Source organism: Amblyomma americanum, chromosome 1 (genome assembly GCF_052857255.1).
Source record: "Amblyomma americanum isolate KBUSLIRL-KWMA chromosome 1, ASM5285725v1, whole genome shotgun sequence".
In the NCBI taxonomy this organism is placed as follows: Eukaryota; Metazoa; Arthropoda; class Arachnida; order Ixodida; family Ixodidae; genus Amblyomma; species Amblyomma americanum.
The window spans coordinates 172,097,927-172,242,105 of NC_135497.1; the positions used below are offsets into that span (position 1 = coordinate 172,097,927).

At 46.7% G+C, this 144,179-nt stretch overlaps 4 protein-coding genes and 1 long non-coding RNA gene across 6 annotated transcripts; 3 read left to right on the plus strand and 2 right to left on the minus strand.

The window, feature by feature from the left end:
• Nucleotides 1-27,780: 27,780 nt before the first annotated feature.
• LOC144093498 (uncharacterized) lies at nt 27,781-41,021 on the minus strand. The gene is made up of 5 exons (XM_077626945.1): nt 40,820-41,021; nt 38,414-38,504; nt 33,195-33,362; nt 30,127-30,216; nt 27,781-27,926 (listed from the first exon to the last, which is right to left on the minus strand). Exons 1-5 carry the CDS (start codon nt 40,888-40,890, stop codon nt 27,855-27,857), a joined length of 492 nt encoding a protein of 163 aa, XP_077483071.1. The 5' UTR covers nt 40,891-41,021; the 3' UTR covers nt 27,781-27,854.
• Nucleotides 41,022-55,662: 14,641 nt separating this feature from the next.
• On the plus strand, nt 55,663-56,268 carry LOC144093504 (uncharacterized). The gene is made up of 3 exons (XR_013306290.1): nt 55,663-55,741; nt 55,827-56,006; nt 56,140-56,268. It is a non-coding gene; the product is annotated as an uncharacterized LOC144093504 (long non-coding RNA).
• A 1,685-nt stretch (nt 56,269-57,953) lies between these two features.
• On the plus strand, nt 57,954-60,923 carry LOC144114190 (cellular tumor antigen p53-like). Its single transcript, XM_077647769.1, has 2 exons — nt 57,954-59,165; nt 59,266-60,923. The coding sequence occupies exons 1-2, from the start codon at nt 58,428-58,430 to the stop codon at nt 59,560-59,562; spliced, it is 1,035 nt and encodes a 344-aa protein (XP_077503895.1). The 5' UTR covers nt 57,954-58,427; the 3' UTR covers nt 59,563-60,923.
• Nucleotides 60,924-63,908: 2,985 nt separating this feature from the next.
• On the minus strand, nt 63,909-65,678 carry AIMP1 (aaRS-interacting multifunctional protein 1). Its single transcript, XM_077647770.1, has 2 exons — nt 64,743-65,678; nt 63,909-64,363 (listed from the first exon to the last, which is right to left on the minus strand). The coding sequence occupies exons 1-2, from the start codon at nt 65,550-65,552 to the stop codon at nt 64,241-64,243; spliced, it is 933 nt and encodes a 310-aa protein (XP_077503896.1). The 5' UTR covers nt 65,553-65,678; the 3' UTR covers nt 63,909-64,240.
• A 119-nt stretch (nt 65,679-65,797) lies between these two features.
• LysRS (Lysyl-tRNA synthetase) lies at nt 65,798-106,006 on the plus strand. 2 transcript variants are annotated; one of them, XM_077647771.1, is made up of 14 exons: nt 65,798-65,917; nt 72,467-72,600; nt 75,387-75,537; nt 76,864-77,123; nt 83,995-84,077; nt 87,061-87,164; nt 88,877-89,002; nt 89,276-89,395; nt 94,211-94,373; nt 97,116-97,289; nt 98,590-98,738; nt 102,867-103,016; nt 103,304-103,451; nt 105,742-106,006. In XM_077647771.1, exons 1-14 carry the CDS (start codon nt 65,828-65,830, stop codon nt 105,828-105,830), a joined length of 1,941 nt encoding a protein of 646 aa, XP_077503897.1. In that variant the 5' UTR covers nt 65,798-65,827; the 3' UTR covers nt 105,831-106,006. The 2 variants fall into 2 exon arrangements, with proteins under 2 accessions (XP_077503897.1, XP_077503898.1); XM_077647772.1 differs by lacking the exon at nt 72,467-72,600 and having other exon boundaries at nt 65,815-65,917.
• The last annotated feature ends 38,173 nt before the right edge of the window (nt 106,007-144,179 follow it).

A 144,179-nucleotide genomic window follows, 5' to 3' on the forward strand; every position in this document is an offset into this window, starting at 1 on the left:
TACTGCTGCCTTTTCGCCTTCTTGAGAGGCATATGTGAAAATTGCAGCATGGCTCGAATACTGGAACAGATATTCCTCCAAGTGCTTTGAATATAGCGGCAGCATATGGTGGAAGCAATCAGCTGGTGCAGCCTGCAAACTGCTGACGCATTGCACAGACCTAAGCGAGACTGCAATTCTAGACAAAAGGTGCTCAGTAAACACAAATTGAGGCAGTTTGTAAAGTGGCCAAAGTTTATCTAGAAAAAAAGCTGGGTTAGTCAAAAAAATTGGAGGAGCCACTCCAGGCATTGGCTCAAGTCCCCGTAAGAAGGTGCGCATTGTGAGAAGCTGGAAGCGAGAGTTCAAGTCCCGTATGCGAGCTTCCAGAAAGAGGACACAATTCGCCACTGATTTTGGTAAACCCAGGCAAAGCCTTAGAGCGCGCCTCTTCAAAATAACCAGAGGTTGAATTTTGTATCTAGGGCAACCGGAGAACGGAAAGCAACCGAACTCCAAAATTGGTCTTACGTAAGTCTGTCTTATAGAGAAATAAGAGAGCGTTTCTGCGCATACCAAATTTCTTATTGCTGATTCGCATAAGGCGACCGAGAGCTTGCTCATCTTTTAAGACTATACTTCTGATATTAGGTCGCCAGTCTAGATGAGGGTCGTAAATTACACCTAGGTACTTTCAGGACTCAACTTGCGGGGTTTGGGCGCCACAATACTGTAGACATATATAGAGAGGGGACGCTGGAGGAAAAATGAGAACGGAATATTTGTTCACGTTGAGAATTAAATGTAACTTGCCCAGCCATACTTCCAGTGCATTGAAGTAGGCCTGAAAAAGTTGATAAAGTGAGTGAATGTCCCTAGCAGAAGCAAAAAAGGCGATGTCGTCCGCATACACATACACTTTGACGTCACCCTTAATTGGTATGTCTCGCACAAGTATATTAAAAAGTAACGGAGACAGTACCGAACCCCGAGGCACACCCCTAGTCTGTGAAAAAGTCTCGGATGTAAAGGAACCGTCAGAACAGAAGAAACGCCTATCTTTTAGGAATTCCTGAACCCATGCAAGAGTGTAAAAAGGCGGCCGAATTTCGTCAAGCTTGTTCAATAGTATCGAATGCTCTACGCTGTCATATGCTTTAGCGATATCCAAAGTGACTAAAGCCACGACCTCGTTCTTCTCCATTGCTATCCTAATTCTGCTTTCCAAATCTAAATGTGCGGTCCAAATCGAGCACCCCCGACGAAACCCTATCTGAGAAGCACTGAAGGCTTGTATTGCAAGAACGCGATCTGTAAGACGGCTGTGCACAATGCGTTCAATAAGTTTAACTAAATTAGACAAGAGAGAAATCAGCCGAATGTTATTAATTACAAAACCTTTTTGGATCTTTGAGCAGTAAGATTATTTTCGCAATTTTCCATTCAGGAGGGAGCCAAGCTCTCTCCAGGGACACATTAACCATATGCTATACATCCGAGGTAAATTCTTCCACGAGAGACTTCAACATACCGATAGAGATCCAATCGCATCCGGGAGCTGCAGGTTTGAGGCAAGTAACAATGGAACATAATTCAGAGGGTGTAACCGCAGTGAAGTCTGCGCGCGGAGGGGGTAGTACGAATGGAACCACCAACCGCGCTTGAAAGCGCAGAGCAACGCCTTGCGCTATCTGGCCAAGTTGTTTGTTTGCATCCTCGGGTGTTAAAGCGACACTGAGGAGAACCCTATCAAATTTTATTTGTTAGCAATATCTGATAGTTCGGCATTTCATGGCTTTTTTGCCGCTTGTCCGGGAGCTAAAGATGCATTTATTTCAAAGAAATTTGGATTCGAAGTTGAAAATTTTTTCCCGCCGTTTCGATTCAAACTCGAGAACTCTTATGACGACACGGAGAACTCTTATGACGCCACAGAACGGAGTGACGTGAACGTGACGTAAACGGAGACTCCGTGATTTCTGGCGGCTAGCGGTGCGGTCTAGCAGCTGCCGAAATGAAACCTACCGCCGCAGCACGTTGAAGGCATCTATCGGGGGTCGCTACCGTCGCTTCGTTTACTTTTGCACCGGCGTCTTGCCAGCGTTACGATGGATCCTGTTCCCGAACCCGACGACGTAGTTCTCGCAAAAACTCCGGCCTGCATTTAAGCGACCTCAGCCCCACAGAGCGTGCGATGCTTTTGAGGGAGCACGGTTAGGTTAGGCGCTGGCGGGTTGTTTCCCCCTTCCGCCGTGAGCAGCCGTTGCAAACTAAATATCATAACCCCACTGCGGGGAGTCGCGAGCGGCCAGGACAAGGTCGGCGCCTTGTACCCATCGGAGGCTGGCCGGTGCTTTGGGGCCAACGGATTGTGATTCCTTGAACGGCGCGGTTGCACGGCGCAGCAGGCGGCGTCGAGGTCTCCCACGGTTGCAAGGGCCAAGTTATTTATTTATTTTTTGCCACAAAAAAACAAATGGATGCTCAAGGGCGGTCGCGTTTAAAGTCGGTGGCTTTAAACTAAAGCCGGCGCACGACGCTTCAACGGCTTCCGCTAGATTCAACGGGTCCACTGGATCTGGCTCTCTCGCCCACTTGCATGTACCTTCATATATGTACTGTGAATGGATTAAATTAGCCGAGCTAGAAAAGAACAGCTCCGCCCAACTGCCGCAGCTATTGAATACAACGCGCACATCGCCGCGGAGCCAAATCAGTCTGGCCGGGCCGGCGGCGGCTGGCGCACTCGGCGCGAAATAGATACATGCTCCAATCTCCCCGCCAATGCGGTCAGAGTGCGCCGAAGCCTCTGAACGCGTCGGCGGTCAAGCGCAGTTGTGGGTATAGATTGTCTCGCTTTGACCGACGTGACGTCGCCGTGCAGCACGCGCGCCTCGCCGCAGCGTAAACGCGCCTTAACAGAGCCTGCGCTCAACCGCCAACCCAACGTATTCGGCGGCGGCATCCATGGGAGCCACTGAAACACCCCGCCCACTCACTGAATAAAAGAAAAGTCCTGTGCCGAGGCTCGGAATCGAACCAGGGCCTTAGGCGTTTGAGGCGGAGACGCTGCCACCCCGCCACGACGGCTCATTACAGCGTCAATAAAGGCGCATCTAGTGAATGCACTCTTCTGATACAGAAATCTCCGCGCTTTCGCTAGGTATATCCTGGCCTAACAGAGCTAGGCCATCAGCACTTTTTCTGAACTGCCTTGTACCTTGTCTCCCGTCCCTAATAAACGATTTACGTTAAGTAGTTTGAAGTTGACTGGCACAGCCGGGAATGTTTCGCCGGGCGAGCGTGCAAATACACAAGTGCTGCCTTGTACGATCACCGACCATCATGCCATCATAGCTTTCCATCGACCGTGGCGATCATCTGACAAGCCTTAACAGGCTCCTTCATAGGTTAACTAGCACTTGAGGTGGCACTTGGAGTTCCTCTGCTGTTCGGCGCTTGTAAATCGAGGCGCGTCAAAAGCAAAACCACGGGGCACGCAAAGCTCATAGACGCGAAGCGCCATAAAAAATCGACTCTCCTGGCCGCCTGTGGCGCCGCCAAGCATCGGTTTTCTTTGCTTCCAACATTCAGCTTGTTTTTTGGCTCCCTTCCTTGTGTGATAAAAGTGAACTATTGGTTTTAATACAAAACTTACTTCAATGATTGATCTGCGCCACCTACCTTTGTCAGCCTCAGATATTCGCGAAACCATGTAGGATGGAAAATTCCTCCAAGGTGGCGTCTCTTGTCCTATGGCGTCACCACGCTTGTACTTGCGAGATTGGCCTGTGGTGGCGATACCTGTATTTTGGTTCTTGCTATTTTCTACCTTACAAGAGCTTTGTTTTCAGTAAGAGCGACGTTTTTGTGATCAGGAGCTGGTATTCTATCGATACAATCCAACTTCAATTTCTCCTCAGTGTCCCTTTAACACCACTGACTGTATAAAATGAGAGGACAGCGTTTTATGGTTGCGTTCCATGACTCGGTACAAAGCTTAGCGGTTATTAGGGCTTGATAGATAACTGTTCAAATTCGCATTGTACTCCTCCTTAGCCTTACCAATGGTCCTTTTAAATGAAGCGGCGAAAAATTTGTAATTTATCCAATTCCGCGGGCAGTGGTTATGAGAGAGGGTTTTCCAGGCAGCTTTTCTAAGTCGATATGCTCTCTCACAGTCATCATTCCACCGCAGGGAGGGCTCTTTGTTCTTGACTGCAGACTGCACCGTGAACACCGAACGCTTAGAGGCCCCTAACACAGAACAGAGAACTTGGTTAGCGCGATCCAACTTATCAGATGATGCAATGGACGAGAAAGAGGATTGCACAAGTTTTTTTTTTAAAAGTGTGTGGTTTACGAATTTTTGTGGAGAAGCAGTCGCCCTTATGGGAGAATCTGCTATTGTGAAAGATATCGGAAAGTGGTCACTGGAAGTACCGCAATCCACTGTAGACCACGAAGAAACCTGCGCCCCGTTCACAGCCAATGCTAAGTCAGTGACGTACTGAGAGTCGGAACGCAAGAAAGTAACTCCTGGACTGTTACAGCAACGCACGTTCCTTGCCGACATCCATGACCAAAGAAGCTGCCCACATGCATCAGCACGAAAACCCCAAATTACGTGATGGGAATTGAAATCACCAGCAATCACCACTCTATAGTTAGACCGCAAAAGAACATTTAAATGATCTGTGCTGTGGACTCCTGAAGGAAAGTAAACATTAGCAACGGTAAGGGAAGCACACTGTGGAATTGCGATATCAACAGCCAACAGTTCGCAGTCAGGTCTTTGAATTTGATGTGATACATGCGCCCGATGAACAAATTTAGAAGAAATTAATGTTAACAAGCCATCACCCCGGCCGCAATTGCGATCGCCTCGGAATACCCGGAAATTTTTGAGAGAGAATGATCTAATAGAAGTAAGCCAAGTTTCCTGAAGTAAAATTATGTCTGGATCGAAATGTGAGACAAGGGGCTGTAAATCGTGAAAAGAAGATACAACTGAACGGCAATTCCACTGTAGTACTTTTAACCCCGCCCTTGTTACTGTAAAAGTCGAGAGGCTGTGACAGCCTCCTTTAACACATCATATTTATGTGGAATACTGGGGGAACCTTTCTTGCTTTTGTTGCTTGGGAGGGCAGACTTCGAAGGAGAGGAAGCAGCACGACGCTTCTGGGAAGGATTCCCCATCTCGACGTCCGTAGTGCAAACGGTAGAAAGGCTGCTATCCCCGGTACCATGTACAGGCACAGACGAGGACGCAGAAGGAATAGGAGCCAGGGGAGAGACACCAGAGAGGCTATTGGAAGGACTAGTTGATAGAACGGGAAGGCCAACAGTTGAATGAGCAACCTGACTTGAAATGACCTGGGACAGAGCTTCACTGAATGTAGTCAGCATACGGTCCACAACACCTGCAAGCGCCTTCTCGACAGCTGACACCACAGATTTTGTCAGCAACGCCTCTGCCTCAGAACCAGGTGATCTTGCAATGCCCGCATAAGACTGCTTCTTTCGGTCTAATTGTGCATAAGCATCCGCTCTAGAGCACCTTCTCTCCTGAATGATGTCCAGAACATTCTGCTCTTCGGAACGTTTGGGACAGTCAGCATCATCAGCCAGATGAATGCCGCCACAGAGACTGCAAATGGGACCTTCAGATGTGCAGAGGTCTGCGGAATGATTCTCCCCGCATAGTCGGCAACGCGTCGCAGATTTGCAAGCTTTGCTGCTATGACCGAAGCGCCAGCAATTCCTGCATTGCAACGGACTAGGATGTAGCAGGTCGACTCGGTACACTGTGGGCCAAACCTTTAGCTCAGACGGGCATGAAGATCCTGCAAATGTTGCAATCACAGACTCTGTCGGCACACGTGAGCCATTAGCATCTCTGGTGTAGCGGTAAACTGATAACATGCCAACACCGGCGTCCTGAAAGTCGTCAAGTAGTTCCTGAGGAGAAGCCGATGGGTCCACGCCGCGGATGATCCCTTTTGAACATGCAAGTCGCTCTGGAATAAAATGCTTTACTGGAAATTATGCGAAGGATGTGCAGCGCAGCAACTCTGACACGCACTGCACATCCGAGGATCGGCACAGAATGTCCCTACGGCCTAAAGGGCGCACTTCAGAGATTTCTAGGTGGCGGCTGGTAACAGCCTTCAGCTGCTCCTGGATCATTTTAGAATTTTTCAATTTTAGTGCCCCGTCTCCAAAGGGTACAAGCGCCACTGTGATGTCACTGACGCCATTTTGATTGAAAGAATCCAAGGGCAAACTTTGGACCGGCAGGCTGGCGAGCCAGGGAGCCGGAACCCCACCCGGGGAAGCTAAAGACATTGCACTAGGCCTAAGGTGACATTGCCCTTGCTATCGGTACAGCAATAAAAAACACCTGGCCGAAACCCCAACACGTGGAACGGCCTCACCGAAGAAGGAAGAAGGGAGTCCGCGTCAGTCGACCTTCGGAGAACTTCTGAAGAGAAGACATGAAGAGCCTTCACGCCCACACACACTCGACCACCAGCTGGAAATAAACCCCTCACGGCCAGTCAGTCTACCGCCGCTCCCTGTTGGCTCTCACACTGTTGGCTCTCACAACTTGCACTTGGTCCAGAACAAAAGGTGCAGATGTCTGCACCTGTGTGTGTGCACGCCGTGCAAGTCCTGTGTCCTCATTTTTTTTTAATTGAACTCATTTCGCTTTGTGCGATGCATCGGAACAGAACCGCCTGAGGATACTTCAGTTGTGCGTGACTATTCATTCAGCTCTAGTACTCTCATCTTTGATTCGTCTTTGTCTTTCCCTGTCTCTTTCTCTCTCTGCGCGTGGCTGGCTGGCTGGCTGGCTGTTAATATACAGGGTGTCTCACGTTACTTAAACCAGATATTTTAAAAAAGTGGCGCACCGGAGCTGGGTGATACCGAAGTCAATGTTTTCCTTCGTGTGGCGCTCCGCTGAGTATTTCTTAAAGTCCACTAATTTAGTTATTACCTAAGAAAAGTTATGGAAAATTCTGATTATTCGCTTTAGGGTCATGTGCTTTTCGTTAACTTGTAGGGGGTTGAAAAACAAACGATCAAGATTTTTGAGAAAACCTATCTCCTACGTGGTCTATTTTTCCGGAATTTAAAGAAAGCCAGCGAAATATGAAAAAAAACCACACCACATGACTGCGCTCATGAGCTACCATATTCCAGAGCTCCCAACTGTGCTTTGAACGAACGAAACGTGCGCGCTGGCAGTGACCAAGTGAGCGGCTGCCGCTCTTTTCAACGGGCTGCGCAATGATATAAAAAGAAAGCGGATGACCCTGAAATAAGCGACTTCACTGTTTTCCCTTCTGTTTTTTTCTTGTTTCGTCAATGTGATCACTCAATAAAAGCTCAGTCTGAATTGACTGTCGGTGGACTGCCTATCACATAACAGAGATGACGGCGCGCGTTTTCCGTGTTCAATAAGAATGTGCTGACGCATTTTCAAGACTGAGAGCGGTGACTGCCGCCCACTTCAAGAAGGTGAGCGCTCACGCTTTGTTGATTCAGAATGCGTTTCTAAGCGCCATCACTTGTTTTTTTTTAAGGGAAAGCATGACATGTACCATGAGCAGAAGGGCCGGCGTCCGTTGGCGTCCATGGCATCAAATTCCTCATTGAGGTCATCATGCTCTCGCACAACGACAGCAATAAACCGTAAGTCGGAGACATAGATCTACAACGAAGAAAAAAAAAACGGCGTCAGAAGGTACGTGGATTTGAACCAATGACTTCCAGACTACGAGGTGAACACGCAACCCATGGGTTACAAAACCTTTTTTTTCTTTATTCCCGATTCTTACATGCGAAAACAAAAGTAGAAATGATAAAAACAGCGGCAGCCTACTTGGCTGACACGGGAGAGGTTAAAATCTTCTCAAGACAACCAAGTTGTCCAGAACAGAGGTTCATTCGGGCGGTTCAGCTTGCGCACGATACACTTCTCATAGGCTCAACACTTTCAATGAAGTTTTCTCCCACCGAACGGACATTAACATCGGCATGTCGCACTTGCACTTGTGTCCTTCAAAGGCTGTGGAGGCCCAAGAGCATGATTAAATCATATATGGCACTCCTCCTTCGTTTGTGATCGGTAAAAACCTGATGCCTTATGGATGCTGGGGAAAATCTTTTTTCACGGTTCGTTGGAGGACATCCCAATGAAAAATTGGGTCTCAACATTCAAGAAACACGTGCTCCACTGTTTCAGGCTTTTTGCATAGTAGGCAGTTTGTCGTCCATGGGACGAAAATCCACTTTTCATGCAGCCACGTCTTAACAGGAAGTGTATTAGAATGTAAATTAAAGAAGTATGTTTTTACGGTTGGTTTAACCGGCATTCTTTTAATTCGTTTCAAGACGTCTTGCCCTGGGCCTCCACGGTGCGGTAAACGATAAATAGAAATCGGCAGCATTGTTTCCAAAAGATTTTTATACAACTCTTTTTCGGAAATATTACACAAGTACTCAAGTGAAAAACGCGCGTACAGTAGTCGAAAAGAAAGTACAACTTCTCGCATGTACCCATTGACAGCACCGCACATACCTTCACAGCATGAGACAACGATTTCTGGGACGAGTCTCTGCAACCTTACTTGGATAGCAGTCCGCAGAAAAGGATCCCTTTGATCTCGGAGAAAGATAAAACGCGACACAACTTGGCGCAAGAATAAGTGCACGAGGCCGAGCCCTCCTCGTTTAACCGAAAGAAACAAATTGGTACGGCTAGTTCTTTCCCAGCTTGACGCCCAAATAAACACAGCAAACATGCGATGCTACTTTTGAATGCTGGCCCGACTCGCACACAGAACATTCATCACGTACCACATTTTCGATACAAGGAAAAGGTTGCAGATGGAGGCGCGTGAAAACATTGATAACTGCCTCCCTTGCCATGCATCTTCTTTCTCCCTCGCCCATGAGCACTGCTCGTTCCAACTTTCACTTGGACCACGATAACAGTTAAGGGGGACGCCGAGATATTGTGTTGGCAGGCAAGACCATCGCAGCCGGGAGAAGTGATCAGGCCTTGTTTCCCAGTCACCGTGCCAAAATCCAGACCTCTTGTCCCAGTTTACCATACACCCCATTTGCTTACAAAATTTATCAACGATACTGATCGCTTCAGTAATACTGTCTCGATTGGAACAGAAGACTGCGATATCGTCCGCGTAAGCGAGTATTTTGACATGTGCCGACTGCAATCGAAAGCCTGAGATGCGGTCACTTTTGGCAATAGCTAAACATAGTGGCTCTAGGTATGCCGCAAACAAAAGGGGCGACAGCGGGCATCCCTGCCTTACTGACGAACGCACTGCCGGCCTATCTGTGAGGTCACCATTTAGAATAATGCGCGTGGTACAGTTTGCATATGCCATTCTGACGCCTTCTATGATAATGCGGCCAACGTTCCCGTGCTCTAGTATGTGAAAAAGTACATCATGTGACACGCGATCAAAGGCTTTTGCCAAATCCAGCTGCATCATAGCAATGCTGTCCCCCATCGCATCACAGCATTCCAATACAGTACGTGCGACGTGTACATTCGTGGCAATGCTGCGTCCTTTAATTCCGCAAGTCTGGTGCGGTCCATCCAATTTTGTTATTATGCTCTGGAATCTCCCAGCTGGACCTTCATGTATATTTTGTAGTCAAAGTTGGTGAGGCTTATCGGGCGATAGGACCGCACCAACAAACGCTTTTCTGGGTCATCTGATTTTGGGATCAACACAATGTGCGATGTGGTGAATGACAGCGGTACTTGCTTACGTTCATACGCCTCATCCAGCACTCTTAGCAGTAACTGAGCGACTATGGGTTTAAATGTTTTGTAAAACTCGGCGCACAGCCCATCAGATCCTGGAGCTTTACCGGTCTGTAAGTGGTCAATTGCAGATTCTATTTCATTCTCAGTTATGGGTACCTCGAGGCTCTCCTTTACATCATCCTCAAGTCTTGGCATGAAAGACAAAGTCTGAACAGAAAGCATCCCCAATCTGAAATTTCAGCACCATTTCTTATCTCACTCATTTCTTTCTGTCTAGCGTCGCTTTTCATCTGTTAAGGCTCGCTTCGTCGGCGTTTCACAGGCCCACAGTTTTTGTGCCCTTGCACGTATAACTGCTGCTTTATACCTTTCATTGTCTAGTTTTTCAAGCTGGCTTTTCACACCCCTTATATCTTTTGCATATCTGCCGGACTCGGAGCTTTTTCCATGCCTAATAAAAACTGCAGTTGTTCGCGCGCTGCTTTTTCTTTGTGTCGGTTGGAGTAACTCTTTTCTATGGCTTTACTTTTTAGCCACTCTTTGAAGTCTTCCCACTGAACGGCAAAAAGACTGGGCTGTTCCTCAAGCAGCCTCTGCATTTCATTTACGATGTCTTTCAAAAATCCCTCGTCCTCCAAGTGTTTGGCATTGAATTTCCAGAGATTCCAGTTGAAGCGCGTACACCTTTCTTTCACACCGAAACTTCCTATCACAAGACAGTGATCACTAAAAGCCACAGGTTCAACTTTGTAACCTGTGCAAAGGGGCACAAGTTCAACGGATGCATAAATCCTATCCAATCTGGCATGGCTATCACATTGAAAGTGTGTGTATAGTGGTCTGTTACCGCAGGTAAATATGCTGCCAAACTCCTCTAAGCTGTTGTCGTTAACCAGAGCGTTTAATAATTGTGCATTCCTATCACGCACAGGCGGACACTTCACTCGATGGGCAGCGGCACACACACAGTTGAAATCACCCAAGAGCAACAGCACTTTATCACAATGCAAGACTCCAATCTGTTAAAAAATTCCTGTCGTTCAGAGTCAATGTTCGGTGAATACACGCATATAATGCGCCAGTATAAGAAAAATCAACTACAAGAAGGCGTCCACTTGGACAAGAAAAAATCTACTCCACGCTGATGCCTAAATTATTGCGCAGAAAAAGGGCGCACCCACCCGAGGTGCCAACAGAATGACAAACACAGACATTAAAGAACGCACTAAAGGTGGACACCATACGTCCAGTAAACTCCTCACTTTCAATCTTCGTCTCCTGTACAGCTACAATGTCCAGCGCATTGTCAGCAAGAAGACGATTAAGTTGGCATTGGCGCCTACGAGCACCAATACCCCTCACACTCAATGTTGCTATGCGCAAAGCTGTGTCAAGTTTCATCGCCATGCGTGAGGAATAGCTGACATATGATATACAGTGCCCACCAAAACGGACGAAACACTTCTAGACTCACAGTGTGCACTGTGCGGCATCGCCAATCCGTTAGTCCGTTTGCAGGCACCGGAAAAACCGCAAGGCAGTCCTTCGCCGGCCGTTCCAGACCTTGGCACTACCTCTGCTTGGTACTTCCAACCACAACCGCGGAAAACACGAACACTCTTACACAAACACATTGCTGCGCTAGGGGGGCGGCTTCCCCGCAAAGTTGGGCCGTGGTTTCAAAGACGAGCGCCGAATTCCAGGGGATTTCGACGGTGGCTCGTCAGCGCCAGCGCCTACCTGTGGCTCTTCGCCGACGCTTTCCTCGTGGGAGCGCTTCCCAGCTATGAGGCCGGTAAGCCTCCTGGCTAAATTCCATGGCCTCGCTGTTGTCCGGTCCTACGTTATCGGGATTTTCAGCAACAGCTCCCGTCGCTTCCTTCTGCGTGCTCACGGGTTTCGTTGGAAGGTCACGCTGCACTGGCACGTCCGCCGTAACTGCGGTGGACGTCGTCGCCCCTTGCTTCGTCAGGCGCGTCAACGTAGGTCCATCCCGTGTCGCTGGCTGCCCAGTTTCACGGGCCGCGTCCTCCGCGTCCGCCTCGTCCATTAGCAGCTCAGCCGTGCCTTCACTGGTCCCGGGGCCAGCAATGCTCGCATAAGTGCGGGCACATTGGCCGTCTTCGTGGCCGAACCGTCGGCAGGCTCCGCAACGTAGGACTCGACGCTCTTTTCGAATGTGGCCCGTATTGCGACAGCGTAGGCATAACGGGGGCCGGCCTGGTACGACGACCAGCGCCAACTCACCGCTAACGTTCAGCTGGTGCGGCAAGCCGTCGAGCTTAACTCCGGCTTTCAATTTCAGTGTGACGAGCCTCGTTGTCGAGCCCTTTTCTAGCACACCCCGCACTCGCCAACGCTCTCGAGCGATTTCCGTGACTTTCCCGTACGGCGCAAAGGCAGCACGTACTGTACGTCTTCGTCCGGTACGTTGTGCAGCAGCCAGTGTATCTTCAGTCGCACATCCTGATTGGTCGGGTCAATCACCAGGCAGCGGCTTTCTTTCACAAGCATTTCGCCGACGCTCAAAATCTTCGTTACGGCTTCGAAATCCTTGAGAGTGACTGCCCAGACGTGGCTCATCCGATACGCCCCCAGGGCGATAACATCGGGGAGCAGCGCGTGCTGAGCTAGGGCATCCCGGAAATCCTCGACCCGGCACGGGCGGGCTCTGATAACGGCGGCCAAAAAACTGTATTTACAACGAAACGCCCTGTAGGCAATCCTGGCAGAACAACCTGGTAAGCATTTTCCTCATCAGTAAACCTGTTACCGCGGCCAGAGATGGCCGCTGAAGCCGCTCCTACGGAGCCCGTCATCACACGTCCGTCACGCTCGGTGGCCGGAAGTAGAATCCCCCATAGGCTACAAAACCGCACTGCTTCTCCGCGAATCAGGGGGAACCTAGTGTACACAGAGTCGACCACACTTGCGCAGAGCGCTTGATCGGTGCCGTCCGGTAGAAATAAAGCGAAATTCTAAAGTAGGTATTGACTTTCACTGATAACACTTGCGCTGGAGAGCATCCTAATAGACACGCGAACCGCACAGGCACCAGCGCCTTACCCTCAACAAAGCAGCTGCGATAAGATTTAACTTGCTGCCCAGCACACCGCTCGAGTGCTCTAGACTAGTGTGGTCGACTCTGTACGCGTTTCCTTACTACTGTATGATAATCAGTAGGTGTGTCATTACAAAGGAAGGAATTTTTAATGGACCTCGCAACAGAGCTCACGATGAGCCAATGCTTTCACATTCAAAGCACGTAAGCAGTCTTAAGTGCCTCCGTAATTTTTCACATTTTGCGCGCTTTCATGAAATGATGGAATATAGGGTCACGTAGAAGATGCGTTGCTACAGAAAGCTTAATCGGTTGTTTCGAAGCTCCCTCTGCAGCTTAACGAAGCACACGTGACCCAGAGTGAATATTAAAAATTTGCCGTATTAAAATTTAATCGATTAATTCAGCTGAATTAAAAAATACTCTGGGGAGCGCCACACGACGGGAAACGTTCGTTGGTCTCACCCTGCTCTGGTGCGCAGCTTTTTTTTTTAAATCCTTGGTTCAGGTTACGTGAAACATCCTGTATGTATCTATGTACTGTATGTATCTGCTCCCTTTCTGTTCTTCTTATCTGTATTTTCATTTTATATGGCATGTAAGCTTTAACAAGTACTTCATTAGACAGCAAATGATTTCTGATATGAAGACTGTGCACTCAAGCCAGTAAAGCACGACTCATAAATTTTGGACGCATATTATCATCACCGAAGCGCTAAAATTCTAAATACTTCTGGAGACCAAGCAAACGGTTCTTCTCGTTTTATTATTGACGGGAGTCTTATGCAGGAAATAGGATGCCAATAAAAAGATAAAGCGCATGTGGTGAAAAAAAAAAGACCAGATAGGATTTTTCCCAAGCTAACCTGATATTTTTGAGAGGAGAAAAGTTAGCGGGCGATTATCGAAGGTGGTGCGAATTCGAGCCAACACTAGCCGGCCGCTTAACCCCGCCAACCTATCATTTCACTAATGCATGAAGGAGGTTGAGGGCAAAGCTAGCAGTGAAATTTGCAGCAACTACGAAACCCTGTCGCTGATGAAACTCTCAGTGCCGAACGGGTTGTCGTTGAACTGGCGCTCAAGCGCCTGAGTGGCAACTTAGTGGCTCGCCTGTGTTTTGCGTCCGTCGGCCTCGGCTTCGCTGGCGCGTCCTCCATGGGCGCCGTTATCTCATCTTGGCTTCGCGAGTTCGCGCGTCAGAATCCTCTCGCCGCTGAAGCTTTCGCTCCGCTTTACGAGCGTGCAACTGCGGGTGATCTTCCCGAAGTAGTCGCTCGCGTTCGCGCCCACGTTTTCCTTCCGGTTATTATACCTCCGGCAACCGGTATTCTGTACCACGGTAGCGAGCCACTGAGTGCCACGTGATGCTGACGCCATAAAAGCGCGCGGCTTCGGGCGACGCCAAAATGCAACACGAATCACAAATACATATCGCTGAAAACAAAAAGAATGAGCCTGTTTTGAGGATACTGTTTTGAGAAACTAGGTTTTTACGCATGGGCGCGAGTTCCGCAACTGGACAAAGCGGCGCTACCGTAGACGGGGCACGCTGAATAGATCGCATGCCTGCTTGCAGCGCTCGCAGCAACTGGAGCCACCCAAAGCCCAAACTCAGTGCGCTGGCTCCAGCTGTTTTCTTTTTTTTTTTAGCTTCCGTCAGTAAAGATGAGTTCACCTCGTTAGACGTTAGCACGACGGTGTTAGCTCTAAGGGAACGTCTACAAACGAGCGCTCCCGGCACGGAGATTTATTGCCAAGTGCTGCAGTGTCCGGTGTGAGCTTTCACGTGGAATTGAAGACAAAAGGCTGCGAGCAGCTCGGTCAGTCTGGCTGAGAGCGGTTGAACAGCCTTTCTCTCTGAACCGAGCGAAGATTTGAGAGACGAAGTTTTTGTCTATGCAATACGAACCAAGTTGTTCGCTTAGTTGCAGCTAGAAGGCTTTAAACGAGTGCCTGTGCATTCGCATTTGTTTGTGTTGCGCGACAAACGAATGTTTACACCCGGCTGGTTGGAAAAAGCGCACGCTATCAGCAGAGGCAGTGCCTTCCACAGAACTACCCCACTGCGACTGATGGTTCATCTCACCGTCACCGCATTTTCATAGTAATAAAGGCGCAGCACGGAAGTGCTCGATCAAACAGGAACAAAGGCAAACGTTGCTTGAAATGTCCAAAAAATATAATTTATTGCAGCCGTACAAGTCGTTCTAGTTTCACCGTAAAGACGGAGCTGCTCATGCAGCCCGTCAGAAACGGGCCAAATAAAAACGCTTTAGTCGCCTCAGAAAGCTTCCTTAACTAGCGGTCCATCGCGAAAAGATTGCTTATGCTCTGTACTTAAAATACGCATTAGATCAAGCCAGGGCAGACATGGTGTCATGCACCGCTCTGCAATGACTGCTGTACGAATCGAAACCACTTTGCGCGCTCAAACTGCATATCGAATGACATCACTCGCTGGCTGTGAGGCTCCGCTGCAGGCGCATGGCGACGACGCTGCATTACATTGCGCGGACTGCCTAAAACACTTTGCCTAAATACCCAAACTTTTCGCTTGACGACTTTCGCAGAAAGCAGCGTGTTCGTCGAGTTTCGTGGAAATGGCCGCGGTGGTTGTGGTTGATCCGGCTTGAATAGCATGTACAAAGCCCTCGATAGTTTTATTTTTCCTGCTGTATGCAGCTAAGGTTTGATATACAGCTGCTTACCTGTTTGTGCGGGAATTCGAAAAAGTCGAAAAAAGATGTTCACCACGGCACTGAACACGGTAAATTTCGTGTCTCTACTCCTTTGAGGTCGTGCCAGAAGCAAGCCTGCGTTTTAATTTTATGCTTTGTTTCATATTACTTTGCTTCTCAGCGACCGATCGCAGTTTTTTTTCAGAAGTACCTGTTGATGAACGAATCACCATTGGCTGAGTTCTCAGTATCGCCATCTTGGCTACAATGACGGCACCGCAATCGTGCCTATGGCCGCTTTCGTGGAAGAGATGTCTCAGATAGGCTGATCATCGCGCACGTCGTATATAGAAGCGGCAAGCAGCACATCTGCGACAGCGCATCGCACGAAGCCGAAGAACACACACGACCACGTCGTGGACAAGTCACGCCCAGCGCCTACCAACAACCGCGGAAAATGCGAGAAAAGGAAACGTGCCCAGCGGGGCCGTAAGCCTTCCCGTAGCTGCGGAAGAGGCGAGGGGTGAAATGTTTTGACAGCTAAGCGTCCAGCTTCGCTTCTTTGCGCTCAGTCGCAACGTCACAGGGCTCGCAAGACGAAGAAGAGGAGAACCGACTCTGGTTTTTCAATCTTCGTCAAAACAAAGACTGATATGACGCATTCTAGCTCCGGTTCCAGACGCATATAAGTCTCTTCAGAAAGAAACCACTTTGGGGTTGCAGGCGCCTTGACGCTTCGTCGAAGAAGTTGGCCCAGCCGTGCGCACGACCAGCAATGTTTACCCTTCGTGCTCGCCCTAACTAACCACGCTGCTGTGTCAACTGAGTCACCGCGGCGGCTTTCGCCGGAGCCTGCTCTGCTTTCTGAGCTCGCGCAGGTATTGACACATCGCAGGCGCGCGTCAATAACAGCTTTCAGCTGGTTTCAAGCCTTCAACGAATTTCAGCGGCCCCGTGGGTGCGGGTCACTTTTGTCCGTCCAGGAGCACGAACATCATTCGGAAAAAAGCCAGTGCCGCGAACGCAGTGCGATGTTCATGCTCCAGTGGAGAGCTTTGCAGCAGCGGGGACGGAGCATTTCTCGGAGGCGGAAGAAATGATTCTGGGGCGCCAGTCCGGAGGCAGCCGGCTTCTTTTTTTACTGCACATACGTCAAGCCCTTCCCGACGCCGCTTCGTAGCGTTTCTGCTGTTTGTTCGAGTTCATATATTTTACCCCCAGGCCGCTATCTCGGAGGAGTTTGAAACTCATCCCAAACCACTCCTCCCTCGATTGCGGCGGCGGATGCGCGCGGGTCCGCCCCTGTGAGCGGTAATCAGCGCCGGCCCCGACAGCAGCAGCCGACGCCCAGCGTCCGTTTTTAGACCGCGAGCGTCGCGTGGAGCGTGATTAACGAAGGCAAAAGTCACCTGGCGAAGAAACCTTCTCACGTTGCTCCTGGCCGCGAGACTGTCGATGCCGACGCTGCCGCTGAGTGTACGCGAGCATAAGAAAATTATGAACGCGTTAGGCGAGTGCGTGAAAGCATCAAGTACTCGTTAACGCTAAGAAAAGCGTGAGCCTATGTGATTTCGTTACTTCCCTTTTTTTTCGCGCAAAGTGTGATAACTACTATGTCGTGATATTATACTGGCACGGAAGCAACTAAGAAAAGGAAAAGCGGGTTGACGCTGCAGCGAACGAGGTGACAAGTCTTTGACACGTGCACGCGATATACGCACATATGTGACGGGTCATGAGGTCGACCGCTTCCTACTCGTCGCCTGCGTTTGCACGGACTATCACTTTACTTGTCTCTTTCATTTCATTTTTTTTAAGTCGCCGCGGTGGCTCAGCGGTTATGGCGCTCGGCTGCTGACCTGAAAGACGCGGGTTCGATTGCGGCCGCGGCGGTCGAATTTCGATTGAGGCGAAATTCTAGCAGCCCGTGTACTGTGCGATGTCAGTGCACGTTAATGAACCCGAGGTGGTAGAAATTCCGGAGCCCTCCACTACGGCGTCCCTCATAGCCTGAGTTGCTTTGGGACGTTAAACCCTATAAACCAAACCGCTTCTTTCTTTGTTGCTAAAGTCGGGCATTTTGCTTATATTTGTTCAAGCACAAACTGAGTGCTGTATTAAATACTCGCGAATGGTATAAACCTATGCTAAGCGTCACATACGGATAGAATGACCATAGATCGGCACACTCACCTATGATTGCACTCATTTCGCCTCACTCACATTCACACCCACATCTGTGAATGCGAGAAAGCGGACGTGAGTGAGTGTGAGTGGATGCGAGTGTGAGCAAGTTGATGTGAGTGTTAGTAGACGTGAGTGGAGTGAATATGAGAGTAAGCGAATGTGAGTGTATGGTCAGTTTTCATCTGGAAGGTGTTGAGGAAAACCAGATAGACGGCCGGATGTGAATTATGGCAAGTGGTTCATTGTTGCTAAATTCCATTACTTTAGGACCAGTTTCGTCGAAGCGGTATTTGTTTTTGTTTTTTTGCAGAAGGCAAAAAACAAGCCAGGAGAACTGTTTACAAGTGACTGATTCGCAGAAAAATCTGACGAAATCAGCTTGAGGCGCCGCCAAAACCGCTTCTTTCAATCTCAGTGTCCCCGCCATCGGTAGAGCAAACGCAGATTACCTCAGTTCAATCTCTTAAATGAGCCAATCAATCGTTACGAGGAAATCATCCTCCCATGCGGTACGGTACCACAATTTCTTCTCACTACTTATGAAATCATAGTCATTTCTTTTTTTTATGGAAGCACGTCCTCGATCTTTGCAAGAACTCTCTCGTTTTTCCATTCGGTACAAATATTTTCACTCGCCATATGTGCCCATTCTCTTCATGCAGACTAACAGACGTGCGATCATCGAAGCAAACCGACTATAGGTACTCAAGACACCGTCACATCCGGCCGCTATTGCAAGACAGTCTCGCACGGTAGTCACCTAGAGGTTCCCTTTAATCTAAGCACACTGCAGCATACAAAAAAAAACCGGAATGCTAACAGTAAAACTCGGCATCACAGCGCACGCTGTTACCGATTAAGAACCACTCATTGTCTCAGCACCATGTGTGGGACCGCACGAGCGTATTATGGGTTCGGGCCGTGGAACCACCTAGAGGCCCCCTTCGTCGAGCAGAGACCGTACAAAAGCTGGCCGGAGTCCGACACAGCCCTAGGCATTCGCGCGAGGTCTGCACACAAGCAATGATACGTTACGGGAGGGGAGCCGGAGCAAAGGTCGCCTTGACCGCGAGCGTCGTTGACCGCATGAGTAAATCTCTCATCATCTTCGCTGTCAGCAAAATAGAAGAATGACTTCATGTGATAAGTAGGTTTTAAAGTCCCAAAGCTGCACGCGAACTACCTCTAACTAGCACATGGACTAGCTCTAACTTCGCTGCATGTAAACGAGTGAATAGCAGCGCGAGTGAGTGGACGTGGGTGGATGCGAGCATGATTAGATGTCAGTGTGCGAGCGAATGGGCGCAGAGCAAAATATTCGTGTGAGTGGCGAGGTATGATTATGATTGCATTAGAGAGTGCATATTAGGAATTTTCAATATCACTCCGATGAAACGTAACAGATAGGGATCAAACGTTAGTGCGACGGCCCAAATTACGTGCAGAAAATATTAGCCCCGCAATATCGCGTGGCATTCTCGTTCACTGTTTTCATGGCGTATTTTGCGTGCTTACTGTTTCAGACATCCCGGAAACTTAGTTTGTAACGTTATGTTCCTCTTGCATAGGTTCTTGTGTAGTGAGTTCTCATATGTCTCCCGGAGGAAATGCATCTGCGCGTCCATGCATCTATGTTCGTTCCATCCCCATCGTTACCGCGCTGTCCTTCGTCGGGAGTTTCGGATGTTTCTTACCTCCGCGACTATAATCGATCAGTTCAGCTGCGCATAACCACACTAACCTTTTGCTGACAGTATAATTATGTATACAGCTCCCAGCCTTGAATATTAACTCCGCGTCCAACACAGTTATGATTGATCACCACTCACGGATTATTCATACCGCCTTGTCCAAAGCAGCTTTATTTCCGCTTCCTGGCGCCGTTTCCAGTTTAGGATGCAAATAGGAAGGACTTTTTTAATGCGACTGCATTTAGGTTGTCGTCATGCAGTTTCCGGTTTCTACGTAACGAAATTCCCTGCTCGGTCGCCAGAAGTTGCGTGATATTCTGACGTCATCACAATCTGCCCACCGCGGCCGGTGGCAGGCGGAAGCCCAAAATTTGGAAGTCAGCCCAGCCTTGGAAATTCCGAAGGACCCTAGAAATTTTGGAAGTAGGCGCACCCCAGAAAATGGAATAAGGTGGATAGTAAAGATTGGCCGTGGATTGATGTGGATAGTGGGTCGGATTAGTGTAATCCCATATTACAATTTGATGAAAGGTACTCGAAAATTCTACAAGATGATGACTCTCGCATACCATATAACGGCAAGAGAAGCGGTTCCAACAACAGTTTTGGCGAAAAAAATCGCAAGAAGGACATTCGACACTCATTGTACACCACAGCAGGCAACCTAAAGGCTACCGCATTTTCCTTAAGAATGTGGTTACGAAGGACCCCAAGTTTCTTTCTTCGGATTTCGGCAGGTACCATACAAATTCCGAAGTGTGTAAAGATTCGCCCTACGTGCCCAGCCGATTCTCATTCAGGCACGGCGGACGTCGCTGCAGGCCCATGGATAAAGTCATGCCCAACGTACGCCCGTCATACCGCTTGCTACGCGCTCTACACCACAAAACGTACGCAAATTTCACGCTACATCCGCGACTTTCGAGGAGCTGCAAAGAGAAGTTCGCTCATTCCTGCATCACCGCACTCCCGCAAATGACACAGACCGGTGCCTTCACGGCCAGTTGCGCGCAGCGAGCGCAGCTGTCAATCGCGCCAGGTGGCGTGCAAGCGGCGGCGACAGTAAAGCCCCTTGATAATAGGCGGCAGGAGACATGACGAACGCCAGCAGAGATACGCATTCGCTCCGTGCCTCCGCTACGCCACTTATAGACCTTTTCATCGGGCGAGGAGGAAGTGGAAACGCCTCCTCTCTGGGTTGTTGCAAACCGGTGTCACTGTCGCATCCACCGCGCTAGTGCCAAGCGCACAAAACAGCTCAGCAACTGGCAGCAAGCAATGTGGCGATTCCCCGAGAGCACTCAGTGGAAAGGTCTATAGTAAGCTGTCTCGTAATATGTCACCGCGATCTGCCCCCAATTCAAGCAAGCTACCACTGGCATTTCCGCCGTCTCTGATTCTACACCGACTTCTGAGGTGCAGGTAGTACATGGATTGGGGATCGAGCCTCCGTGCGCGTCACAACATGAATCTCCCTGAACAGAACACCCGTCCGAAACACGTGACGATGGGTAAGAAATATCATGCTAGCTTTTTTCTCCGGCAATAGAGCAAATATGGTGTTCATAATTTATTTTTTTAGATTCTGCCTCACAGCCAAAGCAGAAGGCATTTCAAATCTATTTGAGGCATACTCTGGTGCAGCGGCGATGACCAGGCTCGAGAGCCTGCCAAGGAGAAGCTATGCTCCCCCGCAATACACAAAGGAGCGACCGGAAAGCCAGAAGCGTGAACGATCCGCTTCCGGGTAAGCGGCAAGCGCCCAGCCAGCAGCTTTGTCTTCTGGCGAAAGTTCGCGTACATGGAGTTATATAACCTCGGGATCGAAGCTAGCGCGAGTCGAACGCCCCCGTTCAGCTGCCGTCACACGTGAGCAGAGATGCAGTGCGCACTCAGTTTCGATTGGAGAATACGGCTCGCCGCAAGGAACTTTTTGGGCACATGGAATGTGTTATTGACGAATTTATTTCTGCACATGAAAAAGAACCACATGTGTCTCACGTTTTCATGTAAATAGCCAGGAGCAATTTTGCACTTAGCTCGCTGCAACCCAACGATATGTGTCGACCGGTATGCAAAATGAGCTTGTCATGCGCATAGCAGCACAGATCGCGTGAATTAATCGTGTAAATTTGAATTTGCCCCCTCACCACCAATAGTGGACGGAAACACACCGTCGTACCAGTGATGCCGAGGCTAAATTTTGTAATATATGTCGGACTTTGAAAAATACTGATTTGTGATTTCATCTGTCCGACGGTACCGGGGAAAAAATCCACCGGGTACGCCTGACGTACCTTCAGCTACAGCCTCAAAACACAGCGATCAGGTCCGCCCGACGAATCAGGAAAAAAATGTACCGGGTACGCCTGACGTACCTTCAGCTACAGCCTCAAAACACAGCGATCAGGTCCGTCCGACGATTCAGGAAAAAAATATACCGGATACGCCTGTCGTACCTTCAGCTACAGCCTCAAAACACAGCGATCAGGTCCGCCCGACGAATCAGGAAAAAGATGTACCGGGTACGCCTGACGTACCTTCAGCTACAGCCTCAAAACACAGCGATCAGGTCCGTCCGACGATTCAGAAAAAAAATATACCGGATACGCCTGACGTACCTCCAGCTACAGCCTCAAAACACAGCGGTAAGGTCCGTCCGACGAATCAGGAAAAAAATGTACCGCACACGCCTGACGTACCTTCAGCTACAGCTTCAAAACACAGCGATCAGGTCCGTCCGACGATTCAGGAAAATAATATACCGGATGCGCCTGTCGTACCTTCAGCTGCAGCCTCAAAACACAGCGATCTGGTCCGTCCGACGATTCAGGAAAAAAATGTACCGGGTAAGCCTGACGTACCTTCAGCTACAGCCTCAAAACACAGCGATAAGGTCCGTCCGACGAATCAGGAAAAAAATGTACCGGGTACGCCTGACGTACCTTCAGCTACAGCCTCAAAACACAGCGATCAGGTCCGTCCGACGATTCAGGAAAAAAATATACCGGATACGCCTGACGTACCTTCAGCTACAGCCTCAAAACACAGCGATCAGGTCCGTCCGACGATTCAGGAAAAAATATACCCGATACGCCTGTCGTACCTTCAGCTACAGCCTCAAAACACAGCGATAAGGTCCGTCCGACGAATCAGGAAAAAAATGTACCGGGTACGCTGGACGTACCTTCAGCTACAGCCTCAAAACACAGCGATCAGGTCCGTCCGACGAATCAGAAAAAAAATATACCGGATACGCCTGACGTACCTTCAGCTACAGCCTCAAAACACAGCGATCAGGTCCGTCCGACGATTCAGGAAAAAAATATACCGGATACGCCTGACGTACATTCAGCTACAGCCTCAAAACACAGCGATAAGGTCCGTCCGACGAATCAGGAAAAAAATCTACCGGGTACGCCTGACGTACCTTCAGCTACAGCCTCAAAACAAAGCGATCAGGTCCGTCCGACGAATCAGGAAAAAAATGTACCGGATACGCCTGACGTACCTTCAGCTACAGCCTCAAAACACAGCGATCAGGTCCGTCCGACGATTCAGGAAAAAAATATACCGGATACGCCTGACGTGCCTTCAGCTACAGCCTCAAAACACAGCGATAAGGTCGCCCAACGAATCAGGAAAAAAATGTACCGGGTACGCCTGACGTACCTTCAGCTGCAGCCTCAAAACGCAGCGATCATGGCCCGCCCGACGAATCAGGAAAAAAATGTACCTCGTACGCCTGACGTACCTTCAGCTACAGCCTCAAAACACAGCGATCAGGTCCGCCCGACGAATCAGGAAAAAAAAATGTACCGGGTACGCCTGACGTACCTTCAGCTACATCCTCAAAACACAGCGATCAGCTCCGCCCGACAAATCAGGAAAAAAATGTACCGGGTCCGTCCGACGTACCGCGTTACCCACAGCCTACAAATCAGTCTCCGATGGACTGCTCGAACACATATTTTTTGTTTTTATTGCTCTAACCTGCGATGCCGAAAAGGCATGATTCCAGAGGAGGAGAGGCAATATCAAATCAAATCATTAACTTCATTTTCTTTCTAACGAAATGAACGAGGAAGCAGAAGCAAAAGCCTTGTAAGGCCTGACGAGGCCTCAGCTCCCCTATACAGTTTGAAGTGCAGTGCAGTGGGAAGAGGTAACGCGTTACAGAGAAAAAAAGGCTCGCAGATTGCTTGAAAAGAGGCCACAGCAGAGCAACAAGGCACGACGTAAGACCAGATTTCGTCTGTACACAGAAAGGAATAAGTGAAAAATAAAAGACTGTGTTGCGGTAGTAATACCGGTCTCAGACCAATCTAAGTACTTGTCAAATATGTTATGATCGTGTCAGAACATCAGAGCACAAATGTTTGAGGGTTTTATACATGTCGTTTTTCATAAAGTGCCCTTTGATTATTTCATTAAAATTTTTCAGAGAAATCTGAATTCAAAATCACACGAAAAATTATTTACGGCGGCACGTGTTTGATAGTTAATTTCCTGTTTCCCATAATTGGTACGAGTCCTATGGACCAGCTTTCTCTGTGTTCGAAGGTGGTACTATATTAAAGAATTGTCTAGAATGGTGGTACACAGTGGGGTTTTGTATCTATGTTGGAACAAATGGTAAAGATAACTTGGTCTGCTATAAGCAAACTGTGAGTAAAAAACGAAGAAATTAGACACAACATCCATAATTCTCTCAGTGAAAAAATGTTTCGATCAATTTCGATAAGGTTGTACGGAGCAAGGATTCCGTTTCACGAGTAGCAGCATTCTGGGGCAACTTATTCAGTAAGTAAAGGAATGGAGACAGAACGACCCTTTAGGAACGTTAATACGGCAGCTCATCTCACGAATTTTCCCAGCGCGGTCCCTGTCGCGTTATCTTGTGGGCTGTGGCCAGGCACAGCGGCCGGAGCGAAGCAATCGACGCAGGCTCTGGGAGGGAGCGACCCCTTCTTTATTCCAAGCGACGCGTACATAAAATTCAGTAGTCACATGATTTGTGACGCAGCATACCGGCGCTTGCCATCGCAACATTCCTGTCGACGTGAAACGATGTTGAAAAGGCAGAAGATAAGATTTTTTTTAAACCCGGGTTTCACAGAATACATACGGTTAGAACATCACAAAGTTTTTATACGTGCTGTGAGCGAAATTATTACTTATATTCTCTACAAAAGGCCATGAGACGCGTTTCTAGAGGGGCTGATCCCGTGGGATCTCGCTCCCGAGTGGCTCATAAATGACCACATTTCTTTTTCATGTTTGTGTCGGTCATGGATTCATGAACACGCTTTCATTTACTTTGACGGAATACAAGTGAAATTCCACAACACTCAGGAGTAAGAGGAAACGTTGAAAGACAGTCTGAAGAGATCACGGGTAATGTTTCGCTAAAGAAGCATCGTTGCATTCCCATACGCGCGAAGAAATGACCATTTTCATTTGAAGATATTATCTACGTGTTTATCACTTGCAGCAAAGGATATCGGAGCCCATGGTCAGCGCAGTTTGAAGCGACGCATTTCATGTCTTTCAAATATCGTGGAAAGAAGAACTTCTATTCGCCGCTTCCAGGTGGCAGCACTGAGAAGGACATAGGATAACCCCCAACCCCGAAAGCTTGGCACGCGGGCAAACAGATGGCTCCTCAGGCAATTATTTGAACAGAATGACCGCCAACGGCGCTCGGTGTCGGCGCTTCACGTGGAGGGCACCAATCTTTCATTTTTTTTTTCTTAACTTAGTTTTATACAATTACATGTGCGCTTTACACCTGGCGCCTGCGCATTGTTCCCTGTGTAAGTCTGGATAATATGAATTTTTACATAGTTCTTTCTTTTCAAAATTACCTTATGAACCATCTGACGCATTCGGTGTCGTTAAATCCAATCATTAAGACACCCTGAAAACCTGCAATGGCTCACAGTTGTTGCCAGGGTTCAAAGTTTCCTAAAGCAGGGAACTGAATAAACGAGGCATGGTTGAGTTTCTTTATTTGAAGCAACAAGTTGCAAGATATTCTCCCCGCGAAAGAGAAGGAACGTCATATCTGTTATGAGGTTCTGTCCTTGAGAAGAGAGCAAGGCATAATATCGTTGTGCGTCGGCCGACTTTCTTTTGGGATCACAAACTTCAAGTCCTGAAAAAAGTCGGTTCACCAACCGAAACAGTAGTTTTTTTCGTCCCGAAGTCGCAATCCACATAAATCCGCAACAACAGGCCGGATCCTGCGATGACCTTCATAGATTATCTAGTGTCTTCATACCAGGTAGCACCGAACATTAAAATGATGTTATAAAATTGTTCTGTAAGCTGCAGTAACGTTACATGCTACATTGGAACATTGTGTTAAATTTTAAAAGTTATTAAATAACGTTATAAGTTGCGCAGTAAACATTAGTGTAACTTCAAACTAAACTTTATGCTAATGTTGCGATCAAAATCTTATTTAGTGTTTAAACCGTAATTATAACACAAATTTACAAATGCTAATGTTATTGTAATGTTCAAATCACAGCCATAAAACAAATTAACAACATTGTCAAGCAATGTGTATAAGATTTATGTGAATTTCTTATGTGAAAAAAAAAGAACAAGACGGCACAGCTTCGGAATTTTAATACTTTAGTTTGTATCCTTTCCCCAACATTACTCGGAATGAATAAGAGGATAGCCAAGTCTACTGTTCCTTTGCTTCATCACTGTCCTCGCAAAATGCATTATGGATGAGTGTAGTAGGAGGCAATCACAAATGCTGATCAGTGCCATCCAATGGTTTCGAAAACATTTGAGCACTAGTCCAGTAACCACTGTTGACGACACAGACGCACTGTTGGTTACACATGTTTCGTAAGAAAATTAAATTGGCAGAGCTCTGTTAAGAGAAACCGATAGAGAGGTGTCCAGCTGCTCTTCACTGAAATACGTGTAGGGCATTTCTTGATTTTATTCCACACAAATGTTTTTTTTTTGTCTTCAACTTTTTTGCCTCTTGCATCGCACAAGTACATAAGAATAAAAAAAATGACGCCAGACGTCCTGTATTTGTGGGCCTAACGTGAATCGGAAGGTTTACAAAGATGTCTGACTGCTATAAATATTGGGGTTGTCAGTGTGAATCGCTGTAACTTGGAAAAAGGATTCAATCTAGTACTTGTCGAATAAGGTAAATTGTACGATATTCAGCGGGTTGAATATTTATAAAACCTGCAAATATTCCGGCGGGATCGTTGTTTTTTTTTTCTGAGGCATTTATTTTCGCAGCCATTTCTCTTAATTAGGATTTAAATGCGCGTAAAAACCTAATCCAGCAATAAAAAAAATTATCGAAGCGACTAAGGTCATCAGGTTCGTCAGTCGTCAGGTTTAACGCATTTGATTTCACTATACCGAAACATTGTTACGCAGTCCGTTAATAGCGAATGCTCCTGGATCAGCGCTCCCCCCCACCTAAGCTTTGTTGCAGACTAAACGCACACACGACTCTTACAAAAACTGTGCGGGAGAGTGATAATAATAGAAACACTGCTCTATCTTGTGTACTCAAAATAAAATTTCAGAAATTTGGCAATCCTCAATTCCTCAAAACAGCATCATCACGTTACGTGCCATGTGACGATGCTGCCGCTGGGTGGTTGCTCGATGCATGTGCAAAACCTGTCGCAAGAGTATCGACGACAGGATGTCTTCTCCGCCCAGACAGCCAAATTTCCTAGTGTGTGCCGCCACATTTTCGCGACAACAAAATTATATCGCCGCTCCCGATTATTTTGTTACTGCGGGATTCACTGATTAGCAGCCAAAGCGGCCGTAACCGCTATGTGTGCTTGGACGTTACCTGCATAGCTCCGGCGTTTTGGCTGTGACCCATGATGAGTGCGACTGAAGTATATGTACTGTCTTTGCCACAAGTGACAATGCAGCTGGGTTTGTTTTTCAGTCACGTAGTGGAGCACTTATATGGCACCCATTAAGCTCCAAATCTGTGTTAACTAAGCAAACCCCGTTGCATGGTTACTTTTGGCAAAGACGTCACGTGCGCGCGCGTGTCTGTGGGTGCGGTGAACGGGTGTACTGCGCAATGCTTCCGCATTCGTGGCTCCGCAATCCTTTAAGTTTTCTGTCTCGTATACGCAGGTCAAACGCGGCTGGAATAAAACTAATTCAAGGATGTTTGCACCGTTTTGTTCCCCACAGTAGCGAAATTCTCGCTTGAATTTACTTCTTTTGTTTAGCAATACCGTCATATCAGACTAGAAGTTTCGGCTCATTCCCCACCGCACCGGCAAGAGCAAAGAATGGAAAACACTGCTGAACTGAACAGTACTCGAAATGCTGTTTTAACCTTGATTTATAGTCAGCAGTAGCAGACTTGGCACGGTTACTGTGTCCCACGAAGCGGCTGTCTTCCATCTGTGCATCCTTCATAAATAGACGTTGTAGCTAACAGTGATGAAATGCAGAAAGTGAAGCCCTCCTGTGATTATTCCGACGACCTGAAACACAGAAGTGCACGACACAAGCATGATGCGTACTTGCAGCCATCGCACAATCGGCAACGGCAGCGCTGCCCAAGCGCACACAAGTGATCGCGCCTCCCGGAGGAATGTTCAGCACGACTCAGTGCAGCGCTGTCGGGGCAGTACATTCGGGCTATTACTTTTATTTGCAGTTTGGGTCGTTTTTCTCCCTGTGGGACGTTTGACAATCTCTTGCATACGAGCGATGCGTCAAGCCATTTGGTCCTAGCCGGCCATGTATCATGATTGGGTCTCTCTCAGGTCGTTAGGTACAAACGAAAGACTCTGTGCATTGGCACCCGGCAACACGGACTAAAAGAAAAAACAGCCGCACGATCGCCGGGTCTCCGGGTTGCTCCGCGTACATCAATACGGCGAACGACAAGCCTAGCTCTGTCTGTACAACGTCAATAGACAGCGCTAGACAGATGATGTTCGCAACACCTTCGCTTCCAGAAGCCATATGGCAGCCATTTGTCAAGGCACCCAACCGCAAAGACATAAAAATACGCAGCGTCCTGGTTCACTCCATTCGCTGCCTCACGATGAAGCTGTCGGTTTGCATACTCCGCTATGTCTGCAGCAAGGCGAAGTAGAGACAGAGCAGCTTTCGCCAACACACTGGTTAGAGTCTGTTGCATACGTGTGCCGGTAGCGCAACGCTGCCACATTGATTTTTGAGAGGTAGACTGTGGTCTGGTTGTATTCCCTGACAAATCCGTTTTCCGCGCCCGCGCTCGATCCTCAACCCAGAATGCAGAAATGCTTTCAACCGCGGAGACTGCCAAGCTAACCAAGGATTTTTTTTTTTACCAGATGTTTCTACCTAACGTGTCGCGACTCACGCGGTCCGCGACTCACATGCGCTCCTGATTATATTTATGCTTTTATTATAGGCTATTCATTATACGTTCGCTGCGGAAAGACCTCACGATTTTGTATGACAGCTAGTAAAGAGCTATACTGCTGACGTAGTTCGTATAACGCAGTATTGTGCTAATCGCTTCTGCAGACGCTTCGGCTCGCAGTAAAAGAAGACCCAGACTCGAAATCGAGCGCCACCGCCACACAATACGCGTCATGCGCCTTGTCCGAGAGACCGCCTGTTAAAGAATGCATTACATATGTCGAACTTTGTACAAAGTCTCCGCTTTTATTTTGCGCGAGACGGGCAATTCACTTCCGACTTGACTAAACACTGACATATACTGCATATATAATGACATATAACCGCAGAAAAAGCTATTTATTTCTGAGCCAGAATTTTATAAGATGTTAGTGCTGATTGGGCTGCTGAAAGGGATAAAAAAATTGTAGTTATGACGTTGATTTCGGTTCGTGTCTAAGTAATTATAGTAAGCTAAAGAAAAAAGAACTATGAGAACGTTCAGGTCACCTTAAGAGTGGAATGCAGAATACTATATTTCAGGTTTGTCTCAGCTTCTGTTGCAACTTAAGTGTGTGCCTGTGTCACTTTCTTTGCAATTGTCGGTCATCAACCGCCATTTCAGTACTGCTATAGCTGCAGTAGCAGGTATCCGCTTTGCTGCGACGATGCCGACATTTGCATGTATCACTTTTTTTCTCAGTTTTGATTTCAATTTTTTTTATTCTTTGTTGAGCTCAAGCGCCTCACACCTCTCTCTACTAAATAAGCAAATTTCGTGACACCGGATGCCGGCGGAATTTTTGGTATTGTGACAACCCTAATGCTACCAGATTAAAATTAAGCTTTTTCCTCGCATACACAAAATTCGCCATTTGTAAAGATGTGTTAACATCTCTGGAGCCAACACTCATTGGTCCTCGTCAATAAAATATTCCCGTTAGACATCAAACATGCACCTCTAAAAGCAAGAATTTTCTGCCGCTCCAGCTCACTCCGTTCACATTTTTTGTCAAGTGCGGGCAGACAACTATCCTAGCAAGTGACGTCCAAGGCACAAGTCTACTGAACTCCTGATCCACTTTAAATATGTCCCCATCTTTGAAATAAACTTTCAAGTCAAATATAAGGGGCCAAACATTAAGCTGTAATGGGCACCTTCGCGTCTTACGGTACATTCTTTCGACGTATTACAGGTCGTCGTAAATTAGCGCTCGAGTCATAAGCACTTGCTCCCACCCAGGGGAAAGGAAAGACAACATTCGAGGTGTTTTCACATCTCCGACTTACAGCGTGAACGGGGACAGCTGGTGAGTCCTTGACAAGTTTCACTGAGGCGCCCACGTAGGACATGGCTGCCGTCATCTGGTAGAACACGTACTGTGAGGAGAGCAGATCAATCATTGCGGCAGTGCTACTTGCTACTAGAAGAATTACAAAAAAATGGTTGCAGTTTAGCTCAGCTAAGCGTTGTTATGCAAGCCAAATGTTTTGTTAGCTTGGTTGTGCTGTGGTTTAAGCCAGGTTAGGCTCATAATGACGTACAGTCGGGGACAAAATCTTTCTAGCACGTGTTCCTGAAACGAAGCAAATAGCTCTACTATTAGCCGGTGGGTGGAGACCGCACTTGTGGAGGTGAAAGACAAAAATTTGTTCTTTCATCTCCACAAGTGTGGCCTCCAGCCGCCGGATAGCAGTAAAGCTCTCGGCTTCGATTGAGGAACATGTGGTCCAAAGAGTTTTGCCCTCGACTGTACACATGTTTTGCGTTGTTTAGTATCGATTATTTTTTTATCCCTGATTATTTAGTCTTACCAACGCAGCATCGCATGCGAAGTGCATGAAAGTGGGTTCCGCATAGAACGCAGGTGCACTTTGATGCGCTCAACGGAACGCTGGTTGTGTTCTATTCAACGCCCGCCGTGGAGAGCACCGGCAGATGCGCGCTCCGTCGCCGTCGCCGCGTTGCGGAGAGAACGAAAGGAGGCATCCGAGGTGTGCTGCCTACTCCCTCCGTGACGTCACACACCTTGACCGAGTGGAGCGAGGAAGCGTCTGCCGGCATCGCATGCACAGGGCATGGAAATTGGTTCTGCGTAGAACGCCGGTGCACTTTGATGCGTTCAGCGGAACGCGCTGGTTGTGTTCGATGCGACGCCCGGTCGCCCAGAGCCAAAGCTCCCGGCCGGGCAAGGAGTGACGTGATATGTCACGTGGCTGCCTTGCCGCCGCCGCTCCTCTACTTCAAGGTCCCATTGTGGCGCCGATGACCTTGGCTTGACTAGGCCAGTAAAGCAGATAACAGGAAATTGCTTATTCACATTGTGCTGTCGCGGTTGTTGCATTTGCTTTTTGAATGCTGCTGCCGCGCATGCGTGTGTGACGATTGTGTTTCTGTTCTCGGAGGATTTCAACGAGAGAGCTTTATGGTGCGAGAATTGAGTTGCCTCGGACTTCATCATGTTTTCGTGCGCCGCATTTGCTGACAGCGTCCCGAGAGCTTCAGTCCTCTGTTCGACCCGCCGCACATTCGCGGTTCTGGGCTCCCGCATACGTGCAATGTTTAGAGCACGACGCTCTGCATTAGCTGAATCCATGGTCCTCCCACAATGCGACTCATGTGCCACGTTGCTGTTGGCAGCTTTATTACAACTACATTGTATAGTAACTGCGGCGGCTGCTACTGCTCAGGCGCACTGGAGGATTTGTCGGTAGAAAGTCTATGGACTTTATTGACAAAAGTCTATGGATAGTCTAAAGACTGTCTGAGGACGTTTTTGTTCTTGCCTTTAATGACGCAAAAACTAGCACCACTCCGCGCACGCAGCTAATGCGCATGATGTGACAAGAAACATTTGGTTTGCACCAACGGGCTATTCGAGCTCGGTTTCATTGCGTTCCGGATGCGGCGCCGTAGTCCAGTCCGCCGCGGCAGAAATATCCCATCGCGTCGCATATACAGTCGAGCACACTTAATGAAGGTCATGAGGATTGCATTCGTTGTATCCAACGTGCGTAACAACTGAACTCCCCGTATTACAGCCAGAAATACTAAGTCCGCCGAAAAAGGTGCTTATTTCTTAAAAACTGCGTCACTTGCGTCTGTTTCTTCACAGCAGAACCTACCGCACGCGGCGCTTTCTAGGCCCTCTAGGGCGGTCATGTTCTACTCGCCGAGATACTTGCTGGCAACAATCTGTTCTAGGAACGGGATATAAATCATCGTAGTTGAAGCGTCCATAACACCTGGTGACAGGTCGGCCACACAATCAGATTCATAAAGGTAGGGGGGTGCTCGTACTTTGCGTACACCGGGGTAGGTGACCCGACTGGGGTAGGTGACACATTCCACGTGACCAGCGGGGCCAGCAAGGTATTCAAAAACTTCAAATCGCTTCCGTTAGTTTATCTACGGCTATGCACAGCAGCTTCGTTTTCGACGTTGCCACTGTCTCGCGCCCACCGCGCTTCTGCAGCTGCAGTTTGGGATGCTTCGCCCTGTCGGCGCACACGCAGGCAGTGACTGACCTTATAGGCCATCGGCGTACGCTTGGCAGGCGGTTACCTATAGCTTCAATGCTGCCTTTTCTTGCTTTTTTTAGTCGACATGCTCTTTTCGGGGCGGTTTCGTCGCGGCTGAGAGACGCGCCTTTGTCTCCGCACTAGCTGGAAGCGCAGGTTTTTGAACTTCGCGAGCGAGTTTACGGCACCTCCTCGTTTGCTATAAGCGAGTGGTGCAGCGACAGTTGTTCGTTGTATCTGAGGCGAACTACCATTGCCCTTACGCATATTTTGACGGTAGCACCGCACTCTTTCGTAATAAGCCAGCCTTCGTTACATGTGCAGCCGAATAACTGCGCTCGACTGTAGTACCTCTTACTGTAAAATAGTGTTTGTTTCGTGTTCATTTTAAAGAATGGGCGTCCATTCTTATGCCCCGGTGAACAATTTGTTTAATAAAGCTGGAAGTGGAGGCGACACCCTTTTTAGGAACTTCAAAAATTAACAACACAAATTACCATCGGTCAATGTTCAAATGCATCGAACAGTTCAGCACATCGACATCATTGACATCTTAGCCGGCATCACTGACATCATTGATATTAGCATCACTGACATCTTATTGAGCCGATGCTCACTGATACACCTGAACCTGCTGTCGTGCGGCATACGGGCGCTTGGCACGAGTTCGCATGAGGACCAACCGAGGCACGTCTCTGGAGAAGTTAGTGGATGCGAGCTTGTTACACTCCTCACCCCACTGCCTGAACACCGAAGGTCTATAAATTCATGTGTAATTTCCCATCGTGAAAGATTGCAAGCTTCAGATAAGGCCTGGATGGACCACAAGTACTCACGTAGAAGACCTGTCTCATGATTTCCATGGTGCGTCTGGAGAAGAAGCTGCAGATCATGATATGGATGCCATTGAAAGAGAACGCGTAGCTGACGCTGAACAGGAAGATGTTCAGGTGAGTGTTCTCCTTGATAGAGCACATGAGGCCGAACAACACGAGTCCCCCAACCTGGGCAGAAAATGTGGTCATCAGGGTCACTGCTGAACTCATCAAGGTGGCTCCGACACCAGGAAAAAATAATGCCTTCTAATGCCCCGTATTTCTGGTGCGCCATCGTTCAGTTATTATCCCTGTCATATAATCCACTCGGCCGCGTGGGCTGTCATCACTTCTAACTCTTGCGGACGCGCAAAAGCAGTGTCGCAAAACAGGCTTCTGCCACTAAAAAAGTTCTTTTTAGGTTCGCATGACGCACTTCGCTTCCTGGTCATTTGCTTTCCAGCTCACGCGCAACTTTTCCACTGAACTGTCTTAACAGGTTGTGGACCTCATCCTAAGCACAGATTTTCCTTTTCTTGCCCAAACCGCCACACAAACGTAACAGGATGCCCGTTTATGTCGATTGGAGGACAAAGGTCTTTCCTATTTCTTCCATTTAAATCTTTCCAGCGCTATGCAGTCACCCGGCCAGTTTCCAAGCCTTACTGCTCTCTGCGAGTGGTTCTCTGCTGCCCCCACGGCGTTTCTTGTTTATTGGTGCCTGCTCCTTTACTGCGATAGACAGCGTGTCATCTGTATACGCAATACATTGCGTATACAAATCAGTTGAGAGGAAGAACAGTTCTTCATCTCAAGTAACATTTGAGCCCTTATTTTGCATACCAAGGTGAAGCAGGAAAAAGAGAAAAACCTTCTGGCGGTTTAGCATTGCTAAGCCAATCCGCCGCCGTGCGTGTGTGCGTGAGGACATCATCATTACTAAGCGCTAAATATTGTGTGAAAGCAGTTTTTTTCTTTTTTTCAGATGGACACCACCGCCACGTGCCTGAAAGCGCAAATGAGGTGTCCGCTGACCCAGGGAGCAAAGTTATGCGCGTCTTCAACTTGTTCATCGTCAATGTCAATTTACCCAATTTTCGTCGGCGGCATATATGCTCCAGTGCCGCGCTTCTGCAGCAATGTTGTCAACGCCAACGCATGCAGCGCACATCTCTCTGTCACTGCCGCCACATAGCTCAAAGCGCGAACATTATTTTGATAGTAGTATTAGTTGATGGAGAAGACGACGTGCAATGCACAGCACGAGAGTGTGTTGCAGTTTAACACGAGGCGTGTTCGGCTGCGGCGATAACCTAGTGTTCTCACGCAGTGGCCAGCGAAGCTGATCTGTTCGTGCGCCGCGTGTTTGAAACACAGCCGCGGATATTTATTTAGTTTCTTTTTATTTACTTATTTCGCTCGACACAAACACACAAGCATTGCAAACCCGCTTGGCGCAAACCCGCAAACATCGCAAGATCTTGCTCGGCGTTTACCTATCGGGAAAAAGGGCTGGCGGTTTAGCATTGATAAGCACATAATATTGCGCGAGAACACAGTTTTTCGCACGTGGACACCACGAAGACACATTTAGTGTTTCTAGCTGCGCTTTGTATGTTAAACAAAAACCATCTGTAACATCGGGCGAGTAAGTGTGATCGCACTAACATCGGTACTGACATATATACAGACAGCACAATACAGAAATTCAACTTCAAATTCAATTTTGAGCATCGTTTCAGTTCTGCCGCCACGGTGGCTCAGTGGTTATGGAGCTCGGCTGCTGACCCGAAAGACGCGGGTTCGATCACAGCCGCGGCGGTCGAATGTCGATGGAGGCGAAATTCTAGAGGCCCGTGTACTGCGCGATGTCAATGCACGTTAAAGAATCCCAGGTGGTCGAAAGTTCCGAAGACCTTCACTACGGCGTCTCTCATAGCCTGAGTCGCTTTGGGGCGTTAAATAATAATAATAAACCCGTATAAACCATAACTGTATCAATTATGGGATGGCTAATCTTAAAACATCGGTTTCTAACCTATTGTAGTTATTTATGAGTCGCGGAAAATTATTTTTGGACATCTGCTTATACCTCACGTTGTGTGAAAGTTTGAGAGCTTCAGTGTACGGTTCCCTTCCTTAATCCGATAGGCTGTTTGGAGACAAGGCTGCCGTATCCGGACGGAATGAGATCCTTCCGAGTATACTGAAAAAGAGCCCATACCGATGTAGGTCATGTTCAACCGTTTAAAAGGGTGGGCAGCTGGCTCTCAATACCGTAGGTTCGCAGTTAATCGCAAGATTCTTTTCTGCATTCCTAAAATCGTGCTAACATTTTATTCCGTAGCTGTACCCCACACACAGCAGTAGTTACGCTGTTAGGGAATGCGATGCGCGCATAGTCTCTTATAAACCATTATGTTCCCCGGCTGAGGGAGGAAGTAACTGTGGAGGAGTACACTGGGAGAGCCTACAACTTCTGAAAAAGACGACCTGATAACTTCACTACAAAAGTTCTGAAAAGGAAATACCAAGCACTTTGATAGATATCGAAAAATAACTGCCTGCGAATGCCTGAAGGGTGTACCATGTTTACCAGAAATGCGTCTATCGACCTCTCCCTGGTGTAAACAACGTGAGGTCAAAGAGGCATGCCGTGGTGGGAAAAAGCACCCATTTTCACCACTCAACCGGTTTTGCAGGAGTCGCGCTTTGTGCCGCCTCCTTTCTCCCAATTAGAGCCGCCTCGCTACGCGTCGTGCTGCACTACGCTGTCAGTAGCGGTACGTTTCCCAACACCCTCTAGAGATTATTTCGCCCACTACACATGCGCCGATGACGCAGGCTTGCAGAGGTCCAGTAACCTGCAGGGAGGGTTGCCACCCCTTAAGCGCGAACTCCAAGGGCCCTTCCTGGGCGTACGCGCTCAGCGTCGGCGCTCTTGGCGTACACCAAAACCGGTCTGCGCATGCGCACTGCAGGAGACGCCAGCGAGCCTCGGTGAGGCGCCGATATCTGTCCGTACTAGATATCGGCGTCAGCGCACGGGCGCTCGCGTACGCGTCGGAAGAGGGGTCCGGTTTATAACAATGGAAGGATCGCGGTGCTCTCGATGGCCCTCTTCTTCGTGGCTTCAAGCTCTTCCAGGTTCCCCGAACTTCGCGGTTTAAGTTGTCCTTTCATCGCCCCCAACCCCTTCTCTCCACGGCTTGAAATTCCCTCCCTTGGCTCGAGAGGGGAAGCGAGCCAGCACCAAGAACATGGAGATGCATGCCCCTTTTCGACGCCCGTTCCGGCGTACGCCAGGAGCGCCGACGCTGAGCGCGTAAGCCCAGGAAGGGCCCTTGGAGTTGACGCTTTACTCCTGAGCAATAGTTTCCAAGAGAAAATCAGTCTGGCAGCTGTTTTCTCTATGAAAGTTCAAGAAATGCTCTGTCTGCTGCCATAGGACCGCCTGCAAGACTTTTTGTTATCAAAAGCATATTGAAATTTTGCTACGACGTTATGTTTATTGCGGACATAAGACAGCCGCTTGAACAGAATTTTTTAACAACCCTACAAAACACGTAAAGAATAAAGACAGGTCTGTATTGGGAGTCGTCACGTTTATCCCAACCTTTTTTTTTTTTTAATTTACAGGTCGTACGGCCTGCGTTTTAGAAGAAAACACACCCGTGGAAATGCAGGTAAAATTTTTATACTTGAACTGAACCCATGATACCTCTTGGCACGTCACAAGTCTAATCTGCACACGACCAGAGCTGGAGCTGCAAGTGTTTTTTCTTTATTGTTTTAAAGGGGAAGGAGGGAGGAATGTATCACTAATGTCACTCAGCTGTAAAAAAGCTGCGCATTTTTCTGGGCCTGAAACAACAAAAAAATGCGTGCGTTCCTATTATATAGCGCCTCGATGCACAGAATAGTGATGAAATTCATCGACCTTTTCTTGTCCTCTAAGCAAATGTCCTTGCACATTTCTTTTCCTTATTTCGTTCCTTATTTGAAGGCACTGGTCGCTGGCTGCTTGCCTTGTGCATGAACAGTTATGACGAGTGGCCTTTCAAGCTTACTAGGCAGGTCCTTTATGACAAACATGCGCCAAGCGCCAACTAGGACACTATCAACCAGCTTGTGTTTCCCGGTTGTACCAGCCTACCTAATTGTTATACTCTCAATTTCTCTCCCATTAAAGTTTGTCCCTCCTCCCTTTTTACTGCTCTTGTGGGAAGATGTGCACGCCTGTGCTTTCACTCTCGATATATGTCTACTGCAATCCGATACTTGTCGCCAAAATGTTGAAGATTACCTTGATGTCTTTTAAATTGATATTACAGCAATATTTGTACAATGGGCCCAGTACCGGATTTAAGGCAGAAATGAGAGATGAACGCTTCAAAAATCGCCGAATTCACACTGGTCTGCCCTAAGTAAAGAACGTCATGTGACTAAGGGGTGCGGTGTGTCCATTGCGAATGCCAGCCAGTGAAGCTGCTCCACCTGCGGCAGTGTGATCCAAGCGTGCCGTAGCCATGTGGGCTAAATGGTCCGTGGATAGGGCCTCTCTACGTGGAGTCCCTTTTCGTCTCGGGGCAAGGCGAAGAGCTTCAGATAAATTATTAGCTTTGCTTTTATTGTCTGCATATTTCAATCCTCAGTACAGTTCTGAAACTCACCTCTTGAATTACTGAACAGGGCAGGGTCAAGAGAAAATAGAAGGTTTGCTGATATGTTCCTCGTTAACTTTCACGCCCAATTTTTCTCCACCTACTGTTTTGAAAAGTTACAGCCGACAGGCTGTAAGTAACAGTGGAGGGGCTGCATCACCCTGCCTGACGCCATTCCAGGCAGACGTATTCTTAATCATGTAGTCCTTGTTGATACAAATTGCCTGATGAGTTACATGATCGCTTGGCAGGATAAACCCTCCCTTTCCAGCAATCCAGCACGCTATAGGTTGGCCAGTAAACTTCATCCGCTTCAGCAAGATAGGATAACTAAATTTCTTGGCCCATAGCTTACCAGTACTTCTTAATTTCAAGCAAAAGTATTAACCATGATGGCAATACTACTCGCTTCTCTTGTGCACCAACTAGGCATTCGCGAAAAGTCATGATTGTCTTGAGCTTAGTAATTGTGAGTACACAGTCCAGTGCATGAGGCTGTATATCTACAGAGACTATAGTTTATGTATATGTCGTACAGGGGTAAATATGCGACGAAAGAAGGGAGGAAATACTTACGATTTCGAGGAAATTAAACAATCCTGTAACTGTGCCGACATATTCGCCGAAGGACACTTCAATTATGGCCATGACGAAGGTTTTTGGTTGGCTGAAATAACGCAAACCTGCTTTTCGTGAAGTCCACACTTGATTTGTAGGATCTAACTACATCCACTACACGGGGCCCAGACTAGACTGTAAAGGGGAAACATCAGTCTGCTCAATTACGTATACGCTTACACTCGCCCTTCCTGCCGAAGTGATGGGAATTGCAAGTATAAACTACTGTGCAGCGTTGGTCAAATTCGTCTCGATGTCACCGCACTGCCTTGGACACCATGCATCGCAACAAAAAAAAAAAAAACTAGCCTTACCCAAAGTGTCGCGTCCAGGTCACACACATTTTCGTTTTAAACATACTCGATTAGGTAAATCACAATACCGCAGTCTTGCATGCCAAAAGAAGGTTCTTGTAATGTGCAACCAGCGTTCCTAGACTGAAGCCTCCAGGAAACCGTATCAAATACTTTAACATTTGTACATTCCATTTAACAACCACAATGCGCCTCTTTAGTTTAGACCTAAGCAGCCACTGAATCGTTTTTAGAATTTTAAGGTTTTACCATTGCATGAGTAAAGGCATCTCAGGCACAGGAGTAGGTGGGGAAGCATTACTCCAAAAACATTGCCAGGCCAATAATAGCGCAAACTGTTTTCTACCCCCCCCCCCCCCCTCCCCCAAACCTTTCGAACCTTTCCTCTCTATTCTATTACATCTCTTTATTACAAGCACGAAGTCAGTGACGCTGTTCTGACAGATAAAGCTGTAGTGCTCCATGGATCATGATAAAGAAAGAGATCAAGGTTTGCAACTTGCGTTGTGCCTAAAGTTATCGCAACTTGCCAAACCGGTCCCCGCGTTCGACCCCGTCAGCCGGGTTGTCGCTGCAGCTGCGGTGGACGGGTGACTCTACGGCGCCGCAGACTCTGGGTTTTGTTTATCAAATTATCACCCTCCCAAGGCGCCGTGGACATGTTCCCGCATACTGGTCACACGAGCCGTGGCGGATCGGAGCATACACTGGCGTGCCGGGATCGACAGCAAAGAGCAAAGCCACGGCCGGACTATACGTGGAGGCGCCGGCGCCGCACATTTAGTGCCGCCATGGCAGAGCTAGCCCGGAGGCGGACTACAGAGAGGTGGACGTCGAAATCGAGACAGTGCAGTCTCAACAACACAGCCATGCTGCTGCCATCAATCGACCGTGCCGAACCCGCAGCGTGCCTTTGTACTTGCTACACAAACGCCAGTTTTTGCTACCGTGGCCTTACCTAATCTCGGCACCACCTGCCCGATTTTCGGAAGCTACGCGGGCGCACAGCAGAATGGGATACTGTACTTGCATAATGAACGCACCTCCCTTCACATCTCTCAAAATTTGAAGCGTGCGTTCATTACGCAGGTTCAAATATTAAGAAAAAATTGTTTAACGGTATACAAACGGCATATACACTAGGCTAGTGGAATAAATACTCCATCATGTAGGATCTACCTTCCAAACAAATCTTCTTCGCTCGAGAGCAGAGTCAAGAACTTTTGTCTTAATTATGCACGTATAACTCGGTAACACGGTTCATTATGATTTCAACGAAAGCCGAACTACAATTCACATTAGCACAACTCATAAGCATTCAGCGCGGAAAAAACCTTTGTGACAAGGCGCGGTTTATATTGTTTCCCGGGTTCCTAGAGGAATAATAATACAGATGGCCCTTTGTAGTATTGCATAGTTGTTTCGGCGTTCAAAAAAGAGGCGGCCTACTGGCATTCACTGCGCTCATTAGCAGACTGCGCACCGAAAGAATGGAGTGCGTTCATTACGCGAGGGAAAAAATTAACTGCCCTTTTCGAAAGTAGAAGTAGAAGGTGCGTTCATTATGAGAGAGCGCTCATTATCAGAGAAAATACGGTAGTTTGCGCTGTTCTCTATTTTGAATTAGTTCGTGACATGTTTGTCTTCATAGAAGCCCTTCGTAATTGAAGCCAATAAACTAGCGCTAAGCTTCCCGTAAAAGCTCAGTGCATTGAAAAAAAAACGATATAATCACGACAGTTCATTGATTCGGGGACAACCCAGGCTAAATTTTACATATGGGCCAGCGGTTCAGCACAAACTGCTGTCGGTAACTGATGCATTTTTGATAATTCACCCTATCCATTCCCACAAAGCCAACCCAGAGCGCAGTCCTTCTTGTCAACTCTGGTTGCGGCAAAGCGCAAACCACCAGACGTTAGACCTAGGCCCAAGGGTCAGATACGCAGCCGCGCAATTGCATCTCTTAAGTTCGTTATTATGCCAAGTTTTATTTTAAATGCAGTTACTCCTTCAGTATCTACATATCAACTGTGCAGTGAGAGCTCACCTTAGGCTTTTTGTCCTTCTTCTTTGTCGCTCTCTCCTCGTGTGAACAAACGCCGCCCGCTGGTTCTTCATGCTCAAGGAATGAAATTAACGACTGCACTGCGGTAACCCAACCAGTACGAACCCTCCTTCAAGCCCTAACACGCCATCAAGTGGTGCAACAGTGCGCTTCGTTCAAAAAATGACTCTGGCGTACAAAGTGCTCGTCAAGTACCGCGAAAGCCCCGACACTAAGCACTCGTGGGCCTGTCCCAAAATCGTCATCATCATCATCAACAACAACCTGACTACGCCCACTGCGGGACAAAAGCCTGTCTCATGTTTTCCAATTAACCCTGTCTTTTACCAACTGCGGCCGCCGATCCCCGCAAACTTCTTAAACTCATCCGCCCACCTAACTTTCTCCCGCCCCCTTCTACGCTTGCCTACGCTTGGAATCCACTCCGCTACCCTTAAGGACCAGCGGTTACCTTGTCTTCGCATTACATGCTCTGCCCAAGCCCATTTTTTCCTCTTGATATCGACTATAGAAGCCATTAACCCGCGTTTGTTCCCTCACCCACTCTGCCCGCTTTCGGTCTTTTAACGTTACACCTATCATTTTTCTTTCCATTGCTCCCTGCGTTGTTCTTAACTTAAGCTGAACCCTTTTCGTTAGCCTCCAGGTTTTTGAGGTGGAACTAGTCGACGCCATCATCAGAATGGCTTATAAAACAGCCATGGGCCTGGCTCGCTCGACTCCCTACGAGGAGCTACTCAAACTCGGGGTCCACAATACCTACGAGGAACACAAGGAGGCACAACCAACTGCCCATATAAGGCGCCTGTCTAGCACTCCCGCCGGCAGGAGAATACTCGACAGGCTGGGGATTGAAGGCGAACCCTTGCAAGATCTCCCCCAAGTTATCCCAAGCAACATCCGAAAGAGGATCATCATCAAACCTCTCGCCCGAAATATGAACCCTCACGCGCACCAAGGCCGTAGAGAAGCATGAGCGATGAGCCTGCACAAGACCCTGAGCCGGCTGCAAGATGTCCTCCACGTCGACGCCGCAGAATACGCGGAGAACCAGAACAACTACTCTGTATGCGGAGTAACACACCCCGGCAATCAACCGGCAAGACTGGCTATGGCGGAGACGGTTTCCACCTCTAGAGCGCTAGTCGCGGAGGAGGCCGCCATCGCCACGGCCATCGCCTTTACACACTTAGTAGGTGACTCGAAGTTGGCGATCAGCAACTTCGCTATGTGTAGGGTCTCCGGTCCCGCCGCGCAAATCCTCACAGAATTAAGAGACACTTCCGCTGGTGTGCGTCGCGAAGGGCGTATGGCGGTGGCGTTGCGTTGCCGTCTACCACTGAGAACTATTGAACGCTACTCCGTCGGTTAAATAATTAAAAACTCAAATTAGCTCAAGGTGGCACTACAGAGTAAAACTTGCGGCTTGAGAGGAGCCGAGGAAACTCGAATGCGACGGCTTCCTCGTTGGATGCAAGGTTGCGAAGCTGAGAATATGTGCGTGTTAGGAGAACATACATTCTTTTCGGCTGGTGAAACACTTCAGTGAAGCCCAACGGAACTCGAACGCTTCACTGCCCGCACCGACTATTATAATAGCCTTACGTAGTAACTATCTTCATTTTGTCCTGCCGCTAGCTTCCGAAGCTACGTGCTGCTTGCTATTTTACAGTGGCAGCCATTAAGCACCCGTTCCATGGGTTTCGCGTCGTTGTAGTAATAGTAGTGCGTACGCGGAAGGTAACTGCGATGGGGATCACACGGCGAGTGATTACTGTTGAAGGAGAACGAGGAGGGTTACGTGGAACACGGGGGGTATGGAGGGAGTGGGGAATGCATAACCGAAGGGTGATTATCGTGGAAGGAGGATGGTATAATGACGATAGTATAAGAATCCACAACCGGAGAAATGTTGCCACGGGTACGGAGAGAATGGGAGAATGCGTAACCGCAAGGTGGTTACCGTAGATAGAGGAGTGTATGGCGAGAGAACAAGAATGAGCAACCGGAGAATAGTTGCCCCGAGAAATACCCGGGGGGGGGGGGGGGGGGGTTACTGGAGGAAGAGTAGGAAGGTTACAGTGGAAGGCCGGAGGAAACCGCAACCGCAGATTGGTTGCCACGGCAACCAGGGGCGGGGGGAGGGCGTAGCTGCCACGGGAAACCGAGGAAGAGCGAGGGTACCGCGAGAGCGTAAGAATGCGCATCCGGGGGTGGGTACAGTCAATCAGGCTAAACACATTCTTTCTCACGTCTACTCAGTTTAACTGCGTTAAAACCCTACCATTTTGCTTTCTGCTTCATGTTAAAGGGAAGCTGAAGCACTTTTCGAAAAAAATGAGTTCGCTACGTCATTTTATAGGTTTTAGTCCGCTGAAAAAGAATATCTCATTCAAAAAGAGCGGAAATAAACGCAGAAAGTTGTTTTTAGAAGAAAACGGGCCCCATCGCCTCAGGGCGCCGAGCGAACGCCGCTCTTGCCCGCGATTGACCGGGACTGTCGTGACGTCATCCACGGGGATCTCCGTCCAGCACCGACGGCGTTGCTGCGTAGCGCATTGCTTCGGCTGGCTTTTAAGGACTACGTTTTGGAAATTATGGATAATTCAAGCAGTGTTGAACAGTTTGGAACAGCGAAAGTCAAGTCGCGACATTTTCACGTGTTGGAACTCTCGACTGGATGGATGGGTGGACGACAGCTTTTATTTCCACCGGAAATGGAGACCCCTTACTACTCACCGCCCCCGGCACGCAGGCCTGGGGGGCGGGGGCCAGAGGCTCCGTGACTAAAGGCTAACAAAGAGATTTTATCTCTTCACGGCATCAGCCGCCAGGCGGATTGGCTTGTTTCTGCGGAGCGGGTTCTTCGCTGCGCAGCAGGCCTTCCCAGCCTTCTCTGCTATCAATATCTTGGTGGTCCGGGGTAGTCAGTGCATTCCCATATTCTCTGGTTCCTGGTAACCGTGGAACCACCGGACTGTCGGAACCTGGACGAGCGCGCGCAAACCTATTCCGAAATCGTTGAGAATTACAGACTAAACAGAAAATTGGTGCCACCGCCTGATAAGAAGCTAAGTAATAGAGAACCGACCGCATTACGGCGCCTGCAAGCCGGAAATTTCGTTAACAAAGTATGGGCCTTTCACGTAATGCCAGGGTAACACGAAAACCAAATCTCTACTGATGCGCATGTTTTGCGTAGGTGCATGCGCGTGCATATCTTTTGTGTCGGTGCAAATGGCAATAAAAAAAAGTAAATTGCAGCGAAATGTTTTTGTGCACCGCTGCTGCATAAAAGCCTGGCCACCAACTTCTTGTAACGCCTGTAAACATGACCTAATTCAGATCACCGGCCCGCTTACACGAGTCGCGCGAGGTAAAGCATTTCTTTGTTCATTTTTTTATAGTTACTTGCCTAATTACTCCCTAATGCCTTTTGGAACTACAAAACAATGCCAAACTGGATGAGTTGGAGTGGGTGCACTGCTGCACTGCAGCGCGAAGAGAGGAGGCGACCTGGAGGAAGCTCCTGTGTGCGCTTTCATTCTGTCGCATGTTCGGGCTACTACTGTTCAACCATGACTCTTCTGCACTTACTCCCGTACGTTGTTTTTTTTTGCATGCTGAACACGCTTTTGAACAATAATTATGGCTGCGTTTCGGAGCTCGCAGAGCTGCTCTTCAAAACTAGTGTGCTGCGAGATATAGTTGCTGCTGTTGCGTATCGAGATAACGAGCAGAATCACTTGTGGCAGATGTATGCGTACCGCGGCTCGAAAACTTTGCCGTTCTGACTCAAGGACAAATTTGCATGAATTCTCGCGCCATTGTCGATCGTCAGCCATGACCAAGCGACCATGAATGCAAATGTTTCCTTTGCTCAAGTATACTAGGCTTATATAATCGGTCTTTTGCTCAGTTATGTTCAGCTGCATGTGCTGCGCGCTGATGAAAGATTAAGAGAGTTGGTTGTGCTGCCATGAGGTGCAAGCAATCAGGAAAAAAGCCAAAAGGCACACAGTGCGTAACGAGCTCAAAAAAGTTCAAGTCTGTGTGCCTTATAGACAGTGCTGGAACTGGCCTTAGCGTGGATGTGAACCAGCTGGAAAAGGCAGAGTTTACAAACAGGTAGGAAAGTAATATAACGAAAACAGAAATATTGCTGCACATATTTTGTGCAGGCAGTTTCGGCATGCTGCGTACCACCAGATTGTGTGGTTAACGTGGAAGAGGCTGGGGGAGCACAACCGACGGATTCTACCAAGCTGTGTGCTGAGCGCTCTTCGAAAGAAGTACCATACCAAAACTGGTTTATATACAGGCTTCAAGCATTACACGGAACGTCCGAACGAGAGACAGTAAACGGCACTGACAGAAGATTACGTTGACCTGTGGTTCGCCAAAGCGCGGGCCGCAGCGAAGCAAGCGCAGCCGGACGGCTGGCCCTCTCCGTGAATGGCGTCACTTCCGCCAGTTCTCCCTCTCGGCCGTTCCCCCACCCGGCGCTTCCGGAAGCGACGAGGACGTGCCGGTGGCGGGTTTTTAAGAAGCGATTGCAGCTCTGTTTGCGGACAGAATCGGGAAAAAATTTACACACATGATTTTCAAGGTCCTTTCTTCCCAACCACAGCGTTTCATGCGATTTGAAAACCGTTTCAGCTTCCCTTTAAGCAAATAACTCTAATAGTACACCATTTAGCATTCGCTGTGCGAGCACTGACTTCCACAGGAATGCGCAGATTACGACGACTGCACCCTAGCGCTGTTGTTTGCACAGCTGAGTACACGGAAACTGCTCGTTTGCATGGGCATAGAACTCAAGCTGAGCTCTCCTTACCATAAATATTATTTTCTCTTGCGCTCCAGTAGCTTTAGTTATTTACACACTACGGTAGCTCTGCAAGAAGCGCCAATGATGCGATCGGCTGCCTCAGAAATGCTTGATAGCCGGGTTGTTGACACCGCTAGGAACGGTTCTAATTATTTAAATTACTACTGAATTAGGCGGAACTAAAATGATGCTAGCCGGCACTTTAATAACGCCTAACAACATTCACTTGACTTCAATTCGGAAGAACGCTCTGTTTTGGTTTTTAAATCTTGATCCATTTTATCTGGGACGCCCTATATATATATATATATATATATATATATATATATATATATATATATATATATATATATATATATATATATATATATATATATATATATATATAACAATGTGGTTCTTTTTTTCTTTAAAGCCCTATAAAAGAATTTACACTGATGCATACGTGGATGCTGCTTTCACTGACTGTGTGTTGCACTGAGCAGTGATGTTCCATGCCGAATATAAAGCCATTTTTCCCTGCAGCAGCTTGAAAACTACGTCAGTTAGGAAACAGTGAGTCAGTTTCGATTCTTTAGTTTTCCTGAAACTCCGTAAAAGTCATCGTTTCGCCAAATTTTTCTGCTGAAATTGCCCGAAAAAAGGAAAAATTTCCTTAATGGAACATCACTGTGGCTCCGAGGACACAATAGCGGTCGTGGTTATGCGATTAATTAACCGAGGCCAAATGAGAAGCTGTGCTGCCCGGACCTGGACGAACCAGCACCAGCTGGTCAACCAGGACCGACAGACGACAGCCACTGCAGGGGCCCTGGACTAGGGCTCATCCTGCACGGGGATGCGTCGATTCTCATTAATCAACGTTAAAAAAATTGCTACCAGCAGCGGAGCTTGTTGATTTGCTTTTGAATTATTCACTTTACGCTGCATTTTGCAATAGCGATCTCAAGGACTGTATAGAGTCGAGTCTAATCCCATTTGCTCATGTTGCCAAAATGCAATAGTTGTTGGGACATTCATCAATGAATTCTCTGCTTTTTCGCACCTCGTTCATAAACTGGGTGCTCAGCGTGCGCCATAACTATAGGCGTAGGCTGAGAAAAAACGGCTGGCGGTTTAGCATTGCTAAGCATGAAATATTGTGTGAAAGCACGGTTTTTTGCAGGGCACGCGCTACTCTGAATCTGCGGGCCATCGTGGCTTGAGCGTTCCTCCTAGAAACAATGGCACAACCACGTTGCAACGCGTTCCCGACAACAGCAGCGAGCGCAGGAGAGGAGCGCGCAGCTGGGCATGCATGGGTTGCGACGCGTCGATCTACACCACTTGAAGAGTGTTTGTTGTTTGCAGGTGGACGCCACCGCCACATTCCTCAAAGCGCGATTGAGGTACACTTGCTACTCAGAAGCTTCAGACAAACACACGCCGCTGAAACCTGGGGAGTGCGGCTGAAAAGCATACGTGCCCTTCTGATGCGTGCCATTGGGTAGCGAGGGCCACGTTGTCGTACGCTTGGTGCGTCGATTGGAGTTCGTTTCTTGTGCCCTTGAACGTTACCGGTCGTCTACTTTTCATGTCAGCAGAATAAAGCAGCCAGAGATGGCTTCAGTCAACGAAGAGTGTGGCAGTGAATCGGGCGGATGTGCTTCTCTCGGTGCGAGAGACTGTCGGGTTGACTGAGAATAAACAACAGCGAAACATCGATGTAGGCGTATACTGTTCCGTATATGCTTGGCGTGGAAACTTAAAACAGGTGGCACTTGCACCGCTGAGCCGCCGCGGCGAGCACTGTGGCAAAATGTTAACTGGAATGGTCGTTTAATGGGACCGCAAAGAATGGACAGGTCGTTTTTTTTTTCCTTTAACATCAGATGTTCTTGCAAACCGCTTATAAAGTGTGTTGTGGTTGACCTAGAGCACTGCATGGTCATCAGTATCAAGCCCGAGCCCGGCCCGAGGCTGAGACTCAAAGCCCGATCCCGACCCAGGCCCGCGGCTTCAAGCCCGGGCTGCGCCTCCTAGAAAGAAAAGGCCTCTGCACTCCTCCAGTGACGTCATGCACCTTGCCAGGTTGACCATGTCACGTCATGAACTTAGTACACAAGGCTCAAGAAGTGAGTGGAGTGCAGAGACCTTTTCTTTCTAGAAGGCGCTGGCTCGGCCCGGGCCCGCTATACATTATCACTACTGAGCGAGGGCACGGCCTAACAATCTCGGCGAGTGGCCCGCGGCCCGGCCCTGGCCCGTTGCCGCAGCGGATCAAACAGTTGGCCGGCGCCCAAATCACAACAACGCTTGAAAAAAATTGGTTTAGTAAGCACAGAAAGTAAAGAAAAGACGGATTTGCCCGCTCAGCTTCATGAACCGCTAGTGATTCGTCTGTGTATAGCCCCGAAGATCAGAGGCGAAATGAAAAAGGTTGCATAGACACATAATAAACAACTTTGCATGATCTCTAGATTTTTAATCGGTCATTTTTTACGGCCCGCGATGTCTAAATATTAAAACCTCCTCGAAGCCGTAGCAACTTGTACTTTTTTTATGCGCACGATTTCGTGGGCTTGGCTGCGTGGGGGGCGGGGGGGGTGGGGGGGGGGGGCGCCCGCGCAGCCAAGCCACGCAGACGGCCTAGACACTGCATGTGGCTACTGCCTACAACAGGGTTCGAACCCGGGAACTCCGGATCAGTAGCCGAGCGCCCTAACCACTGAGCCACCACGGCGGGTTTTTCGTAGCATACAGATGTGATTTTGGGAGGCGAAAGTACGCAGTCGAAGACATCTTGGAGCAGACGGCTGCCCGTCGAGCAATCGAGTGAATGTCCTTCTCTAGCGGTTCTTATGAGGCTTCAAATGTCGAGTGGCGAGTGTTAACACAAAACAAAGACACGGAGGGCTTTCTGGTAGATTTCACGGTGTGTGCTCGATCGCTGATGGCTTAAACAGTCAGAGCCAGCGGTGCTCTGTAACCTACTACGCGAACACGACACTCGTGCAAATGAGTTGTGTCTGTCAGGCGTGACAGCGCTCCATTAATGACGTTTCTGTAGTGCATCCCGCTGATGAATTTTGCACTTTAGAACCTGCGAGGGCGGTCTTCCGCTCTTTAATTACTGAAAAATGCAATTTAACTAATCTTGTAACTTTCAACGAGGCCGGGCGTGCGCGTCCCAAGTTCTTTGCTCTTCTCACTGAGAGTGACACTGATGAAACTCGGTGTACAAATGACGGTTAAATATTCTCTCATTCCGCGTCAAAGAACTAACTGAAAAAAAATTTCATTCCGAGATTCCTTTATTTCCAAGTCGTTCCGGGCAGCAGGCTAACAAAAAAAAAGAGCAGCTAGTAGTGTCCGGAATTTTTCCTCTCGCGAGAAGAATGAAACTTAGCAGGCATCAAAAATTAAGCAAATCAACGTTGAGTAACTTTTTTCTCAGCCCACACCATGGAAGTTTCATCAGTGCCGCTGCTAACACGAGCCAAGTGCGCTACATCGCCATCACCATCATCATTCTAACTGCGCCTACTGCAGGGCAAGGGCCTCGGCCATATCTCTCTAATTAACCCTATCCTGTGCTAGCCACAGCCACCTTATCCCCGCAAACGTCTTATCCCCTTTCTGCTGCCCCTGCTACGCTTGCCTTCTCTTGGAATCCACTCCGATACCCTTAAATCGGTTATCGTTCCTCCGCATTACATGCCCTGCCGAAGCCAATTTCTTCTTGATTTCGACTAAGGTATCATTAACCCGCGTTTGTTCCCTGACCCGCTCATCTCTCTTCCTGTATCTTAACGTTACACCAATCATTTTCCGTTCCATAGGTCGCTGCGTTGTCCTCAATTTGAACCCTCTTCGTTAGCCCCCGCGTTTCTGGCCAGGAGGTGAGTATACCGACGAGGTACAACAGCTGTATACTTTAATCTTGGGGGTTATTGGTAAACTGCCATTCATGATATTAGAGTTCCGGCCAAATGTGCGCCACACCATTTTTTATTCTTATAGTTATTCCACTCTCGTGGTCCAGATCTGCAGTCAGTATACCTGCTCCAAGTAGACGTATTCCTTCACCGCTTCCAGCGCCTCTCTACCAATCGTAAACTGATGTTCCCTTCGGAGACCGTTTGAACATTACTGAAGTTTTCTGGCTATTTTTTTAGGTCCACCGTTCTGCTTTGCCTGTCTGAGTTATTAATCATGCTTTGCAATTCATCCTCTGAGTGACAAAGCAAAGCAATGTCATCAGCGAATCGCAGATTACTAAGATATTCTCCTTTAACTTGTATCCGCAACTGTTTCCAATCCAGGTCTCTGAATACCTCCTGTAAACAGGCGATGAATAGCATTGGAGAGAACACGTCTTCCTGCCTGACACCTTTCCTTGTTGGAATTTTAGTGCTGTCTCTTTGGTGGACTATGGTGCTGTGCCGCAGTTATAGGCATCTTCCATCGAAAAGTGTACTTACTCCTAGAATACTGAATGAAAATCCGGACATAGGCCCTCTATGTACGGGCCCGAGCCTGGTTCGGGCCCGCAACCTCAAGCCCGGGCCCAACCCAGGCCGCAACTTCAGGCCATGTCCGGTCCCGGCCCAGCGAAACACTGTTTTTTTTCCGGCCCAGCCCGCCGGTCAGGTTGGGCCCTGACTTTCGGGCCGGCTCCAGCTAGTGCAGACCAGATGAAAGACAATTTCATACTCTATAAAACAAAAAGTCAAAAATAATGCAAGCATACCCATTGCGGCGTCTGTCACATCCTTTGGATGTGAAAATGGATGAATGTCTTTTTGCACGTGTTTGCTTCCCTTATCGCTATCCTCCATTTAATTCTGCCACTGACAGCAGTAGCAGCAAGGAGCGCTCTGAAGCGGGCGCGCACGTCCCCGTTCCACCTTTTACTTTCTCTCGTTCAAATTTTGCCGCGCGAAGGGCAGCCGCGCTATGGACCTCCTGCATGTTTGTAAACAAACGAGGTGGCGCTGCAGTCGCTAGCGAGCTCGTGGTAGGCAAAAGGTCAGGGAGTGGCGTCGCGGATAGGTGTTGAGCGCGGGTTTTCAAGGCTTGTAGGCGCGTTTCCAGTTTCTGCGAATCATAGCAATGGTCGATGCTTCCAACTTGGTAATTCGTTGAAGTACACGAGCTCGCGTTGGCCCCGTGCGGCCTATAAAGAGAAATAGTTTGCCACTGTATTGTATATATGGTTAGTAGTAAACATGTAGAAAGCGTTCCTGCCGTTTATTTATGCGCTAGGCATTGAATAAAACAAGTTTTGACACTCTGCACTAGCCGGAATGATTTTACTTCGGGACAATAGTGAGGGAAAGTGCTGGCGTTGTTTCGTCGGAGCAGACGTGCGCTCATCATCTGTTGGCATGCGTGTCGCGCTGTGCGAGAAGTGGGGACAGCGTCGTGTCTCTGATCTCCTGTCTCGCTTAGCGCTTTTTAGCGCTGCTTAGCGCTTAGCCGACTTGTCCTCTTGTTAAGCTGGTCGATTTGGTGAAAATTTTTTATTTCTAGAATTATTTCTTTCCTAGCCCTGAAGTTTAGTTTCGTGACGAAAAATTATAGCAAAATATTGAGTACAAATTTATAAATTACGGTTTTTAGAAGTGTGGTCGTCCAAAATTGTGAGGTAATTTATTTGATTTCAGTGCCGCATTTCTTTGACCAAAGCGAAAGCGATGATGCCATAAACTTTAAGGTATGTTTTGTGACCTCTCACATTTCCTGCGACTGGATCACTCACCTTCGTAATTCGCATGAAAATCAAATGATTCCATTTGTCGCAAACTATTCCTGAGACGTTGAGGAGCGTAATAAATCTCGATTTTTTTTCCCTACACGTGCAGTACTGTGTTAGTTATTTCTTGTAAGAAACGCTTTCATGTAACTATGCATGCATAAGTACTGTCATATAGAAAAAGAACTAATCGCGTCATCGTACAGAACAGGGCTTTATGTACATGCTGGCATAAAAAAACTGCCGCACTATCTACTCAATTATTTGAGACCTTGGGGGGACTTGACGACGGTGTTAATTATAATTACTCAGAACTGCACCAGGTATAGCTATAAATAAAAGGAATTACTGAAACTAGCGTAGGAATTTCATATTTGCACCAAGTTTAGTTACATATCGCATGCATGAATAATGAAAACACTTTTCATTGTCACGTCCCGGCCCTCTCAATCTTGCCACGTGTCTGTTAGTAGCACGCCTGCGGCTGCTTCTTTCCAAACAAGCTTCGCGATCATGTACTACCTCATGAAACATGACACATGCATGATGCAATGAAAAAGCATATGGCGTTTAGCACACTTAAGGTACGCTATTCTAAGCACACCAACGCGACCACGCAAGATTGACACAACTTACCAGACTTCTTTCTACTCGAATGAAATAATTACGTCGTCATATCAAGAAACAGTTTCAAGTAAATATTAAATGTCATAAAACGCGCCATTAAAATATGGGGTGCTATTAACAAAAAAACGCATTCCTTGGGGGTGAGTGAACCTGTCGGCGCCCCGTGCACTCCGGCTCAAGGTGATAAGTACGTGTGCAGCTGCATATGTCTTTTTTTCCTTGAGCAATTATCAGCCTACTATCCTGAAGTTCAGGTGAATGAACGCAGTAACTTACATGCTATTAAGTGCATTGAGTGGCAGGGCCTATCGACTCCCAGACTTCGCGCTTTACTACCGTGGCCCAATGTCTGTTAGCCAGTTTCCGAATGCGGCATTTATGCGCGAGAAACCTATCGAGGCTAATTTAATATTTTTTATGCTACTGCGCGGATCCAGCAGTGACGCAGCTGGTCAATACATGCTGCTTCTGCAGTGCACAGGCTTGAAGCAGCCGCCGGTAGCTGCGGCAGCTGCGGTAGGCACGGGCAAGCGGAACCTGTTTTGCCTACCATGCGAAAGTCGCTGCTAACATCAGCGCCACCGCATCTTCGTGACGTCGCGGGGTGAAGGAGGTCCATAGTGCCTAGAATATACTGGCTAGTGTGCCGAGCGCTAGCGCTGCGCAATGGGAGCTGGTGGCACGGTTTGCAATGAAAGCCCACCGATGGCGGCAGAGGACGCTGCTTGTCGGGAGGGTGCTGCCGCAGCAGACGACGCGGTTTTCTCGCTTCGGAAGGCAGCGACCTGGTCTTGTGCGTGCGCGATTAACCTGCTTGTGCACGAAATTTTGTTGACTGAGGTGCAGTGTATGTTGTCCTGTGTGGCTCCTTGCACATGAAAGTCGACGCATCCGCTCCTCCGAGCAGTTCTGTGGTGATTTCGTCGGTTTTGTGCGCGCGTTCTGTGCGTGCGTGTATCCGTTCTGCGTGCTTTCACCGTGTAGTCAAATCATGCACTGAGCTCTCGATTGTTTTTTTCCCGTGTCCACCACTAAACGAGCTACATGTGACTGCACAAAAAAGATTTCAAAGCCAAAGCGACAGTGCAAAGAGAAGACTTGCTTTGTGCCAATGTGTAAAAGTGGTTACCGCTCGAACAAGGAACGTGTTTCCATGTTTACTGCACCATCTGATGCTACGCGGCTTGCAGAATGGGAAAGAAACATCAAAAGAGAGGACAGAAGGCTGACGCCAGCTGCTGTGGTTTGCGAGAAACATTTTGAGAGCAGTTGTATCGAGCGCACATTCAGTGTCAGCGTAAAAATGGTGTTACCAGCGAGCTTCCCCGCGATAAACCACGCCTGAAACCCGACGCCGTGCCTTCGATATTCACGCATTACCCAGAACACATTCTGCCTAAAGTGTCAGCTAAAAGAAAAACTAGAAATCTGTGCCAGCAAGAGCCTCCAGCAAAGCGTCACAGGCGTGCTGCGTCGGAAGCTTCCGAGTTGTGCTCAGGCATTGATAATGCTGAATCGGTGAGCATGGAAGCATCTGACACCAACAGCGGAGCTGCAGTAACTGAAAAGTGCACCACCCCACGCTGTGTTTCTGCAGAAGGAAGCGCTGGCGAAGCGCAAAATTCTGGTGACGAACGACCACGAACAACCAACGATCGTCTCCATCCATTCTTTAACGTCGCTATTCCAGTGACATGGATGAAAGTGCCATCCGTGACAGTCGATTCATTAGCGTATACGCCTATTGTGAGGCTGAAAAAAATAACTTCGCTAACCTCTTCATTGAAAAGATGGTAGCATTTGCAAAGCCATTACTTGATGGACAATCAGTGGTAGCCACGGTTTACCTCAGGGGAAGGGAAAAGTCAAAACACATCGTCACAACTTGCGAAGAGGCCGAAACTTTTATCAAGGAAGTTGCCTTGACAAATCTTTGTGATGGATGCGGCATAAAGCCGGCCTCAGGAAAGCACACCTCCTACAAAGGCATGATTTTTTCTGAGAAGTGTTCATTATCTGTGAGGTCTGAAGGTGAATCCTGCGCTTTCTGCAAGTACCAAAGGATTCTGGCTCAAAACCAAGCGTGCAGAAAAAAGCAAAGCACAAGTGAAATTGCCAGAAAATCTGATGAAAAGAAACAGTGCAGGAACATTTCTCGAAGCCTGTCAAGAACCAAGAAAAGATTGGCAAATGCAAGGATACAGGTGGCTCACATGAAAGAACGAAATGAGGCTCTTAATGAAGAGACATTTAACAGCAAAATTAAATCTCTTCCCTCAAAGCAGCAGCTGGTTGTAAAGAGTTGTTTCCTTGCTGCAAGGCGAAAATCGCACAAGGGAATGCGATACGATGATGAGTGGATTTTAGAATGTATGCTGATGAGGATGCGAAGCCCGAAGTTGTATGAACATCTCCGCAGACAGTCTATTATGGTTCCGCCAGGGCGAACTTGCCTGAAAAAGTACCTACAGCGCTTCAAGGGTGGCTTTGGCCTCAGTACAAAGGTCTTCGATGCCCTAAATGAAAAAACAAAGACCATGGATGCTTACAGTCGTCACGGTGGCCTCGTCATTGATGAAATAAAGCTTTCGGAGCACATAAATGTGAAATCAGCTGGTGAGTATAGCTGCAATGAATTCTTGGACCGTTCTGTGTATACGGTAAAAGCTCTTTGATTCAAACCCTGCAATGCGAAAATCCGCATAATTCGAACTGCCGGCGCGGTCCCGGCCAACGCTATGCAAGTCTATGGCGTTGCACGCTCGCTGTTTCCGAAGCTACGGGTCTCGCACCGGTTAATTCGAACGGGCTCCCAAAGGAGGTTGTGTACATACAGGTATCGGTTCGGCAAGCGGTCGTCCAAATAGCCCCCCTCAAAGCTGAATTCTGTGCTGCAGAATCACTCGCGCACCTCTGACTTGCGCTGAACGGCAGGCGTGATGGCGGACGGACGGCCTCATCTACAAGAGCGGACACACTGATAGTTTCGATTTTGATTTTCTGAAACGTACGCCCAACCGCACTAGCCAGCCAGCCAAACCCAGCTACGCGCCGTTTATAGCGTTGGTTGGCTGTTTCGCTAATCTTCCCTATCCACATTTTTTTCTTGCCGCTTCGGAGCTGCTGAGCAATGCCGTATTCATCGCCCGTGAATCTTCCGCGCTTGCGGCGTGCGATGCACTAGCGGCAGAGCTCCACCGCTAAAAATAGTGATTGTTGCGCCGTTCTCATCTAAAATAACAAGCAACTACTGCCAAGTCTTTCACCAAATAAATTTACCGCGATGCAAGCGGTTCTTGTAAGTTATTTTTTTTTTTCGGGGTCATTCGATAGTTCGAACTTAATTTCAGACTATGCGAACATTTTTTCCGGTCCATTGAAGCACGAATCAGCGAGCTTTTACAGTATGAGAAAAATACGATGTTCAGCTAAGCACTACAATATTGCTCGAGCCGTGCAGTGCTCTGGTAATATTCGATCGTCAAGTCTTTTAGCACGTGTTTCTTTTCATGCTGGTTTAGCACCTTTGCCATATTCTGATCTGTATTGAGAGATGTCTGCGCATAAAACAAGGTGTTTTTCCTGTGCTTTTTTTTTTACAATTCAGGCGATATTGAAGGCTTTGTAGACCTTGGAGGTCATACACCTGCTGACCAGAAGAATGTGCTGGCAGACCATGGGATGATTGTGCTGTTTCAGCCATTTACTGGTAAACTTTTTTTTTTCTCTTGGTTACAGTTCGCAACTTTATACGTAAAACGCACGTACATTTGAGAGAGATTACCTTTCCGCAGGAAAATGGACGCAAATCCTCGGTGTTTTTGCCTCAAAGGGCAATGTGAAGGCCCCAACACTGGCGAAAATCATTTTGGAAACCACAGTCCTTGCGGAAAAGGCTGGTCTGTTCGTGGATTGCATAACATGCGACGGCGCCAGCTGGAATAGGAGCATGTGGCGGCTGTTTGGAATACAGGGTAAGGCTGTAATTTCACGCAAAATGCAAGATTGTTTAGAGTGTGCATGGTGCTAGTGCAGATTTCATGTTTCTAATGTTTAAATATTGTGATGAAGAAACTGATCGCAAGTTGTTGTTGTTGTTTTTCAAAGGTTCTCCAAGCCACGTTCGGAGCAGCACCAAACACCCAGTGGATCCTAAAAGGCAGCTCTATTTTTTGTCAGATTTTCCACACCTTTTGAAGAATGTGAAAATGGATTTGTTGGAAAAGGATACCTGACACCAGCTGGGCATGTTCACATTGGTATTGTACTAGCAGCCTTCGAAGCTGATCGAGAAAATGTTACACTGAAAGTTATGCCAAGCCTGACAAATGCACACCTTAAGCCAAACTGCTTTGAAAAAATGAAAGTGGACATCGCATTTCAGCTCTTCAGCTACCAGGTCATCAAATGACTTTTCATTTATAGAGAACACATTGAAGCCTCACATAGGACCGTGCAGCCGACAGTAGATTTCGTAAAAGAAATGAATCGCCTGATTCGTGTTATGACATCGCGAACAAGCGAGAAGGCACTCAAGTCTGACAGTCCAAATGTGCAATTTCTGAAAGGCTTCCTAGAGTATCTGCAGGAATGGGAGCAAACTGCAAAACCAGCTGGTGGTGGTTTTCTTACAGAAAGCACGTCTGCTGGGCTAAGGGTTACCATCAAGAGTACACTTGGCTTGTTGTCCTACCTGACGTCGACTGTGGGTTTCAAGTATCTTTTAACATCCAGATTAAGCCAGGATAAGCTTGAAAACCTTTTTGGTATAATTAGACAGTCGTCTGGCTGTAACGACCGTCCGACAGTGTCCCAGTTTTTGATGACTGTGAATTTACTCGCATTCTACAACCTGGCAAAGCCACATAGAGGAGTGAACTGCACCCCAGACGCAATCAAAGCACTGCTGAGCCCAAAGGAGGTGTGTGAAACTACGAGTAAGTTCCTTTCAGACAAAATAGATGACCTTCTTGACCACGGAAACGTCAGTGAAGCTGAAGATGTAGTTCAAGCTGACGTGTCTAGCAGTGACCATGCATCGTGCATAGAGAAGAAGAGTCACAGTGCTTTGTTCTACTACACTACAGGCTACGTGGCAAGAAAGATCATTGCCAAGAACTGTTGTCCACAGTGTGCAGGCTGCCTATGTGTAAGCAAAGCTGAAGCAAGTGCCGACGCCGCTTCGTACTTTACTAGCCATTTTGACAATGGGGGCCTAGTGTACCCCAGCCAGAGCTTGTCAACTGCTGCAAAGGCCATGGAAGATGCCTTTACTGTGTTTTTTAGTAAAAACAAGCTCCATGAAATGAGTTTCGTTGAATTTTCGAGTCAGCTACAGACGCTGTCTTTTCCTCAACTTGGCTGCTCAGAGCATGAAAAGGCAGTTTTATCTACCGTTGTAAAGTTTTATGTTCTCTTAAGGTTTCGTTTTTTTTTTGTCAAGGGCCTCAACAAAGAGAGGGAAGCGCAAAGGCAGCGGCATAAGTTTCTAAAACTGCGTCGCTGCCAATAAATGCTTCTCATGTGGACATATGGGCCCTGCTTGCTGTACTTCTGTAACATGTCCGCGATTGATATTGCACGCGAATAAAAACGAGTGTTGCACGACTGTGTTTCATGCGTTATTCACATTGCATGTGTTTACTCGTTCGCAAATGTAGTACGTACACAGCGAGAACACCTAAATATAATCCAATAAAATTAACCGAAGCGTTTCGCCTACTTTATTAGAGAAAATGTTACCGAAAAAGTACTTCATATATATATATATATATATATATATATATATATATATATATATATATATATATATATATATATATATATATATAAGATATATATGTACAGCACAAGTTTTGTGTTTCGAAACACGAAGTTGTGCGGAATTTCACAGCAGTTTTCGCGCAAGCGACAAGTGCTAAATGTGCAGCTCCTCGACAGAGACTCAAAACAAACTCTGAAACCTATAGTCAGCTGCCTCCATGACAGCTTTGGTCGATTACAGCTGAACGAAAGCAAAAATGCACTAGTCCTCTTGCCGATGTTGCGAGAGCGTTGCGGCTCGGCGGCACCCTCCCGACTTGCAGCGCTCCATGCGGCGGCCGTCGGCATTCATCGCTCGCGGTGCCACCAGGAAGGCCACGGTCGGCACACTAGCCAGTATATTCTAGGCACTGTAGCCGCGCCGCTCCGGTTGGTGAAGCGTCAACGTGAACGTCAACGTCAATTGGTGAACGTCAACGTTACAAGCTTTGACGTCATGATTTTTTGAGGGGGCGCGTCTGCGTTTTCGAGGCTTGTGGGATTGGCGGTAGCTAGTTCGCGGGCATGCCCGGTCATGTTCGAGCGCCGGCCGGCGTTTGTCAGCTGCTTGGTGTTGCTGATGCAAGGGTGCGATGACTCACGCTGGACTGCTTGAGCTGTGGGAAAGCGAATGCGGTGGCCAAGATGGAGAAACTCACGGACCTACACCGCCGAGCAGCGTTTGGAATGAACATAACAACGCCCTTCTTTGGCCCGCAAATGCAGACGAGGCTCTGCACCCCGGTGATGCAATGTTTCTGGAACTGTTGGGGCCCGATGTCACGCAATCTTACCGCCTGGCTCCGAACACCTCAAGCGTTAACCAAAGTGTGGCTGAGTGGCCCGGTGACTTCGGTTTCAGCGCCGTCATAGCGGGCCCGGCGAGAGCTGGCAAGAACGTCACATGGACGTATTCCGAGGAGCTTCGCAAGCTGTACGTTACCATGAATAGCCCGTGTCCCATCAGGTGCATCACCGAGCGAGCCCCTCCTGATGGATCATTTGTATGTGTGGTCGCTGTCTTTAAAGAGTCAGATTCCCGTCAAGAAAATGTTTTGAGGTGCCCGGCACATTGCATGGCTGCGGACGCATTGAGAATTGGCGCCCTCAAGGGTCAGTGGTTCGACTGTGATCACCCCGAAGCGCAGTACTGCTGCGACAACGCAAACGGCGGGCGGCACTGCATTCGGTTGCCTCTGGGATCGGACGTGTTCCATCTCACGTTTGGTTGTCGGAACAGCTGTGCCGGTGGACCTAGCCGCAGAGCCACCGAAATTGTCTTCCTGCTGCAGTCGCCCGAGGGCCAGGACTTGGCACGCAGCGTAGTCCAGGTGAGAGAGTGAAGCCAGCTTGCGTGCGTGCTATGTGTGCATGCATTTACATTGTCTCACTTGAGGCTGGGAGATAACAGATGCGCACCGTTTGGTGCAGGTCAAGGTGTGCGCCTGCCCGGGCCGCGACCGAAGACGCGACGAGGAAGGCAGAGAGCACGAGCGCGCAGTGCCGCCGACGCAAGCCGCCTTTCCGTCTACGAGCATGCTACGGGACGTTGGAACCGACGGGTCCAGCTCGGACAGCGGAGGCGAAAGTCGTGGCGGTACCTTGACACTTCGTGTAAAAGATCGCGAGGTGCACCGGGTTTTGACCCACTTTCTTGAGAACGCGCAAGCACTGTCTGTTCCGGACCTGAGAACGCGGCGAGATCCTTCGTCAGAGTCGGATGACTAGGTACAACTTTAGCGCTTGCATTCGACCAATGTTGCGTTTTGTGATGAAAATACCGTACTTTCCGGTATACAGTCCGCACCCGGTGTACAGCCCGTGGGTTGTATCCCGAATTACGGTATATATGCTATTGGCTAACCTTCACTTTTCGTGCACTTCAACCGCCAAGCGAATTCTGTTGAGTCCCAGATTAAACAAATTCTTGTCAGCTTTCTTTTTCGCATTTTAATTTCATTCTCATGGCAATAGAGAAGGGTGCGGGATAAGTTTATACAGGCTCGTTTCAGGAAAAAGGTGACACGTGTATATTTCCCAAATAAGCAGACAGACATGGTTTTGTGGCACAGCAGTGATGTGGCTGTTGTAATTTTCCGCAACTAATGATCAGCCACATGCTTTTCAGTGTGAAAGCACTTCTAGCCGCACTCCTTGGACCGTCTGTGTGCAGCCTCTTGAGTAGCCAGTGTAACTGGCTCACTGGGTCAGTGGACACCTCAATCACGCTGTGAGTAGGTGGTGGAGACCACATACAAATTGGGGTGGTTATGCACCTTTCTTTTTTTCAAAACCAGTGGAAGGTTTAGAGTTTGTTAATTTTGAGGAAAGGAGAGGCACATAACTGACTCCCAGGGTCAGTGGACACCTCAATTGTGGTTTGATCTAGCTATGTGGTGGTGGTGTCCACCTGAAAAAAAAGGTGCTTTCGCACAATATTGGGTGCTTAGCAGTGGTAAACCACGAGCCATTTTTTTACAGTGCTCGTTTTTGTGAAGAAGTGCCTTAAAATGTTTTCAAAACCGGTTTCGTGAAGCTATCACAATGGTCAAATGCAAGCACCTAGCAACTGGTCATTTAGTCTCCACATTTGAACTCTTCGAATAGTAGTTTTTAGCACAGTCTTTTTTATAGATGCCATTTTATTATGTCACTCAACACTATGTCTTGACCAGCTGTAACAACACTTTTTATTGTTGTTGCATCTGCGGGAACACATCTGAAATGTGCTGTCAATTCATAGTGTGATAATGCACTTTTGTTTTTAGAATGAATGTGTTTATGTATGTGTGTATTATCAGTGCTGCTCTCTTAAGGGCAGCACTGATTGTACTGAGTGCTTCTAAGCATGTGAATGGTATTTGTCAGGTTGCCACATGGAATGCATGGTCAACCCACTGCAACCTTCACCAGTGTCCTTGTATTCAAAGATCGTGCAGACTTTTATTGTCTTCAAGTATGGTCATAAAATAATATACAAGCTTTCGCATTGCCACATAAAAAGTTGGATATCTGTGATAGTGTACAACATTTCGATGTCCTTACCTTAGTGCAATATTGCACGACATTAAAGAGCCATTTTGCCAATATGTTTATGCCTTGTTCTGTCCAGATTTCTTTTGGAGTTATTTGAATGCCTAACAGTGATGTTTTCTTGTAATAAGCAGTGAATTAGCCAGTCTAAAGCCCACTTCTGTTGCTTCTATGTATTACAGTGCACAGCAAGATCTTTTCATGATCTCTCATGTAGAGACAGAGTGAATTCCAAACAGTTTCTAGAATCGGAAGCCAGTGTTTTGAGCCAAACTCAGAATTTAAATGTGCTGGCATTGCACAAGCAGTGCCAATGGTGGCTTAAAGCTTAAAATCAGCACCTACCCATCATGTGCCTATCATCACTAACCGGTGCCTGGAGTAAATGACTCATGCAGTAGTCTCCTAGTTTAAGCATTCAATGACCACTTCGTGTGCCCATGCAGCAATGGTATAACTTGCACATGTAGTATAAAGTTCTACAAGTCCTCTTGTATGTGTTCCCAAACTGTAAAAAGGACATACTATGACAACTCCATTTGCACATCCTATATATTTGAACTTAACACCTTGGCGTCCCATTGACGTCATGTAATAAACAGGCTTCTTTATTTCAGTCTCCTTTAAGTCTAAATTATCAAAAGTTAAGTGCACTTGCATTTTCAATTGTCCTTCTTCCATCACTGCGAACAATGCATCTTGACAGCAGAAAAAAAACTTCACGAAGAAATGTTGGTTATGAAGTCGACCTAGTTTATTCAAACCAGAGAACTTGCAGAAAAAAATGCACAGGCAATCACGCAATGTGATCCGACATATTTGTGTTAGCAGTATTGGTTGTACATTCTGCTTTACATTGTGCTGCATCTTTGAATACGATTTTGCCGCTGTTTTTTTTTTTTTGTTCCGCTGCTGCATGGGCTTCTGGTGGGTGGAGGCTTCTGGAGAGTAAAGGCCTTCTGGAAGGTGGGAGATGCAGTTTTACCGATGGGTGCCCAGAGGTGCACCCACCAAAGGGTTACTCCGTAAGAGGTAGTACCCTTTGGGCCTGGAAGGTGCTCAGATCCTCTGCGATCTTCTAGGGCCACTGGGAGGTGGAGGCTTCAGACACACGTACAGACCACGGCTTTTTCACTGAAAGAGGACTACACTTCTAGCATAGTAAAACAGAGCATACAAGCAAGATTTCTTTGACGTGCACTCTGTATTTTTCTATAAATTCTACAATTTGAATGAACCAAAATGTGTTGTAGGTCTTCCCTCCATCATGTCTTTTTTCATCCTGTGAAGATGATTCTATCAGACAAACGTGCAGATACCAGAATACGAGAGTTGCTCCAGGTCTTTCAGGCCTCGGCCGACGGATTCTTACCAAGGGTACTTATAGGCTGGAATATGCTTGAATAGTTCTACACTTGTAAATAGCATAATGTGATTCCATTAGATTTTGTATTATGCTGCATTCAAATAATTTCAGAAGGGCAGCTAAAAGGGAAGATGAAACGGTTTTCAAATTGCATGAAACACTGTGGTTGGGAAGAAGGGACTTTACTTTGAAAATCATGTGTGTAAATTTTTTCTCGATTCTGTTTGCAAAATGAGCCGCAATCGCTTGTTAAAAACCGGCTGCCGACACGCCCTCTTCACTTCCGGAAGCGCCTAATGGGGGGATGGCAGAAAGGGGGAACTGGCGGAAGTGATGCCATTCATGGGTAGTCTGCCAGCCGTCCTGCTTTGCTTGCTGTTTCTCGGCCCACGCTTTGGTGAACGACGGATCCATAATTTGCAAAACGCAGTTCTCAAGCCAGCTGAAGCAACGCGCTACGCAGCAACACAGTCGGTGCTGGCCGGAGATCCCCGTAAATGACGTCATGACAATCCCGGACGTTCGCTCGGTGCCCTGAGATCCTGGTGCCCGTTTTCTTCCAAAAAAACAGCTTTTTGCGTTTATTTCCGCCCTTTTCGAATGCGATATTCTTTTTCAGCGGACTAAAAACTATAAAATGCCGCATGGAACTCAATTTTTTCGAAAAGTGCTTCAGCTTCCCTTAAAGTAAGTGTGGCTTCAGCAACAGCAGGACAAATTTCTGCACAATCTCGTCCCTCTACAAGCTGATGCCCTGCATGTCTATTAATTATGGTTCCTGTTTCTCGTTCTCTTTGAAGCATCTGCAGGATTTTATCCAAAAGCAGCTTGTGCTAAGTGCCAATATATTGACCCTAGCCAAACCACACAATATTCAAGCAACAATACTCAAAGCACTAATCAGTTAGCAAGCAATAGTAGTGCATGAGTACAGAATTTGTGCAGCAGAATTTTTGTATCAAATCTAACACAGAGGAGTCATTAGCCAGAACATTTATACATGTGAGCAAAGTGAAATTTATGCAAGGGAGAAAGTGAAATTTATGCAAGGGGCTGCATCAATACAAGAGCCAGCACAACTCTTGTCATAAGCATTCCACACAAGTTGCAAGTCCGATACAACAGGCCATGAGAGTGAAGATGTGACATACATGTAGCCACGTAACTTTTTGCCTATTACTCTGTTCAAGCTTTTGCACAAGTTATGCTGCAAGTGCTGCAACAATTTGGTAATACACTGGCTTAGTCTTTCAAGTTGCTTGCTGCCGAGGGGGAAATTTTTAAACGAACTTCATACAATCAGTGGCATATAGCTCATTTTTAATCACATGCACTCATACTCAGCATATTCTTGAACAAAGAATCGCCCCGCAGAAGACAAAGCGTATGTACGGTCCTTTGTCTACATGCATTTTTCTTGTGAGCAATTTCAAAAGCATATTTCACCAATTAGCTCAACTGTTCATGACACTCTTCACCTGCAAACTGCACTTCGAGGTGGTGCAGCTAAGCTCGGCCAAATGCTTCCTTACAGAGCGATTTCTGTATGATTTTTTTTTTCTTTTGCCATATACACAGCGTCACCATCCTGAAAGTCAGCTGCATTTCAAGACAGCATTTTTCTGTGAAAAAAAGTGCACAGGCAATCATACTGTCTTGCCAGCATGTCACTAAATAGGCATATTAGGGGAATTTTATTCAAGACTCAAAATTACAAGTCTGGTTTTCAGTTGCAAATTCTCTGCATGAACTATTATAGTGCACAATGTGTCTCATATGCTCATAGATTAAGTACACTGCAATTTCTTCCGCACACATTACGTTAGTAGCACATAATTACTATGCAGTTTTGACACTGTTTGGGCAGTGTACGTCGCGAGACTATTTAGAGCTTAAAGTTGTCTGCCTGTCCGCCTTTGCCTTTCAACAGAGGAAGACGCTGCTATTTTGCATTCTGGATAAATGAGCAGCACCACACCGCAGCTCTTAGTTCCTGCAACCAGGACACTATTTGATTTGGGCATTGCACAGCGTCTCCGCTGTTATGTAGCCCTGACGGCCAGCAACAAGCCATGGCTGGCCCTTGTACGTCGCTCTTTTCTCATTGTCAGTCTTCAGGTCTGGGGCCACCTGCAGAGAACACAGTTGTCCATTTTAGATGACACAATGTGAGAAAATGCTTAGCAGTGGCTGGATGAAAGAAAAAAAACCTAAAATTGTAGAGCAAATTGTACCCTGCGATACATTTCCATACATTTGTGCACTAAGTAATGTGTGATTCGTTTGAACAACAACAAAGCAAAGATGAGTGCTTCAAAATCACCCTGAAGAATTTGTGACAGCTTTACTAACCATTAATGATGTAATCATACAATTAACAGTGCTTCAGCAAAATCGCTTTTTGGTTTGACAAAATCACGGCAGCCAGCCTGTTTTAATCGCTGCAAGCGACAAATGAAAGGGCGCAGTAACAAGCGTCACTCGTACAGAACACCAATCGGTGCAGTACCTGCTCGAAAATTTTCTTCTTGGGGTTCAGCTGTGCGTCTGGCTGGCCGGGATATCCGTCACAAATAACACGATCCCCTGGTAACGCATTTGGCGGTGGAGCCAGTATATCAACTTTCTCTGGAGTGCTCGCACACATCACCATGGCTTCTGACGTAACGCCGCGCATCTTGGCTGGCTTCAGGTTGCACATAAAAACAGCCATTCGGTTTTGCATCTTTTCTAGCGGCACAAACTTAACAAGGCCCGATACGACCGTGCGATGTTTCTCTTCGCCTACGTCCACCTGCTCGACGTACAGCGAGTCGGCGTCGGGGTGCTTCACTGCACTCACGATTCGCCCAACACGCAGGTCAAGTCGGCTCACATCCACCGGCTTTGAGTCATCGCCATCTTCCACCTTTTTCTTAGCGCCCGCCTTTTTTGCCGGAGGTTCCTTTGCATCTGCAGTGGGCCCAGCACGCTTTTTGAGCTGGTCGCCAGCTCCAGTGTCGCCAGGGTTGGACGGAACTCGCGCTGCTGGCCTACTGTCGGTCGGATGAGCAGGCTGCCGAGACGTAGTCGGCTGCGTGGAAAGCGCCACCGGCACAGCACCGTTGCGAGATTCGGCAGCTTCGAGGCGGTTTTTCCAGGCTTCAACCTCGCGGCGCAGCACCTCATTTTCGCTCCGTAAGCGTGCGCATTCCGCTTGAACATACTGCTCTGTTCTAGCAGCACGCAAGGATTGTAATTGGGCGGTAAGCATAGCAATCAATTCGTCTGCCTGCTTGGCCCTGCTCATAACCCGAGCTAAAGCGTTACCAACGACCATGTTAAAACACCTGAGGGATGAACGACTCACGAATAAAACGTGCAAACGCCTCAGTCTTCACAGGCGCCCCAGAATAGAAAGACCACGTTGCCGGGAGATTGCCCGGCGGCCAAACATGATGATAATGATGATGTCCTCAGGCTAGCCAGTCACAGCCAGCAGCAAAAGCAAATACTTTTTCATAATGATATTATTTTTGTATTATTTATTTTCGTTACATCATCTTACTGAGTTATACGATTTTAGCATGCAAATACAGCTCTCAGTGCAAGTTAATGTGCCTACGTTATGCCTTCCTGTGCATCGACATGGTCATTGGTCATCAGCCCAAAAATGGCAGACGCCGGCGAAAAGTTGAGCAAAAAGTGAGTGGTTTATTAGTGATTTTCAAGTTCTTGTTTGGCTAATAGACAACTCTTCAGTTATACTTGCATCAAATGATAGTTTCTGATTCTTGCTGTTTGTGAATAATGGTAATCAGACGGCTGTGTGCACCTTTAACGGTGATACGTGTCCACGTGCATGCTCTGATCGCCACGCTCTGTCTTGCCCCTGTAGAAGTGCTGATGTTGCCGCTCCTTTAGGTAGTTTTATCCCGTGACTTCATTTACCATTCTCTGCATTGTTTGAAGGGCTTCTTTAGGTTTTTCACTCTTGCCTTACCACGTGCTGTTTTGTCTGGAAATGGTTGGTGTCTTGTTTTCTTTTGCCTGTGTGTGCGGGCTATAATTCTTCACGCGCGACTTCAAACATCTTGGCGGAGCGCACGGGAGAGCAACGGTATTTCGGCTGTTGATCCTTGCTTGTAATAGTCTGGCGGTTGTTGGTTAGCAGTCCTCTTTCTACTCAAAGGGATGCGCCAAAATTTATACTGACTGTTCGCTTTGTCTACTTGGAGGGCTTGTTCTGATGCAAGGCATATTCCACTGTTGCAAGTGCACACTTCGCTTTTCGCCGTGTGATGCTGAGAAGTGTAGATGAGAACCATGTGGCCTGCTAATTAGACAGCTCTCATTTTTTACTGAGCAATACAATTTTAAAAAGTATAGATTAGCTACGAGGTCGAGTTCGCCCGTCGTAACGTGACATCGGCCTATCAAAATCTTACCTTCCAGCTGTTTGAACGCGAAAGAAATTGTTGGACAGGGAAACACGCTGCCGTTGATTGCAGCGGTCACCTAGTGGTTTTAGCAACCGCCTCGTATGCGGGAGGTACGCAGTGCCATGTCTGCACCGGTTGCCAATGTGAAGATGTAAAATTTCCGGAAATTTTGAATGTTGGAAAAAACCAAGGAAGAATCCCGGAAGTATTTTAAACACTGGAGAGATAGAACAAGAATATGCAAGTTATTTATATCCAAGTATGCCCGAAGTTTGACACCGAAAAGACTTGTGGATTGTTGCTCTGGTGCCTTGGCTTCCCTAAGACTGCCACTCGCTGGTGTGTGGTATCGATGGCGGATGCTTTTTTGTGGACTCACAGCCATGGTGAGCCGAAGAAGACGCATGTGGAGCAGCACTGAAACGTGAGAGAAGTGGCTACTTAGGGGTCATCAGTTCAGTCTACAGGACGGTGTTTCAAGGATCCCGTGCACTTACTGCCACTCCAGAGGGTAGTGTAGTGAAGTTGTGAGATCCAGGGAGTATGCTGTCAAATGTTGACTGCACCTAGTAAAAGAAGGAAGCTGACAGACACAGACAAGCCGATCAGTGCACCTTTTAGAAAGCTCTGTTGAGCCACTTGCACCAGAGTGCCAGAAGACTCTTGATGAGGCGCGGAAGCTTTGTTGCTATAACCAGTACTGGCTTGAAACCTTCGAGCTTCGAAGGCTCACATTCGAGCTGCTGTCAATTGCACTCGTTAAGCGGGTGACTCTCAGCAGACACGGGGATGGGGCAAGCTGCAGAAAAATTGTTAAAGATTATAAAAAGTTCTCAAGTGGCGTCTGCACAAGTTGCAGGGCAGGAGAGTATTCTGATCTAATTGCACTTTTTATCTCATCGCCATGCTTGGCATTTAGCAGCAGACTTTTTTTCAGAAATGAGAAATAAAGTGCTGTAATGGTATCGAGACAAAAAAGGCTTACAAGCGCTCTTTTTTTTTTCTTGAGGAAGCTCATTTTTAGGCATAGATATGCGGTAGCGAGGAAGTAGCAGCTTATTAAAAAAATCCAGTTTTCAGATTTTCACCACATGTAGCCGCATTCTAATGTAGTACAGTACTGCACAACATATGTCATTTTGTCGTTCCTTACCAACTGAAAGGTAAGCATGGTGGAATGGCTCTGCCGTTAATTATTTTAGAACTGAAAAATAATACTGAATCAAGTGCACTTTTAGCTTTTTTTTATAAATCGTTGATAGGCAGTGCCTGGATGTCAGTAGTATTTATCTAGTGTCTATTTTAACAGGGAAGCATGGCCCCTAATTTCTCTAGTTGGGGCCATGCTTCTGTGTAAGAATGGCTATTATGCTTGTTTTCTTGCCTCTGCAATTTTGTGTATCAGATGCCGGCTTTTGTTGCACAAGAACTTGAAGCATTGGCTTTGTGTGCAAGTTCTCCAGATGACGTTAGATCAGCCATTGTCTTCGGCATGCAGTGTTCAAGAATCTTCTTGTAGACAGTGCAAAAAAAGACACAAGGACAACGCAGAACAACACTGAACTAGCGCTATCTTTCAGCTTTGTTTCAGAGGAAGTCACCTTGGGGATCATATAAATACTGAGCAGCTACAGTCAGTTGGTGAGCATGCGCATTGAATCACAGGGCACAGACAAGATGTAGACATATGGAAAAGCAAAAATGGGTGCTTGGGAAACAAAAGCTGAAAAAAAAAAAGGAAAGGGGAAAGATCAGAAAAGATTAAAAAACGAGTCACTGTTGCATTGCAGTGTTAAAAGATGTCCAGGAAAAGATGAAGCTAGAGCATCTAATGACCAGCAGTTAACGTAGCTGTAAGAAAAGTAAAAGTGCAAAATAAATTAAAAATCAAAACATAAAAATGAACATGCTAAGACTGAAATGGGAGTGCAGAAGGCTTCCACACAAAACAAATCTGTGGTTTAATTAGACTGAAATTGGCAAAGGGAATGGATTTGAAATTGCAATGCATGTAAATAACAAGGAGTCTAAAGGGAACAAAAACACGGCAAAGGTTGAAAAACCTAAATCTGAGAGTGCGGAAAGGGATTATAAAACTATTTAAAAATTCAGACACAACAGAATTGGATGACATTAGGGAAGCAAAACCAGCAACAGCACTAAAGCAGTGGAGACACCAAATTTTTGAATTCATGTTTTTCTTTCTTTGGAGTGATGCACTGGATAATGATTTACGTGAGTCACGACAGAATTATTCAGAATTAAATTTTTTTCTTGTTGTTGTGGTTCCAAAAGCCTAACGGCGGCTGTGATGTACAAGACACGTTCAGGTCACCTGAGGCATGCAAAAAACTGCGTTATCATCATTGCTTGTAAATTTTGTAGCGATAGCTACATTACGCTAACATTTCGAGCCTTCAGCGTGGCGGCGCCGTGGCTGGTCATGTGGTGCGGAGCACCTGAGTGAATCCACGTCCAGGGACAAAGATGAAGAAGACACGCCCAGCAAAACAGAACGGCGAAAGACTGACTTTGCAATTTGACTGAACGAGTTCCACTCGGCCAGCTGTAGCTATCGCGTCACTCCAGGTTTAGCCAGGGCTAAACCACAGCCATTTTTTATTTGTCATTCCAACTCTTGAGCGGGCTTGCATAAGCGTTGATGTGAATTAAAACAAGAAAGCAGTGATTATACTGGAGTTTTTGCATGTCTCATGGGATCTAAACCTGTCTTGGACATCACAACCATCATTTGGCTGTTGAAACCCACACCGAAACAGCATGAGAGAAAAAGTTGAATTACAAATTATATGCCGCTTGTTGGCGCAGTCCACCTGGCTTTCTATGTTTTCTAAAGTGCTGCACATGTACTCTGAAGGCTGTGAAAGTGACAGTTATACACAAGGGAGTAAATGGGAACATCTTAAGTAATTGTCGTCTAATCTCTCTACTTCCAGTTTTTTCCAAAGGGCTCGAGCACGTAATTAATATCCGAGTGGATAGTATCTCTCACGAATGTAATTTAATAACTGATAATCAGCATGGTTTTAGACAAAATTGTTCTACAAAAACTGCCTTACTAGTACAAAAAGGCATTTTACTCAGTAACTCAAAAAAAAAAAAACAATGACGCTTGGGATATACCTAGATGACAGCAAAGTTTTCGATCGAGTTAGCCACGACCTATTGCTAAGAAAACTAGAAAGCTGTGGAATCCAAGAACTTTTGCTCCAGCTCCTCAAATCGTACCATCATTCATGAGTGCAGTTTGTAGCAATTAACGGGCATAAATCAAACCCTTTACTGAATAAAACTGGAGTTCCACAAAGCAGTATCCTTTGCCCCATGCTGTTTTTGTACCATGTAGATGATATTGTGCAAGGAACCCAGAGTTGTCAGTTTGTAATCTACGCCGATGACTGTACTGTGTATATTTTCCTGAGGCTTATCAAGTATGCTTTGTGAAGCAAGTTTCATTTGCTGTGCACCCCAAGAATAGTTGCAAAGAAACAGTCTGATAATCAGCAAAGCAAAAACAAAATGTGTTCTTTTCCGAGCTTGAGGGACTTGCATCACAGTGACAAACACTGTTAGATGAGGGCCATTTAATATGTCCTCTGATAAAAATGAGAAAACGCTTGGAGTGACCTTTTCTGATGACATGACTTGGAATGAACATGTCAAGATTCTTTGCACAAAAGTACAAAAGGCTACAGGTACTTTAAATATGTGTTGTCACTCATTTACAACTGGCACAAAAGGACTTCTTTATAATTCTTTAATCCATTCGAAGGTTGATTATTGCTTACTGATATAGGGAAGCATGACCTCAAAGAATCTACATAGCTTAGTTCGATTACAAAAAGAAAGCAATGCGAGCAATTGAAAGTGTTTCCTACTTGGAACACTCCACAGTGGTTTTCCTCAAAAAACAAAGTATTAAAAGCTACTGATATATATAGCCACAAGTTAATTAGATGCTACAAGCATGCAGTCCCGGGAAAACTTCACACATTCTTAAATCACGCGAACTTAGCGCATGCAACATTTACCACTATCGTCATCAGGACCATGGCTCATTCCTTTTTCACATACTGTCGTGATCAAAAGTTTATGGGACGCGAGTGTGCGGGAAAATATTTATTTTTGCACACTCAGATAATCCACTCATCTGAAAATGTGTCAAGGTATGAGGGGACTATGAGGGGACGTGTTGCTCTATCCGCTGGTAACAATGCCAAGCGACTACTTAGTGAGGTAGAGCTACAATATACTTTTTTCCGAGGGCATGCGTCTCGTAATATTTTGATAGCGATAGTACATACTACGGTCAACAAATAATCACGCACACATTACCAGGCGCTCTTAACCGCTTTCACTCAGAAGCTGTGGATGTGGTAACGCTTAAAAACAGCCGTATTTTAGAGCTATTCTTGTTTCATACTTAAAAGTTTAGTATACCAGTGTATCTAATCAATGCGAATAAGGTTTAATTTTATTTATGAGTGTTTTCATTTTAGATATGCATTTTGAAATAGCAGATATGTTTACATACATATGTGAAATTTATAATATATTAACAGCGACAAATATGTATTGCGTGAATGAGTGTTTTTCACATGTAATTTATGCCATATCGATTCTCAGGGAACAGATTCATTTAACTTATTGTCGTGTAATTTGTTACTGTTACTTATTTGTCTGATAACCCGAAATATGCAAGCTGTTACTGTGGTCCCTGGGGGGATCGAGCGACGCCTAGCTGTATTCAAACAGCTTTTTCTCCGCCTTCCCTTTTTACCTCTGCCGCTGCGGTGGCTCAATGGTTGTGGCGCTCGGCTGCTGACCCAAAAGACGCGGGTTCAATCCCGGCCACAGTGGTCGAATCTCGATGGAGGCGAAATTCTAGAGGCGCATGTACTGTGCGATGTCGGTGAACCTTAAAGAACCCCGGGTGGTCGAAATTTCTGGAGCCCTTCACTATGGTGTCCCTCATAGCCTGAGTCACTTTGGGACATTAAACCCCATAAACCAACCTTTTCACCTCTTGTGTGAAATAAAAAAAAAAAAGATCAGATTCTGTTCTGATCATTCTGAAGAGAGAAAACACAACTTAAATTTGGCATCTCTACTCCTTAACAATACCTACAGATAACCATCCAGAAATTCAAACTTGCTGTTGTGTAAATTGATGGAAGATGTGCTCACGCACTTCTGCCCAGCCTTTCTAATAAAATATGCCTCAGTGACTTCGTGCTCTGTTTAACGTTTATCCGCTTTAGTGGATTTTGTGCTCTATATTCAGGTAGCATCTTTTCTTTCACTTTGTCTCACATGCTTTGCAATGGTCAGCAAGGTTGCTTCCTGATTTCTGCATGAATCGTCGATGCCCCCTGCCCCTATCGTTGAAGCAACGTACTGTCTGCCCATAGTAGTGAAGACCGCAGCTGATATGAATCCTGTAAACTATTTTTACCTTGCATTCAGTGAACTGTGTTTCATGTTTGTTTATGCAATCTGCTTGGTTTTGTTTGTGCACGCTGTCAAAAAGGACAATAAACGCTAACATGCTCAGAAAGAGGCAGAGAATCAATTTTTACTGAAAACAATTATTCAACAACGTTGTCCTCAATGTCCTTTCAAAGTTACTGCAGGGAACACCATGTGCTCATATTTGTGACCTTGGCTCTTCTTAATGTGTACATGATCAGTCTTCTGTTTTCACTTATTTAAGTTAGGCTCAAGCATTCATTCCTGTGCTGTAGAGGGGTAGTTGTAGCCAGCCGTTCATTCTGTTCTGGCATGCCTCCAGGTGACGATGATGGCCTTGAGAACTCTTTGCCAGACACTGCGACGGCACAGTTCCTTGGTGCTGCCAGTGGTTCCTTCTGCTAGCACATGTCACATATGTAAACCAAGGACATTGGTGGCTTCTGCTCGTGCGAGGTTGGTCACTGCGTTAACATTTTTTTGAGGGCACTAGAAGATGCCAAAAAGGAAAGTGCTAATTGTGCACTTAAGTGTTCACACTAGAAAGCAGGAAGCAAGGTGTTGTCAGCATTCATTCATCCTATCAGAAACTTCACTCATTTCATCTTATTTCAGATTTTGTTTTGTTCTTTCAGTTTTTATTTGTGGTAACTATTTGTCCTTGTTTATTATAATGGCACAGTCTGGAAAAGAAGGGGGTGTAAATTATAGCAACTTACTGGTGTGTTTACTTTGTGGCTTTGTAATCATTCCTCAGCCAAGGGAGTTCAGTGGTTCCTTCATGGCAAAGAAGTGAAAAAACTAAAGATCACTCCTATGAGGTAAAGTGCAGTGCCTTGGCTTATATGCTCTTGGTGCCAGTCTGTATGATGCACCGAGCACAAACTTGTTAGTTACCAGTAGAAAAGCTCTGTTTTCAGCTGATGGTGGGCATAATAAAAATTGAAGCTTGTTGAGTTACAACAAACATTTGTGAGTGGAATGTGTAAATGGGACTTCTGGATTTTATTGTATGATATAACTGAAAAACTAAGTGGCAGATGCCCCGCAGAGGAGGCCCTCCAACCAGTGGCATCAACTTATTGTCATGACATCACACCTTGCACCTTCCAGCCACCTGTGATGCCATGCCAGCAGGTGCAAGGCTGCTGACAGTAGATCGACGAATTGGTTGGAGGGCCTCCCTTGAGAGGCATGCTGCTTTGCTTGAGTTCAGTTGGCTCTAGCGCACTTGATAAAGGCAAGGAGTATGGTAGTTTTTGCATGATGGAGGTTAAATACTGGCTTGTAATTGTTGGTTTATTTTTCAAGTGTGTTTTATTAGAGAAGGACTCTGAATGTTGAGGCTTTTGTTTTATCATTTTCGAATTCTTTATGTGTTTGTCTTTTTATTGCTAGCTCAATACATATCAGAATGAGGTTTGGAGGCCGTGCTTATTACAGTGCTGTTTGTTGCTTCTTATATCACTTATTCTTGGAGGCTATTTATGTAGTAGAACAGAATGGGCCAAGTGCAATTAATTTTATGTGCTACTGTGGCTTATTAGCACAACATGTTATTTCATTGTTTGCAGGTACCTTTCCATAGAAAAAAAAACCAAAAACATGAGTAGTGTGCATGTTACTAGAACAATGCTTATTGTCGTGAACAGTAGCAAGACTGTGTTTCTATTAGTGTACCCTTGTGATGGTTTTAAAGTCGCTAGTCCTTGTGGCATTTGCATTTTTCTGAGTGATTCAGTTTTAGTCTCCTAATTTTTTTACGCTACTGTTAGAGCCCTCACTTTTTGCAGTGGAAAGTTTCAGATTCTACAAGGTCATGTTTAAAGGGGCTTTTAAACACCTTCTGAGAGGAGCACATAAACACGCTCAATCACTGCATTGTGTTATCATGAACACCTGAGCCAAATAATACTCTTCTACACGTAGCAGAGAACCTACAATCACACGTTGGCGAGCCCTTTCTGGCTACCTTTTATGCTTGCACCCTCCTCCGTCTCATGCTCCTGCATATGCCGGTTGAGGGGCGGCTATTGGTTAGATTCTTTCAGACGTCGGGCAGCTACCATGGCTGTGGCCAGTCTGTTGCGTCACTCCGGCGGGTCAGGAAGCTCCGCCCTCGGGGGAATTCCCGCACGTCGGTGATGGAGCCGGCGCAGGAGCGCCGACCTTTCAACATGCGGAAAGTAACGAGGGGAGAGGGGAAGGCGCGCGGATGCTGAAATTCAAATTTTGACCACAGACAACTCAGCTTCTACAGAACGCATAAAAAAAAATTATTCCTTGAGGATATTCGTGAAGCAGCATCCTTTAACATCCCAGGCATACTGCAACTTTATTAGCAGCCCCTTTCAGAGCCCCTTTAAAAGAGCTGTCATAATTTTGTGGGAAACCTAACACATAAAATACAAATGTAAGTTTATTTCTGGAACTTGTCTTTCCTGCTGCAGATCTGCACTTCCATTAATATTCAAGGTGACTGTTATAATTCAGCATCAGGTAGTACTTGGTATTCCCTTCACTTGAAGATTGGTTCTTGTTTGACACAATACCCCCATAGTGATGGAATGATATCTCTGATGAAAAGATGGTGCACCATTCCACACCTGCTCTGCTTTGGTGACTGCACCGACAAGCAGGAGGCAACCCCGCAAGTTTGGCATTCTGCTGGCACTCTGTCCGGAGGGTCAGGTATTGCAACAAGAGGAAGCCACCGGAATGGGCACTGGGTGTTACTTGAAATTAAAGACGTTTTTGCCACTTCAGTTCATATTTGTTATGAACGGCTACAGAATGTCCAACACAGCTGCCGCACTTGATTCGCTCGCTTGTTCGAGCGAATGGAGGGAGCAGATGTGTCAAGGCATCGGTAGAAATTGTAACTTTTACAAGAATTAAAATGATTAATCAGATTCCTATTGTTTTGTCTGTCCTGTTATTAGCCACACAGAAAACTGCAGTTATTTTTGCGCATTTCCTTGAAAAAATGCATAATTCGACAATTTTTCACACAATCATGTATAGCTAGAGCCCTAGTTACAGTAGAATGTCTAGTCACCTATTGCTGAGCTTAGCGCAGTGGCTCTCACCTAGTGGTTTTTGGCAGCATCCTTCAGGAGCAAGTGGTCTGCAGGCATGCAGAGCACATATTTTACACACGTTTTATCTGATTTTTGTATGACTTTTTGCTTTCTTGCTTGATGCCTGATGGTTAATACATGATAACCTTTTTTTCTGTGCAGTGAGCAGAAACGTAGGCAAAAGGCAGAGCAGAAAGCCAAGGAGAAAGCTGAGAGGGCTGAGGCCTTGAAGGCTGCTGCTGCTGCTGCTGCTCCAACTTCCAACAATGCTGCACCGGCCGACGCCAAAGATGAGGAAACCATGGATCCGAACGTGAGTGGTTGAAGCTGTGTACTGGAGGTTTGGACTCATCAAAATTAGCTGAGCCAGTTTCCTCGAAACTTGCAAAGTATGGAACATGTGTAATGTGCAGCAGTATCTAACACCTTTCTTTTAAATATTCAAAATTGAATGTCACCTCCATACCAAAACCACCAGTCTCCTTTGCCTCTCCTCGCATCTGAGTGTTCACCGTTGTTTTGTAATGACTCATGTAAAGCTTCATACAGGCACTGCTGGATGCCATGCTCTTAGAAATGCAAGGTATAGTGCTCACGCCATTAAAAACTTAATCAGCTCAAGTTCTGCACTCTCCATTTTTTGCTGATATAATCCATAGGGTGCAAGTAAAGTTGCAAACACTTTCTACTTTCCCAATATTTTTTCACCTTTCCTTTTTAATTGTATTTTTCTGCAGAAGAAATCTTTGACTTATTTTCGTCATTGTGTTGGTGCTGTCTGCATTTTTATATATGTAGCACACACTTCTCAGAGAGCTTGAAGCGAGGCAGCGTGATTTAGTGTTATTTGTATTCCTTTCTATTTGATTCATTTACCCTATATACTCGTGTAAGGGCCGCACCCCCAACTGGGCAGCCGGTAAAGGAAAAAAAAATGTCAGCCAAAAGAATTGCTTCATGTGTGTGTAACTTTGCCCACGGGGTAGGATACACTGGGAGCTGGTAGACGATAACTGCCTGCGATGCTTGGTACAACCACGCTCGCATCATCTTGTGTGCCAAACTCCGCCTTGAACCGTGAACATGCAGTGCCTCAGTACTGCTAACTCATCTTGTGCGCTCGGCGTTCACACCAAAAAGGACAAAGACATTATGCTGCACGAAAAACTAGAATGGGGAGTATCCACGCTAGCAGCACATTTTCTTGCAGCGACGAAAAAAAAAAGAAAGATAAAATGACGATTTCTGTCCTTTGAAAGCAGCGTTACATGCCAAGTGCTATGCATCTTTTTTACATGAGCATGGAGATGTGGTGAAACACTTCCAGTTATAAGTTAAATAATGGTATCCTTTTGAGTTGTAAGTACCTGCTGTTGCTTTCTTGCTTCTTTTTTCTTGCCTTTCTTTTTATGAAAGACTTTGGTTGATGTACTGTACTTATACTGACAGAACTGTACACCTGCAAGGGAAACATGTGCATGTTCTTACAGGTGAGGACAGCAGTTAAAAAAAAATTTATTCTCAGGCTGCATTTTCACGTGATGAGCCTTTTACTTGTCTTAGTGCTCAAAGAAAGCTGAAAAGGCCGGACTTATACATTACTTTAATTTCTTCCTTCTGATTTCTATCACTCGCACAGGAATTCTTCCGAATCCGGTCAGCCATGGTGGCACAGCTGCGCGAGGCTGGCGAGGACCCTTACCCGCACAAGTTTGATGTGTCCATCTCGCTCGTTGAGTTTGTCGAGCGCTACAGTGACCTGCAGGCAGGTCAGGTGCTGACAGATGAGCGGCTGTCAGTGGCAGGTCGGGTGCATGCCAAGCGTCAGTCTGGTGCCAAGCTCATCTTCTATGACCTGCGCGGCGAGGGCACCAAGATTCAGGTCATGGCCAATGCCTCGTAAGCCCTTTCTTAGTTTCTTTGGTGCCCCTTACCAATTGCTGTGCTCATGCTTTCTTATAATTTTCCCAAGGTTGCAGCTTCCATTTGCTTGGTGCTTTTGTGCGTGTGGTGTTTTCCTCCTTAGAATACCACGGGTTTCATTCTTGGCTGTGGTGGCTGCATTTTTGTGGAGGCTAAATGCAAAAGTGCATGTGTGTTGAGATTTGTATGCAATTTGAAGAACTTCAGGTGATTAAAGCTAATCCAATATCCTCTACTACGGCATGCATATTAAGGCGAAAGCCTTACTTGCCTCATGAGTCCGTCGGAAGTGTCCGTTCGCATGAAGTGTCCACCTTACCTGTCAATAAAGTGACATCAAAACTAGAATAAATAAAAATAAAACAAAAGCAAAAAATAAAAAATGATTGACAATAATAAAATTAAAAAGAAAATACAAAATGTGTGTGTGTGTGTGTGTGTGTGTGTGCGCGCGTGCGTGTGTGTGTGTGTGTGCGCGTGCGTGTGTGTGTGTGCGCGTGCGTGCGTGTGTGTGTGTGTGTGTGTGAAGTATAGGAAGATAAACGTATTTGGCTGCTAGAGGTAAAATGCAAAGTTGAGAAATGCTTCATTTATGCAGAGATTTATTTTGAGTCAACATTTCGGACAGAGTCTGTCCTTTCTCAAGCAAAGGACAGGCTCTGTCCGAAACGTCGACTCAAATCTCAATTAAGCATTTCTCAACTTTGCACACACGCACACACACTCACACACACACACAGGGTGTGCCATCTAACTTGGACCAAGTATTTTAAAAAACCTAAGCGTTCTTCAGAACTGATATCGCATGGATGTTGTTTATCTTAAGTTACAGTACCATTTTTTTGCTCGTCCTAATTGAATAATTAGTCGAAACAAATTAACTTTTTAAATATAGAAATGTTCAGGCATCAATAGGAGAGTTCTGGAGCTCCACAAATATTGTCCAACCCAGGCACTTCCAACGAGATAGACCTAGCGCGGCCGTGTTTATTCGGGAAAAGCGAAAGCCCACGGAGTTTTAAAAATACCACGTGACAGCGTGCTCTGTGCACCCAAATGCGCCGCAATTACAGCACTCTCATCTGTGCTTTGTAAAAAACATCGCTCGCTTTGAGCCTTTCGTGCTCCACATGACAGAGCTTCGCGTTGTGCTTGGTTACAAGATAAGCGCCGGTGGGTTCAGGCGGCAGTTGAAAGAAACCAATAAAGGAAAAAAAGTTGAAAGAAAGCGCAACTCCCGTTTCTGCGGCGTAATTGTGCTCTCACGCTAGCAGATTGCAGAATGCGTCGGCAGCTGCTGCCGGTAATGTCAGAGCCGAGCAAAGATAGAAGCCCTTTCTCCTAGGCAAAGAGAAGGCGCGGCGCTGGCTGTGTTTTTTACAAATCGCAGATGAGAGCGCTGTAATCACGGCGCATTCAGGTGCACAAAGCGCGCTGTCACTTGGTATTTTTAAAACTCCGCGGGCTTTCGTTTTTCCCGAATAAAAATGACCACGCCAGGTCTATCTTGTTGGAAGGGCCTGGTTTGGACAATATTCCTACAACTTTCCTATTGACACTTGAACGTTTCAAGCTATATTTAAAAAGTTAATGTATCTCAACTAATTATTCAAGTAAGACGAGCAAAAAAATTGTACTGAAACTTTAGATAATCCCTTACACCATCCACACGATTTCAGTTCTACAGAACCCTTAGGTTCTTTCAATATCTTGGTCCAAGTTAGCTGGGGCACCCTGTGTGTGTGTGCGTGTGCGCATGCATGCGTGCGCATACATACATACAGGGTGTCCCAGCTAACTTGGACCAAGATTTTAAAGAAACCTAAGCGTTTTTCAGAACAGAAATCTCGTGGATGTTGTTAGGTTTTAGCTAACGTTGCAGTACCATTTTTTTGCTTGTCCTACTTAAATAATTATCGAGACAAGTTAATTAACTTTTCAAACATAGCTTGAAACGTTCAGGCCTCAATAGGAAATTTGTGAAGTTCCATTAATATTTTCCAACCCAGGCACTTCCAACGAGATAGACTTAGCGTGAATGTTTTATTTCAGAAAAAACAAAAGTCCGCAGAGTTTAAAAAATACCACGTGACAACGTGTTCTGTGCACCTGAATGCGCCGCGACTGCAGTGCTCTCTTCCATGCTTTCTAAAAAACATTGCTCGCTTTGTGCCATTCGTGCTGCTCACAACAGAGCTTAGCGTTGTGCTTGGTTCCAAGATAAGCACCAGTGGGTTCGGGCGGCAGTTTAAAGAAAGCTGGCTCCCGTTTCTGCGGCGATAATTGCGCTCTCACGCTGGCAGATTGCAGAATGCGTTGCCAGCTGCTGCCGGTAACGTCAGAGCCGAGCAAAGATAGAAGCCCTTTTCCATAAGTGAAGAGGAGCAGTGCTGGCGATGTTTTTTTTACAAACCACGGATGAGAGTGCTGTAATCGCGGCGTATTTGGGTACACGGAGCGCACTGTCACGAGGTATTTTTTAAACTCCACGGGCTTTCATTTTTTCCGAATTAAAACGGCCACGCTAAGTCTTATCTCGTTGGTAGTGCCTGGGTTGGACAATATTCGTGGAGCTCCACAAATTTCTCATTGACGCCTGAATGTTTCAAGCTATATTTAAAAAGCTAATTATCTCGATTAATTATTGAAATAGCATGAGCAAAAAAATGGTACTGCAACTTTAGATAAACCTTAACAACATCCTCGCAATTTCTGTTCTCAAGAATACTTAGATTTTTTTTAAATCTTGGGTCAAAGTTTGCTGGGACACCCTGTATATATATAAATAACAGAAAGAAAAATTTAAATACAACGCGTACTGCCGGTCTGGAGAAAAACCCATGTTCTAGAAAGTTCCATGCTTTCACATTCCTGCATGCAAGCAGACTTAAGTGCCTGCAAGCAGACTTAAGTGCCCTCAGAAATTTTTGTCACTGTGGCATGTATACGTTTTTTAATTTTATTTTTTTGGCACAGTGGAAACCTTCGGTGTCCGAGGTCTGAAGTTTCATGGCATTTGTGTTAAATGCAATTGTGCAAAACATTTTGAAGAGATATTTTTCGATTTATGGGACCATTGACATGTGTTTTTATGTATCCTAATGTCGGAAACAGTGATAAGTTAGTGTGATAGCAATCGGACACTGGTTAAATGAAGGCACAAAAACAAATGTAAAGCGTGGCCCGCATGGAGCGCTTTTCTGGGCGATTCGCCGGCGTCGGCGGCAGCGGAGCGTTTTTTTGCCGCCGGAGACGACGTTTTTGCCAAATCGTCGGGTTCTGACGGAACAGAAAAAAACGCTGACGCCAGGAGAGGGCAGCGACAGAGGGCCAATGAGACCAGGAGCGGGTGTCACGTTATTCTGGACGGAGCCACGCCGGCCGAGAGAGACGTGCTCGCATGGAGGGTGCGCGCTCGTGACCATTTTGTGCGCGATAGCCAGCGGCTTCACTTCGCTTCCTGCGCATACGTCTGATTTCAGTATGGATGGGGGCGTGCGCATCACACAACTGGGCGGCAAAAAAATGCCGCTCAGCTGCTGACCATGCGGGAGTGAATTCGTCGACGCCGGCTCGGGCGTTGGGTGCACGACGCGATTTCACAGGCAAAAAACGCTCCATGCGGGCCACGCTTAATACTAATTGCAAGAAAGTGGCGTTCTGTTGAACCATTCAATTGCAGCCATGTCATATTCTTTAAGAACTGTCCCATCGCTTTCTGAAAATGTATGCTTGTGTGCTCCTTTACACATGCATGCATACGAGAGCACTGATGCATGTATACATGTGCTGTTTAGTTGGCTGTGTGAGTGTTGTATTGTGAAACAGCACTTTGTGATGGTCACAGGGTTACCTAGTATGTCAGCAAAGTACTGTATTTACTCGAATGTAACGCGACCACGATTGTAACGCGAGGGTCGACTTTTTGGGTGTGAAAAGGGGGAAAAAAAAACTACGATTGTAACGCGAGGGTAGACTTCGGGCGTACGACAGAAAAACCGAAAGAACCCGAATGTGACGCGAGGAACCGACATCGCACAGTTCTGAGGGTCAAAGACAACTTTATTGAAATACAAGCCAAACAGGCATTCCTATACACCCTCATCCTCACGGCAGTTGTCGCCGTCACTGTCACCATCACAGCTTGACTCTTCTTTGTCACTAGCTTCCTCCCACAGCAGGTCGTCCTCGTTTCCGTCTAGAGCATTTGAAATTGAGCATTTCTTAAATGCGCGGTAGCCCAAATCATGAGGCAGCCCGTACCAGGCTGCTGAAACCCAGTGGGCAACGGTAGACGCGCTTGGGCATTTCAGCCTAACTGCAGGTGTTGTTGTTGATCCGCTTTCAATCCACTCCCAGTATAATTGTCGCAAGCGATCCTTGAAGGGCTTGTTCATGCAAACGTCCAGAGGCTGGAGAATGGAGGTCATGCCACCCGGTATAACAACGAGATTGGTTCGGTCGCGCTGTAGCTTTTGTTTGACGCCGGGTGTCAGGTGACCCCGGAAAGAGTCGAGAACCAATATTGCTTCTGGATGCAGCAATGCGCCTGGCCTTCGCTGCCACATGCTTTGAATCCAATCTATGACAAGATACGAGTCCATGCAACCTTTTTCGTGACAGCGCGCGATAACGTCTTTCGGGAAAGTTTCCTTCGGGATCGTCTTCCGGCGAAAAATGATGAATGGAGGGAGCTTGTGGCCGTCAGCCAAACATGCCAGCATAACAGTAATACGATTTTTTTCGTTGCCTGTGCTTCTAAGGCGAACTTCATGCTCACCAGACTTGTGCACTGTTCTGGACATAGGCATGTCCAGATACACGGGGGTCTGGTCGGCATTGCCGATATGTCCAAGTGGCATGTTGGTAGAGCGACGAAGATCGATGACCTAGCGCTGGAACTCTCGAAGTTTTGATTCGAAGTCCCCGGGCAGCTTCTGGCAAATAGAAGTCGTGCGTCGAAGAGAGAACTTGGCCCTTCGCATAAACTTCTGCACCCAGCATAGTGATGCCTTAAACTGGTTTTGGGTCAAACACAAGCTCCTGTTCTTTGCACTGAAGCATTTCAATGCTTACTCCAAGTGGTCGGGAACGTTGCTCGCTAATGAACTCTGCAAGGCGACGCTCCAACTCCGGGAAGCGGCCTTTCTTGGGCACCCGAAAGCCTTTTCGCAGGCTGTTGCAGTTAAACAATTCCTCGCAATGTTTCCTCCATCCCCTGATCGTCGATTCGTTGACGTCCAGACGTCTTGCAGCCGCTGAATTTCCCGCTTTCTCAGCAAGCAGAATAGCGTTGCGCTTGAAGCCAGCTGTATACTGAGCGCGTGAGCACACCATTCTGCTTGAAGACAACTCGACCGTTTGATGGGGATAGGCCTAAGACTCGATGCACGGAACGCACAACTACACGAACTGGCACCAAACACGAGAAAGAGCGAACAAAGCGCGCTGCTCCATGCCCTGCTGCCTGTTAGTCACGTGGCCATGTTTTTGCATCAGTTGCAAGGATTAACAGACAGATGGCGGCGGGATCGCTCGCTCCTTTGCTAGCGTCTTTGTGGCGATTGCGAGCGCTCGGTGCCTCCGAGATGGCTGTTGTATTTTGCGGTCACGGAGGCCACACAACCTCGCTACAGGTTGCGAGCAGTCGTCAAGAGGTGGCGCCCTCTCATCGCACCAGTGACTCTAGCTGGCGCCAACTCTTGTTGGCTTGTTCTTACTGGCGTCGTTTTTTTTTTTTGCGTTTGCGATTAGGTTGCCGCTTTGTCCTAGTAGTTGTGACCTGTGGTTCGCATACTGGTTGACCGGCGAGTTGGAGTGCGTGATTTCGAATGACCAGTACGATCAACGCACACGTTTGACACATGAAATGATTTTAATAGTGTGTGTTTGGTGCTCTTCATAGCATTTTTAATCCTAGTATTCGATTGTAACGCGGGGGGCGACATCTCCTTTCTACTTTCGGTAAAAAAACTCGCATTACATTTCATGTAATGACGCCACTGTGGTTGCTCAGTGGTTATGGGGCTCGGCTGCTGACCCGAAGGACATGGGTTCGATCCCGGCCGCGGGGGTCGCATTTCTATGGAGGCAAAATGCTAGAGGCCCACATACTGTGCGATGTCAGTGCACGTTAAAGCACCCCAGGTGGTCGAAATTGCCGGAGCCCTTCACTACAGCATCCCTGATAGCCTGAGTCGCTTTGGGACTTTAAACCCTGATAAACCATAAACCATATCTCGCTTGAAATGACAGATGACACTGCTTGTTTCCCTGAGGACAGTAGAGGTAAAAGAAGAGGAAGATATTGAACCAGAACGTGCTTCACATGATGGCTGATCCTTTGGTGGGACTAATAAAAAAGAAAGACTGTGAACATCGATGTCACCAACAACTTGTGCAAAGAACCTCCAGCATACTTCACTACTTCGAGGAAGGCGTTGACGTTTACTGTACCGATTGAGGCGACACGTACAGCCTCAAGCTCTTATGGTTCGAGTTCACTACAAGCATCACTTCCATGCTACGCTTTAAACTCATCACAGTTGCAGTGGCAAACAAGTTCTAAATCAGCACAGATGGATGCCCATGAGCAAGTACACTGCTTTCATCACCGTTATTGAGGCTAATTTCATGCTTACTTCTACTCTCGACGACGAGATAGACTGCAAATTTTTAAGGTTTTTTGTTGTGCATTTGTTTTGTCTTCTCTCTTCGTCCTTGTTTCTTGCACTGGTACCATGTTCCATAATAATACAAATAGAGGCTTGCTGTATATTGTATATTTCTGAATGATTATTTTCTTGAGCGTGCTCTATACAGGCTTGTTTTTTTTTTATTCTTCCAGGTATTACAGCTCAGAAGAAGCATTTGCCAAGGTAAATGCAAAACTCAGGAGAGGTGACATACTTGGTTGTATTGGTCACCCAGGTAAGGCTGGCTGTTTTGGGCATTGCCATTCAATTGGAAAATGCAAGCCTAGCAGAGTTCCAAGTACTATAGCTTGTCTCTTTTTTTCCCTCATCTTGTCCGCTTGGCAACTGCGGTAGTCAGGAGGCACTGACTGCACAGAATTGCTGTGTTTATCTTGCAGTCTAGTTGAATGAGCGGATGGGCAGAATTTGTGCACTACAATGTATGCATAAGTTTTTTTTTTATTGGCTACTTACTGTGAAACCATTCATGTTGTAGCTATATCAGGGTAGCTTAGTAAATTGGAGGCCATGGTGAAAAGAGCAACAGAAAGTACTGAAATATTGAAAGATGGGATTAATGAGATTGCAGTGTTTTCTGGGAGCATTTTCTGGGAGATAGCACGCTTCTAATTAAGTTGTGAAAAAGTGTTACAAAAAGTCTAGATCAACAATGCCAGTTACCTTGAAGACAAGTTAATTACAGTAATACCTAATTATAACGAAGTCAGCGGGACAGCGAAAAAATTTGTGATAAGCAGGAATTCGATACAAGCGACCACCTGAGGGAAGCTAAAGCACTCGAGCTTTGTGCCGCAACTGCAAGGAAATCAAAATACAATATATTCAGTGAAGCAAAACTTTATTCAGGTACAAGAAAGGCAGTGAGCTTTGGCTCTTTCAAGTTCTTACCGGGCACGTGTATCCCCTGCTCTAATCTGACCAAGCATTGCACGAGGCCACGGTCGCCACCCATGCATTCAGCCTTCAGGGTATTTCGAATCCCAAAGGCAGTAGCCGCTTTTATGGGGGGATCATGGAAAGCTACAAGAGTATCACGCTGGAAAGCGCCGCAAATGCCGTGGCTTGAGTCTGAGGTTGTGTTTGCTGTGCTGAAAAAAACGATTAGCTGCTCATTGTGGGTGTGCAGCGCGATCGTGAAAACTGAACGGTTTTGCAGTAGGAGCTCTGCATGATTGCTGGGCAATTTTTTCCGAGGTGTGCAGCCGTGAAGTTTGCAAAGTGAGAGTGTCATTGTCGACGGTGTGCTGTGCTAATTCTACGGTTAGTGTGGCGGTGTTCGCGCAGCGTCGCGTTTGCGCCATTGACAAATGTCTAGGAGCAAAATTCAATGACCCTACCACACACTTAGACCATTTGTCTGGTCGGATGGCGCGAATCGGGCTTTGACCCGCCATGTTGACAGCCTGACTCGCCGCTGGCGACGCTCGAATTTTTCATGTTTTCAGCAAGTTATTGGTCAATTTGCACCGTCAAAAGTGCAACGAAGCTAGGGGCAGTGTTTTATTGGGATGCTGGCCGATTATGGCGAGTGGCGAACAAATTTCTAGATCGGCTTCCCCAAAGTCGTCTTCCTGATTTGTTAACGTAGCTCCTGTCGTCGAACGCGGCAAAGGGCATGCGATCAGGCAGCAGCTCGACAAACACTGTTGTTCACACTTGCAAGCGTGTCCTGCGGGTCGCCTTCTCAGAGTTTGAAGCAAAAACTCTCGGGAATGACGTTGGTGGCGCGCTTTCAAGTTTCGTCTGCTTTGGCCAATGTGAAATGGTTAGGCTTAGCGACGACTACGGCAGCCAGCGAGCAGCTGAGTTGAGTTCGTTGCCCAGCGCATCCGCGGTCGGCGTAAGCTCGGCTCGCTCGTTGATTAGTTCAGCGGTTTTCTGGAAAATCAAGCAGCAAGTGACTGGCCTGTGACTGTCGGTCTTTTTGTACCTATGCGACCATTTGTGACTGTCGCTTTTCATCCAAAACGGTCACACAACCTCTGTGACTCGCAAGTGTGAATGGGCCCATAATCGGCGGGACACTTCTTTTGTGCTTTTTGGCACGCTTCATTTCCAGAAGTGCTTTTTAAGTGGTAAAACTTCGCTCATTGAGCACACCCCATGGAATGCTACAGCGCAAGTCTGCCCGTGGTCTTTTGGCCACTCTTCGGCATTCAAGAGACCGCGGTTTTCTGGCATCGCAAAGCGTCGGGAACATTATTTTCATGTAGATTGTTGTTGCAACCGAGATTAACGGCTCGGGCGCACTGCTCCATAGAATTTGACAGCTTCCATTCTCTCCGCTGTAAACAGCTGGCGGCACTCGCCACTCTCTTGGTACCTGTTACTAGGCACTTCATCGTTCGTAAGTTTGATACTTTTGTAGCCTTTTCTGTACCTGCATGAGACTAATTCGTTGTAATTCGTTGACGGTATTTGCTCATGGCGTTCGTGACATCGTCCGTCTGGAATGGAAAACTTTATTCCCATTCCCTGAACACTCCAGGCTCAATGCAACTAGTGCAAAGCCAGAGATTTTTTTTATTTTCTAAGATCAGAACATTTTTGCCACCACTCGCCAGTGCAAGAAGCCAAGAGCAACAGTGTATAACTAGCACCATGCCACTCACAGTGGCAAGAACATGCGCAGTAGTAGGCCTGCTGGCATTGTGCTTGCTGAGCTGGTTGGGTGTTCAGTAGGTCTTTGCTTTGGTGCAACACCGCTCAAACTGCTCCTTATTTTCCCTGTCCTCCGCCCACAACCTGAAACGCTTGGCTAAACTTGGTAGTGCTCGATAAACGTCGAACTGTAGCCGAACAGGTGACCCTCCTTCTGGGGTCTTAATGGGACTCCAAAGTAAAGTTATTCCGCCTGACTGATGCAGATGGTAGGCTTAATTTGGGCATCACCATAGCACCTTTGAATTTATTCTAAAAAGCGAGCACTTCTGCACGCATTGGGTTGCACTGTGACTTGGCACTAGCTTGTTTCTTTTCTTTCTTCTTGCTCTTTTTTGGCTATAGACACATAAAACTGAGGACTCGACCGAATATAGCTTTGTGTATGGTACTTGAGGAAGGCTCTGAGATTTGGGTCTGCATTTTCTGTACAAAAGAATTAGTTTGTCATTGGTTGTTTTAATTTGTCAGTATTGATCAGGCGAAAGTTAGCATTTTCACGCTGATGGTCATTTCCATCTTTCATTTTTCTTCAGGTAAGACAAAGAAAGGTGAATTGAGCATTGTGCCTGTGGAAATGGTGCTTCTTGCCCCCTGCCTACACATGCTGCCCCACCTGCATTTTGGGCTTAAGGACAAGGTAAGCTTGTATGGCTCTTCTGTGCATGTTTGAAACTTAAGGGACAACCTCACCACCTACCCATTAGTAGTGCTTTGACCTATGAGTTGGCATGCTGTGAACTGTGACATTGCATATGAAATTAAGTTGTCCGAAGCCAGGAAAATCTTTGAATGTTTACTCAGTTCTAAGTTTTCAGCCATACAAGTGCTTTGTACTGCTGCTGTGAATACTCGAGGCCTTTACTGCGATAGCTTGCAAATGTTTTGGCAAAAATGGCCAGAGCTGCAAGCTTTAGAAAACTGGTTTTGCTTGCTCCTCATACAATAGCGTCGCAATGACTGGCACAGTAGTGATGAGCCTTATGTGGTATGCTCACATGGGCAGTGCAGACTTATATGTACTGCAGCGTGCCCAAGTGGTCAAGCATCTGCCTCGCATGCGGGAGGTGCGGGGTTTGATCCCCAGTGCCGCCGGGTACCCACCGGTGATACAATGGGTACAAGCTCTGCCCTGGTCTGGTGCTCGGCTTATTTAGGGTGAAATGCTTGGGAAATAGGTCTTTGACCCCACCTTGAGAAGAAGAAAAATACCTTGTGCCATGGCGCTCTTTGGCCACAGATGCCCTTGCGCCATAAGAATCCATAATCATCATCATCATTATTATTATATGTTGGGCTTCTCGGTCCGCAGGCTTCACATTAGCCTGCTGCATGTACTGTGCAATGTCAGTGCGCGTTAAAGAAATCCAGGTGGTCGAAATTTCTGGAGCCCTTCATTACGGCATCCTTCATAGCCTGAGTTGATTTGGGATGTTCAACCCCCATAATCCATATCGCCTGCTGCCTTAGTTCTCAGTTAGCTAGAAGAATGATTTGTACTTCCCTTTTGTAATTTACATTGCTTCATTACACACACTTGAGCAGGCAAGCATCTTCAAAAGTAACGGCAAGACAGCTGGCACTGTGGAGCAGATAGAGTTTTTCACTTTCGCTTATCCACTGTAGCACAGTTGATTGAGTACTGCATGTGGCTTGCAGCAGCGTGGGCTCAGCTCCCACTGATCGCATGTCTTTTTTTTTTTGTGTGTGTCAGGCCTGTCCAAAATGATTGCTCTGTTACTTTCCCTCTATGAAGAAAAATAGATAACAATAGTAATATTCCCCTGTGCTTTCCTTGGAATCGTAAACTTTGTTTCTTTCGTGCAGGCACATACACAAACACTGTTTGAAGTAGAAAATTTTCTGAATATATTTAAAAATTATGAATATTCCTTTCATCAGAACTCGTGACGTACCATTTCCCAGTGGTGCTAACTTGTTCAGTTCGCAGGATTTTTTATCACATCAGTGAACTGAATATCTTGTCACACCACCCGAATGATCTATTAGTGTTCGCTAATGTTAGACAGGAAAATCTATGTGCCACATTTCTTTTACTATGTTGAAGAAACATTTAATGGTAGGTAATTGTCAAGTTCAGATGTACTGCAATGCTGACGCAAGTAGTTTGCACAGAAAACAATATTTGAAGAAAAAAACTTCGGAGTCCTTTCCACTTTTATGTTTTTTTTAGGTATTATTTTTGTTGTTTGTGTTGCTTTTTTTTTGCTTTCTCAGTAAGACAATACTGCAAGCACTGTGTGGTGTGATTTTTTTTATCTGGATATTTCGGTTTGTGCTTCATTTGGTTGGTGTAGCAAAATGGTTGTTCTCATTTCTTCACCAATTCAGGAAACCCGCTTCCGGCAGCGGTACCTGGACCTCATTCTCAATGACAGCACACGGCAAAAGTTCATCACACGATCCAAAGTGGTCAACTATGTGCGCAAGTTTTTCGATAACATGGGCTTTCTTGAGGTAGGTTTATTATTTTTGCTTTGTTTGTTCTTCAAAGATATTTTTATTGGCTTTGTTTTATGTGGGCAGCACAAATGACAGAACTGTGGCCCACTTCTCACATGTGAACGGTACCTTGGGCTTTCACAGCCACTGTGTGAACTGCTTTTTACTGACCAGCAGGTGTTGTGCCAAAATTTTTTTGCCACTGTCTGTTCCGCGTTAGTTTTGGTGGTGCTTGTAACATTTTGGCTTATCGCATTGGAACTCCTGAGAGTGTTTTTGCTCATGCAGGTTGAGACACCTATGATGAACATGATTGCGGGTGGTGCCACTGCCAAGCCTTTCATTACGCACCACAATGAGCTCAACATGGATCTGTACATGCGTGTGGCCCCCGAACTCTACCTCAAGGTTTGTTGCTGCCTGTATGCAAGTACTGTCGAGGGAAAGTGCAGTTGCCTCGTAGATAAAATGGCCAAGTGGCACCGGTATGGTGCAGGCGTGGTGCCGGTGTAGTGCTGAAGCCACTGCAGATCCATCACTTACCCTCAATGTCGAGTGGATTCATGTGCACGAAAAGGCTTGTCAAGTGCTGAAGCCTCTATGTTGTGGTTACCCATACGTGATGCATCACTTCCTTGTTCTAAGTGTACTTCTTTTATTTCACGCTCCACTCATTTCAAGCAAAATTTTGGTCTGGGCCAGTGGTGCTCCAGCTGCTCCATTTGCACCATTCGGATACATGTACCGTAAAAACCGGACTATAGGTCGGACCGGAATATAGGTCGACCCCCTAACTAACCAATTCTAAAAATGAAAAAGATCTTTTTCAATGGGAAAAGTACCGAAAGACATCCTTAATTTGAAACAAATGCGACTCGAGAGGTTGCACAATGGTGACAGTATTTAATTTCATTTAAATGCTGCTTGTATGTACACCCGGAAAATTTTTAACAATATCGCGCACCAATCGGCCCGCGTGTTTGTTTCTGGCACAGGCAAGTACGGCGCCGTAGAGCAAAGCCCTCCTCTTCATGAATCGCCGCAACCAGGATGGCGAGCCTTTGAATTGCGCCCTCGTGAGTCTAGAAGCACGCGCGATCTCTGCCGCTTTCACGCGAATGCATTCGGCAGTCACAGGCAGCGATCTTGCTCGCAGCGCAACGTTTCCTTCCTATTCTCGATACACTACGGTCTGCCCACGAAATGATGTTTTCTTCTGGTTGCTGCAAGTTGTAATACGCAGCTTCTGCCTCCGCCAGTACTGAATGCTCTTTTCGGATACTCCAAATTCGCACTGTGCCGCCAGGTTCCCGTGAGCTTCCTCGTACTCAATCGTGTTTTTCTTGAAGGCGACGGTAAATTGCCGTTAGCTTCCGCTTTGCATCTACTGAAACGCAAAATGGCGGCACTGCTGCTGATGGCGATGGTGATGGAGGCTGTTGACTTCAGCCACCCATTGTTGCAAGACTTCCGTATTTTTTCCGCCAATGACCGGTATATAAGACGGGGGTTGACTTTTCACCATGGTTTTTTGAAAAAAAGTTAGACCTATATTCCGGTTTTTACGGTACATTTTGCTGCTCCAGTCTGCTCCAAAAGCAGCAAATTTATCAATATTGTGCCTTAGCTGCACCAAAAGAAAGACGCGGTCACGGGAAAACGACTACCCATATTTTTGGAACCATTCAGGCTTTCTTAAGCAAGGGAAATGCACTAAAAAGAAGACACATCCGTGTCTTCTTTATAGAGCATTTCCCTTGCTTAAGTACTTACGACTGCCTCGCCCAACAACGTGCACTCTTAATTCAGGCTTTCAGTTGGCATCCTACTAAAACGTTTCTGCAGTTGGTAATCCAGGATGGGCTGGCTCATGGTAGAACTTAGCAGCCAGTTCATTCGCGCACATCGAGGAAGGAAAGAACTCAGGAGAGGCGGTTAAGTCACATTTTTTGAAGCCAGCTTCCCCCTGCTCCCCCTACTTGGCCGCTGTCTCAGTGCGCTTGCGCATGCGCAGCAGGCAGTCTAGCAGACGACGCTGCTGTGCCCAGCGTTACTATTGGCTGCCTTCGGCCAGACTCCCAGTAGTTCCTGCGAAAGCGCATGACTTCCGGCACACTTTTTGGAGCGCAGCTCGGATAGTGAGGGCCTCTCTCGAGTTTTCCTTCCTCCATGTTCGCGCATCATGTCAGTTGCATCAAAAGGTTGTATTATATGTCAATCATCCATTAAGCGGGCTGAAGAAGTCGCATCTTCTGTGTTGAAGAACAAAAGCTTGGCGCAGGTCCAACGAGATCAAGCTTTGTTGGAACAAGGGAATTTGAGCCTTGCTGATTCACTTTGCGAGCTTGATGAATTTGTCAAAAAATTCCAAGAGGCGTTGAGATAGTGCCAACATGAAGAAAAGAATGGTTCAAGTGCACGTGCACTTTGGACCTTTAGTCAAGCATGCTTGGTTGAGCTTGTGTCCAAGACAGTGCCAGCATTGATAAAATGTCACTGTTTTTTGTGAGCACCTTTCTTCTGTTTTTTTTCTCTTCCTAGCTACATGGCTGAACCTGATCCCATTAGTAACGAACTTTTCTGGGTGACTCCTTTATTCCATTTGTGCTGCTCACGGGTTGCTCTAGAATTATCGTTCTGATACAAAGGTGCTCCAAAATTAATATTTTTCTGCTCCAAAAATTGCTCCACAACTTGAAATGGCTGGACCACCACTGTCCCCTTTCTGTTATTATTGAGGCTTGACTATATGTACCAGCATGCAGGCACCATTATTAAACTGGCAATGAGGCAAACGTAAATCATTAGGAGTGAAGAGAAACACTTTTAAGCATTCTGGAAAGAAACTATTTTCGGAAACCTGTGCTGTCATTCAGCTTGCAAATCTGAGACACTGCGCTATTTAGTACGTTTGGGAAAAAACCAGCGCGAAAGAACGGGACACAAGCAAGGGAACACGGACAAGCGCTGTCTCACAACTGAATTTATTATCAGGACGTGTACAGATTAAATAGCAAAGAACACATGAAAAAACATGAAGGCAAATGCGATTGAAAAAGCAAGTCAGAGAAATGAACACTCAAAAACGAGGGAAGCAAAAGTTTAAAACTGCGGTTAGGTCACTGCTGAATCCAGGTTAGTAATCTCATTCTTAATCAATGCAGTTCATGCGTCGCTTATGCAGTGTTCGCGTGTTCTTTGCTATTTAATCTGTGCACTTCCTTAATAAATTAAGTTGTGAGACAGTGCTTATCCATGTTCTCTCGCTTCCGTCCCGTTCTTTTTTTTAGCTGGTTTTTTCGAAACATGCATCCTCTCCAACTTGCCCAGTTCAAAGCATCCTTGTGCTATTTAATGTACTTGTGGCTAGCTAGTGTTGCACAAGCCTCCACGTTACCAAACGCAGTGCTCGGCACGTTCACTTCGTCAACGTACCATTGCGCCGGGCTGCATATCTAGTGCTACGAGGACTAGGAGGACTATTCTTACAGAATTTAAATATGTGCATACGTACCAGTCTACTCATCAGTCGTGACTATGGCTCGGCACTGCACGCTGTGTGGAGTTGAGGCCGCTGAAGGGCAAGCTGCAGTTCTTTTCGAGAATTTCGTTGTTGAGGAAACGTAAACAAAGCAACGCTAGCTAACACTTATAAAGGCCTTCAACATCTAGCTGGTGGTAGTTTTCATTTCGGCTGCTGCTGGTCTGCACCGCTCACTGCCAGCCATGACAGAGTACGCGTTTATGTGAGTTTACGTTTCTTTTCGGCTATTTCGTCATCAGAGTCAAGTTTGAATCAGAACTGCGGGAAAAAGTTTTTCAACTTCGAATCCAAATCTCTTAGCAGTAAATGCACCTTTTGCACTCGGACTAGCGACAACAAAGCCACGAAATGCCGAACTGTCGGATTTTGCTAACAAAAAAAAACTGATAGAGTTGTCCTCATTTTCTTAGGAGAGACGCAGGTCTTAAAATGAAATTTTTATTACAGATATGGCAATGAAATTAGGTGTGTATATGTGTTTCTTCCTTCTGTTTTAAAAATATAATTAGTTTTCATATATTTCTATTAGTACCCATATTATGGGAAAATAACTCAGGCCTAATTAGGGAACTTCTAACATTTTAAGACCCGCATTTCCCATTAAGGGGAGACGGTCTTGAAATGATAAAAATGGAAAATTTTGATTTTGCAAAAATGCCTTTTTGGATCAGTACACTCTAAAGCTCCTGCCTAAAAAGTTCTAAGGTCTTAATTCGACCTCCAACTGCTGAAATTCCTATATATTTCACGCCTACAAAGCCCGGAAATGGTGATTTTGGAGTGAAATGCGGCAGGACTTTTCACCCGTCACTTCCCACGGCCGCATCCCCGATGGCCGACATCTTGGTTTTGTTTGAAAGCTGTGCCCCTTCCCCCTATCTGGCATTATTCACTGTTGTGAAATATTTTTGGGGCATCTGCATTCCGCTGTTTTTTGATGCCTCTACAATGACCTCCAAATGGCTGGTGCGCGCACTTCAAGTGCGATTTTCTCAGCTTCGTGTTTTTTCCCCAACTTGACTAGCCTCATGGAAGCTTTTATTATGTTTTTATGGTGCAATTTCAATTAATCTTATACAGTTTAATTCAGAAAGAACTAATCTGTGGAGCTTTGCTATTTTTGTTTGAGTCAACATTTCAATTTTTGTGCACCAGTATGTCACCTAACTATACTTCACAAGTTTGGTGTTTAGACAAAATTTAACATTTTTATATTATGGTGTGCTTCAACAACAATATAATTAGCATAGCTCCAGATGGCAGGCCTTTGGCTGCAGCCCCATTTCAATCAAAACAAAAATATGTAGAAAGAAAGTGTCTTAACGACCTGTAAGAAAATAACTATAATTAGGCTCCAGTTATTTTTCTATAATTTGGGAACTAAGTGTGATATACTGACACTAATTTTATTCTTTAAACAAGGAAGGATAAACACATATACACACCTAATTTGATTGCAATATATTTAATAATAAAAATGTTCATTTCGAGGCCCGTATCTGCCCTTAACAGAATCTGTCTTAAAGGGCATTCTTTGTGTATGAATATTTGTGCATAGCTTCTTCGCTTTTTTTTCTGCCAGTAATTAAAAACACTTTCTGGTTCGAATGGGTTTATTACAAGAAAGAAGACAAATTAATTTAAGGATGCTCTTTTAAATTACATATTTCTCCTTTCAGATGCTGATTGTTGGTGGTCTAGATCGTGTATATGAGATAGGCCGCCAGTTCCGCAATGAAGGCATTGACCTAACACATAATCCGGAGTTCACTACATGTGAATTTTATATGGCTTATGCTGATTACAATGATTTGATGACAATCACTGAATCTTTGGTGTCAGGTAAGCCTTTTTATTTTTGTTAGAAATGGGTTGTTAAAGGTACTTAAAACTGACCAAGATGTGCGATGAAATTATGCGGCAGATCAAAAGATCTTGCCTGATATTATCAGGATCGGGCACTGCAGTATCGAAGAAATTAAGACTTAGAATATTAATGTGCCATTGAAAATAGTGTAAAACAAACTGAAGCATCATTCTGCAGTAGAAAATTTTCCATTATCAATGTATCCCATCATGTGACCACTTCTCGGTAAAATATTGCGTTCATCATATTTGATTACTTTTTATGTTCCACTATGCCCTTCGATGAAAAGCCACACTCCCTTTGCATCGCTGACAAAGTGTTTTGAACGTCTGTCACTAGATGGCACCGCAGTGTTTTGCATTTCTTTAAGTTGTAACCGTGGTGAAACTTACATCGGCAAGGCATATGTCACTGTGTCATAATAGCTTTGGGTGTGGAAACTCAAATGGATGCTGCTGTGTACTATAAACCTGTCTAATTAATGTCAGGCAGCTGGGACAGTATTATAGTGAAAGCTTGTTGCTTCAACCACTGTTAGTTCAGAAATCCGCATAATTAGAACTGCCTGCTTGGCCACGGCCAACTCCCATGCGAGTCAGTGGCGTCATGCGCTCATTAATTCAGATGCACCAATTAATACAAACAGGCACGTGAAGGGAGGCTGCTTTTAGGCATAACCAAGCCACCGAGTGATCGTCTAAACAGCCCTACTCAAAACCTGGATTCCATGCTGCAGTCGCTTGCGGCCCGTGCACCTCTGACATTGGTATGCAGCGGCAGACGTGACGGCGAACAGACAGCCCTGTCTTCAAGACCAGTTTGACTGCTTAGTTTCAGTTTCCAGTGCTTTTCCAGTGCGCCAAAAATGCATGCTTGTCATGTGTCTCTAGAGGCACAGAGAGTTAGTCCCCTACAAATTAACGGAGCGCGACGCGGACGAAGCAAACAGGCCGGGAACCAGGAATCAACTGTCTTTATTCTACTCCACACGTGGCCCCCACGTAGCCAGCGCGAGCGCATCTCACCAGCCAAGGCGGCGCAGCACTGCTGATGATGATAGTGCCACTACATGCCGTTCCCTGTTCACGAGGTGAAGCCTCCTCACACACGATGGTGCTGCTTGAGAGGGGTGTGACGCGGTAGTGGTGGAGCCCCACCATGTCCTACCGTGAAGGATGCCGAGGATGTCCTTACAATTCTGGTTCAATTGCACTTCGACACTCCTGGCATTATGCACTTAATGAAGCATTAATGGAAACATGAAAAATAGTCATTGGCACACCATTTTTATCTTGAAAGCAGGCACCCATTGCCCAGTCTTTCAACAAGTAAACTTACCGTGGTGCTGGCAGTTCCTGACAGTTTTTTTGGGGGGTCATTTGATAATTCGAACTTTTGGATAATTGGAACATTTTTTCTTGTCGGTGCCTTGAAGTTCAAGTAAGTTAATGAGCTTTTACTGTAGCTTTTATTTTTTAGTTCATCACTTTTGCCGATGTCAAGTTACCAACACATTCGCTGATCATGGTTTTCAAAAGCATTCAGATAAGTAAAAGTGCACACATCCACTGATGAAACAATTGTCATTAAAAATTTTCTTTGGCATGTCTAACTAAATTCAGGGCACACTTGAGCTCCGTTAACATGATAGCATTGGTGGGTCCCTTTCACATCCTGGTGTCCTCTTTGGATATCAATTCGGTGACATGGACACTGTTCTTTATTGCATTTATTTTTATTTACCTGAGGACACACAAGGCCTCCCTCAAAGGGGGGAAGCTGGGTAAAAAAATTTATTAATGAAGTCGCAATTATGAAATCTTTAGGGAATGTGTTTTTGCATACTGATTCCCAATATGAAATTTAATTTAATGTAGAACTAGTACTTGTGCACTTCTGTAATGTTATGTAAGGTTTTGGAGAGAAATTGTTAGAACTTTTGCTGCAGGGAACTTGCTGAAATGATTGCTATTAGATTGTCTTCACATCATGAAATACAGTAAGGGTAAAATTATCATCTTATCTATCATAGAACTTGAGTTATGGGGATTTGAAGTTGCCACTTCAGAAACGGGAAGAAAAGTTTGTATTCATGTTTCTTGAGTGGTAACTTCAAAACCCTACAACTCAAGTTCTTTGATACGCAGGATAATAATATTATCTTTATTGCATTCCTTGATGTCACGACAAACGAATGGCATTCATTTTGCCAAGTTCCCTGCAGCAAAATTTCTTACATTTTCTCTCCAAAATCACATATAAATATAAGCTCAAATATAAATGAAAGCTATGGTACAGTCAAATCTAAATTGTATTTAACTGGTTTTGCTTGTGTATTGTTGATATCATGAACCATGCTATTCTTTAAAGAAATTAATTGTGCATAAATCTCTCTCCCTTTTGTGGGGCCCAAGTGTTACCCATGTTTGTTGTATTAAATATGTAGAAGTACCAGTAGCATTAAATGTAAACAGAATACAGTCCCGAGAAGCTAGTATTCAGGATGTTTGAAATCGAGGAGGGTAGCACATTCGGTACCCCAGTGTGCCACCGAAGCACTCATGGTGTTCCTGCTATATTTTGGAACTGTCCGGCTACTCTGATCTCAGAATCATGATCTGTTCACTAGTGCCACCACTTTTACATGCTGCAGTAGGAGTTGGAAACTAGTTTGCATGTTGTAGAATGAACAAAAAGTGTTTGTGTTCTTACTGCAGGCATGGTTAAGTTTCTGACTGGATCATACAAGGTCACCTACCACCCGGAGGGTGCCGATGGGCCTGCTTTGGAGATTGACTTTACACCCCCCTTCCGAAGGGTGAACATGCTTCCAGATTTGGAGAAAGCTATGGGCGTTAAGCTGCCTGCCCCTGAGCTGCTAGGCACACCTGGTGGGTATTTTGTCTTCAGTACTTTAGATACTGCTCAAAATGCACCAGTCTGTGCCATTTTATTAAATATGTTGTACTACAGTTAAGAGTATTTTGGTGAGACTGCTAACCACCATGTTGCACCAAAATGTGTTCAGAAGATCGAGAAGTGCCGCCAATCTGAGGTAACAGGGATTGCCTTCTGGTGTCATGGTTGTGATTACTGTATGTCGTGGCTCAGCGGTTATGGCGCTCGACTGCTGACCCGAAAGAGATGGATTCGATCCTGGCTGCGGCGGTCGAATTTCGGTGGAGGCAAAATTCTAGAGGCGTGTGTACTGTGCAATGTTAGTGCACGTTAAAGAACCCCAGGTGGTCGAAATTTCCGGAGCCCTTTACTAGCCCTCATAGCCTGAGTCGCTGTGGGACGTCAAACCCCATAAACCAAACTAAACCAATCAGTCAGCGTTGTATGCTGCATCTAAGCATACTTTATTCTCCCACCTCAGTAGTGTGGCCAAACTGAAGTTGACTTCATACAAAGCTGAAACAGCTGAGACTAAAAGAAAAAAAAAAGCAGGAGCTATAGACCCTTCGATTTTGTTTCAAGGGCACTTATGGGAGGGCAGTCTTGTGCAATTTTTATTCACCTTGTTGCTTTGCTGTCATTCATGTTCAGACTTCGGTACACACCATTTTCTTGCTGCGAGTATCGCGCAATTGTAACTGTGCCTGATGTGTCTGCTGTTGCACATCTTCCACAGCTTTCTGGTCTAGATGCTTTGACCCTCTTTAAGCTTCATGGTGCAGTTAATAATTCTTTAAAGCCACACTTTCTTGCCTCTGTGCCACTTTGTGTACTTATAGCAAATGTTTCTTTCACGGTTACCCACCACCATTTCTTTGATTTCCTTCCAAGCTTTACATTCCAGCCTCCACATTCTCTCCGAGCTTTTTCCACAATGCTCAGAAAAATAGAGATGCTTGGATAGCCAAGAGCACCTAAGCATGGCTTACTTGAAGAGCTCACACTGATCGTATGAGAGCAAGGTGCACCTCTGCCCGATAATTTGTCTTTGTGACAACGTATCTTTATGCATGTCTTATGTCATTGGTCCCTGTCTTCTTTGGGCGGGTGGAGTGGCCTCTGCTTTCTTCTGTTTTTGCTTGTCATGTTTGGACCTCTTTTGGCTGCATGGGCATTTCTCTTGACCAGGTCTTCCTGCAGTGTTCTACTGTAGTACACCATTTTTTTCTTCTATTTTACTGCGGCCTGTTTGTTTAGACAGTGCCGTGATATGTCCATCTTGTCCTTGTGCAGAGTCGGTGGCCCTGTTGTCAGACTTGTGCATCAAGCATGAGGTAGAATGTCCGGCACCCAGAACAGCTGCTCGACTTTTGGATAAGCTAGTGGGTCACTTTCTGGAAGAACAGTTTGTGAATCCCACTTTTCTCTGCAATCATCCAGAGGTGAGTGGCATTCAAGCTTGCATTGTTTGAATCTTTGCTTTGTGAGTATTGTGGATTTACCGTATATACTCGTTTAGGGGCCGTATCCCCAGCTTGGCAGTCAGTAATAGGAAAAAAAGAAAGTTAGCCAAAAGAATTGCTGCATGCATGCATGATTTTGCCCGCATGGTATGTTACGCTGGGAGCTGATAAACACTAACTGCCTGTGACACTTGGTACGACCACGCACGCATCGTCCCGCGCGCCAGACCCCACCTGGAATCACGAACACGCGGTGTCTTAGCGCTGCTAACTCGTCTTGTGCACTTGGCGCTCACATCAGAAAAGACAAAATGTTATGCTGTGCAGAACACTGGAATTGGGAGTACCCATGGTAGTGGCGAACTTTTTTGCAGCGGCTCACCGCCCACCAGGCTAGGGTAATACGTGCCATAGTTGCACACTGTTGGCCCGGTGTCACTAGGCTTAGCATGTTCTTCATCAAAGCCGTAGTGAAAGTGCTTTAAATCTAATAATGGTTTAATATAACAGGTATAACCTTGTTACCAGTTTACCATCACACAATAATCTCACATTAAAATGAACGTATAATTGATTTCCGCAAGGCCTTCAACAGTGAAGCCCGTGGATAAGTAGGCCAGGCAAACGCCACCTCGTATTGACGGCCGCGGCTCACACACGTGGCATTTAAAGGAGTATAGACACCTAACCTTTGGGTGCGTGTTTTCTTCTTTGTAATGAGGAGGAGGGGAGACTTTAATGAAACAGGTGAGGTGTGCGTGGTTGTCGGACTGGCATGCTACTCCAGATGGGGGTGAAAGAAGAGAAGATTAGAGAAGAGGGTGGTGAAAAAGAGAGGAAAAGGGAAAAAGAAAAGGTGAATGGTGAAATCAAGCACACTCATGCACTCATAAACACACACACATACACATGATTGTCAAAGAATGTCCACGAAACCACTGTCTCTTAGAAACACTAAAACTGCTTTTGTCCCGCGTGCACCCAAAGCCGTGTCCCTCCAGTGTCCAAGGACATGCTCGAGGTGCACAGGGCCGTCCTGTCGGCGGTGAAAGGCATTATTATACATGGATTACCACGTGGTATTCCCTTACGACCGCTAAAAAAATTGGCTGTGGTTTAGCTCTGGTTAAACCTGGAGTGATGCGAGAGCTACATCTGGCCGAGTGGAGCTCGCTCAGTCGAATTTCAAAGTCAGTCTTTCGCCACTCCGTTTTGCTGAGCGTTCCTTCTTCATCTTCTTCCCTGGACGTGGATTCACTCTCTCCCCCTCTGCACCCCCCCCCCCTCCACTCGACGTGGAGCATGTGCACAGCTGTTGCAGCTCGGTTTCTTTGGCAGCAGCTGCTCCGCGCCACGTGACCGACCACGTGACCAAGGCCACGGCGCTGCCACGGAGCTCAAGGGGTGCCACGCTGAAGGCTCGAAGAGCTGGCGTAGCGTAGCTCTTGCTACAGTAATGTATAATCGAATTTCTTTCCCGTGCTGTTTTGATTTCGGTTTCAACAGCCAAACGATGACTGTGACGTCAAAGAGAGGTGATACGTCATGTGAGGCATGAAAAACTGCAATATAATCGGTGCTTCTGCATTCGTTATTCCGGCTCTTGAAGAAGGCTGGCTTCAGCACTGTAGTGAATTAAAGCGATGAAGCAGCAATTATATCTCAGTTTTTCCATCCCTCACGTGACGTATAATCGCACTTTGATGTCAACGATATTGTTTGGCTGTTGAAACCGAAAGTGAAACAGCATGACGGAAAAGTTCGATTATAAATTATTTAGCTGCTGCAGGTGAATACCACGGGGTGATTCATGCATAGTAGTGCCTTCCGCATCATTGTAAAGAAGAATGCATGCCACCAAAATTAGGTATCTATACTCCTTTATCTCTTTCCATACCATGGGAAAAGTAAACATTTTTTGTTCATTCTTTTTATATTTGACTGGAAAGAATTATGTTAACATTAGCGTGCAGCACATCAAAATGAAGCAAAATAATTTTAAAGTTTGACGGTATGCATTTCAAGCAGAAATGTGGCAGTAATGTGAAATTTCATTTGTCTAATACAAACATTGGGGAAAATTAATGACATTAGGTTTATAACACGGAAGGAAAAATACTCCAGAAAGTTTTAATGCTTTGCTTGACAAGTACTTGAGCTACAAAAAAAAGTATTATTTTTTGAAGGTGTTACTGAAGCAATTTTTCACTAACTATTTTGATTGGAAAATGCTGGAATTACAAGCACATCTACTGACATCAATGTTCTTCTGAATGTAGAATGAAGGGTAAATGTGGAGTTGTAATCCACAAGGAAAATTTGGTGCATATGACAGCAACACAAACAGAATGCTCCATGGTGGGCAGCAGTGGATGTTTTGGGCTGGTTCCTTGAGGCATTCATTTTCGAAACTAAATGGACTGTCTGACAGCATTGTGAGGCTCGCTGCTACTACTAGCACTCAAAAAATTTATTGCGATAGCCAGAAAGAAACAAAAGAAACCGAGATGGTTTGCAAGGCGGTCTGCATATCAGTGCACAACTTTTCGCTAAGAAAATTGCGCACCGTGCTCCTCAGTCCCGTGTAAAAATTCACCGCTTCATGGCAGTTACAAATTACTTCAAAACTGAACTTTGACTTCTTGGACTACATAACTCACAGTGCAACAAGTAAGTCGGTAAGCTTCAATATACAATAGGCACTTGCAGTGCTGGAAGTTTCACCAGTTTTATTCCAAAAGCTGAGGATTGAGGCTTCAGTTTTTTTGTTGTGCAGCTTTGAAGAATCAGCGTCTCAAACTGATCTTCCATGAAGTTATCCTGCTCAGGGGTGGAATCGGGAAAACAAGGTCACTATAACACCATGCTCCATGAATATAAGGTGCAATCCAACATTTTTGGCGCAAGTTAAAATCGTCTCGAGGTCTTGTATGCCTGTTTTCCCATTGCACTTGCCCTTCAAAGCCAGTACGGGGCCTTATCTCTGTGTTGTTATGCGACATGCGACTACATTGCTCTGAACAGGTATCATGCACAGCATTTTCTGCCATTTTTGAGATGGTTATCAGTCCTCCATGTGCCTTATCTTTTAGTGTGGCCGATAGCGATAAGAACTCTGATCTTCCCCGGTCACTGAGTTCAATTTCTTTTGAGGGCACAGCGTCCCCCAAATAAGTTCGTCTTTCTTTAAAAGTAAGCACCCCTTTTTGCTAAGTACTGTCACCGCTTCATAACGTATGACGATGCATTCAAAACATGCAGTTAGCATACATTCAGGCCAATGACAATGCCCCGGAATATATGACTGAGTCTATAAGAAGCACGGGGTTTTGGAGACGACTTGATTGAGGTTGTGCACAAAAGTTGTAAATAAATGCAGCACAAACATGTCACACTTAGCAGGGCGAAAAACTAATGAAGCCATAGTACACCGCAAGTGGCAGCATATAAGATTACTAGACTAGTGATGAGCAAGGAATCGCCCACTAACCTCACAGAGCTGCAACCATTGCATTGGGTTGAAATCAGACCGGCCGATTCATTGAAGGCAATCCTTCGTCCATGCCACAGCACCTCGCTTTATAGTTGCAATTCTGACGAGTTGCTTGCCGTCAGTTTTCACATGTGCTGCACCTGAAAGCATGGCAAAGTGGCATCCGAAACATGGGGCTATGTTACAAACAGCCAAATAGAGTGTGAAATGTGGTGCTAGCCTGCATAACTCGTGCTGTTGGGTACTGAAAAGGTGGCCGAAGCAACAAAACAAGCAGGATAAAAGTGCGCAAAAGCTCGTGACAGTATACAACGAATAGAAGGGCCAAATGCCGAGGTAAGGCATAGAGAAGGAGGCAGGCAGCAATCTTCTAAACATGGCATTACTTTTAGTTTATTAAAGGGCTTTATATGTGGTGGCGCTCATTATGCCATATAATGGTGTAATTTCTTGATACTATGACCTCATTTTGTGTTCTATGATGCCATCAACCTTTCAAAACCCTCTCTAATGCAGCAATTGCTGGAAACAAAATTCTCTGCATTTGACAGATTTGTTGACCTAATAATAAATGTGTTGTAATAAACAAATTTCTTGACTCTTTCTTGGTGCAGCTTATGAGCCCCCTTTCAAAATGGCATCGTAGTGTACGTGGCCTCACGGAACGTTTTGAGTTGTTCGTTGCTCGCAAGGAAATTGTGAATGCATACACAGAGTTGAACGACCCACTGATTCAGAGGCAACGATTTGAGCAACAGGCCAAGGTAAGTGTGCATCTGAGGTTTCTTCTAATGCTCCGTGTGAAGTGTGCCATCAGTACTCTCCTTTGTACATTTGTCGAAATTACTTGCGCCATTTTATTTTAAGTTGATGTAGTATTCGCTTAGTGTGTTGAACATCAATTATTAGTAAACTATTGGGTTGCTAGACTGAGAAGCTTTGGACTGAAAATAACCTATGTCTATCTTAAAGGACTCAAGCATACATGCAAGAAATATTAGGGACCTGAATGTAGTACTCATAATAAAGAGGCATGACTTGTACTCTGCAGGATAAAGCAGCAGGAGATGATGAAGCGCAGCTTGTGGATGAGAACTTCTGCACTGCTTTGGAGTACGGGCTCCCACCCACAGGCGGCTGGGGCATGGGCATTGACCGGCTGGTCATGTTCCTCACTGATTCCTATAACATCAAGGCAAGTTTTTGTATTGTTTATTATCCTCGCCAGGACTATATGCCTGAATGAGATGCATGGTTAGAACCTTTATTAAGGTGCAATACTTTTGAATGCGTCATTTCTTTTCTTAAGTGGGAAACTTCTTCACAGCCGTTACCTTTGTCACAGTGGAAGATTAAATTTTATTTGAAACTTATAACATTCCGTACAGTCAGTTCCATTCACAAATAATAGTAGTGATGATTAGTTACAAAAAATGCCCAGTGAGTAAAAGAGTGCAGATGTAAATTCTTTGAAGTTACGACATTAATGTGATTATTGCAGCAATACTTCAGTGATGCCAAGTAATCATAAATCAAGACAAGGTTGTAGCCAAGCTGGAACCTGATAATTGTATGTTTAAGAAATAAGTGTAGTGGTACAAAAAATATGGAGCTTGAAACTGGCACTCGGGAGGTGAAGTGCTCTGCTCAATGGAGGGCTGGAGTAGTGAGGGTATGGAATGTCAAGCGTTGTGTGTGAGCGCGACTGGTTCATTAGAATTTCATCTGAGTGGCTCGCATGGTGGCGCTGTGGTGCTAATGAGTATGAGTGTAATGATTGTGACGGGCTGGTGTAAAGCTATCTACTAAAATTAACAGCTATTTTGTAAAGTGCAAGAAATTTTTTAAGCGGTGCAATATGATCTCTCTCCTGAGCTGTCACTTTTTTTGCAACTAATGGAATTTGGAAATACTTTACTGATATGAAAGTTTGATATATCTTCTTTACCAGGAACACATAATTTTTCAATGCTGACATTACAAGCAGTGGATGTATTTCTGCCACCGATGCACTAGTTTCTGCATGCTGTTGGAGAGGAATGAGGGCAGCTGTTGACAACACTGACAGTGTCTTGCATTGGTGACCTCTTTATCAGATGTGAAGAGTGCACCCTTCGTATGCTCCTTTTTTGGCAGCAGGCAGGAGTGCAGTGGCATAACATCTAGCCTTAGAAGGTGTGGTGCATTATTGGTGTCAACAGCCATCCTCATTCTTCTGTAATGGCATCTAGAGACCAGAAACTATCATGTTTTCTTGATCACGCTGCTTCTGGAGGCTTGCAGCCATTGGTGCAGGCACTCAAGCTGGAGCTGTCGTGTGCAGCTGCTAATTTTTTAGGAGGCGCTTCCTGTCAGTGTGGGCTATGTGGTCTTTAGACCAACTGCAACAAAGGATCTTAGGACCTTCAGTCAACCAGAGCAGAAGCTATAGCTGTAGTTATGGCAGTTTAACATAAAAATGGAGTTAGCTTTCTGTCAAGATGTCTCTTTTATATAATTATATAGGGCAGAAAAAGTTGCTAGGGCTGGGTTGGCAATACACCTGAAAGAAAACAGACATTGTGAAGAATAAGAAAAGTAGTGTTTATTCACCGCGTCTGTTTTCTTTCAAGAGAGAGATTGTGCATGCATGCGTATGTGTGTGCGTGTGTTTTTAATCCAGCGAAGAGGAAATCTTCTTGGCATGGTCAGTTGTAAAAAATGTAGACCAACGTTTGAAACAATTTATTGAAGTTTCGGCCATGGAACAGCCTTCGTCAGAATGTCCATTTCTCTGCGTGTCATAAATACTAGCACCAGTATCAGTTGATTTGCTATGCTGTCGTCGAAAAAAAAAAAAACACTAGAGCAAGGGTTCTCAAAATGGGTTAGCACCCTAAATCCATGCATGCCTCAGCCCATGCCTTTCCTTGCATGCATTTTTATACAACAGCCAGTCATTATTATTTGAATTTGGGCATTCCTTCGGCTGTCATGTGTCTGTATGCTCCTGTTTGCATGAATGTCAGGCAAGAAGGGTTGGAAGCCAAGATGCATGGGTTTCCTCATCACCTTTTGAAAGCTGCTGGGATTGCCCGGGGCTAAAAAGATTGAGAGCCCCCATACTAGAGTAAACTGCCAGGCTTAAAAAGCCCTTATATTTAATAGTGGTGGCGGTGGCCTTAGTGCTATATGTCAGCTGTGTTGTGTTCCTTTCCTATGCTTGGTTTAACAAACAGTCTACTAGTGAGTATAAATTATGCATTATTTTGGTTTTAGTCGTCCGGCGGCAAAAGTCCAGATACGAAAGACCTATTAATCTGGTTTTGGTGGCCAGCTTTTGCAGAAGGTGTAGCCAGCCTACAAGATTTGCTTGTGCTGTCTCAAAGAATTTAATGTCTGCAAATTATTCCAAAGTTCAGGCACGTAATAAAGTGTGAAATATGCTCAGTTTAAAAAAAAAAAGATTTAAATTGTTCAGAGAGAAACACTGCATTGCCTTGCAGGAAGTGCTGCTGTTCCCTGCTATGAAGCCAGATGACCCCCATAAGCACCGCATCGAGGAAGGCGCTGATGCCGTCAACGCACCAGGAAACTAACACCAGAGCACATCTTCTACCAAAGTGCTCTTTGGATCAGCCACATCTGGCACTGCTGCTGCAGTTGCTTTTTACACATCTTGGGACATGATGCTGGACGGCCTGAAGCTGATTTGCCTGTTTTTGCTGGCTTATAAAAAATATAACTTATCTGGCAAAAGCTGCTTTGTGGCTTATGTAACGCCCCTCTGAATTGCCTTTTTTCTGCGTTGCACACCACTTCTGTGGATCATCCCATTTGTGCAAACTCTAATGCAACAGCGATATTTGAATTACCTCCCACGTATATTGCTGGGCTTCTCAAAATTCATTTAGTCCCAATCCAGCTCTAATCATGAGAACTGAGCTGCCGCCTGTGTATGAAATTAAATGTGAAAGAAACTGTTCCGGCAGTAGGCAGTATGTAACGTGTCCAGCTCCTGACCAAATGAGGAATGAAATTGGGATATAATCGTTAACCTTATCCATCCAAAGCTTTGAAGGTCGATTCCCTGCTCACCTGTGTTAGTTTTTAGACCCCCAATCAGGCAAGCACTTCTACTCCTAAAGAGTGTGAGTCACTTGCCCAATTCACTGCGGTTGAATGGGACTGACAGGAGCACTTAAAAAAGGCGTCAGATGTGAGCATTTTAGTTATTTTAGCGGCTGTCACTGTAAAATGGGTTAGCTCAGGTGGCATTAACAGGTACCGTCCTTTCCAAATGTAACCAGGCTTGCTTCTCACTTGTATAGTGGATCCATTATGGCTTCCCTAAAGGTAAAACTGCCTTGAAAGCAGGGCACAATGGCTCTACATACCTTAAAGAGCTTGAGGGGTGGCATCAGCAGGCTGCTGAACTGGAACCGAACACGTATTTTCATCCAGAACCCCAACCGAAACCAACCAATATTTCTTTCGCTTTCTTGGAACTGAACCCAAACTGGAACAATTCAAAGAGACCATTCCGAACTGGTTCAGGACTCTGTTCAGGTGCACTTTTCTTGCAACACAGCATACTTTTTTTTCAGACAAAGTGAGATGTGCTACCGCTTAGAAGCTGTCTGTGTTATAGCAGTGTGAAAGTGTCACCCAGTCTACGCAGCAACAAAACTGAGAGAAGTCTGGTGTCTAGGAAAGAAACCTAATCAGCGCTTCCGTAATGTTCTTTCGGCAATTATAAAGCACTGTACGCAGAACTGATGTGATATCTTGAGTTTTATTAGTCTGCCTCTTTCTCATGCTTGCACATACCTTTAACTTAATTGTTAGCGCTGCTCTAACTCATTAAGTACCGAGTGAGAATAGCTTCCTTTTCTTTGTGCCATAAATACGTGAAACAGGTGCAAAGACCCAACCACGCTGTGCAGCATCTACTTTTGAAGGCATTCGTTGTCTCAGCAGATGCAAAATAAGACCCGCCAAGATGGCTCAGTGGCTATGGCACCCGGCTGTTGATTTTAAGGTTGATTTTAAGCGAAATCCACAAACATGCGTGTGCTATGCGATGTCGACGCACATTCAAGAACCTCAGCTGGTCTGAGTTAATATTGGGTCCTCCACTACAGCATCCCTTATAGCCCCTGTATCGCTTCAACACGTTAAACCTGATATTACTACAGTAAAAGCTCGTTAATTCGAACTTATGGTTAATTCAAACTGACGCCTGGGTCCCGGCACAGCCCTATGTATTTCAATGGGGGAAAACTCCTGATAATTCGAACAAGTCGGCATCCGCTGTGGTTAATTCGAACTAGGAGCCACTGGCTGACTCCGCGCCTTGTAGATAGAAGTCGGCCCATAGCGAGTAAAACACGCTCCAAATTTTCCAGAGATGTAAAACAATGGAAAAGAAAAAAAAGCCGAGTGCACAAGTCTCGTGGAGCCCGCGTTCCGGTGCATGCCGTAGCAGGTTTTCGCTGCCGGGGCACTCGCCTGCGCCACTGATGCTTTGGCACATGCTGTTCCAGGTTTTCGTTATGCCGCAGTCGCTGGGTCGTGATCACATGGTTTAAACAACGTAGTATGGCGGTTCGGGTGATGATAGCTTTTGTTGCTGCCGCGAGCGCTAGCTACGTGGACAGCAGCGTGGAGACGTTGGAGCCCTTTTTAGTGACGCCGATATAATTGAAGCTGCATGCTCTGAGCAGACATCGCAGGGCTCACGTGCAGTGAGAACAGCCAGCGGTGATGAGCCAGACGGCTGTGACGAGACTATGCCACCGCCAAGCGCACATGAAGTAGCTTCGGCACTTGATGGTGCAGCACGCCACTTTTCTGTCAGTGAGAACTCTGACGTTGTGCAGGAGCTTTGGGCAAGCTGCAGATGATGCTGATGGAGTCTCGGCAGAAGAAACGCAAGCAAATACACTTCGCCGATTACTTTCAATTTTGACAACCCTACCCTGTAAAGAAACATGTTTTGGAGCATAAATAGCGTGATATATTCCACCACTAAAGTTCGATGCTCTCGCGAATGCATTCCAGTACTTGTTTCTGGTGCATAACAGGCCGATCAATTTATTTCATTTCTCACTATGACCGTATGAAATTAATTCTCAGAATGTGCCTGCCACAAACGTGTAGTAGTGACTAGCTCGCGATAACGAGTCCAGATGTGACTGCTTCGGGTTCTGCCCGCGCGACAGGGGCTATAACCGCTCATTCTAGCGCCCATTCGATAATTCGAACTTTGCTTAATTCGAACAATTTTCTGGTCCCCTTAGAGTTCGATTTAACGATCTTTTACTGTATTACTACAAAATAAAGGCTCAATAAATTGCTGCAGTTTGTTTTTTCAGAATCCAGCCATTCTTTGCTGCATGCAACAGAAATATGCTAGGAAAGGCGGGCTTGTTGCAAAAGCAGGGGTGCCATAATTACTCAAGTAATTTGCACACTTTTTTCTTTAAATTTAAAGACTTCAAAAGGGGCACGCAAATTACGGGGAGTTTTTGCGAACACGTCCTTAAAAAGTGTAGCGCGAGCACTCCTTTCCAAAGCACTGCCTGCTCATTGTCTTCTACATTGCATTACTCCGGTGGTTCTGGCCCAAGCAAAATCGTCTCTTGTGTGTCCCCAGCCGGCCTATTGCAAGCGCTCCTTCCCGCGGCACTGCCCTCTCATTGTCTTTTACACGGCACTAATCCGGTGGTTCTGACCTGAGCAAAGTCGTCTCTTGCATGTCCGCAGCTGGCTTAGCGCAAGTTCTCCTACCCGTGGCACTGCCCACTCATCGTCGTCTTCTACGTGGCACTAATGCAGTGGTTATGACCCAAGCAAAATCGTCTCTTGCTTGTCTGCAGCTGGCCTAGCACGAGCACCCCTTCCAACTGCACTGCCCACTCATCGTCGTCTTCTACGTAGCATAAATCTATGCTTTCTTACCGATTCAAATGTAGCAAGTATTCTCTGTAGTTTTTGGAGAACTGAAAAAGCATTATCGAATTAGCTTAATCTGTGCATCACGGCACAGCTACCAATTTCGAGATACTATCTACGTTTCGGCCTAACACGAAACCACGTCTTCCCAGCATTCCCGCGGTGGATGAAGGGCCATTTAAGAAACTCGCATAGATGGTGGCGCCAGTTTTTCCTCAGGGTAATTAATATTTAGAAACTCTATGCCGTCGCCACTCGCACATTTTGCATTGAATCGGTTATGGTTGCTGATAACGGGTTCATTGAGTAATTCTGGAAATAAACAATGACAGAAGCAACTGCCACAGTTTGGCATAAATGTGTCTATTTTTGCTGAGATATGGCTCTGTGCCTGAAGTAAACATTGTGAGTTCTCAAAGACCTCGTGTACCCAGTATATTAGGCTAGCATTTTGCTCATCTTAAGTTCTTCCAACTACTACACACACACACATTCCAGAAGTACCAAACAATAGCAGAAAAACAAATTTCCCTCTGGCACAAGCATGAATGCAGACTACAACCAGGTTATCACACGGCAGTAATTAAATAGAGTTTCAACATCATCATCAGCCTGGCTACACCCACTACAGGACAAAGGCCTCTCCCATGTCCCTCCAATTAACCTTGTGAGCGTTTCGATGGAATTGCGTAAGCAGGCCTGGGGTGCGGCATGATCTCAGTGACCGGAACCGACTATGCACTTCCTCACCGGAACAGGATTTGGCCACTCTGGTGTAGTACTTGGCCACAACCTTATATGAACAAACTAATTAATAGAGTATTATACTCCAGTAAAAAGACAGCACCAGGCCCAGACAATGTACATTACGCTTTGCTTCCCCATCTTTCTAAGGCCGCTGTTGAGGCACTGTTGAAATTCCTATATAAAATATAGGTAACTGGGAAAATATCCGAGGTGTGAAAAAAGCAGTCGTAGTACCTTTTCTGAAATCCGGAAAAGCACCAAATAGTCCTACCAGTTACAGGCCGATAGCCCTTACCAGATGTATTGCAAAACCATCCGAAAGTGTTGTCAACTTGGAGTGGCACATACCTTCGTGTTTAACTGCCTCACTCTCGCACTGTGCATTGCATGTCGTCGTCTTCATCAATTTCGATCCACGCACAATGGATCCAGAACACATCGCTGTCGTAGTACCCTCTTAAGGTGCGTTAAGTAGTCCCAAAATTTTATAGTGCTGTATAGCCTTGAACCGAAAGCGAAATGAAACACGACGTGCTTGCGCACATGCTTCGCATTTGACAAGTAAGCTAAATCTGCTCTAATTTTTTGGAACCCCATGCCCCACCTTATGACTGCGAAGTTGGCGCGAAGTACAGTACTGGCTCGAGACGGGCTTCGCTGAGGCATCTCGCGCTGTAAAAATCATCAAAGGCAGTATTCTTTTCACATTACTTGTCACTAGGTGAATATATCGCTGATGGGTTGCAGCCTTAAGTTTGCTTACCGAGCAGTAAGCAGGTCCCTAATTCTATCAGCATTGATCCCGTGAATTTGCGTTGAATAGCGTCGTTTTTGTGCTGTGTGTCTCACAATCAGCCAAGTGGCCCTTGCATCTTTGCTTACGAAGACTGCCCAAACAACCCCTTTTCTTTTTACTGGGATGGTCATACAAAGTACGAACAGAGAACATATCCTTGCACTGCAATGCAATCTTCAGATGCTTTGGATTTCCTGAAAATGGGAATGTTGAAACGTGTCAAGTTTCAACGGCTGGTAAAAACTTGAGGAAATCAGGGACGATTTTTCATCTGCGAAGGGGTCGGCCATAGGAAAAGCGGTGGCCGACGGCCGCACTGGCGCCAGTTGGAGCAGCGACTGCTGAAAGTGAAAGTTCACAGAGGGTGATTCTTACATCCTGCGTTCCAAATTTTGCAGAGAGGTGTGAAAAAGATCTGAGAGGCGACCAACTTGGCTGCTGCCGTGAAATGGCGGAGAAGCTCTTGTTGGGCAGCAACCTAATGTAATCTGGGTCGCAGATTTCAAACCATCAATGCCACGTTAAAACGCTTGACGCGCTGTAATTGTTCCCTTAAATTGTTTCGCAGGGCATAGGAATAAACAAATCGGAGGTAGCTGAGGTTTTCATTATGAACTTTCACCTCAAACCTTCCAATCCAACCACCGAATACCTTCTGTGAATATGCGACGGCTAATAATGTAGCGACTATGCCACCCTGCATGATAGTGGTTCGTATTTTATAACGTTTACTCTGCAGGACTTTGATCATGCTGTGCGGTTCACATAGATAATTTCTAGCACCTTTGGATATGCTCCTTCCTCATCCTGATTACGCAATGCATGCCGGTCTGCTGTTGTTTCCAGTGAACCAATTGCCTTTAGCATCCATTCTCGGCAGACTAATGCAAAAATCGCCTAGAAACCACGGCAGACTTGAAGCAGACTATGATGGCAAACAAAGGCAAACGTGAATTAAGCAAAATTTACCTTAAACATTCCAAAAAATGTCTTGCAAATGGTATCCGCCAAAAAAAAATACGATGTGATGCGACAAATTTGCGTTAGCTGTATTGGTTGTACTTATATTTCGCCTTTACGCGTATCACCTCCCATTTTGTTTTCGAATTGAATGTCGCCGTATCTTCTGTGCAATGGTGTCTGAATACCGGTGGGTGTCCGAAAGTGCACCCCCCCACTCCCCACACACACACACCACGGATTTTTTTTCAGGAGAGAAGTCTATACTGCTAACGTAGGAAAAAGGAACTAGCATGCTCTAACCCTGATTAGGATTCAAAACAGCTTTAATTACATTATGTACGACAACAGCAGTGATAACAAGTGTGGTTGAACATAATTCCAGTAATACAGTAATGCGGAATACAATAAGACAAATGCTATCATGGGACAGATAGAGGAAGGACAATAACGATATCGTCGTGAGTGGCGAGCATCCGCGTTCACCCACCGCAACCTCCGGGCGGCAGCCGCTGCAAAGGTTATTTCCACTGCTCCCTTCAGGTTTCGGACCAGCCGGGGTGAGCCGCACCGTATGCGCCACCCTACGCCTGGGCGAACTGTTCCCATTCTCTGGCTTTGAAATTCGGAGCCGCTTAGCGAGAGCCCCATGCATGGAGCTCCTCGTCCGGGTTGAGCGCGCTCTCAGCTCCCACTCTACTTTCGTGACAAAGTGCGGCCAAGCGGGTTTCGGATTGTTCAAACACTCCACCACGTCAACACGCGCCCTCCAGAGGGAATATGGAGTCCCAGAACAAGAACGTAGTCAGGCATTGGGTGGCTGTCGGCTGAAACGTTGAGATTGAGGAGTCCGAACCAAGTTATGTCCCACCGCGCGCCGAAGAAGCTCGTGCCAGAAGTACTAGGCCGGGGTGCAGTTTACACTAAAAAGACGTGCTGCGCGGCCTCTCGCTTCCCGCATAGGGGATATGTATTCATTCAGGGTACGAAGAAGCCGCGTTCGGCTTGGCGCATCTTTATGGGAAGCACTCCCATGTGAAAGTGGAAGAAATCGTTTCTGACGATACCAGCTAGGAGTCTCCTGACGCGCGGAAGAACTTCCGAACGGCTCTCTCCAGTCGGTAGTTGTCGGTAGCGGTGCGGCGGCTGTATATGGTAATGTAAGTCTCAGTATATATCCTACGTGGCTTGACTTTAGCCAAGTATTCTGACGAGAAAGGATCCTGTTAGAGCGGAATGGATTGCGCGACCTCCTTGTAAAAGGCAATCGCTCGATAGCCCCTGCTGATCTGGGATGTTGTGGCGAGCCAAAGGGCCAAATGGGTGGCTCCCAAGCATTGCACTGTAGCTGTCAGAAAAAGGAACGCGCTCACATCTGAAGTACATGAATCGTTGAACGATCACTTTGAGTTCGATGTTCACGCCGCCCGCCTCCAAGCTCCCGAACAGGTCTGACCGTCTCATATGGAGATATGGTCCACAGTCGGTGCAGCCTGTTTACCGTGACAACATAAAGTACAGCCGGATATGCAACGGTGTCGCAGACGTTAGCTCTGCCGCGATGTGTCGCGTCCTCCAAGGGTGAAGTTTTCTGTCTCCGGCGGCTAGCTTTGGTTCCCACCGAGGACGTGTAGGCGGGCCAAGGCCAAAATCAATCCCAAGGTATCGCTCTACGCTGGTGCTCCAATCCAAACCCAACAAGTTAGGCGGCTTGCTGGGCCACAGCCCCAGCCACGCGCCCTGAGATTTAGCAAGGTTTAATTCGGCACCAGCGTACTGACAGAGCCGCTCCGTTATTCGAACGGCCTCTTGGACCTGGGAAGCAGCCGAGCAGACGATGGCTACGTCCTTAGCATAAGTGAGCAGGCATAGTTCCTCATAATCGAAAGTGAGGCTGGAGATCACCTTGCTATTGAGGATTGAGCGACATAACGGTTCTATGTAGAGAGCATGAGCGACATGGGACAGCCTTGGAGTATCGACCGCACCCAGTGCCCGTTCAGGACAATGCGGGTGGTGATCACACAGTAGCTGAGACCGATCCAGTCTTTCAATGTGTCACCGATTCCCACGTGTTTTAGCATGTCAGAGAGGAACGACCTCTAAACTTAGCGGAATGTTTTCTTTAAGTCTAGCTAGATGACCGCGACGGGCAACAGGCCTGTCTGCCGCCTCACGCACTGTACGCATGCGGTGAAGGCTGGCACTTATCGATCGTCCTTTAGATCCACACATTTGATATGGACCGACAATTCCTGCGAGAGTGGTCCCGAGTTGGCGTGCTAGGACGCGGTCAAGAATTTTATAGTAGGTAGATAAAAGGTAGATCGCTCTAAAGTCGGAGATATCGGGTACCACGTCCGTGGAAGTTCGCTTGGGGATTAACAGCAAGTGATCGCATCGCATAGATGGAGAGGCGAGCTTTCTGTTCAGTATGGTTTCATGCACGGAGGCCAGAATTGCAGAGTTCACTCTAGAATGTCTGATAGCACTCGGCTAAGATGCCGTCAGTTCCGGGCAATTAGTTCTTAGCAGTCTTGCGTACATGTCGCAGAAAATAACCGATTACAACTGCATTTACTTTATGTGAAATGTAACTGTTTACAGTGGTCAATTACAGTCCCAGAGGAGTAACTGAACAATTAAAGAAAAGTGTTTGATTACTATTGCGTTATTTAGCTTCTAACTTTTATTGAACAATTAGCAACTTGCGGCTTATCTGCTCGGTGTTTTGTTACGCGCTAATGTTTTCAAGTGGAGTTGCTTTTCGAAGTTGTCGCTAATTTTCGCATGTTTCCATGTGAAGAGATCAGCAGTTACATACACTGAACAAAAGGGCAGTGTTATGACGTATGAACACCTTGCGCACATCACCTCGTAGTTGCGCACATATGCCGGTCGCTCGGAGCTTGCATGCCCGGTAGCTTGTACCACGACAGAAAGCGACCTGCTCGTGAGGTGCTGCCGGCCTCATTTCTTTCACTTTTTTTAGTTCGCTTAACTGACGCTGCAGGGTACCCCACACTACCCCACGCCGCCGTGATGTTGCCTGCTAACGTCCCTCTGCGCCTGTGTATAGCTGGGTTGGCTGATTGTGGTAGGTTGTGAGCACTTCACGTGTTTTAATGCTGTGGGCTGAGGCGGACGTGCTGCGAACTTGTGAAGGAGCTTGCAATATTCTTAAACAGTGGCGTGGAACATGATTTTTCGCTGCTGCGTTCCGCTCTATAAGTCGAACCCCTGTTCAATAATGCGAACCCTGTATATACCTGAGTCACTGGAGCGCCGATGCCGTAGCCTATAGTGGTCAGAGCATCCGCCTCGCATACGGGAGTTGCTGGGCTCGATCGCCAGAGCCTCTGGGTACTCACCTGTTTTCTAATGGGTACAAGGTTTCTCCCTACTAGGTGCTCGGATCTTTTGGGGTGGAATGCTTCGAAAAAGGGTCTGAGGCCAACCCACATTCAGTGGCAAAATCCAATAATGTTATTCCAGAATGGTTGCTTGGCGGGCTAGTTGGTTCATATCTAACATGTGTTGCAGCGCGAACCACAAGAAGGGACGACGACAGACAGAGTGAAAAGAAAGCGAAACTTAGCGCCTTTAGTTTTGACGCATGAACTGCCCAGCAACAATTCCATTAGATTTTTGGAACTAAGACTAAAGTTTTGCAATGACCATGTTTGTTGGGGGTATGAACCACGGGGGAAAAAAGGTTTATTACCCGCTGTGTCTGCCCACTCCAAGCTTGTGAAGCGCAGCGTTGTAAAGCACTGTTTTGTAAATGCCCTGACTAAGTCCTGCGACCATATGATCAAAGAAAGTCTAGCCCTGCAAAATAGACGCCTGTCTGACGCAGGGTACCCGGAGGCCCTTGTGGTTTCTGTGGCCGAGGGCTTGCTCCAGAAAATGAAAAACGTCCGGCAATCTGAAAAGAATGCCGTGACAGGCCCGGATGCACGCAAAAAAGTGGCAGTCATTCCGTATATCCACCAGACTTCCCACAACTTGAAGAAGATTGGAAAGCGCGTAGGCGTTATTGTTGTGTTTTCGGCCCCACTCAAACTATCAGTTCTGTGCAAGAAGACTAACCCGTGCTACAGCAAAAAGGAAAAATCGTGCATGATTAGACACCAGAATCAGTTTGTCACTTGCGACGATGGTGTCGTATATCGCGTTCCGTTGTCCTGCGGACGCGAATACATTGGACAAACCGGCAGGTGCATAAATACCAGATTGAAAGAACACAACAAGAATGTAAATGATGGTGACCAGGGCCATCTTAGCACGCACTGTCGTAATTGTGGCAATGAGTCTGCACGTCGCCGCAGAAAACCTTGCGCGCCTGCGTTCCAAAAAAGCACAATCGTTGCTCGACACAATGATCAGTGTGTTAGGGAGATAATCGAGGCGGCAAGTATTGCTCGTGCAGAGGACAGGTGTGTAAGCATGCCATCAGTTGTTCTAACCAAGAAAGAGCTGAAGTTTCTGGATCGATGGTGATTGTCCTAATCTCCTATGCCTTTCATGCTGATTGCTTTGCCTGCCCTTTCCTGCTGAAGGTTCAAATGTGTATAAATGCGTGGCCTATCAGGAAAATAAATAGTTGGAAGTCAGCGCTCTTTTCACTCTGTCTGTCGTCGTCCCTTCTTGCAATAATGTTACCTCTCCCAGTGGAACGGAAGCACGACCGTGAGTACGTGGTCCACACACATACTTTTCCTTCTGATAATACAAAACACTCTAACAGCTGGTTTCAACGGAATCATTGCTTTACACGCCTTCTTGTGCTGTATTCCCACCCTCATGTTCTGTGTGGAAGCCGACGAGTTTGGTGAAGTGGGAGGTGATTTGCGGTGTCATGGATCTGACAGGACGGGGGCTCTCTACAAAGTGGTCACGTGATATTTCTCGGGACGAGAACTGTCGTAGAAGACAATGGTGACCCGTTAGTGGTCCGGACGAACGGCCTGGCTGCGGAGAAGCTGAGTCGTTCTCATTTTGCCACGAAGGAAACATCTTCGCTAGCACGAGTGTGTCCCATCAGGTTGAGGTTCTCAAAACTGTACCGCTGGCTATAAAACTTGTTTTTGAAAAAAAAGTAACTGATTACCAGTAATCAATTAGAGAAAAAACAACTGAATTACCCGGAACGTTACCGTTTGAAAAAACCTAATCGATTAATTACAAAATGACAAGTAATAAATTACTTGTAACGTGTTACGTACAGCTCTGGTTCTCGGGAAGCTTGCTGATTGCACGTTCGATTTCTGTAGGCGTGACTGGCACGTTCACGATCTCCCGTATATCCGTTGGGAGCTTAGGCAGAAGGCCAAGGACTTCCTTCTGGGCCTGGGTGCGCGTCGCCTGCGCCTGCAATAGACTAGAGTAGTGCTCCGAGAAGGCGTTGTTGACATCCACCGGGCCGTGAGCGCGACCCCCGTATATTTGAACTCCGGGATTTAGTTGCGGGCAGCGCGCTCACGCTCAACGCATAAAATTCCAAGCCTCTATGCGGAATCAAATCAGCGGCCATTTGATAAGCGCAGGTTTTTCTTTGGTGCACCGTCTTTTCTAAGTCTTCGAACTCTCCTCGAGCACCCAAATCATATCTTGACCCAAACATCAACTATAAACGTGCCTTTCAAAATGAGCCGTCTGTAACTCCGCCTTTTGCTCGTTTCATGAAAAGTTCCTCGCAGTACTGGTTTTTCTATCTTTTCCCCCGCTCTTGAAGCTCAGCAAAGGCTTGCCGCCGGGGACGCGGCAGACATAACATGCAACCAGACCATGAACAAATATACCAAGAAGGTTGTCCTTGAAAATGTTATCCAGCATGCAGAATATATATATATATATATATATATATATATATATATATATATATATATATATATATATATATATATATATATATATATATATATATAGCCCAACGTAAATAGAGTAAATCAGTTGTGCTTACTGACTCACTGAGTTTTGTGGTGGCTCTAAACTTCGTCACTCCTTGAAAGTACCCGCTCGTTACGTCAGAAGGTTATTCATGCCCAGGAAAGAAACCTAGTCATTACATTTTGTTGGGTTCCGAGCCCCGTCTTAAGAGCCATGAGGTTATTCTCTTCAGCATATTCGCCAGAGGAGACAAATAAAAGTGATCCTTACATATATATATATATATATATATATATATATATATATATATATATATATATATATATATATATATATATATATATATATATATATATATATATATATATATATATATATATATATATATATATATACACAGGCAGAGAGGCTATATATATATAGCCTCTCTGCCTGTTTATTCTCTTGGGGGAGCGAGGAACCAGTGCAAAATGCAGAGGAGACTAGTTGCCCCCCCCCCCCCCCCCTCCTATACCGCGCCCCGGCAGATTGAAAACTCGGCACCAATGCTTCCAGCCGCCGCTGCTGTTCAGCGTGTAATATCGGCCTACAGCTCCGGCCCACTCGCCTGTGTCCAAGCTTCCCAGCGTTTTTGTACGAAGTCTATGTCACAAGCTTGTCGGTTGCTATCGACCTAAGCGCCCGTTGTGTCGGCCACGGTGGTCGCTTGACAGCTGCCCTCATCTGTCGCATGCGCCTGTCGCAAACCTGAACTGGCGTTTCATGTAAGGAGCTGGCGGTTGGTTTTCAACCACTGGAGCTGAAGGAGGAGAGGCGCGCATGCGCGGAGCGGCCGAGTGAAAAAGGCGGATTAGACTCCATGTCTGCATCTTTTTTGAAAAGCTGTGCACAGGCAAAAAGCGGAGACGACAGGACAGAAGCGCAACTTTAAACTTTAATAGCCAACATCGAGGGGTCTGAAGTTCACTCATGAGCGTGCAGATCATGATCGACTTGACCTACAGCTTAATTTTTCAAATACGCATGTCTATTAGGCTTATAGCCTCGCTCAAAGAAGTCTCTTTTGTCTTATGATAATGCCCACTCCAAGCCGGTAAATCGTGGCATTGTAATTACTTGCAAGAAATCTGCATTAAAAAAACATGCACCTACAATTAAGATAGGTGAAAGCTTCCAGTGCCGGATTGAGCGAATTTTATCTGCTGGTGACCCAGCCCATTTGGTCATCAGCAAGTCTGAACGCCTTTTCCAAAAAATTAAAAAATGTGACCGTGGTAAGCACGAGACATAACAGAGACCTGTGCAGATAATCCCTTACCTGCACAGTCTTTCACACAATTTGAAGACAGTTGCGTCTAGACACGGGGTTCAGCTGGTTTTGAAGCGAAAAGCTTCGCTACGCGGGTCAGAGCCGAGCTTCGCGCGAGTCGAACTGGTGAGTTATGCGCATGCGCGAAAACGAGTGACGTCACGCGCCGCGCAGGTGGTCGCTCCTCGCCGCTGCCGCCGCCTGACCTTTCGGCGCAGCCGCGCGCTACTGCACATGTGCGTCATGTGCATGCGCACGGAGGCTACAAAATGCGCTTGCCAGAGAATAGGCGTGCGCACTCGACATGGGAGGGAAGGAGAGTGAGGCTGCTGCTAGACTACGCAGAAAACCTGAGAAACTAAATTCGTCCGATCCAGAAGTATACTCGCTTGGGAGTTCGCTGCACAACAGCGAAAAAATGATAAAGCCAAAGCTACGAAGCATAACCATGACGTCATACCAAGCATAACTGAAGCTTTTCGCTTGCATATCCAGGCTTGACCAGAGCTAAGCCACTGCCTATTGTTTTTTCGGCTGCGAGCTAACTGACCAATTTATGTCCGACGGTGGCCAAAAAAATTAGCAGTGGCTTAGCTCGGCTATGCCAGGATAAACGTAGCGTGATCTACGCTGAGCCGCTGAGCAGCAATTTCGCTCTCCTTCTCCATGGCTATACCACACTGGCAAACGTCCCGCTATATGTACTGATACCTCTGCGCATGCGCACAAAATGAGAGGCGCTCTCAAGCGGCTCCGGCGCAGCGCCAGACTTGGCTACTGCGCAACGAAGGCGCACAGCTGGGCACGCGCCGGCGCCAGTGCGTCTGCCGCGGCCATGGCCGGCGAGGCGCGCGCGGCGGAGGCGGCGGCTCCTGCGTGCCAGCTGTTCGCCTGTGACGTCACTGCCCCTTGCGCATGCTCAGCACGGCTCTCCAGGAGCCACGCGAAACTGCTCAACCTCGGCCAGTGTAGCTCACGCTCCAAAAGCGCGTTAAAAAGGCCTGTAATGTCAAGCATCAAACCGCGTACACACAATGCACTGCCAATGTTCTGTGTGCATGGGATCCCCTTGACGTGCGGCAAAGTGTATGTGGGGCACAACGTGACCCTGAAGAGCAAATCTGGAGTACATCTTCCGTTGCACTGCAACAGTTGCCGAAACGGCCATTCCAACTTTCATGAAACTAAATTTCTAGACAAGGCTCAGGACAAGACCAAGAGGGAAGTAATGAGGGCTTTTCATTGACCGAAGATAACTCCGTTAGCACGCCTTCTGTTAAACTTTCTAAAAATGAACTATCCTTTTTGTATGGTTACATCTAAACACGGTCGCTGCTCCTTATTTTAGTTTGCTTTTAGAATTTTTAATGTGCTTTTATCTTGTCTTGCCGCCCTTTACACGGTTTTCGCTCCCCTCTCACTTGTTTCTTTTCATTGTCATCTGTCATGCTGCTCTGCTTTTCTTTATCATATTGTTATGCACTTGTTCCTTTTCACTGTCATCTTTCTTGCACCTCCATATTTTCATGTTGTTATGCATTTTTGTCACCCCATGTTAATGCCCCTTTAATCAAGTTTTATCAAAACTCGGCACATGTTGATATCTTCACCTACCTGGATTTTTTATCCTCGTGCTCTATTTCACTTGTTTGTTGGTTTGGTTCACGCTCTCTCATGCAGCCCGTCTGTGGATATGAGCGGCTATATAGACACGCCTCGCGTCATTTGTCAGTTACTAAAGTTTTGTTTAGTTGGGTTTATGGGGATTAACGCCCCAAAGCGACTCAGGCTATGAGAGACGCCGTAGTGAAGGGCTTCGGCCGGAAATTTCGACCCCCTGGGGTTCTTTAACGTGCACTGACATCGCACAGTACACGGGCCTCTACAATTTCGCCTCCATCGAAATTCGACCGCCGCGGCCGGTATCGAACCCGCGTCTTTTGGGCCAGCAGCCGAGCACCGTAAGTACTCAGCCACCGTGGCGGCTCAGTTATTATAAGTTGAAAGTTGCACTTCTGTCCTGTCGTCCCTACTTTTTTCCAATGAGCGTCTATTTAGCGCACAGCTTTTCGAAAAAAGATTGCGTACCAACTAGCCCGTCAGAATATCTTCCTTCAACGAAGTCTGCATATGACAGCGCTGTCTATTAAGGAAATAGAACTGCTAAAAAAATACGAAAAATATTTTTAAAAATTTACAATACGATTGCGATAATCGGCAATGCTTTACTACTTCGCAGTTTTTCTGGGTGGGTTCTGCGTTTGAATGCAGATGTTTTGTTATTGTTTATGTAATTTGAAGTATTGAAGCGGCTTGCACAGGTGGATCTGGTCGGCGTTGCGCGGGCTGCGTGTTTACGATTATGTTTACCGAATATGGTAATTGTACTGTGAGTTCAAAACAACTGCGCTTTGATCACGGATTACCCAGTACCGTAACCGTGACCCTTTCAACGCTTAATTCCGTGCATTACACTACTCCCCGGGGGTACACCAGGCATGGTTGCGACCGCGCCTTTCCTGAGAACTGCTTATAACTCATGCAGAGACGCACACACTGCAGAGCGTCCGAGAGACGGTTCGAAGTGTTTGGCGGCGGCTTGCAAACGCGTGCCCCACCCGATGACAGCGAAGGTTGCACGGCCTGCGTGCACGTGTAGGTCTCCTGATAGCGCGAAAGAACTACGCGTGGTCACGTGATCAGGGATGAGCGCGCGCCCCACACGAAGACGACAAGTAGCGGGCACATGCAGAGTGCGGTCGTGTGGTCTGCCACCAACACCGGCACTCGACGGACAAACGCGCCATTAAAGCTGCGCTGTAAAACGCAAAGGCACTATAAAGCGACCCCCGCGCCCGTGGCCTCATTTCATCCCTTTGCCCCTCTCTGTTCTGCGTTGTCGTTAGGCAGAATAGGTCACAGAGCGCTCCGCATACTCCGCTCTGGGGACCGACCCAAACAAAGCACAGAAGAAGAACCAATAAAACATACGATGGTATGGACGCCGGGACACGCGGGAGTGGAAGGCAACCAAGCGGTCGACAGGGTAGCTCGAGGGTACACTTTCTACCGAGCTCCCTCCACAAGCGACCTCGAGGAAGCCGAACCTGTCCCTAGAGATTACTCGGCAATCTTAAACCACTGCAAGGGCTGCAGGAAACGGTACCCCCACCACATAAATCTCTCTCCAGGGAAGACGCCGTCGCCTGGAGGCTGCTACAGACGGGCTCATACCCGAATCTAAATACACTCAACAAAATACAACCCACACAATACACAGACAAATGCCCATGGCGCCATGAAACACCCACGCTCTATCACATAACGTGGGCCTACCAGAAAATAGAGGTGGCACCAAAAATACCAAACCCGAGTGCGGAGCAATGGGAAGGAATGCTCTCCAGCGACCGCCAAGACGTCCAACTTGGGCTAATCCGGCGAGCATATAGGCGAGCACAGCTGGCAGCGGCATCCAGCGGGGCCCTGGACTAGGGGCAGACGACCATTGCTAAGAAGACGGACGACACACCTGACTCCGCCAAATTGCTCACCTACTCTCTAGAGCTCAATAAACGTTTTCCTTTCTTCCTTCCTTCGCTGATAGCCCATAGGGTGCATCGCAGCGGCTCGACCATTAACGCATTAGTATCACGGGTCCCGCTGTACCGAAAACCTCAGGACGTAGCAGCGCAGGGCTCATACTCCGCGTCGGCTGCGTCGCGCGCAGCTCGGGAAATGGCCAACCTGTTTCCGCCGGCGTCGGCGTATTAGTCTGTCTGTGCAGTATTGGTTCTGCAAAGGGAGCCTACATAGTCGCACCGCAGCCCAGCTTTAGTGGCGCCGCTAAGTAATGGTCCGTCAACACTGGGGCGCACGCCGTTAACAACGAACAGAAATTTTCAGCCCGCCGAACAGCTGCAGCGCTAAGCTCGTGCTCCAAGTGTATAACTGCGCCCATGTTTTTGAGTAAAGCTATCCTTGTTGCATACGCTGCACTGCAGTTCGGTGAGGCGGCTTGATTGCACTTCTGAGTTCACTCATACTTCCACAGTGACTAGAACAAAGTGTGCCTACTTTGTCGATGACCAAGCCGTCCATGCTACGCAATCATGCAGCTCGCGCATCCATCGGCTGACATAATCTCACCGGTGGCTGTAGGACCCTTGACAACGAATTCGCTGCACTGTGTGCAGTGCGCCGACGCCAAGTCTGAGCTGATCCAGTTGTGATTTACTTCCCCTCTTTCAAAAGCTGAAAGAAAACACTACAGTCCAGACGAAAACTTCGTTCAGTGACAGCGCACGTCTGCGTGACGTACTCAGTGCAGCTCGGAGACGTCGAGCTGAACGAAACAATTGTCAGCACTGTTTGAAGGGCGTGTTTGTCTTACTCATCTGCTAAAAGCACATATCGGAGCTTGGAGAGTAACGCCGGGTGTGCCCTAAAGCCTCTGATACAGTCCGACGTATTCGGCGCGCCAGGCGGCAGCCGGCGACGTCGGCTACTTACGCCGGCTCCGACGGACGCGTCTGGAAACCATTGCGTCTTGAGTGCGACGCGTCTGACGCGCCCGGCGCCGGAGCGCATGCGCAGAAGACGCGCAGTTGGAGCAGGTTTTGGTTATTTGGCGAGCGCTGCGGCAAGGCGAGGACGTTTTCGCTGGTGCTACCGCGCAAATTTTGTCACCTCGAGCCTTGCAGTGCGCGCAGATTTGTTCTCGTGGAATGCCGTTGACGCACGAGACGAAAAAGAAACTTGCGCTAGCACTGCTAGTGCATCGCCTGCGTCGCAAACGTATGAGAACTACGTATGTAAGAGAAATTAATTTTATGAGTGCTGAATGCTTGCAGGTTCCTCGCCTCAGGCTGCAGCATGCAGGACATTGGAATGCCTTACTGCATGGACACCTCAACAGTGTCGCAAATACAAAAAGAAATTTTGCCAGCTCTGTGGGAAACCCTGTCACCACTCGTTTTCAAGCGCCCAACAGCAGCACAGTGGGAAAATACCCAACAAGCTTACAGCACCAAATGGAACTTTCCTAATTGCATTGGGAGCATAGACGGCAAACACTTTGCGATCAGGTGTCCGGACAACATTGGTTCGGATTTCTGCAACTGCAAGCGATTTTTCTCCGTTGTGCTTCTCGGAGTGGTAGATGCTGACTATCGCTTTGTGCTAGTTGAAGTCGGAGTTGAAGGAATGTTCCCGAATGGTGCTATTTTTAGAGAGAGCACTATCAAAGAACAGTTTGAAGATGGAACACTCGGTCAACCCTCCTCAACGTCTAGGTGGCCTCTCTCTATCGTGGGTGACGCAGCATTCCCTCTCAAGACTTACTGCGGCCTTACCCTGGAAAAAACTGGGAAGAGAGAAAAAAATCTTCAACTATCGGTTGTCTAGGGCACGAAGATGCGTTGTGAATGCCTTTGGCATTTTGGTTGCTCGATCGGGTACCTTTCTTTCCACTGTAGATGGAGACCCTGACCTCCTAACCAATATGGTAAATGCAGCAGTGTGCCTACACAATTTTCTTATGCAGGACTCTGCATACTGCCCCATCTGGCTACAGTGATAGCGTGTGTGGAGAAAATGTACAAGATGGAGATTGGCGCGAAACAGTAGTGGATGTCCGTGGCAGCAGCAACCGCTCGACAGTTACAAGTAACCGGTCGACTTCAACGGTTATAGCCCTGAGGGATGAAACCACTGAATATTTTATGTCGCCAACAGGCTCCCTCCCTTCCTTGGCAGCTAAATGTAGTTCGGAGAAGCTAAAATGTAGCCTACACCTTCACAAGATGTTGCATGAGCAACCATCTTGTGGCTATCTTTCACAAACAGTGAACGTAATGTGGCCTTTCTGCAGTTTTTTACCATTTGCTTTGTGCAAGTACCCGACCTGATTGACTACCTGATTGACTCACTCGAGGCCATCAAAAACCGGGCAGCACGTTTCATCACCTCGCAGTACAAACCTCGGCTCAGTGTAACTGTCATGAAATCATCTCTCGGTCTGAAATCATTAGCGCTTCGCCGAAAAATTTAAATTCTCTGCCTCTTCCACAAACTGTACTTTAACTTTCTAGCACTTCGGGGAAACCTCCTGCGCACTCCGGTACGATCATCTCGCCGCTTATTTAATTCCTCTAGCATACAACGCTTGCACGGCTCCACCAATGCATTCAACAAATCGTTTCTTCCTTGTGCGATTGAATTCTGGAATAGCCTACCCGAAAACATTGTTGTTGAGACTAATCCCTCCAACTTTAGGCAGCTGCTCATCGAACATTTTCAAGAATAATAAAACTTTCCTATACCCGGTGTCAGCTACGATGCACTGTAAAATGACCAAACTCTTTGTTGAACACGTTCTATTAAGGTAGTGTGTATTTCTGCATGCTTCTTCTTCACTTTTCCTTTGATTGACTATATTAATTTGTTTATCTTTTACTTTGCCCAGTTTTCTCAATATTTTTTTGCCTTTTCATATGTATGACCGTCGGACACTATGTATCCCCCCCCCCCCCCTTATGTAATGTCCCTACGGGACCCTTAAGGGTTAATAAATGATGATGATGATGATGATGACGACAGACTTCGTTCTGTGCGAGCACGTCAATTCTCAGTTTGTTTTCTATTTCTTTTAGCAGTAAGAGTACACTTAAAATGTAGTCATTTTGTTGTGAAGTATTTTTAAGACTGTTCTTTTCCTTAAATGCTGTCTGTTGTTCAAAAGCTGTATTAAACATGACTGACATTTTGTTTTGTCTTCACAATTTTTGCATCAGCTGTTTGTAAAAGTGCACTTCATACTCTCGTGTCATGCATGTTAGAGAAATAGTTTCTTTTTTTTAGGTTGAAGTAGTACATGGTTTATTTTAGTCTACTTTAGGGGTTTAAAGACTAGTGTTCTTTGTTTTCTATCTAAAGCGCTTCGACAGTCACCTTCAGCAAGCACCTGCACTAAACCTTGGCCTTTTTGATGTCGCAGCATATTGTACATTTCCAAATTACCTGTTTAACAGCCTTCCAGTTTTTGTAATTTCTGAATATCTGGATGGTTAATTTTGCTGTGCAGCATCACCAAAAAGATGACCTGAATGAAATTTGTTATGCAATTAGGTGCGCATCAGTCAGATATCGCTTTAATATATATATATATATATATATATATATATATATATATATATATATATATATATATATATATATATATATATATATATAAAATACAAAATTGGGTTTCACAGAGTTTGCCTTTATTTCTATACCCGTACAAGTGAAAAAATATTGCAGGCTACCGAGTATCCAAAGGGTATAGCGATTGAACACTGGTGTTCCCTCAATAACACCACATCCGATTTAAAATCACTTCATTTGGCACATAGCATAAATAAATACACACAAGTTGAGAAACAAAAAGTAATGCAGGTGAAAACAGCTGGCAATTAAATATAAAACTCGTAAAAAACCAAGAATCAGGTAGCAGCTAAAGTAGGCATGGTCTGCGATGAAAACATTTAAATATGGACAAGTGTTGTGAACCACCGAAATGTTGAAGCACATTGTAATAAACAAACAAAAAAGAGCTAAGATTAAGCAACATTAAATCAGGAATAATTACAAAATTGGCATAGCAGTTTCATATCACAAGCACATGAAGCCTATTGCAGCCCGTCTTCTTGCATTCAAGTGAAAAAGTAGTATGATACATATCTTGTAGTTTATATAGCTAACGTCAAAGTTGATTAAAAATCACATTATTATGCCTATATCAGCACCTGAACTGCACATCTGAGTTTACACTGCAACAAAGTAATGCAGCTGAACAACAACTACCAACAAAATATAAAACATGTAAAACAAATCAATCAGGTGCCAGCCAAAGAAGCAATGGTTCTCAATAAAAAACATTTAAATCTGCACAAACATTGTACATCCCATCAGTGTTGTAGCTGGACTAAGCGTAGTATAATATTTGAAAACACATGGCAGAAGTTAAGCAAAATAAAATCAAGCTATCACATTCAAAATCACTTAACTGGAGAAGTTTCATATCACAAGCACTTGAAGCCTGTTGAAGGTAGCTGCTTACTCTCCTTCAAAGCTATCACATCGTATTATAAGGATAGGCATCGCCTCTACCCGGCCCCTAGGGACTGGGGAAAGCAAACGAACGCGTTCTGCTCAGATTATTCACGAACACAATGCTGTGCTCGGCAGTACTAAAACACTTCGATCCCGCGTTCACTGGCAGGTGCAAACACTGTGGGGAGGTGGCTGACACCTACCACATGGTTTGGGCTTGCCAGCGCAACTCAGCTCTCTCCCCCCACCCCAACCCTACCAGAGAGGAATGGGAGGCGACCCTGCTTGGCTGTTCGGACCTTCAGGTCCAAAAGGCTTTTGTCAAGAGGGCTAAGCTGGCGGCTTCGACCAATGGAGTCCCGGAATAAGGACTCCACCCATTGCGGGGCTCTTTAGAGAGCCTCACCTCTTTCTTTCAATAAAGGCTCTTCACCGCCACCATCCCGTCTTGTTGCATTCAAATGAAAAAGTAGTATGATACCTATTTTGGTAGCAAAATAACCATTTAGATTCCAGCCTCGTACTTTGTTTCATTGGCAGTGGTAATGAACCTCCATGAACAGCGCTTCTTTTTCCGAACTCACAGTGATGAAACCCATTATTGAGCAAACCTCTTTGTAGTTTGACCTTTATAACAGTAGGCTGTTTGCATGTTAGAACATGAAACATTCGTTTCAAGCTGTTTTTACGACTGGTAATGTAGTCAAAAGGGGCACAGTTGACTTGAGTGGACCCCCCCCCCCCAAAAAAAAAATAAAATAAAAAAACAAGCTGCTTAGAAATCTGACATCAAATTCGGAAAAAAATCCCTGCATTAATTCAACTTTGCACTTTGCTGCTGCTTGCCTAGCCATCCTGTCAAGGGGTAACGGAATGGACAGGCCAAGTGCCTCCTGTTCACTCATTTTCTGCTGCAGCTGAGACAGCAACTGCTGCTCAAATATGTCAGGAGGTTTACTGCGCTTTTTGGTGATGTGAGCTCGTGGTTCCCTTGCTGGTGGCTCCACAGCTGGCAGTGAGGAGTGCTCATTATCTTGGAGTTCAGAGTCACCACTGATGCTCCCAGCGGGTGACGGTGTACTTTGATGCATCGCAAGGCTGATGATTGCCTCTACAGAAGTGTCCGCATCATCCGCCACTGCATGCGCCCTTTTGAGGTTGGACGTAGTTCTGGAAGAAACGAAATATCACTAAGTCGGCATGCTTAAGGAGAAAAGAGAAATATGCACAGCCCGCAGGGAAAAAAGAAAGGTCTCCAATTGTTTGCTTCGTTGCAACTCAGATTTCTTTTAAACATTGCTAAGCTTTGGAATGCGCTGTTTGTCAGCACATCGACTTCATACCAGTGAGGAAAGCATCTGACAGTGGTTTAACGTGGTTTCATCGGAAAATCATGCGGAAGCACGTTTCCCACTTTTTTATGTTGCTTAATTCATGCTTATAGCGTACATTTGCTAATTGAAGCCAAATTTTTGCGCTTGATATTAGGAGTGGGGGAAATTTGTGGCTACCCACCGAAACCTGTTTTGTTCATTCTACTTAATTATAAATTTTGGTCCAGTTTGTGCGAGATCAATTTCAAGCTGGGTGATGGAGTCGTGAACTAAATTTGGTGTGTTTCCCGGGTCATATCTAAGGGCTGACCACCAAAATGGGCTTGGTTCTTTGTGCTTGGATATCAATTTTCGCACGAGATGTCGCCAAGATTATCGTTTGATCAAACGATCCCACAGGAAAGCCGGATTTCCGAATCATCCAGACCGAATCGGGCAAGTACACCTCGTCTAAATGTAGTATAAAAAGATTCTGATCACCGAATGCAACCTCTGCGCAAAGTTTGGGCCAGAACAAACCCACCGTTAGGCCAACAGAATAATTCAGTCGGGCGGTGCACAACTTGCTGGAGGATTTCTCGATCTGGTCTAATCAAGCAGCGAACTGTGGTGCTACCAGCTGAAATATGTACTCACTTTCTCGGACGGCCGCACTTTTTGTAGAAATCCATTGACTTTGCGAATTCCCATTTTGTCTGCGAAACGTAGCCGCTGCCGCTCCGCGTCGCCATTTCCAGCGCCTCCCGCGTGCACCGATCCCGCAACCTCTTCCATAATTTCTGGCATTCGTCCATTGGAAGCAGTGCGGATAAGAGAAAAAAAGATCATTAAATCCCCTAAAGCATTTCACTGCACGCGGCAAACGGCAAATTTTCCGAGGAACTCACCTGTGCCGAGACCGCAGAGCAGGCGGATCGCTTCCCAAGCGTTCCTCTTCCGTTAAATATCTCTGTAGTCCAGTCGTTTATTCCCTCGAGCAGCCGCTCTATTACACCGCTGGACTGGCCGGCCACGCAATCCATGCTGTCAGATATCAAAGAGCTCTGTCGACCGCTGCAGGAGGCAGTGTCAGCCATAATGCCCCATGCCAGGGATGCCGGAATGGGTAGCTGACGCAGCTCGACGCGGCCGGCGAAAAATGGAAGCGGAGCTATTCGCGCGCCAGACGACGCTGAATACGTCCGCTGCGTCGGTTGGTTGAAGTATAGACATCGGCTTCTAGCCAGCGTAACGTCGCGGAGGCCAGCGCGCGCTTGCGCGTGCGTTACGTCGGAGTATAAACGCGCTTTAAACGTGCATTCAAAATTGGCGCGGCGAGGTACGGAGTTTCCGGCCGTTATATGTTGACAAGATGAAGTCCACAGCACAGCAAGGCGGCACTGCACAAACTTCAGTTTCGGTTTTGGTTGTCCATTTTTTTTCGCTGCCACGGCTTGTTTCCACGAAATTAAACTGGTATTTAAATAAAATAAGAAATGAAAAAACTTATTGTTCGTTCAGCGGGAATCGAAACCTAGTCTTCCGCGTGTTAAGCGAGTTCAGTAACCCCTACGCTACGCAGCGGGCGGGCTCTGCCGCCTCTAAAAAGGCACCTAGGGAAGGATAACGTTCGCAGCGCTCCTAGCGGAAATTACCCTTCTTTTGCCTCATTGTTCGGCTTTCGTTTGGCACACTCTATCTGCTAGTTCGCTCTAAATGAAGTAATAATGCTTGCGTTATTTCGACAGGTTGCGGTTCTGTGTGAAAGATTTCCACGCCACATCTGCCAACCCCCGTATTCAAAAATGTTGAAGTCTCACCACTTGGATATGGGGGTGTACTGGTTTGTTAAACACAGAAAGGCGGCGAAAATAAATATATATGTGCACAAATAACTATCGTAGCAGCAGTACCATGCATCAAGCAGCCTTCACGAGCTGGCGTGCAATCGTTTCGAAGTATTCCCCGATATTTATTTCATTTATCTATTTCAAGATACCCCTAAAGGCCCTCCTCACGAGGGTATTCCGTAGGGGAGGGGGGGGGGGGGGGTGGTAAAAATTCGAACATGAAGATACAAGAAGGAGCATCTAACATAAGGAACAGAACAAAAAGAAAACGGGAAAAGCGCAATAACTGATAGTCAGCAAGGATGAAAATGTGGCGGAACAACAAAACACAAAATGAACGTAATAAAAAAAAAATAAAAACGTAATAAACAGAACGAAAAACAAAACTCGAGGACATTACGGTGAGCAGAACAGAACTAGAAGAAAACTACACATCGCTTTGATTTTTTAAAAGTTCATGAAATGATGTCGTGTTCGTTTCAGCGACGATTGTAGAAGGCAGCCGGTTACAATCAATAATGGTTTTGGGTATGAATGATTTGGCAAAACTTGAAGTGTCACATGTGATACGTTTTATCTTGAATGGATGGTTAAGGCGTGGAAACACTACTGAGGGTGAGTGAAAGAAATCGTCGCAAAGCAAGGGATGATGGTAAATTTTGTGGAAAGGAGTTAAGCAAGCCAGTTTGCGACGATGGGAAAGGTTGTCAAGTCGATGAGAAAGGTTGTCAAACAAAGCATCGACTTGAATTCCGGCATCCAAAGAAGTAAATAAGTCGTAAGTAAATCCTGCGATAATTGTAATAACGCGTGCATGCATGGCAACGCATTCATGCTACACAAGTTCGCAATTATGTAAGCCTCACACTTAAAATTGTGGTACGCTCCACTCGATATGCGAACACGAAAGTGCTCGAGGTCTCGTTGGTGGTAATTAGTAATCAGCTTAATTGTGAGCGCTGGTCTGCGAGGTCACTTTTTAGTGACAGTCTGGCGTGGACCGCGAGGAAGGGACAACCACTCATCCCAGCAGCCGTAACGAAAATGCTTTATTACAAATAGGTTCCACAAAAGCCGCGCTTCGCGGAGCGAAGTTCAAGAGTAGCACCATCGACGGTAAGCGTTGTCCGCGCGCACGGCTGTGCACTGCGTAGTCTACAGTAGCGGTATGTAAGAGTGTAAGTCGTCCTTCTTTTTTCTGTTCCTAATTCAGCCTGTTATTAATGACCGCAGACCTTACGAGCAGTGGGGTCTCGCTACACACGCAGACGCAACTGGCAGAACTGAAAAGACGCCGTCACGGCTTCGGAGGCGGAACAGCTTGTTCGTGCGGCTGTGTTGTGCATTTACCCTCGCAGACTTTCCAAGATCGAAACCTTTTTTTTTTCTAGACTGGCTATCTAGCGCTGGCAGACGTTTGATCAATGCTCCCTAGATTTGTTTGCTGCGTTCGCCCTTTCGGAAAGGGTTCATGGCAAACGGGCACGAACAGGGGCAGTACGTCCTTGTGCGGTTCGGTTCAGTGAAGCTCGCAAACGATCTCATCCCGCACCTTTACTTTATGCCGCCATTCTTGCAATTCACAACACCGCACGTATTTCCTCCGCCTTTCCACATCTTCGTAGAAAGAACACATTCTGCAGTCACTTGTGATATTTCCATTCCAAAGTCGCTCCGTACACGCCGGCGACTTACGAGGCCCGTAATGATGCCGTGTTCTGAGCGCGCCTGTGAGGAAATTTTGTCTCAAACGGAACAACTGCGCGCTGTAAGCGGTCTATACGCTCACCAACACTGACAATCTTGTCACCGTACGTACGACCCTGAGCCGCTGCCTAGAAACCCGAGTTGCTACCCGAAGCTACTCGGGTAAGCTCTGGTAGTAACTTGGGTAAGTTAGGAGGAGCGTTGCGGCAGCTGCGCGAGAGGTTGCTCGGGAAAAGCAACATGGGTCGCACAATCCCTGCCGGTGGCTGTGATTTATAAACGGCCACCAGCCAGTGCAGTGGCGCATCGCTTAACCGCTGCGACACTGCCCTGGTAGTCGTATGAGAAGTCGCCGCAGTCCATGACTGTTAAGTATAGAGAATGAACAGTTCTGCATACATGGGCATTAAACCACTAAACATATCACGTCCTACCCTTAAGGCGGAGCTTACATTGAAATGTGAACACCTGCTTTCGCACGTCCACTCGGTTTAAAATAAGATAAACCCCTTCCATTTTTTTAATTTACTTATGTTGGATGCATGGTTCGATCTGCTACTTTAAGGCGTTTATTTCTTTTCTTCTTTTTCTTATGCGTGCGAAATTATTTTTGAGAAAAAAATTATGCTCTAAGTATATCCAAGACTTTTAAAAACACTACCAAGTATACTCTCCAGACACACACATACAGAAAAAACCTGATCACAGGTTCGACTTTTTCTGCCATTATGCATCACTGTTTGGCTTCTTTCCAGCGCCACGCATACTTTTCATGAGCGGCTCAGAGTGCCACTCCGCTCGAGGGCAGACGACGACGGAGCCCATGCACGTGCCCCTGCTCGGTCGCGCAGTCATCAGAACAGCCACATAGTCTCCCGACAGCACTCGCCGTTCGTTCCGCTGCGACCAGATCTGGCCGACGGAGGGCAGTCTCGACAGCCCGCCACACAGAAGGCACGCAAGCATCCCGAAGGATCGTTCCATGGCGCTTGCATCCGCCCGGGAGTTCGTCACCAGGGTTAGAAGCCGCGGTGAGTGGCTGGGCGGCGACAGCGCCCAGCAGCTACCCGGCTCCGGCGTACGTTTGGCCGACGGCTTCCGATTCGTGTCGAGGCTCGTGAAGGGCGCCTATGGCGTCGTGCAGCATGTGGCAAGCTGCCTCAAGGTAACGGCTGATTTCCCACGTCTGGCATTCTGCGCTCTGGTCAAGCTCGTCACATGGCTGCGCATCAGAGCCCCTGCGGCAGTGAATACTTCCAGCGACGTCAGCCCTTCCAGGCGTGACTCAGGCCTCCACTATGTGCCCAACCCGCATCACCACAGCAACACAGCCGGCGCTAGATACCGCCTAGAAATTTCACCAGGGATGCCATATCAAAGGGAAGACGTACAGGGAAGAACTCCCGTCATGACTGCGAGAGCGCTGCGCCAACGAAATGTCAGGCTCGCGGACAATGGCGTCTCTGCAGGTGGTAACCGTTCTTCGGGACGAAGGGCTGCTCCCAGCAAGACTCACCTGGAAAGTGTCGCCTCGCCGCCGCGGGAATCACTTCTCGGACCTGAAGAAAGACAACTCCTGGCAGCACTGATCAATGCATACGGAGGGTTTGACCAGCATTCTCTGTGCACGCTTCCAGAATGCCGACGCCGGAACCGCAGGCCTGTCGCCGGTCTCTCCCAGCCGCACAAGCAGTGCAGTTGTGCCAAAGTTCCGGCCATATCAGCACGGGGCATCAACGCGGTGGGATCGGCGCCAGTTCGCAGTGCACCCTCACGGTGGAGAACAAGAGCAGCACAAGCAGGAAAGCCCGACCCAAGGGTCCCCAGTGCCGGCAGCTAGAAGGGATACAACATTGACTTTTGCAGTCGCTGCCCACTTCACTTGTGAGCCACGCTGTTCAAGTGCAAGCGCAGGACACAGAACCCTTCTGAGTGGTTACTCTTGAGTTTAAAATGGCACAGACCACTCCTGAAGGCCGGCAGGCAGTAAGAACTGATGTTGCGACTGCTGTAGTCACTTGAGAAGGAGAAAATAAACTTTTATTTCCACTCCAGCATGCTCTCGAGTTGATTGGAATTCCATCGGTTCACCAGCCCTAGTACAGCCCGTAGTTGATGAGCTGGGCAAGAGGCTGGAGAACTTTTAGTGTGGCTCGGTTTGGGTGGTGCAATAAGGCTCTCATTAAAGGGCCTATAAAAGGGTTTTGAAGGTTTTTGAAAGTTGCTGTCAAATGCGTGCATTATATAAGTACAGTGAATGCCGTTAAGCGTGTATGCCGTATTAGGCCGCTCGGCTACTCGGATCCAGAGTACTCGGGTTCGAACCCGACTGCGGCGGCCGCGTTTCGATGGAGGCGACACGCAAAGGCGCCTGTGCGCTGTGCGATGTCAGTTCACGTTAAAGATCCCCAGGTGGTTGAAATTATTCCGGAGCCCTCCCCTCTTCCTTCCTTTCTTATATCAGTCCCTGCTTTAATCTATTCCTTCCCTTACGGCGCGGTTGAGATTACGCCGAGATGTGAGACAGATACTGCGCCAAATTGCCTTTCCCCAAAAACCAATGATTCCAATGCCCCTCTTGAGTTATTTTTCGTATCTTTTTTTTTCTGTTATCAATTGAGACGCCTAAAAAGTACGCGCTCCTTTTCAAAAAGGAATTCGCCTGAATAGAAGTGGACTGTTTGTACAGTAAATACTCCCTACACGACTTTTCTTGAGCGGCTCAGCGTGCCACTCCGCTCGATGGAAGACGACGACGGAGCCCATGCACTTGCCCCTGCTCGATCGCGCAGTCATCAGAACAGATCAGAGAGTAATTGCCGATTCTTTATCTCTTCCTTCGGCCCTCGCCGCGCAGGTTCACGGTCCCATTTTCAACACATTCTAGTCCCTGCTTCCTCCTCATTTGAGTCTTGTTCATTTAGCATTGGTTCCCGGTCACAGCTGTGTGACAGTTAATGAGATTGCTGATACGCTCGCAAAGGCTTCCCTAAGCGGCCCCGTGTTCCTATCATCCCGGCTACAGCCTATATTACAGCATCTAGGTTTCGGCGACGTGCGTTTTTAAGCACGCAAGACACAACACTCTTAACATCGGCGGATTATCAGCACCTCAGATATTCTTGGAACGGGCAAGTGTGTCGATCCCGGCAGCTTTGGGTATCTCTGAAGAGACTGCGGTGGCGTATCCCTCCTCTAAATTTCTATTTACGCAGGTCGGGTTTGACGCTCTCTCCCCTTTGTGCATTTTGCCGTGAGCTTGAATCCATTGAGCATTTTTTGCTCTATATTCGCCGATATACCTCTTTGAGAAGAAAGTCGCTGGAGGAGCCCTTGCGGCCCCTTGGTCTTAGTTAAAGCCGCCCGCTCTTGCTATCATTTGGCGCCACCATATTTGGGTTCAGCCACAGATCTGTTTGGACCGCTGTTCTAAATTTCCTTCTATAATCTTTTTTAGTGATGGTGCTGTGCTGAAAACAAAACGCTTGGTCGAAACGGTCGTGACGTCACTGCCACATGACCTCGCCCGGTTAATACAAACATCCTACAACGTTCACACGTCACAACACTGATGATGTAGCCATACAATTCCTTATTGGTCTACAGGGCCATGACGTCATTCCACGACCATTACGCAGAGACTCTGAAGAAAGAAGAGCAATAGCCCGGAAGGGGAAAAAAAATTGGAGGACGCTTAAGCTTCGCCTTTAAGAGTGGAGCGCGACAGCGCATTGCAGCACTGCTAGGGAGTCCAAGGAACGCCATCGCCCGTTCGGCGCGGCGCCTTGCCCGTTAGACAAATCGCTCTGCTACGTACGGTGAAACGGACGCGCGGAGCGGCAAACCCCGTAGAAGCGCTGCCAGGCGTCTTGCCGAAACGCGCGGGACTCAAGTTGCAGTCGTAGTTCGTAGGCACATCGTTCTCGACAAACCCGATGCCACGAACGCCAGCATAGCTTACGCGCCGAACGAACGGGCAGGAAGCCGCTAGCTTCGTGGTGAACGCGCTTTGTACTTGCGCTGCGTTGTTCGCCGCTCAACGCTGGTGGCTTCTTTTTTAGGGAGTGGCTCTATTTTCTGCAATTTTCGGCGCTCAACGCGTGATTCCTGCGTGCCCGCACGGCCCCACTGCACCCGAACGAGACGAGCGGGTGGCGCTGTCGTCGCGCGCTGTCTGTTGGAGCAGTGGCGTACATTGGGAGGAGACGGAGGAGAGAGAGGAGGAATTTTTCGCTCCTGGCCAACGCCGACGACACCGGCTTTTCTGAGACACGAGGCCCTTAACGCTATCGCGTTAAAACGGTTGAGCCGGAACTCGAACCGCTGTCCCTTGGGTCGTGAGTCGGGCGCACTGCCCCTCGACCACTGACGATCTTTCGCTCGACATTGCAAAAGGGAGCTCTTGTGTGTCTTCTGGTAAAAAAAAAAGAAATGAAAAGTGTCGTAAAAATTATTCAGAGAAAGAGCAGTGTACGGGCGAAATGATATGCAACGATGACACCAGGCCGCTAAAGGGACACATTCCCGCTATCGAGCCATACCCCTAAGGCTGTTTCACATGACGCTATTGTATCCTTGGCGTTGTTGTGCGATATTCGACGTTTTGCGACGGAACGACACGTCGGTGTCGGTAAACGCTTTGCGACAGACTTCCAACGAGTCGGTCGCACTTACGCACCGTCGGCTCGATCGTTGCGAACAGCCCAGGCGGCAACCAATAGAATTTCAAGGGAGGCTGGCTGCTCGTAGTGTCGTATCTGTTAACGAGCGCAAAACCTTAAAATATTTAGGGTTGCATTGTCGTAGCAACGAAAATGCGACTGGGCCGTATTTTTTCGTACGTGTCGCACCATCTGACATAGCCTAACTTAAGTGTCCCCCGAATGTTTTTGCGTTTCACCATACAGTGTACACACCTAATTCAACACTCTTTGCTTCTCTTGTAAATATTCTTTCTGATATGTCTCGAAATTTCGCCAGATCCTTGCATATCTGATTCAGTGTTTCTGCATTGCCGTTTGCTGCCAATGCCATGTATGCGGGCCGTGGACCCCGTCAAGTCCGTTTAGAGGCTTTTTGTTCGCAGCCCTCAACATCCGTGATGTTGGAAATGAACAAAATGAAAACGAAAGTGCGCGGGAGGTCACTGTTTGAGGCTCATTATTTTGTTTCTCAGGAGTTATGGCGTTCGGCTGCTGAGCAGGAGGTCGCAGAAACAAAGCCCGGTTCCGAAGCTCGCATTTCGGTGAAGGTGGATTGTGAAAGGAGGCCGTGAGATGTGCGATATGTCGACGAACGTTACAGGATCCCAGGTGGTCCAAAATAATCTGAAGCCGTCCACTACGGTACCTCTTTCTGTTTCTTCTTCTGGCTCGGGAAAGGACGGCATTTGCAACAAAACTCTCCGTAATTTATATGGCCCGTCCATTGACGCCCTTGCTGCCTTGTGAATGGTTGCTGGAGAGCGGGTGAACTCCCCGCTACATGGAAACATGAACTCGTGACTTTCATAGCGAAACAAGGCAAACGACAAGCTCTCGAACACTTCCGCCCCGTCTCTCACTTCCTGTGCTGGGAAACTGATTGAGCATGTCATTCTCAACCGTCTTAATCATTATGTTGAAGATAACGATCTCTTACCTCGCAACATGATTGGCTTCCTCTCAAATATCTCTACGCAAGACAGTATGTTCCAGCTCTCTCGAGAGATACTGTGCCCCTCTACCAGAGCGGGCATAAAAGCCTTGTTATCAGGGATTTGTTATCAGTCTCATCCCATATACCCTCCCTTACCTCTACCTTAGCTGCCAGGAAGGGGGCCGCGTTGATGCCTTTTTAGACATTCATACAAGGCGACTTTTCATCTCCCTCACCGGACCCCCACGTATAAACTACTGGAGTTAGGGGTCTACAACACTAGCTGTGACGGAGCTCTCGGAAGCTCATCTCACTTCTCAGTACGAGCGTCTCACCCACACCTCCACGGGACGTCACATTCTCGACAAGTTTGGAATAAGCTTCAAAATGACCGTCGCCGAAAAGGCCCAGCTTCCGTCCCATATCCACAGTAACCTTATCGTTACCCCTCTCCCTAAAAACATGCACCCAGAGTATCATGTCGCTCGCCGCAAGGACAGGGCTAAGTTTCTGCACAAAAAGTATTAACAGATCGCAAAGCTGTCTACGTCGACGCCGCTGAATACCCCGATCGAGATGCTTTTTCGCTCGCGGTTGTAAACTACTGTGGGCGGCCGTTGGTTCCGTGCTCCATTCCCGTCAGATCGTCTGTAGTGGCCGAGGAGGCGGCCATAACCTTGGGGATGGTCTCCACCTCTGCAGAAACCATCTTCAGCGACTCTAAATCTGCCATTCGTGATTTGGCCAAAGGCCGGATATCCCCTGTTACCCGATCTCTCCTCCACTCCACCAACCTCCAACTCCGCCCGATCGAATTGATCTGGGTCCCTGCGCACTCATCCCATCCAGGGAACGAGGCGGCCCACAATCATGCCCGATGATTCGTCGACCAGGGTGTGGTGCCGCCAGTCCTGAGGGCAGCGACAGATCGTATGATTACATTTCATGAAATAGCCATGCACTACCGCTTATAATTATACTTCTATATCCACCCGCACACATTTCTCTCACCAAACCTCAAGAGGTTGCGTGGAGGAAACTCCAAACGAACACTTTCCCCAACCCCGCGATATATATGCCCGCATATACCCTGGGGTCTACTCTCCCTCCTGTAAACTATGTGGCCAACATGCCACTCTATCCCACATAATCTGGGTTTGCCCTCAGGAGACCATCCGCGAGGTTTGCAGCTCTCGAATCCAGACCAGTGGGAGGCCGCATTGCTTAGTTCCGACTCGGACACACAGATCCGGGTTGTTACAAGATCCCTAGAAGTCACCGAACGCCACGGGCTCATGGCCACTTGATGGCGCTATAACCCCACACCATTTGCTAATTTGTCGACGAAAATAAAGTTTATCCACCTCCTCCTCCTCCTGCTGTTTTGATACAGACTCCATCCCTGCACTTGTGGCGCGGTTGAGGTGTCCACCCAAAAAGACAGTTATTGCGCTTTTCCTTTCCTCGCGACCCATTTTCATTTTTTTCTTGAGCCAGTGTGCTGCGATAATAAAAAGATTTTAAAATGTAAATGCTGTTTCTTTTTCTACTGCATCGAGATGGCTTTGACACGTACAAACGCGGTACCGTCACCTTGTTGAGGAGCTGCTTACAGCGCAGCGAAATGAGAAGAACAAACAACAAAGGCCGAGAAGAAAAACATTTCTCAAATCTTCAGTCATGTGGAAAGGAAATTTCTGAGCGCATTTCCCTCGCTTCTTTCTTATCGCCTTGTCGTTCATTACGCCCCCCCCCCCCCCTCCACCTTTCTTCACTGTTAAACATCAACGCTCTCCAACTCGGTGGCAAGGCAATGTAAACATAGTTAGCTGCCCGGATAGCATGGATAGCATGTATAATCACTGTATAATCTCTCTCTCTCTCTCTATCTCTGGCACACACACACACACACACACGCACGCACATGCGCGCACATGCACGCACGCACATGCACGCACGCACATGCACGCACGCACGCACACGCACGCACGCACGCACGCACACACGCACGCGCGCACACACACACACACACACACACACACACACACACACACACACACACACACACACACACACACACACACACACACACACACACACACACACACACACACACACACACACACACACACACACACACACACACACACACACACACACACACACACACACACACACACACACACACACACACACACACACACACACACACACACACACACACACACACACACACACACACACACACACACACACACACACACACACACACACACACACACACACACACACACACACACACACACACACACACACACACACACACACACACACACACACACACACACACACACACACACACACACACACACACACACACACACACACACACACACACACACACACACACACACACACACACACACACACACACACACACAGTTGAGCCCACTTTTAACGGCTGCAGTTATAACGAACGCTCGGATATTACGAACGAGCGCGGCGCTACCGTCCAGACATTCATTAGGGCAATGGGACTGGGAACCCCCGTGACAACTTCCCTTGGAAGGAATGTGGCGAAATAAAATATAAAAGGGAACTTGCGAGACACTGCCGAAAAAAACGGCACAGTTTTACGAAATAGTGCCGTCAAGGACGAATTCCTTGAATGGCGACACCTGCGTTGGTCGCAAACTTTCGCGTTAACGTGCTTCTGTGCTCAAGAATGAACCAATGCGACCTGCGGCTGTCTTTTGACATCGGCAGTTTAGCTAACTGCGATAATTTGGGAAGTGCACTTTCGTACGCTAGATGCCGGCCACGAAGGGCTTGCCTAATGCCTCACTTTTTCTTGTTATTCCAGGAACGTGGAACCAGGCATAAATTTCATCACGGTTTTCTCGTCCAGTGGCTTGTTGAGTTCAGCCATGATATAGCGAAAATAATAATTGCTCCTGCTCGTGCTTTCCGACGCTCCACGCGTCGCCATTCTCTGACTGTGGTGACAATGCTCTTCTCGCCACCAAATGAAGAGTGCAAGATTCAGCCACCGGACGGGCGCATTTCACGCGCTCAATATGTCCTAGCATCGGTGACACGATACAGCGCACGCTGGTAACAGCTGACGACGACGTTCCGGTTCGGATATCTCTGTTCGCCGCTGTAGAAAGGATTAAGGCCGTATGGGTGGGACTGACGGTGGAGTGCACAGGAATTTGCTTCCGAAAAGCATGCATGGTTTATGGGCCAAGAAACGACTGAAAACGCTGTTGAACATCCGCGTGATTAGACACATGTGGGTTTGTAACAAACTTTGTCGATGCTTATATAGCCAGATATAATTTCGCCTGGCATATAGCTTTGTGTGGTACGGATCATGGCGCTTACACTGATTGTAAGCAAAGTATGAGCGCTTCCCAACTGCCAAGAATCTGATGACGAGGAGGCCGGACCTGCCGCCGTTTGCTGTGACGCTTTAACCGCGATTCCTTTAAACCGTGCTCTTAAGGTAGCTTGTTGCTTGGCCTCAAGGAGAAACATATGTATCACCGCTCTGCAGAGCCTGGAAACCGCCGTGACATTGCTCCTTCGAAGAAGCCGATGCGCATAACGAACTTTGCTAAAAACGAACGCTAATTTCGTCGGACTTCATATTTCTGGCTGTAAAATGAAAAGTCCACTTACTAGGAACCTCGGATACAACGAACGAAATCTGCGCGACCCTCAGGAATTCGTTCTAAGTGGGCTAGACTGTATATATAGTGGTTTTATGTCTCCTGATACTCGTGACCTCCCACCGTTCTATTACTGAAACCGAGAAGAGTGGAGAGTTGGGCTTGTTGGCTTACGATCATTTTTTGAACAGCGCTAACACAGGACGGAGCGAGTTGCTAGTCAGCGCCTGTGCTGTGTTCTCGCTCCGTCCTGCGTTAGCGCTGTTCCCAAAATGCTGGAACCGAAGCCGAAACAACTTGGGAGAAAAAAATTGATTTATAAATTATCAACTGAGGAGGCGAATTTTACGTGGGGATGTATGTTTACTAATGTTTCAGGCCTTAATAAAAACCACGACCACACAAAGTCGAAAGAAAAACGACAGTCGTGCCCATATACGGTAACATGTTTTATCGTCTTGTCGTAATGACAGAATTTTCTGTAGTGTTTCGAAGTCGCTTGTTGTCACAACAGAATCGGTTGCTACTACAATTGACTGCGCAATACAGAAAATTCTGTTGTTACTAAAAGAATTTCGGCTGCTACTTGAAGGTCATGTCCCAAAATACAGAGAAATGTCTGTTGTGACGGCAGGAAGCGTTCTGTTGTTTTTCGAGTACGAAAAATTTAGTGTCTCTGGCCGTCAGTGAAATTCACGCTAGCTATCACTGAATTTTGCGATTAACGTAGCCGGCGTAAGCGCTCTCAATTCTTTAAGCTGTCTTTGTAAAATGCACGCAATTCTCAGTTCTTTCTCTAGTGAAAGTATCCTTGTATGATTTGTTCCTGAGAGGTTGTTTTTCTTGTTAGTCAAAGTGGGAGTGCATACTGCGCGAAGATTGTACCATGGAGGCAGTGGGTTGGGATTTTGCGCAGTACCTGGTACAGTAAATCCAGTTCCCGCGGCATGCATCTTCAAGTCTTATTGGCGACGGTCCGATGGCTCCGGATTCGCTGCAAAACATGCCCCGGCGGGGCAGTTGGTGAAAGTGGGGTAGCAGAGGTGCCTTCTTGTGAGTGATCGTATTCTAAGGATGTACGAGCGTGTTAGCACGGTGCTTCGTTCAAGAAGAGGGTGATCAGTTTTTACGTAATAAATACAGTCACAGGGGATGTTTTACATGGGCCTGGTAAAATACACTGTTTTGTTTGTTTGTATGTTTTACACATTCACGTACCGTTAGCTGAGAGGCTAATTCTGTTATCTTATTGGAAAATAATGAAAAAATTCGCACGTTTTTTGTAGCGATAGCTACACTACGCCACCTCTTCGAGCCTTCAGCGTGGTCACGGTTGGTCACGCGGTTGGTCAGGCGGTGCGGAGCAGCTGCTGCTGCCGGCGGCGCGGCGCGCCGGCGAAACCGAGCTGCAACAGCTGTGCGCATGCGCCGTGTCGAGTGGGACGAAAATGAAGAAGGAACGGCCAGCGAAGCGGAGCGGCGAAAGGCTGACCTTGCAATTCGACTGAGCGAGTTCCACTCGGCCAGATGTAGCTATCGCGTCCCTCCACGTTCAACCAGAGCCATTTTTTTTTTCTCCAGTCTTCGGCGAAGCTTTATTCTTGGGCATGACCAAGCAAAACAAGAAACACCCTCAGTTTTGCATTTAAGTTTTCTGTTCAGTCACTTTTGCTCTCGCGAGAGGATACGCTGACAGCGGAAAAGCGTCGGCTAGGTGGCCTGAGCTGCTGCCCAATTTGAAGGATTCAGCCTTATCATTTCATCCACAAAATGATTCATCGTGAATATGGCAGCAAGAAAAATAAAAACAGCTGGGGCCATATCCGGAGTACCGGGGACCGAACCCAACCGCGGCGGCCGCATTTCGATGGAGGCGAAACGCTAAGGCGCGTTCATGTGTTGTGCGATGTCAGTGCATGTCAAAGATAATAATAATAATAATAATAATAATAATAATAATAATAATAATAATAATAATAATAATAATAATAATAATAATAATAATAATAATAATAATAATAATAATAACAACTGGTTTCTGGGGAAAAGAAATGGCGCAGTATCTGTATCACATATCGGCGGACATGTGAACCGCCCCGTAAGAGAAGGGATAAAGGAGGGAGTGAAAGAAGAAAGGAATAAATAGGTGTCGTAGTGGAGGGCTCAGGAATGATTTCGACCACCTGGGCATCTGTAACGTGCACTGACATCGCACAGCACACGGGCGCTATCCAGGTGGTCGAAATTATTCCGGAGCCCTCCACTACGGCACTTCTTTCCTCCTTTCTTCTCTTAGTACCTCCTTTATCTCATACCTTACGGCGCGGTTCAGGCGTCCGCCGATATGTGAACAGATACTGCGCCATTTCATTTGATTGGTTTTTGGTGGAAAGGAAATGGCGCAATATCTGTCTCATATATCGTTGGACACCTGAACCGCGCCGTAAGGAGAGGGATAAAGGAGGGAGTGAAAGAATTTCCCCAAAAACCAATTTTCGTTTTTCTGGGGCCATATTACGTACCGCAAGTTTGTAAGCGTGACGTCAAAATTACTAAACAGTGTTTGACAGCACTTTTGACGGATCATGCACTACGGGCTGTGCTAGGGCTGATGAACCGATGAAATTCCAGTCAGCTCCAGACAGGATGCCGGAGTGGAAATAAAAGTTTATTTTCTCCTTCTCAAGTGACTACAGCAGTCGCAACATCAGTTCTTACTGCCTGCCGGCCTTCAGGAGTGGTCTGTGCCATTTTAAACTCAAGAGTAACTATTCAGAAGGGTTCTGTGTCCTGCGCTTGCACTTGAACAGCGTGGCTCACAAGTGAAGTGGGCAGCGACTGCAAAAGTCAATGTTGTATCCCTTCTAGCTGCCGGCACTGGGGACCCTTGGGTCGGGCTTTCCTGCTTGTGCTGCTCTTGTTCTCCACCGTGAGGGTGCACTGCGAACTGGCGCCGATCCCACCGCGTTGATGCCCCGTGCTGATATGGCCGGAACTTTGGCACAACTGCACTGC

Coding starts and splice junctions, on each gene's coding strand:
- LOC144093498 (XM_077626945.1), bottom strand. CDS start 40,890: ATGAAGAACCAGCGGGCGGCGTTTGTTCACACGAGGAGAGAGCGACAA. Junction 33,363..38,413: donor TGTTTAATTTCCTCGAAATC/GTAAGTATTTCC, acceptor TTTTCTGCCCAG/GTTGGGGGACTCGTGTTGTT. Junction 27,927..30,126: donor CAGCTGTCCCCGTTCACGCT/GTAAGTCGGAGA, acceptor TCTGTGTTTCAG/GTCGTCGGAATAATCACAGG.
- AIMP1 (XM_077647770.1), bottom strand. CDS start 65,552: ATGGTCGTTGGTAACGCTTTAGCTCGGGTTATGAGCAGGGCCAAGCAG. Junction 64,364..64,742: donor AGAAGAAAATTTTCGAGCAG/GTACTGCACCGA, acceptor TGTTCTCTGCAG/GTGGCCCCAGACCTGAAGAC.
- LysRS (XM_077647771.1), top strand. CDS start 65,828: ATGTGCCTACGTTATGCCTTCCTGTGCATCGACATGGTCATTGGTCAT. Junction 89,396..94,210: donor CCCCCGAACTCTACCTCAAG/GTTTGTTGCTGC, acceptor TTCTCCTTTCAG/ATGCTGATTGTTGGTGGTCT. Junction 94,374..97,115: donor CACTGAATCTTTGGTGTCAG/GTAAGCCTTTTT, acceptor TTCTTACTGCAG/GCATGGTTAAGTTTCTGACT.
- LOC144114190 (XM_077647769.1), top strand. CDS start 58,428: ATGACTCACGCTGGACTGCTTGAGCTGTGGGAAAGCGAATGCGGTGGC. Junction 59,166..59,265: donor TGGCACGCAGCGTAGTCCAG/GTGAGAGAGTGA, acceptor CGTTTGGTGCAG/GTCAAGGTGTGCGCCTGCCC.